Raw genomic sequence first — 121,896 nt, 5'->3', positions numbered from 1 at the left:
AGCTGGGGACCGAACCCAGGGCCTTGCGCTTCCTAGGTAAGCGCTCTACCACTGAGCTAAATCCTCAGCCCCATATTGTTCTTTTAAGGTCTGTAAAGAATTATGTTGCAATTTTTATGGAGATTTCATTAAATCTGTAGATTCTTTTAAGTAGGATGGCTATTTTTGCTATATTAATCTTACTGGTAGTATAAGCCTAGGGCATCTTTCCATCTTCTAATATTTTCTTCAGTTTCTTTCTTCAAAGATTTGAAGTTTTATTATTTTATATTATTTGTCTTAGTTAGGGTTCTATTGCTGTGAAGAAATACAGGGACCATAGCAACTCTTTTAATGGGAAACATTTATTTAGGGCTGGCTTACAGTTCAGAAGTTTAATCCATTATCATCGAGGCTAAAAACTTGGTAGTGAGCTGGCTGGAGAGATAGCTTAGAATTCTATATCCAGATTCCAAGGCAGCAAAACTTAAAAGTGACATTTGGCATGGCTTGCGCTTCTTAAAGTTCAAAGTTCCTCACCCCTCTCTGCCAGAATAAAACACTTCTTGCAAAAGAGAGAGCCACACTTGCTCTAGCAAAACCAGACTTCCTCATATTGACACTCCAGAGGACCATTTTCATTCACACTCACACATTTTATTCTGTGGCCCCCATAGTCCAGCTTCAAGGGTCTAACATAGTGTCTGCACTGTTCGAAAGTTCCAAGTCTCTTCTGAGGCTCATGCAATCTCCTTACTGTAATCCTCTGTAAAATCCACATGAAAATGCGGATCGCTTACTTTCAACACACAGTGACACAAAATATACATTACCATTCCAAATGGGAGAAAAGGGGACATATATGGAAATACTAGATGAAAGTAAGACTAAAACCCAGCTAGACAAACTCTAAATTCTGAATCTCCATGTTTAATTTCAAAGCATTCTTTGGATCTCCAACTCTTTTCAAATTTATTGACTACAAAACTCATCTTTCTTTTGAGCTGTGTTTATTCCCCATTAGCAGCATGCTTTGGCAAGCGTACAAGACTACTTTGACATTATCAACATCTTAGAGTCTCCAAGGCAATCTAGGCTTCATCCTCACAGCTTAATACAATGACCTCTATGGATCTTCGTTCAGGGTTATGTCTGCCATAACCTAGGGGTTATTTACTTGTTTAAGTCACAGAGGGAGATTCCATAACCCTATTCTTGCATATTTATCTCTAAAGTTATAAGCATATACCCAATGTTGTCAAGATTTGTTGGTTTCCAGTATTGGGACATGGATTATTGTTCAAGTACAGTTTTACCAGCCTTTTGCTTTTGATGGTTTCCTTCAATGTTTAATCTTGGCTGTACTTCAGTTGGCTCTGTAGACCAGGCTGGCCTTAAAATCACTCTGCTACCTCCTCAACTCAAGGGCTGGTATAAAATGCATGTAGCAATACAGCTATTTTAAAGTTTTTAAAAATTCTTTTTCAAAAGTTGGAAGATGAACTGGGTGGGGTCTTGCCCTGAGGTTACCACACCCTTTCCATGAAATTTTTCAATTTTCTCCTCCTTCTTCTCTTCCTCCTCTTCTTCCTCCTCCAATTCTTCCTCCTCCTCCTCCTCATTATTATTATTTACTATTATTGTTGTTGTTGATTTAGGCTTGTTTTATATACAGTCCAGTCATTATCCTCCTCCCGGTCCACTCTCCAATGGTTCCTCATCCAATTCCTCCTACTCTGTCTCCAAAAGAAGGCTTACATACCCCTGTCCACCAGAGCTTTTCTAAGGAACCTCCAGACTGATTTCCAGAGTGGGTGTACCATCTTAAAATCCCACAAACAATGGAAGAGTGTTCTACTATCTCTACATCCTCACCAGCATCTGCCTTTAACTGAAATTTTTATCTTAGCCATTCTAACTGGTATTAGGTGGAATCTCAGGATTGTTTTGATTTGCATTTCCCAGATAACTTGGGATGTTGACCACTTCTTTAGGTAATTCTTTGCTATTCCATATTCCTCAGCTGAGAATTCTTTGTTTAGCTCTGTATCCCATTTTTAATAGGGTTATTTGATTTTTCTGGAGTCTAACTTCTTGAGTTATTTGTATGTATTGGACATTAGTCTTCTATCAGATGTAGGATTGGTAAATATCTTCTCCCAATCTGTTGGTGGACATTTTGTCTTAAGGACAGTGTCCATTGTCTTACAGAAGCTTTGCAATTTTACGAGGTCCCATTTGTCGACTCTTGATCTTAGAACAGTCTTAAGAAATGATCTTGAAATTAGTCTGTCATTTCCTCAGAAAATTAGATACAGTTCTATCTGAGGACCCAGCTATACAACTCCTTGGCATATACCCAAAAGATGCTCCAACATATAACAAGGAAACATGCTCCACTATGCTCATATCAGCCTTATTCATAATATCCAGAAGCTGGGAAAAAACCTACATGTCACTCAACAAAGGAATGGATACAGAAACTGTGGTATATTTGGACAATGAATAATTACTCAGCTATTGAAAACAATGACTTCATGAAAGTTTTAGGAAAATGAATGGAAGTAAAAAATATCATCCTGAATGAGGTAACCCAATCAGAAAAGAACACACACGATATGTACTCACTGAGAAGTGGTATTAATTTTAAAACTTGGCATACCCAAGATACAATTTACAGACTACATGAAGCTCAAGAAGAAAGACAAAAGTGTGGATGTTTCAGTTCTTCTTAGAAGAGGGAACAAAATAATCACAGAAGAAAATACGGACACAAAGTGTGGAGCAGAGACTGAAGGGAAGGCCATCCAGAGACTGCCACACATGGTGATCCATCCTACATGCAGTCATCAAAACCTAATCACTATTGGGAATGCCAAGAGTTGCATGCTGACAGAAGCTGTCTCCAGATAGGCTCTGTCAGAGCCTGAGAAATTCAGAGGCAAGTCCTTGCAGCCAAACCCTGGACTGAGAATGGGGTCCCCATTGGAGGAGTTAGAGAAAGGACTGAGGTATGTGAGGGGATTTGGAACCTCATAAGAAGAATAGGATCAACCTACTAGATACCCCAAAGCTCCCAGGAACTAAACCACCAACCAAAGAATACACATGGAGTGACCCAAGTCTCCAGTCGCATATGTAACAGAGGACAGCCTTGTTGGGCGGTAATAGGAGAGGTCCTTGCTCCTATGAAGGCTTGATGCTTCATTATAGTAGAATGCCAGTTTGGGGAGGTAGGAGGGAGTGGGTAGGTAGGTTGCGGGAGCACCCTCATGGAGGCAGGGGTGTGGGGATGGAATAGGTTTTTTTTTGGGAGGAGAAACCAGGAAAGGGGATAATATTTGAAATGTAGATAAAGAGAATGTCCAAGGGGAAAAAAAAAGAAATGGTCATTCTACCAAAAGTATTCATTAGATTCAGTGTGAGCCCCATCAAAATTCCGGTACAGTTCACAGATCTTGAATGGACTAATCTCAACTTCAAATGAAAGTAGAAACACACACACACACACACACACACACACACACACACACACACACACACACACACAGAGACACACAGAGAGAGACAGACAGAGAGACAGACAGACAGACAGAGAGAGACAGAGGGAGACACACACACACAGAGAGAGAGAGAGAGAGAGAGAGAGAGAGAGAGAGAGAGAGTGAGAGAGAGAGAGAGAGAGGTAGATATCTAAAACACTGTGATATAATAAAAGTATGGTATTGGCACAAAACAGGCACAGTGATAAAAAGAATTGACCTGATAAGCCAGAAACAAATTTACATACCTATGGTAGTTTTCATCAAATGTCTGCATGCAGGAGAATTAAAATAGATTTATACTTATCACCCTGTACAAAACTCAACTACAAATGCAACAAAACTACAACAATAAGTCAGATATACTCAATATGATACGAGAGTATGTAATGAATAACCTTGAACTCACTGACAGAAGAGAATACTTTCTGAACAAGACTCTATTAGTGAAAGTGCTAACACCAAAATTTAATAAAAATGGGGCCACCTTAAACCAAGAAGCTATACATGCCAAAAGACACTGTCATTAGGCAAATCAAGAGCCTACAGAATGGGAAAAGATATTTAACCAACAATACATTCTATAGAGGACAAATGTACTAAGTACATAAAAATAAAAAAAATTGGTTTTCAATAAAAATATGCAAACTTTTTCATTCTCTATGAAAATCAGTATGGAGGTTCCTCAGAAAGTTGGAAATCAATTTATCTCAAGATCTAGCTATACCACACTTCAACATAAACCCAAAGCATATTTCATCATATCAGAGAGAGACTTTCCCTACTATATTTAATGCTGCTCTATTCCCAATTACCAGAAAGTGGAAATGAGCTAGATGCCTCTCTAAAGAAGAATGGATGAATAAAATTTGATACTTTACATATTCCAACATTACACAGTTGTTAAAGAAAATGGCATCATGTAATTTGCAGGCAAATGATGGAACTGGAAAATTAACATCCCAAGTGAGGTATCCTCGACCCAGAAAGACAAGTATGTCCTATATCACCTACACATGGATATTAGCTGTTAAGCAAATGATAACCAAGCTTCACTGAATGTATAGAATAGAAACAATTAGACTTTTAAAACATGGAGATAATTTCTATATGGGAAAATATGATTTATCTTTTGCAGGGCAGAGATTTTCCTACTTACTGAAAAATTAGGTTAAATCTGGACTTTAAATAATGTTGTTTTGAAAGGGATTGATCTCTAAGAGGTAATCCAAAGCTTGATAGAAAAGAAAATATAGAATTAAACATAGGTTCTTACATTTAACCAGAAGCACCATATCATGGAAGACATATTCCATTGAACTTCTCATACAAAATCAGATTAATAAAGCTGACTATATCATCACTTAACTGTTTTTTCTCTTGATATAATCATTATCAACACCATACTCCAGAATGTTCTTCTATATGCCTGATGTGCCAGTTATGGCAGGATTACTGAATTTATGAAACTTTATAGTATTTTATTAGGTGAAGCTTCAGTTAATTACAAAAGTACAAAATTATAATTAATTTAAATTACTTTTAAGATATGTTACCATATTCTATGACTAAGGGAGTGCTAATATTTTTATAAATTATTTTAATTTTTATATAAAGTGTGGCACACATGGAGCTCTCTATGAAGACCAAAAGAGGATGCAGGGTGAGTTGAAGATAGGGTTGTAAGATGTGTGAGCCACCAAAAGTCAACAATAGGAACCAAATCTAAGTCCTTTGGACAGGCAGAAAAATGCCTAGACAAGATAACCTATGGATATCTTTGGACACAAACTAGGAAAATCAAGTTTCCTGAGAATTTCAAAAGTGTATGTTGGTCTTGTATTTCTTCTGGTTTTTTTTTTTTACTGTGTTTTGTTTTAAAAAAAAACTTGACTAAGACCAAACAAATTGGGTATAAGTTCAAATACTTTGTTATTTAGTAATAATAATTTAACTAATTTAATAGGTAATAATTTTAATTTACAAATTAATTAGATTAATCTAGGCTTTACTCTATAAATATAGAGAAAATATAAATATATACTTACTATATATTGATAGCTGTGTGTCCTCCTCTGTATCCTTCAAAGATGTCTGGCTTCACAGAAGTGTGTGAAGGTTTCTGATTCTATGTCAGGAAATCACATTACAATTTAAAGTTCCTTGTGATTTTGTGTCTATTCAGTTCTAAGGTTCTCAGTGTTAAAGAAGTCTCCATGCTACCTTTTCCATAAGGAACCTTATGTTGAAAAAATAAAAATTGACAATTTTTGAAGATTCATATGCATTTCACAATATTTTAAACCAATATCTTCTTATACACATGTCTGTCTATCCATCTATCTGCCTGTCTATCTGTCATCCATCCATCCATCCCTCTCTATCTTTCTATCTATCTATCTATCTATCTATCTATCTATCTATCTATCTATCCATCCATCCATGTATCTGTCTTCTATCTCATCTATATCATAAAGGTATATCTACATCTATATGTGTATTTATAGTTGTGAAAATGTTATTCATTGCAAACACTTGTGGTTCCACCTGTGTACAAAAATTATGTTTTAAAGCCACAAGGAGAGTAAATGAAATGCACGTGTCACTTTGCCAGATGACATGTGCCTTAGAATATTCACATCACAATAGTCCTTCAGCCTGACAACTACAGAATCCTTAGACCTCAGTAGTTTTCTAGCCACTATAGTCACCAGTTTGGTGTCTAGAGGCAGGAAGGCAAACGAAAATTTCACATTGTTTGATAAGTTCTTCATCGCAGGCTCTACTAAAACGGAATATATTTATATAATGTGATTCTCATGATAGACTTATGGTATCATGAAGTGTTCTGTCTTGATTATTCAAGATCATATGAAATAACTCAACTCAGCAGTGGTTTCTTGATAGGGTAATCATTGTAGCAATATTCAGTACCAATCTTCTATAGAAACAAAGTTATCACATGGAGAGGGGTATATTTTGTGCTACACAGGAGAATAATTTTTGTAAAGTTTTAAAAACTGTACAAGTTAGAAGTGAGGATTATTTTATGCTCAATCCAATTACTTTACCCCCCATGGTTGTAGATTTTTATTTTAAGAAACTGGTAAATCTAACCCACAATCTAAGAATTCTCTGGTTTTTAAGAAATTGTTATTGTTTCCAACACACATTGTGCTCTTTGGAATCTAATGCTCAGAATTTAATACTGACTCAGATGAGACATGCACAACTTTCATGACATGGTCATTAACTTAAAATTTTGTTCATGAAGCTGAGGTACTACTATTTTTTAAACATATCTTTACAATATTGATTGATGTGTGTGATGGCAACTATTGTCTGTTCTCCTTTTGATTCATGTGAGTCTTAAGTCCTTTCTAAGTGAAAGCTATGACATTTCTGTACATATTCTTTGAAAGATGTAACATATATTGTGGGATGAATTATAGTCACTTGAGTAACTATATATTTTAAATATCCAAACTGAAAGAGCAGGGCACAATAAAGAAACCACCAAAACAGAAGCCACTCCCTTATTATAGGGAAAAATTTTATTATGAATAAGAGAGAAAAATGTTCAGAGGCACATGGAAAATTTCAGAATATAGAAAACAGAAACAGGCTTGACCAAGTCTTGGAAAAGACAAGGAAGACTATCAGAAGAGAGAAGGAGATAGCTTGATCACGGAAAAGGACTCACAAAGAGAGGAAGGGGATTCTAGCACATGTTAGGAGTTAGTATAATGAAGAAGGGGATGAGGATGTTGGAAAATGTCTGTAACCTAGATGTGGGATTTTAAATTTATACCAAGTATGATTACCCCCTTCAAGAATAAAGAAGGTCAGAATGGAAATTGATATCCTAATATGAACAAGTCAATGGAGAGCCATATGTCCCTTTTGCCACAGTCAGGGGAAATGTCTACCTTTGCTAGACAAGACCAATTTCACAAAATTTTTGATGAATGCTTGTATTTTTTCATTTTTCCTTTTATTGTTCTTGTTGTTTTTTTGTTTGTAACTATCAGGAATCTTTCTTTCTTGTATCTTGAACTGGACCAAGCCTGGCATTTGAGAGACTCTCCCAGAGACCTAATTGGTTTAAATCAAGATAACCTGATTATTTTTAGCACATCTACTGTTGGGAGCGGCTAAAGATGGCACTGACATCTAGTGGTCATTTGTGGTATACAACCATTATAACCTGGCCTTCCTCTGGCATTTACAAGGCCAGGGTGATATGCATGCTAATAAGGTATCTCATACTCCACCAATCCCCAGAGGACAAGTTTACAGCCACTGTCTGTCTTGTATTTAAGGCAAGTGCCTTTGTTCCTCGGGGTCCCCATATCAACAATTAGGTGTTCCTGCAATAAAGGCTGTTGAGAAAAATCTGACGGTGTTGCGTCTTCCTTGCTGGTCAGGGTGGGCACAACAATCTACGATGTTAGCTCACAAAGGTTTAGTTATAGCATTTTCTCAGAGTATCATATCTGATATGTGACATAATATATATCTACATTATGATTTATAAAAGTTTCAAAAAATCAGTTATAAAGTAGCAATGCAACAATTTTATTGGAGGGTATCACTACAAGTTTAGGAACTGCATTAAAGTGTTGTAGCATTTAGAGTTTGAGAACCATTGCTCTATATCCTACCAACTACACTTCTTCAAACTATTCCCATGACACTTCTGAAAAGGGTCCCACTTCTGAAAAGATTCTACTTCTTCAATACGTTCCCAATAGTTCCCTTCATCCATGACATAGTTTCTGTTACATTTTAAAGCTGTCTATAGCTCAACAGAATCATGCTTGGAAAACTGAGTCTGCATTTTAACTCTGTTCACCCTTTGAAATACAGTATTAACACTGGTTTTTAACTTATCCACTGAACACTTGTTCTCTAGGTGGAGCTCTGCATCAGGAGAATTTTTTTTTTTCCAATATGGACACAACTAAGGAGGAAGATGTAGGAGAAGAAAATCGAACCGTGGTTTGCCAAGGTGCTGTGGTTATCCGAAGAGGGTGGAAAAGAAAGAAACGATATCTGACCTTGTTCAATGACATTTTGGTGGTATCCAGTAAACTGTAAGTATACGCATCATGCTTTCCTTACTATAAGAGGCTACTCAGTGGAAAGGCCTTAAGGTACAAAACTGTTTATAACTTCCTTTATTTTTGAGATTATAATTACTTTACATTCTCCTTTTTCCTCTTCCATGTCCTTCCACATCCTTCCATATACCCCTCCTTGTTCTCTTTTGAAATCATGGCTTTCTGGTTTTTTTTTATTACTCATTCTTACTCATTATTTTATATGTAAGCTAACATAAGATACACATATATAATAGCTATTCATGGATACATATATATGTACAGTTTCTAAGTACTTAAATATAACCTACTCAGTCAGTATAATATTGCTTGTATTTGTGTTTTCAGGAATGTGTATTTGGTATTAGATAGGCAATCTAATTGACAATCCTAGGGGAGATTTCTCTTAAGATTTCTTTTAAATTATTTATTTAAAAGAAATAAACTGATCATTTGCCATATAAGTGTAGTTGATGGAAGGAAGTAAACTTAACTTTGTGCTGAGAATAAAGGAAACAGAAATGGTTCTACTTAGTGGCATATACTTCTTTGAGTAGGGTTGATGCTTACTGGACTATTCCTATATATTTCTCAATTTGTTTTGACACGTTCTTTGGGCACATTTAAAAAATTAATTAAGGTACTACTCTGCTGTTTGAATCTGGTGAAAGATTAGAGACAAGCTACCAAGGAGTCAGTTATGCAGGCATGTGCCCACATTTCTAGCATTTTTTTAAAACTAACTTAGGAGTATTACAACTGGTAATGAGAGCCCTGTGAACTATATAGTGACACATTTCTCTAAATAAAATATTAAACTCCTGATAAGCAGGAGCCTTCTTGCTTGGTGTTTACAAATAGATTACAGAAGCAAGATTGTTGGTCGTAAGGAGCTACACATGTAAGCCTCCTGACCTCGTAGCTTCCAGATTAGCATGAAGAGACAGGAAGCAGCTTCTGTCTCTCCATTATCAAGGGAAACTGCTGGCACTAAGTCTTGCTTGGTGATTCTGCAGACACTAAAGAAAACTGTTGTGATTGAATGAAACTGTGTACTTGGTTATATTAGAATTTATGACCATAGAGATGTTTTCTGGGACCACATCATATATAATCTCCACTACTTATGATCACAGCCTTCTAGAATATGTGATGCTGGTATTGATACTATCAAGTAAATATCTTAAGTGGTGTTCTCATAAGTACATAAATTTATCAGACAGACATCAATAAAATAGTCTATTCCATTTGGGGGGGGCAGGGTTTAAATTTTCTGATCATCAGTGAATCATTTTCCAGAAGATCCATTTCACAGATTGTGAGAAAAATAAAATATTCAGGTGAGAGTTCTTCTATACATTATAAATACACCAACTGGGTATGTTTTTCTTGCAACCCTGATCAGTCGTGTAAGCTCCTTCACAGAAAATGGCAGGCTGAAAATAAAAGAATGGACTGGATGTCTGTCAATCTGTCCATCTTTCTTGTTTTTTTTTTTTTTTTTTGGTACAGAGCTCCCTTTCTTTCCACAGTGGGAAATCTTCACACTTTATATTAAACGATAGTAATCAACTCATCAGAAATGTAAAAAGAAATAAACTGATCATTTGCCATATAAGTGTAGTTGATGGAAGGAAGTAAACTTAACTTTGTGCCGAGAATAAAGGAAACGGAAATGGTTGGTTTCTTAAAGGCAGTACATATGGTCCCTTCTGTCATGTTGCAATTGTAATTAAAACTATTTTTAGATTCTCATTCACATTATGGAAAGAAGTTTATCAAGTTTATAAGGAGTAATTATTGTTATTTCCATTTTCAAGGAAGATTATCTCTTATCAGACATTGGAATTAGAAGTTTCAGGTTCAAGCATTTCTTGGGAATTTTGATATATATAATATATATTATATATATGTTTAAATGGTGAATATAAAATGTAAATATAAACATCTCATTATTGAGACATGTGTGTATGTATATCTTGAAGTACATGTTGCATGATGGCTTATATTTTAACTATAGTATGTTACATTAGATTATATGAGGAATCTTTCTTTGTAGTGCAATTAGTCTTCCCATGTTTTAAATATTAAAGGTTTATATACAGGATTTTTGAAACATGATTTATTCTTGTGATATTCTGTCCCCTGAATTTGAGAGGGAGTCATTATCTTCAGTTATCTAGCCATATATTAGCTCACGAGTATCAGAAGGAAAGTTCAATACCTAGGTTTACACAGCAAATGCACCATCCATCATTAAAAAATTACAAAAAAAATCATGAGTGTGGGGAGGAGATCTGTCAGGAAATAGAATGGAAGGAGAAAGTGACAAAAACAATCATCGAATACATTGTATTTTAATGTAGAATTCTCGAAGAGCAAATTACTCAGAAAAAGAATGACAAAAGGAGAAAATTTATGCTTCAAAGATTATTGTTTCTTTTTTTTATTAACTTGAGTATTTTTTTTATATATATTTTTTTTATTAACTTGAGTATTTCTTATATACATTTCAAGTGTTATTCCCTTTCCCGGTATCCGGGCAAACATCCCCCTCCCCCCTCCCCTTCCTTATGGGTGTTCCCCTCCCAACCCTTCCCCCATTGCCGCCCTCCCCCCACCAGTCTAGTTCACTGGGGGTTCAGTCTTAGCAGGACCCAGGGCTTCCCCTTCCACTGGTGCTCTTACTAGGATATGCATTGCTACCTATGAGGTCAGAGTCCAGGGTCAGTCCATGTATAGTCTTTGGGTAGGGGCTTAGTTCCTGGAAGCTCTGGTTGCTTGGCATTGTTGTACATATGGAGTCTCGAGCCCCTTCAAGCTCTTCCAGTTCTTTCTCTGATTCCTTCAACGGGGGTCCTATTCTCAGTTCAGTGGTTTGCTGCTGGCATTCGCCTCTGTATTTGCTGTATTCTGGCTGTGTCTCTTAGGAGCGATCTACATCCGGCTCCTGTCGGTCTGCACTTCTTTGCTTTATCCATCTTGTCTAATTGGGTGGCTATATATGTATGGGCCACATGTGGGGCAGACTCTGAATGGGTGTTCCTTCAGTCTCTGTTTTAATCTTTGCCTCTCCCTTCCCTGCCAAGGGTATTCTTGTTCCCCTTTTAAAGAAGGAGTGAAGTATTCACATTTTGATCATCCGTCTTGAGTTTCATTTGCTCTAGGCATCTAGGGTAATTCAAGCATTTGGGCTAATAGCCACTTATCAATGAGTGCATACCATGTATGTCTTTCTGTGATTGGGTTAGCTCACTCAGGATGATATTTTCCAGTTCCAACCATTTGCCTACGAATTTCATAAACTCGTTGTTTTTGATAGCTGAGTAATATTCCATTGTGTAGATGTACCACATTTTCTGTATCCATTCCTCTGTTGAAGGGCATCTGGGTTCTTTCCAGCTTCTGGCTATTATAAATAAGGCTGCAATGAACATAGTGGAGCACGTGTCTTTTTTATATGTTGGGGCATCTTTTGGGTATATGCCCAAGAGAGGTATAGCTGGATCCTCAGGCAGTTCAATGTCCAATTTTCTGAGGATTCTCCAGACTGATTTCCAGAATAGTTGTACCAGTTTGCAATCCCACCAACAATGGAGGAGTGTTCCTCTTCCTCCACATCCTCGCCAGCATCTGTTGTCCCCTGAGTTTTTGATCTTAGCCATTCTCACTGGTGTGAGGTGAAATCTCAGGGTTGTTTTGATTTGCATTTCCCTTATGACGAAAGATGTTGAACATTTCTTTAGGTGTTTCTCAGCCATTCGGCATTCCTCAGCTGTGAATTCTTTGTTTAGCTCTGAACCCCATTTTTTAATAGGGTTATTTGTTTCCCTGCGGTCTAACTTCTTGAGTTCTTTGTATATTTTGGATATAAGGCCTCTATCTGTTGTAGGATTGGTAAAGATCTTTTCCCAATCTCTTGGTTGCCGTTTTGTCCTAACCACCGTGTCCTTTGCCTTACAGAAGCTTTGTAGTTTTATGAGATCCCATTTGTCGATTCTTGATCTTAGAGCGTAAGCCATTGGTGTTTTGTTTAGGAAATTTTTTCCAGTGCCCATGTGTTCCAGATGCTTCCCTAGTTTTTCTTCTATTAGTTTGAGTGTGTCTGGTTTGATGTGGAGGTCCTTGATCCACTTGGACTTAAGCTTTGTACAGAGTGATAAGCATGGATCGATCTGCATTCTTCTATATGTTGACCTCCAGTTGAACCAGCACCATTTGCTGAAAATGCTATCTTTTTTCCATTGGATGGTTTTGGCTCCTTTGTCAAAAATCAAGTGACCATAGGTGTGTGGGTTCATTTCTGGGTCTTCAATTCTATTCCATTGGTCTATCTGTCTGTCTCTGTACCAATACCATGCAGTTTTTATCACTATTGCTCTGTAATACTGCTTGAGTTCAGGGATAGTGATTCCCCCTGAAGTCCTTTTATTGTTGAGGATAGCTTTAGCTATCCTGGGTTTTTTGTTATTCCAGATGAATTTGCAAATTGTTCTGTCTAACTCTTTGAAGAATTGGATTGGTATTTTGATGGGGATTGCATTGAATCTGTAGATTGCTTTTGGTAAAATGGCCATTTTTACTATATTAATCCTGCCAATCCATGAGCATGGGAGATCTTTCCATCTTCTGAGGTTTTCGTCAATTTCCTTCTTCAGTGTCTTGTAGTTCTTATTGTACAGATCTTTTACTTGCTTGGTTAAAGTCACACCGAGGTACTTTATATTATTTGGGTCTATTATGAAGGGTGTCGTTTCCCTAATTTCTTTCTCGGCTTGTTTCTCTTTTGTGTAGAGGAAGGCTACTGATTTATTTGAGTTAATTTTATACCCAGCCACTTTGCTGAAGTTGTTTATCAGCTTTAGTAGTTCTCTGGTGGAACTTTTGGGATCACTTAAATACACTATCACATCATCTGCAAACTGATATTTTGACTTCTTCTTTTCCGATCTGTATCCCCTTGACCTCCTTTTGTTGTCTGATTGCTCTGGCTAGAACTTCAAGAACTATATTGAATAAGTAGGGAGAGAGTGGGCAGCCTTGTCTAGTCCCTGATTTTAGTGGGATTGCTTCGAGTTTCTCTCCATTTAGTTTAATGTTAGCAACTGGTTTGCTGTATATGGCTTTTACTATGTTCAGGTATGGGCCTTGAATTCCTATTCTCTCCAGGACTTTTATCATGAAGGGGTGTTGAATTTTGTCAAATGCTTTCTCAGCGTCTAATGAAATGATCATGTGGTTTTGTTCTTTCAGTTTGTTTATATAATGGATCACGTTGATGGTTTTCCGTATATTAAACCATCCCTGCATGCCTGGGATGAAGCCTACTTGGTCATGGTGGATGATTGTTTTGATGTGCTCTTGGATTCGGTTTGCCAGAATTTTGTTGAGTATTTTTGCATCGATATTCATAAGGGAAATTTGTCTGAAGTTCTCTTTCTTTGTTGTGTCTTTGTGTGGTTTAGGTATAAGAGTAATTGTGGCTTCGTAGAAGGTATTCGGTAGTGATCCATCTGTTTCAATTTTGTGGAATAGTTTGGATAATATTGGTATGAGGTCTTCTATGAAGGTTTGGTAGAATTCTGCACTAAACCCGTCTGGACCTGGGCTCTTTTTGGTTGGGAGACCTTTAATGACTGCTTCTATTTCCTTAGGAGTTATGGGGTTGTTTAACTGGTTTATCTGTTCCTCATTTAACTTTGATACCTGGTATCTGTCTAGGAAATTGTCCATTTTCTGGAGATTTTCAAATTTTGTTGCATATAGGTTTTTATAGTAAGATCTGATGATTTTTTGAATTTCCTCTGAATCTGTAGTTATGTCTCCCTTTTCATTTCTGATTTTGTTAATTTGGACGCACTCTCTGTGTCCTCTCGTTAGTCTGGCTAAGGGTTTATCTATCTTGTTGATTTTCTCAAAGAACCAACTTTTGGTTCTGTTGATTCTTTCTATGGTCCTTTTTGTTTCTACTTGGTTGATTTCAGCTCTGAGTTTGATTATTTCCTGCCTTCTACTCCTCCTGGGTGTATTTGCTTCTTTTTGTTCTAGAGCTTTTAGGTGTGCTGTCAAGCTGCTGACATATGCTCTTTCCTGTTTCTTTCTGCAGGCACTCAGCGCTATGAGTTTTCCTCTTAGCACAGCTTTCATTGTGTCCCATAAGTTTGGGTATGTTGTACCTTCATTTTCATTAAATTCTAAAAAGTTTTTAATTTCTTTCTTTATTTATTCCTTGACCAGGTTATCATTGAGTAGAGCATTGTTCAATTTCCAAGTATATGTGGGCATTCTTCCTTGATTGTTATTGAAGACCAGTTTTAGGCCCTGGTGGTCCGATAGCACGCATGGGATTATTTCTATCTTTCTGTACCTGTTGAGGCCCGTTTTTTGACCAATTATATGGTCAATTTTGGAGAAAGTACCATGAGGAGCTGAGAAGAAGGTATATCCTTTTGCTTTAGGATAGAATGTTCTATAAATATCCGTTAAGTCCATTTGGCTCATGACTTCTCTTAGTCTGTCTACATCTCTGTTCAATTTCTGTTTCCATGATCTGTCCATTGATGAGAGTGGGGTGTTGAAATCTCCCACTATTATTGTGTGAGGTGCAATGTGTGTTTTGAGCTTTAGTAAGGTTTCTTTTATGTATGTAGGTGCCCTTGTATTTGGGGCATAGATATTTAGGATTGAGAGTTCATCTTGGTTGATTTTTCCTTTGATGAATATGAAGTGTCCTTCCTTATCTTTTTTGATGACTTTTAATTGAAAATTGATTTTATTTGATATTAGAATGGCTACTCCAGCTTGCTTCTTCTGACCATTTGCTTGGAAAATTGTTTTCCAGCCTTTCACTCTGAGGTAATGTCTGTCTTTGTCTCTGAGGTGTGTTTCCTGTAGGCAGCAGAATGCAGGGTCCTCGTTGCGTATCCAGTTTGTTAATCTATGTCTTTTTATTGGGGAGTTGAGGCCATTGATGTTGAGAGATATTAAGGAATAGTGATTATTGCTTCCCGTTATATTCATATTTGGATGTGAGGTTATGTTTGTGTGCTTTCATTCTCTTTGTTTTGTTGCCAAGACGATTAGTTTCTTGCTTCTTCTAGGTTATAGCTTGCCTCCTTATGTTGGGCTTTACCATTTATTATCCTTTGTAGTGCTGGATTTGTAGAAAGATATTGTGTAAATTTGGTTTTGTCATGGAATATCTTGGTTTCTCCATCTATGGTAATTGAGAGTTTTGCAGGATACAGTAACCTGGGCTGGCATTTGTGTTCTCTTAGGGTCTGTATGACATCAGTCCAGGATCTTCTGGCCTTCATAGTTTCTGGCGAGAAGTCTGGTGTGATTCTGATAGGTCTGCCTTTATATGTTACTTGACCTTTTTCCCTTACTGCTTTTAATATTCTTTCTTTATTTTGTGCGTTTGGTGTTTTGACTATTATGTGACGGGAGGTGTTTCTTTTCTGGTCCAATCTATTTGGAGTTCTGTATGCTTCTTGTATGCCTATGGGTATCTCTTTTTTTAGATTAGGGAAGTTTTCTTCTATGATTTTGTTGAAGATATTTACTGGTCCTTTGAGCTGGGAGTCTTCACTCTCTTCTATACCTATTATCCTTAGGTTTGATCTTCTCATTGAGTCCTGGATTTCCTGTATGTTTTGGACCAGTAGCTTTTTCCGCTTTACATTATCTTTGACAGTTGAGTCAATGATTTCTATGGAATCTTCTGCTCCTGATATTCTCTCTTCCATCTCTTGTATTCTGTTGGTGAAGCTTGTATCTACAGCTCCTTGTCTCTTCTTTTTGTTTTCTATATCCAGGGTTGTTTCCATGTGTTCTTTCTTGATTGCTTCTATTTCCATTTTTAATTCCTTCAACTGTTTGATTGTGTTTTCCTGGAATTCTTTCAGGGATTTTTGCGATTCCTCTCTGTAGGCTTCTACTTGTTTATTAATGTTTTCCTGTGTTTCCCTAAGGGAGTTCTTCACATCTTTCTTGAAGTCCTCCAGCATCATGATCAAATACGATTTTGAAACTAGATCTTGCTTTTCTGGTGTGTTTGGATATTCCATGTTTGTTTTGGTCGGAGAATTGGGCTCCGATGATGCCAAGTAGTCTTGGTTTCTGTTGCTTGGGTTCCTGTGCTTGCCTCTCGCCATCAGATTATCTCTAGTGTTACTTTGTTCTGCTATTTCTGACAGTGGCTAGACTGTCCTATAAGCCTGTGTGTCAGGAGTGCTGTAGACCTGTTTTCCTGTTTTCTTTCAGCCAGTTATGGGAACAGAGTGTTCTGCTTTCGGGCGTGTAGTTTTTCCTCTCTACAGGTCTTCAGCTGTTCCTGTGGGCCGGTGTCTTGAGTTCACCAGGCAGCTTTCTTGCAGCAGAAAAGTTGGTCTTACATGTGGTCCCGAGGCTCACGTTCGCTCGTGGGGTGCTGCCCACAGGCTCTCTGCAGCGGCAGCAACCAGGAAGACCTGTGCCGCCCCTTCCGCGAGCTTCAGTGCACCAGGGTTCCAGATGGTCTTTGGCTTTTTCCTCTGGCATCCGAGATGTATGTGCAGAGAGCAGTCTCTTCTGGTTTCCCAGGCTTGTCTGCCTCTCTGAAGGTTTAGCTCTCCCTCCCACGGGATTTGGGTGCAGAGAACTGTTTATCCGGTCTGTTTCCTTCAGGGTCCGGCGGTGTCTCTGGCAGGGGTCCTGCCGCTCCTGGGCCCTCCCCCACGGGAGCCCAGAGGCCTTATACAGTTTCCTCTTGGGCCAGGGATGTGGGCAGGGGTGAGCAGTGTTGGTGGTCTCTTCCGCTCTGCAGCCTCAGGAGTGCCCACCTGACCAGGCGGTTGGGTCTCTCTCTCACAGGGTCTTGAGTATTTCTTTTTTTTTTTAATTTAGAGAATACTTTATTAGTTTTTGTAATCAAACCCACGTATATAAGACCTTACATATTTAATACAGTGTGTTACCCCTGTACAAATGGAAAAAACTTAAGTTCAACATTTCTAGACCAATATGGCTGTTAATTTCTGTACAGTGCCAACTCAACACAGTAAACGGGGATACTTTTTTCGAAAGTTGACAGCACAAGTAACGTTTCAAAAAATTCAAATTATATGTCTGTATATATATATTTATATTTATATAAAAAGACCAATAATAGCAGTGTGTTATGCATCAACAGCAGCAACAGCTTTTCCAGGTTCTGCAGTCATCTGAACAAAACTGTAGAGACATCCAGCACACTCCATTAAAAAAAAAAAAGTAAAAAACAAAACCCGAGAAAACAGCACAGTTCTGTTACTCTTGTGGTACCTGGCACCATTTTTTTTTAAATTAGCTTCTCAATCATCATCTGGAAAGAAAACATTCTGAGCAACATCATTAAAAACAGCTCTGATAAAGCACGGTCACTACTACGTATCATAAAGCAGGTACAAGCTATTTTACATCCACAGAGGTATGATACAGTACTGTCCTACATCTATAATACTAGAGGATACAATTTAAAAGGCATTATTTGAGACTTGATTCTACTTTTCCAGCAGAGGGCCCAAAGGATGGTGTGACACAGCTTTGTAAAGAAACATACTCTAGACAGGATTTCCTTTCACTAGTGGCACACTTCTAAGGATTCATTCTCTCCATGAATGTCAGCTAAAACCGTTATTAAAAAAATGAAATATCCCTAGAACAAAACCGTATAACCACCGGATTCACATGAAGATGACCTAGTGGAGACAAGCTGGACCTCACCTTACCAACAAGCTATCAAATCTGTTATGTTTAAACAGTGAGACCTCCAAGGAAGGAGATGCCAAGTAGTGCTTCAAAGCTTCGGACCACAATCAAACACAGCATCCTTTTCAACAGAAGCAGAAGCTCATCTGAATATGCTCATGGATGCTGACATCAACATTTAATCATCTCCTCACTCATCCAGGAAGAGGGGGAGATCAGTTACTACTGTACTTTATTGTGTTCAACCAAATCACCATGTTACAAAAATAGCAAGCTGCCATAATAAAAAATAAGGCTCCTCTATCCAGCACCAGATAGCATCATTTTACTTTCAAGCCTAGAAATTGCACACTTGTATATAAACCAATCGAAGATGAGGATTGAGAGTTCATCTTGGTGGATTTTTCCTTTGATGAATATGAAGTGTCCTTCCTTATCTTTTTTGATGACTTTTAATTGAAAATTGATTTTATTTGATATTAGAATGGCTACTCCAGCTTGCTTCTTCTGACCATTTGCTTGGAAAATTGTTTTCCAGCCTTTCACTCTGAGGTAGTGTCTGTCTTTGTCTCTGAGGTGTGTTTCCTGTAGGCAGCAGAATGCAGGGTCCTCGTTGCGTATCCAGTTTGTTAATCTATGTCTTTTTATTGGGGAGTTGAGGCCATTGATGTTGAGAGATATTAAGGAATAGTGATTATTGCTTCCCGTTATATTCATATTTGGATGTGAGGTTATGTTTGTGTGCTTTCATTCTCTTTGTTTTGTTGCCAAGACGATTAGTTTCTTGCTTCTTCTAGGGTATAGCTTGCCTCCTTATGTTGGGCTTTACCATTTATTATCCTTTGTAGTGCTGGATTTGTAGAAAGATATTGTGTAAATTTGGTTTTGTCATGGAATATCTTGGTTTCTCCATCAATGTTAATTGAGAGATTTGCTGGATACAGTAACCTGGGCTGGCATTTGTGTTCTCTTAGGGTCTGTATGACATCAGTCCAGGATCTTCTGGCCTTCATAGTTTCTGGCGAGAAGTCTGGTGTGATTCTGATAGGTCTGCCTTTATATGTTACTTGACCTTTTTCCCTTACTGCTTTTAATATTCTTTCTTTATTTTGTGGGTTTGGTGTTTTGACAATTATGTGACGGGAGGTGTTTCTTTTCTGGTCCAATCTATTTGGAGTTCTGTATGCTTCTTGTATGCCTATGGGTATCTCTTTTTTTAGATTAGGGAAGTTTTCTTCTATGATTTTGTTGAAGATATTTACTGGTCCTTTGAGCTGGGAGTCTTCACTCTCTTCTATACCTATTATCCTTAGGTTTGATCTTCTCATTGAGTCCTGGATTTCCTGTATGTTTTGGACCAGTAGCTTTTTCCGCTTTACATTATCTTTGACAGTTGAGTCAATGATTTCTATGGAATCTTCTGCTCCCGAGATTCTCTCTTCCATCTCTTGTATTCTGTTGGTGAAGCTTGTATCTACAGCTCCTTGTCTCTTCTTTTGGTTTTCTATATCCAGGGTTGTTTCCATGTGCTCTTTCTTGATTGCTTCTATTTCCATTTTTAATTCCTTCAACTGTTTGATTGTGTTTTCCTGGAATTCATTCAGGGATTTTTGTGTCTCCTCTCTATGGGCTTCTACTTGTTTATTTATGTTTTCCTGGAATTCTTTCAGGGATTTTTGTGTCTCCTCTCTATGGGCTTCTACTTGTTTATTTATGTTTTCCTGGAATTCTTTCAGGGATTTTTGCGATTCTTTCAGGCATTTTTGCGATTCCTCTCTGTAGGCTTCTACTTTTTCTCTAAGGGAGTTCTTCACGTCTTTCTTGAAGTCCTCCAGCATCATGATCAAAAATGATTTTGAAACTAGATCTTGCTTTTCTGGTGTGTTTGGATATTCCATGTTTGTTTTGATGGGAGAATTGGGCTCCGTTGGTGCCATGTAGTCTTGGTTTCTGTTGCTTGGGTTCCTGTGCTTGCCTCTCGCCATCAGATTATCTCTAGTGTTACTTTGTTCTGCCATTTCTGACAGTGGCTAGACTGTCCTATAAGCCTGTGTGTCAGGAGTGCTGTAGACCTGTTTTCCTCTCTTTCAGTCAGTTATGGGGACAGAGTGTTCTGCTTTCGGGCGTGTAGTTTTTCCTCTCTACAGGTCTTTAGCTGTTCCTGTGGGCCTGTTCTTGAGTTCACCAGGCAGCTTTCTTGCAGCAGAAAAGTTGGTCTTACCTGTGGTCCCAGGGCTCAAGTTCGCTCGTGGGGTGCTGCTCACGGGCTCTCTGCAGCAGCAGCAACCAGGAAGACCTGTGCCGCCCCTTCTGGGAGCTTCAGTGCACCAGGGTTCCAGATGGTCTTTGGCTTTTTCCTCTGGCGTCCGAGATGTGTGTGCAGAGAGCAGTCTCTTCTGGTTTCCCAGGCTTGTCTGCCTCTCTGAAGGTTCAGCTCTCCCTCCCACGGGATTTGGGTGCAGAGAACTGTATCCGGTCTGTTTCCTTCAGGTTCCGGTGGTGTCTCAGGCAGGGGTCCTGCCGCTCCTGGGCCCTCCCCCACGGGAGCCCAGAGGCCTTATACAGTTTCCTCTTGGGCCAGGGATGTGGGCAGGCGTGAGCAGTGTTGGTGGTCTCTTCCGCTCTGCAGCCTCAGGAGTGCCCACCTGACCAGGCGGTTGGGTCTCTCTCTCACAGGGTCTGATTATTGTTTCTTAAAAACACTTCTAATAATACCAGAATGCTTGATAGGAAGACATTATTCTAATTATTTGGCTAAATTATTGGAAAAAGGATCGCCTTTTTGGTTACTTGTGTGATATATAATTTGCAGGTTTTCTACAGGAGCTACTAGAATGAGGTTATTGAATATTTTAGTACAGGGAGATAGATAACAGAAAATTTTACTAAGTCAAACAATATTTTTGTTTATATTCTGGAAAAATTTTTCCATGTAATTAATTAAAATAAAAAATCTTGAAATAATTTCCTTTGTGTATTATGGGAAAAAAACAAAGCAAAATAGTTACTCCTTAACTAAATCCAGGTAAGAAATATTGATACAGGTGGCTTTCTGTAAGTGTTACTGTGCTTAGATTTAGCAATGGATGTGTCATTTTTTGCTCTGGGGCAGGAAGAACTTGGTTTTACCACAACACCAACTACAATGCAAATTAAACTAACAGATATTTGATTCTCTTTATAGAAATAAGAAATTTAAGATAAACATGTCATTCCATTGGCTTACCTGTGGATTGGTGATGAAGTGGATGCATTCAGGTCAGACAACACTGTTGCTTCCAAGTCCATTTACCTATACTGGCCGATGGGATATGTTGTTGCCACCTTTCGGTAAGACCTAGAGTTCGGACCTGTGATCACAAGATGATAACTTCAGAAATTGTGGGTCAAATTAATGGAGTGTAATTCACCAGTGAATGAGTATATTCATTCTAATATTCTCCAATTAGAAAACAAAAATCAGAGTATGGTTATTGGTGACCATTGAAGAGTGTGTATCTATCTAGTAACTCCTTTCACCAAATGCTTTCATCATCCCAAAATGTTTGCAAAAATAGAGTCAATTTTAGTCTAATTGTATACAGAATGCCAACTCAACTTTCCCCCTTCTATGATGATCCTAGATTTTTCTATACTCTTCATTATATCCATTTCCACATGTAGGTAGGTGCTTTATGGTTTTTTGTTTTGTTTTTGCTTTTTGTTTTGTTGTTTGTTTGGGTTTTTTTCTTCTCCTTATATTTTTATTTGTTCAGGTTAGAGATTGCAGTTTAATTTCTGCTTGTCATTTCCTTAAGATCTACAAATTCTGCTCCCATATTAGTCCAGAACCTATCATCGTCTCCCACCAGGAAAGAGAGCATTCTTCTTCAAAAGGAGGGAGGGCAAGGCCAGGCAGTTCCCCAGAAAGCAAGAGCGGGTAACTCCCCACAAGGGAGAGGGCATGAGGACTAGCTTGACGGTTCTACTCCAAGGAAAACCCAGATAAACACTGGCAAATGCAGGACGCTGGGGTATTCTCAAGTTGTCCCCACTTCCTGTTTAGCATTGTAGGGTTTGGAAGCCTGCAGGATATACAGAACCAGTACAACACTGAACAGAATCTGATGGCAGCATGAAGAAGCCAAGAAAGGCGCTGCATGGCAGTCCTCAGGCCTCCTTGACTCCCGCACAACAGGTTCTGTGTCCAGGTGTGCCTCCATGATCATACAGGTTATGCAGAAGGTTACTAAGCATCGAAAGGAGAGCCATTTGCGTCACAGGACTGCAGAACGAAGTTCCCAAGAACAATATGACTAAAATACGAGGACCTGTTGTGCTCAAGCAGGTCCTAAGAGGCAGACCCCAAGGTCTGCAAGCTGTCTTGGACATCAGTGCTATCTTTGCCATTACTGCCACTGTCATCTCCAGCCAGGTTCTCCTGCTGATAGGCCTCTTCAGAACCAGGAAGTGTGCTATCCTGATTCTCCTTGGAACCAAAAACGACATATCTGCCTTTCTTCAGCTCCAGTTGCCTTTTCAGCTCATCTGCCATCCGTGAGAGATCTCGCTTCAGAGCATACGCATCTTCGCCATCTGCATAGTACTTGGGCTCCACCTCACTAACCTGCAAGTTCAGGGTGTTGGAACAGAGGTGCAAGGCTGCTCGGTTGCTCTTCCTGGCATGCAGGGAGACATACTTTGCACTGAAGTTCTCTATCATGGCCTGGGAGGCCTGGTCCATTAGCTTCCTGGCCAGGCCAAAGCTTAGGTGGCAGCGCTTCACAGCCAGTGGGGTGATGTGTCCATGATGGACATTATCAGGATACTCTTCCATTTTGGCCAGAACATAACCCACAATCTTCCCAACAATCTTCTCAGCAATGTAGGAGAGCTGGGCCACGAGAGGCCATGATAGCAGTACTTCATCTGGTAGTTCTCGGGCAGGCAGAGCAGGTTGCAGTGTTGTATGTTCATCAGGTCATATGGCCAAGCCCAGCAGATGTTCATGTTGGCGGCAGAAAAGCCTATCAGACTCGGGAGAATCAGAGAGGATGCCACAGAGCACAAGCGACACCAGCACCGTTTGCTTTAAGACACCTGGGTTATCCAAACGGAACTCATACAAGTTGAGGAAGATCTCTCACTATCTTCCATTTCGTCTCGGCGATTCTGTACAGAACTTTGTATATCTTCATGCAAGTGGGGTCCTAGTCATGTCCGAAGTAAATGATGACCATGCAGTCCTCCTCTGAAAGGATTGGCCGGTCTACCTGCCAGCCATTGTGTAGATGCGGAAGCATGTACAACATTTTGGACGCGCTTGCACAGCATGACCTTGCGAGTTACCTCTAACCTCGTGTGAGCCCACAGAGCCGGACCAATGGGCCCTCCATCCAGCACCAGTGTGATTTATGTTTTGATCTGCGATGTTCAAGACTCCACAAGATCCATGGGGCAGGACAGAGGTGCATTGTCCTAGAAGAATGTGGACAAGACAAGATCTTATTTATCCTAGACATTCTTCTTCCCAAAATGATCTGATTTTATCTGTGTCTTAAAAGTACACAGATCTATCTCTTCCCAATAATATTGTGTAGTATAATTAAATTTGAAAAATACTTTATATACTCCCACATATTCTTAAAAATTAGTATTTAATTGAATGATGAAAAGTTACTCATGCAATACTCATGTATTTGAATGTCTCTGCAGAAGAATATCACTGGTTTTTATAGTCAATTAAAAAGGACTGGTGTCACAAGACCATCAGAGTCAGGTATAATTTTTAGAGTTCAGGAAAATTTCAAATTTGCATTCTAATCTTTCATGAGAAGATGTGCTCATGGCATATTGATATTATATTGAGTGTAGTTGATGGAATCACAGGGATTGTGTGGCATGTGCCTTCTACTCTAATCAAACATACACCAAATTCAATTTTTTTCCACATGAAAACTTCATGCATACTCCATATTTGAGCTCTTTTCATTCTTTTATCCAAATTCTTAGTGTCATCACACAGTTGACTCAAATAACACAAACACAAGTTTTATGAGCATTCTAGGCTCTATGACTTTGCTCTTTACATGGAAAAGCATTTGTCATAGACTCTGACAAAAGAGAAGATCACCTTTTGTTCTCTGAATGTTTTCTATTCCTCTGGTAAAATCTCAAAAATTTGTTATTTAATACTTAGGGTTTCTCTCTTATCAAATATGAGAAATATTATATTTAGGGATGTAAAGTGTCACATGACAGCACGGTAGTACAAAAATTAGGTCATTTAGAGGTGGAATCATGTAGAGACTGCCAAATATACCTATACCATAATTGATGACCACAGACGTAAGATATTCTTATGCATAATAACCTTAAAAATCTTACCATTTATCATGACTCTAATATTTTTCAATTTCACAGTTCCATGGAACAGACCATTTGGTGGTATATCTTTCTACAAAGGTATTTTACTTTTGTTAATATTTTAATTCCTTGGTGATATAGGAATGGTAGTATGTGCTTCGATATATATATATATATATATATATATATATATATATATATATATACACACACACATTTGATATTCTGTCTCGAAATCAGTTGTTAATTAGATGGTCAATGGAAAATGTTTTGCATTCTCCTGTCCATTCCTTATTTTATTTAATTTGGTGGAAGTTCTGCATTTATTATTTCCTCTTTGTATTAGAGTAAACAGTACTCTCAAGTCTTATTTTAAGTTCCACTAAGTAGATGTCACTCTATCATACACTCCAATCATCTGCTGCTTCCTCCTTTGAGGTCAAGCAAATTTCTATTCTTCTGTTTGTTTCAGGCACATCATTTTGAGGACTGGCTATACTACTTAGGTCACTGTGTTATTACCTGACTATATCTGTTTCTGAAACATTTTTGAGTATTCACCAGTCAAATATTGAATATTGCTGAACTTATTTTCTTATATTGAAAGCTAAGATGATTCTGAAAAAATATTAGCAGGGATTAGCTTGAAATATGCTCCTAATTAATCTTGCTGTATTGTATATTTTTGTTGCATTTCACAGATCCATTCGTGAAGCCAAGAAACACAACAAAATGGAACTTCCCGTGCGGATATTCACTGAGGACATTGCAGGCTGTGACACTGTATGTGAATACAAAACCAAAATAATATTCCATATTCATGACTAGGAGAGAGACAGTCTGTAAAGTAATGGAAGATGGAGACATAAGAAGAGCATGGATGGGGAGAGCGGGACAAAGGAGGGGAGGGACAGAGGGACAGAGAAACTGAGGGAGAGAATTTAGACAGTATTATGTGGAAATTATATCTGTAGTCAATGCAGACATAGGACTCTCATATGTGATGTGTAGAGAGCAACATGAGACAAGACTGATTCATGTACTAGAGATCCAAAAAGAGGAAATACTTTTTGTTATATCATTGAAAATTGAACCAAATATTTCCAACAGCATATATTTCCAAGTGGAGTATTATTAGTACAATTAAACTGCCCCCTCCCGAGTCCTTATTGCTTATATATAAACTTGTGTGTTGTTTCCTCTATTCCTTATTCATTTTAAAATATTTATGTCTAGTAAATAATTTTTATTATATAATATTATCATAAAGCATTATTGATATACCTAAGTGTTATAACCATAACACTCCATACCTAAGTGTACAATGATATATTAGCTCTTTATCTCCATTCCTAAGTGTTCAATGATATATTAGTTCTTTATCTCCATTCTGTGCTCTTTCTCTAAGTCTCTTACTATGCACCCTTATACCTTCCTCTGAATACCAGCTACAAAGTCATGGCTTTCATTCTCATGTTTATTTGAATAATCTAGTCATGAGGGTATCTTTGCATGTGACTTCTGTTCAGAAATTACCTTTATAAATTTAACAGTGTTATGTGTGTGTGTGTGTGTGTGTGTGTGTGTGTTCATCTTTGTGTATGGTGTTTAGGATAAAACTCACAACCTCACAATACTATACAGTAGTTCTATCATTGAGATAAACATAAATATCTATTGAATAATTGTCTATTTTTCTCAGGCTTATATTATTGTTCACTTTCCAGTATTGGGTTTAGTGCAGATCAAAAATTTAACTACTATGTAACATGTAGAGCATTGAAGACATTTCCTACTGTAAAGCAGAAGAGACTGTGACTCAGGGATCACCAACTCTCTGCCTTTCATAAATGCTAATGGGTACACCTAGAGTCAGTGTTCTAACATGCCACTGTGGACACTGCACTAGACTTACAAAGGGGACTATAATGAAGATATTTTAGATCACCAAGCAATTTCTTACTCATACCAGGTCCACATTACACAAAACAGTAACTAAAAATAGTATAAAATAGATTTTGAGTCAGTGACATAAATCAGGGAACACTCATTAGCTTGGCTGAACCATATGTGTCCTCAGGACAGAGAAGAGCAGAAGAGCAGAACCTCCCATAGGGAAATGTTCTCTTGCCTCTGCTGTTTGACTTTAGCTGTGGCAAATGCTCAGCATTGTACACTTTTGTGACTTAGATCCATTTGCTTTAACATGAACATTTATACTAATTCTCTCCCATGACTCTAGTGCTTTAATATTTTATCCTACCATAATTATTAAAAACCTTTCGTGTAGTTCAGAAGATTGGTAATAGATAATTATAACTTTTATTCATGTTATATGTTTATATCCTTTTTGTCTTTGAAGAGATATTATCAGATCATCAAAACATTCTTCTACCTTTCTTAGATATCTTCCCTTATTTTCTTTCTTCATATTCTCTAGTCAGTATTCAGAAATAATTCTTCATATATATATTTTATATATATCAATTTTTTAGTAGTTTTTATTGATTTTTTTGTTTATACTTAGCCTTTTCTTTTATCGTTTTAAAATTCTTTGAATCATCAATGTATTTCATTACACTTAAAATAAACCTGTAAAGTTTTTCTATGAATAAATTAGGAAAATGTTTTAATCCTATTTTTCTTTTTTTCTTTTTTTTTATTTTTTTTTCTTCTCCCTTTTCACTTTTGGTTGTGAACCTAGCCTTTAACGGCTGAGCCATCTCTCCAGCCCTCCCTTTTCACTTTTGATTTTTTTTTATTTTATTTTATTTTTTTTTTATTATCTTGAATATTTCTAATATACATTTCAAGTGTTATTCCCTTTCCCGGTTTCCGGACAGACATCACCCTCCCCCCTCCCCTTCCTTGTGGGTGTTCCCCTCCCAAACCTCCCCCCATTGCCACCCTCCCCGCATAGTCTAGTTCACTGGGGGTTCAGTCTTAGCAGGACCCAGGGCTTCCCCTTCCACTGGTGCTCTTACTAGGATATTCATTGCTACCTATGGGGACAGAGTCCAGGGTCAGTCCATGTATAGTCTTTAGGTAGTGGCTTAGTCCCTGGAAGCTCTGGTTGCTTAACATTGTTGTACTTTTGGGGTCTCGAGCACCTTCAAGCTCTTCCAGTTCTTTCTCTGATTCCTTCAACGGGGGACCTATTCTCAGTTCAGTGGTTTGCTGCTGGCATTCGCCTCTGTATTTGCTGTATTCTGGCTGTGTCTCTCAGGAGCGATCTACATCCGGCTCCTGTCGGTCTGCACTTCTTTGCTTCATCCATCTTGTCTAATTGGGTGGCTGTATATGTATGGGCCACTTGTGGGGCAGGCTCTGAATGGGTGTTCCTTCAGTCTCTGTTTTAATCTTTGCCTCTCCCTTCCCTGCCAAGGGTATTCTTTTTCCTCATTTAAAGAAGGAGTGAAACATTCACATTTTGATCATCCGTCTTGCGTTTCCTTTGTTCTAGGGATCTAGGGTAATTCAAGCATTTGGGCTAATAGCCACTTATCAATGAGTGCATACCATGTATGTCTTTCTGTGAGTGGGTTAGCTCACTCAGGATGATATTTTCCAGTTCCAACCATTTGCCTACGAATTTCATAAACTCGTTGTTTTTGATAGCTGAGTAATATTCCATTGTGTAGATGTACCACATTTTCTGTATCCATTCCTCTGTTGAAGGGCATCTGGGTTCTTTCCAGTTTCTGGCTATTATAAATAAGGCTGCGATGAACATAGTGGAGCACGTGTCTCTTTTATATGTTGAGGCATCTTTTGGGTATATGCCCAAGAGAGGTATAGCTGGATCCTCAGGCAGTTCAATGTCCAACTTTCTGAGGAACCTCCAGACTGATTTCCAGAATGGTTTTACCAGTCTGCAATCCCACCAACAATGGAGGAGTGTTCCTCTTTCTCCACATCCTCGCCAGCATCTGCTGTCACCTGAGTTTTTGATCTTAGCCATTCTCACTGGTGTGAGGTGAAATCTCAGGGTTGTTTTGATTTGCATTTCCCTTATGACTAAAGATGTTAAACATTTCTTTAGGTGTTTCTCAGCCATTCGGCATTCCTCAGCTGTGAATTCTTTGTTCAGCTCTGAACCCCATTTTTTAATAGGGTTATTTGTTTCCCTGCGGTCTAACTTCTTGAGTTCTTTGTATATTTTGGATATAAGGCCTCTATCTGTTATAGGATTGGTAAAGATCTTTTCCCAATCTGTTGGTTGTCGTTTTGTCCTAACCACAGTGTCCTTTGCCTTACAGAAGCTTTGCAGTTTTATGAGATCCCATTTGTCGATTCTTGATCTTAGAGCATAAGCCATTGGTGTTTTGTTCAGGAAATTTTTTCCAGTGCCCATGTGTTCCAGATGCTTCCCTAGTTTTTCTTCTATTAGTTTGAGTGTGTCTGGTTTGATGTGGAGGTCCTTGATCCACTTGGACTTAAGCTTTGTACAGGGTGATAAGCATGGATCGATCTGCATTCTTCTACATGTTGCCCTCCAGTTGAACCAGCACCATTTGCTGAAAATGCTATCTTTTTTCCATTGGATGGTTTTGGCTCCTTTGTCAAAAATCAAGTGACCATAGGTGTGTGGGTTCATTTCTGGGTCTTCAATTCTATTCCATTGGTCTATCTGTCTGTCTCTGTACCAATACCATGCAGTTTTTATCACTATTGCTCTGTAATACTGCTTGAGTTCAGGGATAGTGATTCCCCCTGAAGTCCTCTTATTGTTGAGGATAGCTTTAGCTATCCTGGGTTTTTTGTTATTCCAGATGAATTTGCAAATTGTTCTGTCTAACTCTTTGAAGAATTGGATTGGTATTTTGATGGGGATTGCGTTGAATCTGTAGATTGCTTTTGGTAAAATGGCCATTTTTACTATATTAATCCTGCCAATCCATGAGCATGGGAGATCTTTCCATCTTCTGAGGTCTTCTTCAATTTCTTTCCTAAGTGTCTTGAAGTTCTTATTGTACAGATCTTTTACTTGCTTGGTTAAAGTCACACCGAGGTACTTTATATTATTTGGGTCTATTATGAAGGGTGTCGTTTCCCTAATTTCTTTCTCGGCTTGTTTCTCTTTTGTATAGAGGAAGGCAACTGATTTATTTGAGTTAATTTTATACCCAGCCACTTTGCTGAAGTTGTTTATCAGCTTTAGTAGTTCTCTGGTGGAACTTTTGGGATCACTTAAATATACTATCATGTCGTCTGCAAATAGTGATATTTTGACCTCTTCTTTTCCGATCTGTATCCCCTTGATCTCCTTTTGTTGTCTGATTGCTCTGGCTAGAACTTCAAGAACTATATTGAATAAGTAGGGAGAGAGTGGGCAGCCTTGTCTAGTCCCTGATTTTAGTGGGATTGCTTCAAGTTTCTCTCCATTTAATTTAATGTTAGCAACTGGTTTGCTGTATATGGCTTTTACTATGTTTAGGTATGGGCCTTGAATACCTATTCTTTCCAGGACTTTTATCATGAAGGGGTGTTGAATTTTGTCAAATGCTTTCTCAGCATCTAATGAAATGATCATGTGGTTCTGTTCTTTCAGTTTGTTTATATGATGGATCACGTTGATGGTTTTCCTTATATTAAACCATCCCTGCATGCCTGGGATGAAGCCTACTTGATCATGGTGGATGATTGTTTTGATGTGCTCTTGAATTCGGTTTGCCAGAATTTTATTGAGTATTTTTGCGTCGATATTCATAAGGGAAATTGGTCTGAAGTTCTCTTTCTTTGTTGGGTCTTTGTGTGGTTTAGGTATAAGAGTAATTGTGGCTTCATAGAAGGAATTCGGTAGGGCTCCATCTGTTTCAATTTTGTGGAATAGTTTGGATAATATTGGTATAAGGTCTTCTATGAAGGTTTGATAGAATTCTGCACTAAACCCGTCTGGACCTGGGCTCTTTTTGGTTGGGAGACCTTTAATGACTGCTTCTATTTCCTTAGGAGTTATGGGGTTGTTTAACTGGTTTATCTGTTCCTGATTTAACTTCGATACCTGGTATCTGTCTAGGAAATTGTCCATTTCCTGAAGATTTTCAAGTTTTGTTGAATATAGGTTTTTATAATAAGATCTGATGATTTTTTGAATTTCCTCTGAATCTGTAGTTATGTCTCCCTTTTCATTTCTGATTTTGTTAATTTGGACGCACTCTCTGTGTCCTCTCGTTAGTCTGGCTAAGGGTTTATCTATCTTGTTGATTTTCTCAAAGAACCAACTTTTGGTTCTGTTGATTCTTTCTATGGTCCTTTTTGTTTCTACTTGGTTGATTTCAGCTCTGAGTTTGATTATTTCCTGCCTTCTACTCCTCCTGGGTGTATTTGCTTCTTTTTGTTCTAGAGCTTTTAGGTGTGCTGTCAAGCTGCTGACATATGCTCTTTCCTGTTTCTTTCTGCAGGCACTCAGCGCTATGAGTTTTCCTCTTAGCACAGCTTTCATTGTGTCCCATAAGTTTGGGTATGTTGTACCTTCATTTTCATTAAATTCTAAAAAGTTTTTAATTTCTTTCTTTATTTATTCCTTGACCAGGTTATCATTGAGTAGAGCATTGTTCAATTTCCACGTATATGTGGGCATTCTTCCCTTATTGTTATTGAAGACCAGTTTTAGGCCGTGGTGGTCCGATAGCACGCATGGGATTATTTCTATCTTTCTGTACCTGTTGAGGCCCATTTTTTGACCAATTATATGGTCAATTTTGGAGAAAGTACCATGAGGAGCTGAGAAGAAGGTATATCCTTTTGCTTTAGGATAGAATGTTGTATAAATATCCGTTAAGTCCATTTGGCTCATGACTTCTCTTAGTCTGTCTACATCTCTGTTTAATTTCTGTTTCCATGATCTGTCCACTGATGAGAGTGGGGTGTTGAAATCTCCCACTATTATTGTGTGAGGTGCAATGTGTGTTTTGAGCTTTAGTAAGGTTTCTTTTACATATGTAGGTGCCCTTGTATTTGGGGCATAGATATTTAGGATTGAGAGTTCATCTTGGTGGATTTTTCCTTTGATGAATATGAAGTGTCCTTCCTTATCTTTTTTGATGACTTTTAGTTGAAAATTGATTTTATTTGATATTAGAATGGCTACTCCAGCTTGCTTCTTCTGACCATTTGCTTGGAAAATTGTTTTCCAGCCTTTCACTCTGAGGTAATGTCTGTCTTTGTCTCTGAGGTGTGTTTCCTGTAGGCAGCAGAATGCAGGGTCCTCGTTGCGTATCCAGTTTGTTAATCTATGTCTTTTTATTGGGGAGTTGAGGCCATTGATATTGAGAGATATTAAGGAATAGTGATTATTGCTTCCCGTTATATTCATATTTGGAAGTGAGGTTATGTTTGTGTGCTTTCATTCTCTTTGTTTTGTTGCCAAGATGATTAGTTTCTTGCTTCTAGGGTATAGCTTGCCTCCTTATGTTGGGCTTTACCCTTTATTATCCTTTGTAGTGCTGGACTTGTAGAAAGATATTGTGTAAATTTGGTTTTGTCATGGAATATCTTGGTTTCTCCATCAATGTTAATTGAGAGTTTTGCAGGATACAGTAACCTGGGCTGGCATTTGTGTTCTCTTAGGGTCTGTATGACATCTGTCCAGGATCTTCTGGCCTTCATAGTTTCTGGCGAAAAGTCTGGTGTGATTCTGATAGGTCTGCCTTTATATGTTACTTGACCTTTTTCCCTTACTGCTTTTAATATTCTTTCTTTATTTTGTGCATTTGGTGTTTTGACAATTATGTGACGGGAGGTGTTTCTTTTCTGGTCCAATCTATTTGGAGTTCTGTAGGCTTCTTGTATGCCTATGGGTATCTCTTTTTTTAGGTTAGGGAAGTTTTCTTCTATGATTTTGTTGAAGATATTTATTGGTCCTTTGAGCTGGGAGTCTTCACTCTCTTCTATACCTATTATCCTTAGGTTTGATCTTCTCATTGAGTCCTGGATTTCCTGTATGTTTTGGACCAGTAGCTTTTTCTGCTTTACATTATCTTTGACAATTGAGTCAATGATTTCTATGGAATCTTCTGCTCCTGATATTCTCTCTTCCATCTCTTGAATTCTGTTGGTGAAGCTTGTATCTACAGCTCCTTTTTTTTTTCTTTTGATTTTCTATATCCAGGGTTGTTTCCATGTGTTCTTTCTTGATTGCTTCTATTTCCATTTTTAATTCCTTCAACTGTTTGATTGTGTTTTCCTGGAATTCTTTCAGGGATTTTTGCGATTCCTCTCTGTAGGCTTCTACTTGTTCTCTAAGGGAGTTCTTTATGTCTTTCTTGAAGTCCTCCAGCATCATGATCAAATATGATTTTGAAACTAGGTCTTGCTTTTCTGGTGTGTTTGGATATTCCGTGTTTGCTTTGGTGGGAGAATTGGGCTCCGATGATGCCATGTAGTCTTGGTTTCTGTTGCTTGGGTTCCTGCGCTTGCCTCTCGCCATCAGATTATCTCTAGTGTTACTTTGTTCTGTTATTTCTGACAGTGGCTAGACTGTCCTATAAGCCTGTGTGTCAGGAGTGCTGTAGACCTGTTTTCCTGTTTTCTTTCAGCCAGTTATGGGGACAGAGTGTTCTGCTTTCGGGCGTGTAGTTTTTCCTCTCTACAGGTCTTCAGCTGTTCCTGTGGGCCTGTGTCTTGAGTTCACCAGGCAGGTTTCTTGCAGGGGAAAAGTTGGTCCTACCTGTGGTTCCAAGGCTCAAGTTTGCTCGTGGGGTACTGCCTAAGTCCTCTGCGCTGTGGCAGCAACCGGGAAAATCTGTGCCGCTCCTTCCGGGAGCCTCCGTGCACCAGGGTTTCAGATGACGTTTGGTGTTTTCCTCTGGCGCCTGGATGTGCACAGAGTGCAGTCTCTTCTGGTTTCCCAGGCGTGTCCGCCTGTCTGAAGGTTCAGCTCTCCCTCCCACGGGATTTGGTTGCAGAGAACTGTTTATCCGGTCTGTTTCCTTCAGGTTCTGGCAGTGTCTCAGGCGCAGGGGTCCTGCCGCTCCCGGGCCCTCCCCTATGGGAACCCAGAGGCCTTATACAGTTTCCTCTTGGGCCAGGGATGTGGGCAGGGGTGAGCAGAGTTGGTGGTCTCTTCCACTCTGCAGCCTCAGGAGTGCCCACCTGATCAGGCGGTGAGGTCTCTCTCCCACGGGGTTTGGGAGCAGGGAGCTGCTGCAGTCCGGGATCCGCCGGTGTGGGACTTCCGGTAAACACAGGAAGTGTCCGGCCTTAGAGGAATTTTGCCTCTGTGTGTCCTGAGTTCACCAGGCAGGTTTCTTGCAGGGGAAAAGTTGGTCCTACCTGCAGTTCCAAGGCTCAAGTTTGCTCATGGGGTACTGCCTAAGTCCTCTCCGCTGTGGCAGCAACCGGGAAGATCTGCGCCGCTCTTTCCAGGAGCCTCCGTGCACCAGGGTTCCAGATGGCGTTTGGTGTTTTCCTCTGGCGCCTGGATGTGCACAGAGTGCAGTCTCTTCTGGTTTCCCAGGCGTGTCCGCCTCTCTGAAGGTTCAGCTCTCCCTCCCACGGGATTTGGGTGCAGAGAACTGTTTATCCGGTCTGTTTCCTTCAGGATCCGGCAGTGTCTCAGGCGCAGGGGTCCTGCCGCTCCCGGGCCCTCCCCTACGGGAACCCAGAGGCCTTATACAGTTGCCTCTTGGGCCAGGGATGTGGGCAGGGGTGGGCAGTGTTGGTGGTCTCCTCCGCTCTGCAGCCTCAGGAGTGCCCACTTGATCAGGCGGTGAGGTCTCTCTCCCACGGGGTTTGGGAGCAGAGAGCTCACTTTTGATTTTTTAATCCTATTTTTATATTAGGATTTTTCCGCCTAATTTTGTTTTTTCTTTACTCTTAAGATTGAATGTAGATCTCTCAGACACTGCTTATATTTTAAAATAGATAGATGCAGATGATTTTAGAATTATCTTTATTCGATAATTTCATGTAAGTATAGAAATGCCAAATCACCTGCACAATCACAAGATATCCCCAAACCTTTCCCTATATTCATGTTCTTTCCTTTTCTTGACTTTAATAATTACCAATGTATAAAATATTGACTTTTGGTCTTAGCATTGTATAGAAAACAACTGCACTGTCCTCATGAATCAATGCTTATGCCATGGCTGGGGGACAGCATTTTACTACATGCTTCCATGATTTTAGTAATCTGTTTTAAAATTCATAACTTGTTAGTGATAGTATCACCTCACTGTTGCACATTTAGTCTATTAATATGTAATTTCAATATTTACAGTTATTATTTCTATCTGAAGATATAGGCAAATATATTTACATTAAACATTTTTTTAATTTGTCTTTGAACAATTAAAACATTTTATTCCTCATAGAAGGAGCATGTGAACTATCCTAAGGTTGATCTTCTCTCTTAAGAATTGTTTACATTTCTGTGGTTCATCATGAGTCAAGAAATATTTTAGCATATATAATAAAACTACCAGTTCTATTTTAGTTTTCATGCTTTAAAAATGTTATTTGTAGAAATATTTTATTTAAAAAGTCTCTTTGTCTTGAAATCTGTTTTACAAACAAAATCACCATCAGAAAGAGATGTATACATCTTTGCAACCATTAATTAGACATTAATATGTTTCTAATGCTCTGAAAACAAAATATTTACAATAATGTGAATTAAAGTCCCATGTGAATTATTACTCTATCTCATGTGCAGAATTCTTTATAATAAAACTTTGTTGTCTTAAAATTATACCAATGTTTTCAGACATTCATCAAAATATCAGAAGCTTTACTTTTCTTTAAATGCTCTATGCTTACCATGTGTGTGTGTGTGTCTGTCTCTATGTGTGTGTGTGTGTGTGTATGTGTGTGTTCCTATGAGTATGTGGTTTATGAATATATGTACATATTTCAATGTGCCATATTGGTGTAAGAAGGAAACTTGCAGGTGATTATTTCCTTCTGGCATGTATGATTTCTGAGCCCTGATCTATATTTTCACCCATAGGTGATTAATTTTACATTCTGAACAAAACCTTAAATTTGTTCCTTTCTTGTTACATTCCAACCACAAGATCAGAGCTGGTTTTTTTCATATTCTAAGATGCTTTTGCATAATTGTTAGCCTCTGCATAAAAAGATACAAAGTCAGTTAGTGTAAGTTGTCCTTTTCATAAAATTCTACTAAGCTGACATGTAACATTGGGGTCTTGGATGAATCATCAGAAACACTCAAACATACACACACACACACACACACACATACACACACACAGGCATGCACACAAGCAAACACACCACAGACACAGACACACTCACTCATATTATTTTCAAAGTAATAGATTATGCATAGCAGTTGATTAATAAAAAGTAAAAATTAAAAAATAATGAATGAAACCTTTGTAAAAGAGATGGCTTCTAAAGTGGTTTTCTTAGGTTTGGGTTCATGGTTGTTATGGATAGGGAGAGAGCACATGTGCTGTGTTTCTCATTTAAGGTACTGTTTCTTAGATACTTACAATCCTCATCAAAGATAACTGATAATATAGACACTAACTTCATAAAAATATACTTATGTACTCACTGTCTGGTTATTTATTAGATTTCCAGTACATCAGTGGTTTCTTGTCTGATTACTATGCTTTGATTTCATTTGATTCTTGCTGCTGTCTTCCTTGGTCTCTGGAGCAGATTCTAAATGTTGGAGGCAGTAGAGAGCTAATAGTACAAGTACCTTGTTTTTTCCTGGGAGTGTTAAGAAATGGGGTCTTGTTTCTAATATATTCATTTTGGATCCCTAGATCTACCACCATAAAAGAATTCAACACTCTATATCTGTATGCCATCTAAGTATTTATAAACCCTGATATGATAAGAGTGCTCACTAATTTTAATTTTTATAAAAATAATTGTGCTGCTTCCCAACCTCATTTTCCTAGAACTGTGCATATGAAGCACATGGAAGTAAGGCTGTAATGATGGAAGTCCAGTTGGAGAGGAAGCAAATGTCTCTGCTCTCTTTTTAAGTGTCCTCCCTGACTACGTACTGCCATAATGAAAGAGAAATCAGGATGCTGAGCTCTAGCACCCATGGCTTCTTAGTCACCCTTTATCATACACAACCTGTTACAGTTATGTTTGATTTTTCAGTACCTAAGAACTAAATTCTAATATAAACATGTTAGACTGAGTGTCTTCTAGACTTAGCCTATGGGAAGAAAATGAGTTCTACATTAGAGGAGTTATTACAGATTATAAATTGTAAATAATGATTAGATCATATTAATGTTGTAGTCATGAGCTTTCAGGTTATTTTATAGCATTTTTCTCTCTGTGCATTCTATAGCCTCTGTATGTAACAGCAACAAACTTTGATATGGTGAATGACGTAATCAGCAAGTTACTACCAGTGATAAGAAAGCATGTAAGTTACTTTCAATCTATTTTGAAATAAAATTGAATTTTGCTTTTGAGATTCACATATGTGGAAATGTGAAATTTGATCATGATACATTTACAAATCATATTTTACAAATGGCTTCTTTTTTATTTTATTTGTTAGGTATAAATTTCTTTGTTTCTTTCTTTTTTTTTATTAACTTGAGTATTTCTTATTTACATATTGAGTGTTATTCCCTTTCCAGGTTTGCGGGCCAACATCCCCCAGGCCCCTCCCACTCCCCTTCTTTATGGGTGTTCGCTCCCCATCCTCCCCCCATTGCTGCCTTCCCCCCAACAATCACGTTCACTGGGGGTTCAGTCTTAGCAGGACCCAGAGCTTCCCCTTACACTGGGAACACTAGGCTATTCATTGCTACCTATGAGGTCAGAGTCCAGGGTCAGTCCATGTATAGTCTTTAGGTAGTGGCTTAGTCCCTGGAAGCTCTGGCATTGTTGTTCATATGGGGTCTCGAGCCCCTTCAAGCTTTCCAGTTCTTTCTCTGATTCCTTCAACGGGGGTCCTATTCTCAGTTCAGTGGTTTGCTGCTGGCATTCGCCTCTATTTGCTGTATTCTGGCTGTGTCTCTCAGGAGAGATCTACATCCGGTTCCTGTTGGCCTGCACTTCTGTGCTTCATCCACCTTGTCTAATTGTGTGGCTATGTATGGGCCACATGTGGGGCAGACTCTGAATGGGTGTTCCTTCTGTCTCTGTTTTAACCTTCGCCTCTCTATTCCCTGCCAAGGGTATTCTTGTTTCCTTTTTAAAGAAGGAGTGAAGCATTCACATTTTGATCATCTGTCTTGAGTTTCATGTGTTCTAGGCATCTAGGGTAGTTCAAGCATTTGGGCTAATAGCCACTTATCAATGAGTGCATACCATGTGTGTTTTTCTGTGATTGGGTTACCTCACTCAGAATGATATTTTCCAGTTCCAACCATTTGCCTACGAATTTCATAAAGTCATTGTTTTTGATAGCTGAGTAATATTTCATTGTGTAGATGTACCACATTTTCTGTATCCATTCCTCTGTTGAAGGGCATCTGGGTTCTTTCCAGCTTCTGGCTATTATAAATAAGGCTGCTATGAACATAGTAGAGCACGTGTCTTTTCTATATGTTGGGTCATCTTTTGGGTATATGCCCAAGAGAGGTATAGCTGGTTCTTTAGGTAGTTCAATGTCCAATACTCTGAGAAACCTCCAGACTGATTTCCAGAATGGTTGTACCAGTCTGCAATCCCACCAACAATGGAGGAGTGTTCCTCTTTCTTCACATCCTCGCCCACCATTTGCTGTCACCTGAGTTTTTGATCTTAGCCATTCTCACTGGTGTGAGGTCAAATCTCAGGGTTGTTTTGATTTGCATTTTCCTTATGACTAAAGATGGTGAACATTTCTTTTTTCTTTTTTTATTAACTTGAGTATTTCTTATATACATTTCGAGTGTTATTCCCTTTCCTGGTTTCCGGGCAAACATCCCCCTCCACCCTCCCCTTCCCTATGGCTGTTCCCCTCCCAACCCTCCCCCCACTGCCACCCTCCCCCCAACAGTCTAGTTCACTGGGGGTTCAGTCTTAGCAGGACCCAGGGCTTCCCCTTCCACTGGTGCTCTTACTAGGATATTCATTGCTATCTATGAGGTCAGAGTCCAGGGTCAGTCCATGTATAGTCTTTGGGTATTGGCTTAGTCCCTGGAAGCTCTGGTTGCTTGGCATTGTTGTACATATGGGGTCTCAAGCCCCTTCAGGCTCTTCCAGTTCTTTCTCTGATTCCTTCAACGGGGGTCATATTCTCAGTTCAGTGGTTTGCTGCTGGCATTCGCCTCTGTATTTGCTGTATTCTGGCTGTGTCTCTCAGGAGCGATCTACATCCGGCTCCTGTCGGTCTGCACTTCTTTGCTTCATGCATCTTGTCTCATTGGGTGGCTGTATATGTATGGGCCACATGTGGGGCAGGCTCTGAATGGGTGTTCCTTCAGTCTCTGTTTTAATCTTTGCCTCTCTCTTCCCTGCAAGGGTATTCTTGTTCCCCTTTTAAAGAAGGAGTGAAGCATTCACATTTTGATCATCCGTCTTGAGTTTCATTTGTTCTAGGCATCTAGGGTAATTCAAGCATTTGGGCTAATAGCTACTTATCAATGAGTGCATACCATGTATGTCTTTCTGTGATTGGGTTAGCTCACTCAGGATGATATTTTCCAGTTCCAACCATTTGCCTACGAATTTCATAAACTCGTTGTTTTTGATAGCTGAGTAATATTCCATTGTGTAGATGTACCACATTTTCTGTATCCATTCCTCTGTTGAAGGGCATCTGGGTTCTTTCCATTTTCTGGCTATTATAAATAAGGCTGCGATGAACATAGTGGAGCACGTGTCTTTTTTATATGTTGGGGCATCTTTTGGGTATATGCCCAAGAGAGGTATAGCTGGATCCTCAGACAGTTCAATGTCCAATTTTCTGAGGAACCTCCAGACTGATTTCCAGAATGGTTGTACCAGTCTGCAACCCCACCAACAATGGAAGAGTGTTCCTCTTTCTCCGCATCCTCGCCAGCATCTGCGGTCACCTGAGTTTTTGAACTTAGCCATTCTATCTGGTGTGAGGTGAAATCTCAGGGTTGTTTTGATTTGCATTTCCCTTATGACTAATGATGTTGAACATTTCTTTAGGTGTTTCTCAGCCATTCAGCATTCCTCAGCTGTGAATTGTTTGTTTAACTCTGAACCCCATTTTTTAATAGGGTTATTTGTCTCCCTGTGGTCTAACTTCTTGAGTTCTTTGTATATTTTGGATATAAGGCCTCTATCTGTTGTAGGATTGGTAAAGATCTTTTCCCAATCTGTTGGTTGCCGTTTTGTCCTAACCACAGTGTCCTTTGCCTTACAGAAGCTTTGCAGTTTTATGAGATCCCATTTGTTGATTTTTGATCTTAGAGCATAAGCCATTGGTGTTTTGTTCAGGAAATTTTTTCCAGTGCCCATGTGTTCCAGATGCTTCCCTAGTTTTTCTTCTATTAGTTTGAGTGTGTCTGGTTTGATGTGGAGGTCCTTGATCCACTTGTTCTTAAGCTTTGTACAGGGTGATAAGCATGGATCGATCTGCATTCTTCTACATGTTGACCTCCAGTTGAACCCGCACCATTTGCTGAAAATGCTATCTTTTTCCAATGGGATGGTTTTGGCTCCTTTGTCAAATATTAAGTGCCCATAGGTGTTTGGGTTCATTTCTGGGTCTTCAATTCTATTCCATTGGTCTATCTGTCTGTCTCAGTACCAATATCATGCAGTTTTTATCACCATTGCTCTGTAATACTGATTGAGTTCAGGGATAGTGATTCCCCCTGAAGTCCTTTTATTGTTGAGGATAGTTTTAGCTATACTGGGTTTTTTGTTCTTCCAGATGAATTTGCAAATTGTTCTGTCTAACTCTTTGAAGAAATGGATTGGTATTTTGATGGGGATTGCATCGAATCTGTAGATCGCTTTTGGTAAAATGGCCATTTTTACTATATTAATCCTGCCAATCCATGAGCATGGGAGATCTTTCCATCTTCTGAGGTCTTCTTCAATTTCTTTCTTCAGTGTCTTGAAGTTCTTATTGTACAGATCTTTTACTTGCTTGGTTAAAGTCACACCGAGGTACTTTATATTATTTGGGTCTATTATGAAGGGTGTTGTTTCCCTAATTTCTTTCTCGACCTGTTTCTCTTTTGTGTAGAGGAAGGCTACTGATTTCTTTGAGTTAATTTTATACCCAGCCACTTTGCTGTAGTTGTTTATCAGCTTTAGTAGTTCTCTGGTGGAACTTTTGGGATCACTTAAATAAACTATCATATCATCTGCAAATAGTGATATTTTGACTTCTTCTTTTCCGATCTGTATCCCCTTGACCTCCTTTTGTTGTCTGATTGCTCTGGCTAGAACTTCAAGAACTATATTGAATAAGTAGGGAGAGAGTGGGCAGCCTTGTCTAGTCCCTGATTTTAGTGTGATTGCTTCAAGTTTCTCTCCATTTAGTTTAATGTTAGCAATTGGTTTGCTGTATATGGCTTTTACTATGTTTAGGTATGGGCCTTGAATTCCTATTCTTTCCAGGACTTTTATCATGAAGGGGTGTTGAATTTTGTCAAATGCTTTCTCAGCATCTAATGAAATGATCATGTGGTTTTGTTCTTTCAGTTTGTTTATATAATGGATCATGTTGATGGTTTTCCATATATTAAACCATCCCTGCATGCCTGGGATGAAGCCTACTTGATCATGGTGGATGATTGTTTTGATGTGCTCTTGGATTCAGATTGCCAGAATTTTATTGAGTATTTTTGCATCGATATTCATAAGGGAAATTGGTCTGAAGTTCTCTTTCTTTGTTGGGTCTTTGTGTGGTTTAGGTATAAGAGTAATTGTGGCTTCATAGAAGGAATTCGGGAGTGATCCATCTGTTTCAGTTTTGTGGAATAGTTTGGATAATATTGGTATGAGGTCTTCTATGAAGGTTTGATAGAATTCTGCACTAAACACCTCTGGACCTGGGCTCTTTTTGGTTGGGAGACCTTTAATGACTGCTTCTATTTCCTTAGGAGTTGTGGGATTTTTTAACTGGTTTATCTGTTCCTGACTTAACTTCAGTACCTGGTGTCTGTCTAGGAAATTGTCCATTTCCTGAAGATTTTCAAGTTTTGTTGAATATAGGCTTTTATAGTAAGATCTGATGATTCTTTGAATTTCCTCTGAATCTGTAGTTATGTCTCTCTTTTCATTTCTGATTTTGTTAATTTGGACACACTCTCTGTGTCCTCTCGTTAGTCTGGCTAAGCGTTTATCTATCTTGTTCATTTTCTCAAAGAACCAACTTTTGGTTCTGTTGATTCTTTCTATGGTCCTTTTTGTTTCTACTTGGTTGATTTCAGCTCTGAGTTTGATTATTTCCTGCCTTCTACTCCTCCTGGGTGTATTTGCTTCTTTTTGTTCTAGAGCTTTTAGGTGTGCTGTCCAGCTGCTGACATATGCTCTTTCCTGTTTCTTTCTGCAGGCACTCAGCGCTATGAGTTTTCCTCTTAGCACAGCTTTCACTGTGTCCCATAAGTTTGGGTATGTTGTACCTTCATTTTCATCAAATTCTAAAAAGTTTTTAATTTCTTTCTTTATTTCTTCCTTGACCAGGTTATCATTGAGTAGAGCATTGTTCAATTTACACGTATATGTGGGCATTCTTCCCTTATTGTTATTGAAGACCAGTTTTAGGCCGTGGTGGTCAGATAGCACGCATGGGATTATTTCTATCTTTCTGTGCCTGTTGAGGCCCATTTTTGACCAATTATATGGTCAATTTTGGAGAAAGTACCATGAGGAGCTGAGAAGAAGGTATATCCTTTTGCTTTAGGATAGAATGTTCCATATATATCTGTTAAGTCCATTTGGTTCATGACTTCTCTTAGTCTGTCTACGTCTCTGTTTAATTTCTGCTTCCATGATCTGTCCATTGATGAGAGTGGGGTGTTCAAATCTCCCACTATTATTGTGTGAGGTGCAATGTGTGTTTTGAGCTTTAGTAAGGTTTCTTTTACATATGTAGGTGCCCTTGTATTTGGGGCATAGATATTTAGGATTGAGAGTTCATCTTGGTGGATTTTTCCTTTGATGAATATGAACTGTCCTTCTTTATCTTTTTTGATGACTTTTAGTTGAAAATTGATTTTATTTGATATTAGAATATCTACTCCAGCTTGCTTCTTCCGACCATTTGCTTGGAAAGTTGTTTTCCAGCCTTTCACTCTGAGGTAGTGTCTGTCTTTGTCTCTGAGGTGTGTTTCCTGTAGGCAGCAGAATGCAGGGTCCTCGTTGCATATCCAGTTTGTTAATCTATGTCTTTTTATTGGGGAGTTGAGGCCATTGATGTTGAGAGATATTATGGAATAGTGATTATTGCTTCCTGTTATATTCATATTTGGATGTGAGGTTATGTTTGTGTGCTTTTCTTCTCTTTGTTTTGTTGCCAAGACGATTAGTTTCTTGCTTCTTCTAGGGTATAGCTGTACCCCTTATGTTGGGCTTTACCATTTATTATCCTTTGTAGTGCTGGATTTGTAGAAAGATATTGTGTAAATTTGGTTTTGTCATGGAATATCTTGGTTTCTCCATCTATGTTAATTGAGAGTTTTGCAGGATACAGTAACCTGGGCTGGCATTTGTGTTCTCTTAGGGTCTGTATGACATCAGTCCAGGATCTTCTGGCCTTCATAGTTTCTGGCGAGAAGTCTGGTGTGATTCTGATAGGTCTGCCTTTATATGTTACTTGACCTTTTTCCCTTACTGCTTTTAATATTCTTTATTTTGTGCGTTTGGTGTTTTGACTATTATGTGATGGGAAGTGTTTCTTTTCTGGTCCAATCTATTTGGAGTTCTGTAGGCTTCTTGTATGCCTATGGGTATCTCTTTTTTTAGGTTAGGGAACTTTTCTTCTATGATTTTGTTGAAGATATTTACTGGTCCTTTGAGCTGGGAGTCTTCACTCTCTTCTATACCTATTATCCTTAGGTTTGATCTTCTCATTGAGTCCTGGATTTCCTGTATGTTTTGGACCAGTAGCTTTTTCTGCTTTACATTATCTTTGACAGTTGAGTCAATGATTTCTATGGAATCTTCTGCTCCTGAGATTCTCTCTTCCATCTCTTGTACTCTGTTGGTGAAGCTTGTATCTACAGCTCCTTGTCTCTTCTTTTGGTTTTCTATATCTAGGGTTGTTTCTATGTGTTCTTTCTTGATTGCTTCTATTTCCATTTTTAATTCCTTCAACTGTTTGATTGTGTTTTCCTGGAATTCTTTCAGGGATTTTTGTGATTCCTCTCTGTAGGCTTCTATTTATTTCTTTCTATTTCTTTTATTTATATTTTCCTGTGTTTCTCTAAGGGAGTTCTTCACGTCTTTCTTGAAGTCCTCCAGCATCATGATCAAATATGATTTTGAAACTAGATCTTGCTTTTCTGGTGTTTTTGGATATTCCGTGTTTGCTTTGGTGGGAGAATTGGGCTCTGATGGTGCCATGTAGTCTTGTTTTCTGTTGCTTAGATTCCTGTGTTTGCCCATCGCCATCAGATTGTCCCTAGTGTTACTTTGTTCTTCTATTTCTGACAGTGGCTAGACTGTCCTATAAGCCTGTGTGTCAGGGGTGCTGTAGACCTGTTTTCCTGTTTTCTTTCAGCCAGTTATGGGAACAGAGTGTTCTGCTTTCGGGCATGTAGTTTTTCCTATCTACAGGTCTTCAGCTGTCCCTGTGGGCCTGTGTCCTGGGTTCACTGGTCAGGTCACTTGGAGTAGGAAGGTTTGTGTTACCTATGGTCCCAAGGCTCAAGTTTGCTCGTGGGGTGTTGCTTATGAGCTCTCTGCGGTGGCAGCAACCAGGAAGATCTGCGCTGCCCTTTCTGGGAGCTTCCATGCTCCAGGGTTCCAGATGGCATTTGGTGTTTTCCTCTGGAATCAGTAATGTGGGCACAGTGTAGTCTCTCTTGGTTTCCCAGGTGTGTCTGCCTCTCTGAAGCTCTCCCTCCCACGGGATTTGGGTGCAGAGAACTGTTTATCTGGTCGGTCCCTTCATGTTCCGGCAGTGTCTCAGACGTAGGGGACCTGCTGCTGGTGTGCCCTTATCCAAGGGAACCCAGAGGCCATATACAGTTTCCTCTTGGGCCAGGGAGGTTGGTAGGGGTGAGCAGTGTTGGTGGTCTCTTCCGCTCTGCAGTCTCAGGAGTGCCCACCTGTCCAGGAGGTGAGGTCTCTCTCCCACGGGGTTTGGGAGCAGCAAGCTGTTGCAGGCAGAGATCCGCGGGTTTGGGAATCTCGCTAAAACCAAATGGCTCCTTTTTTAATCAGAAGTTATTGAAGACATAATAATAGTCCTTTGAGTGACATTTTTTCTTGAATTTGTGTCTAGTTTTATGTGAAATGAAAGTCATAGCCCAATGGTTTGAGCTGTATGTGTAGTTTCACTAGATAATACATATCCACTGTCATAAATTGTGATTAATTTGTCATATGCTCACACCTAATTTAAAGGATGCCAATGTTAGAGGGAATATTTTTCTTTCTTTCCTGTTTTTTTTTAATTAGACTATACTGCCTATTTGGTATGTAATTTTGTAGTCTTTCCCATTTCTTCTTGTTTTTATTTCTCTTGTGTGGATGTGTAAGTGTGCATGTTCTAGTGTATTTATTTTTAACGTTTAATAAATCTTTAATGAATAAGTCTACATTTCTATGTCTTTTCTGCATACATATCTGTGTATATATTGTCTTTCTATTTTTAAATATGCATGTGTATCTCTTTGTAACTGTGTGTGTGTGTGTGTGTTTGTGTTTCTCTGTGTTTATGCATCCCTGTCTATCGCTTTCTGTGCGTTTGTACAATGAGAATCCACAAGTCAGTCTGCCTCTCTAACTTTATGCCCCTCTACCTCTGTCTGCCTCTCTCTCTCACTCTCTTTCTCTTCCTATTTCATTATCACCTCTCCATGTATGTTTGGGTGTAAATGGGTATTTGGTGGTGTGTCTGCTTGAGTGCTTTTTGTCTGCTAGTTTAACACTTAAAAACTCTATGGGACAATGACATTGGTTTTAAATAGGAGTCTACAAGAAAATAAAATTAATAATAATTCCAGTTAGAGCCACTCCAGGAGGGTGCTCAATATTTCAACAGAATGTTCTATTTAGATGATCATTTCAAATGGATCCATAACACTGTGTGCAGTAATTATGTTCTAGAACTTTTTTTCAGCATCAGGCCTATTTTCCAGGATAGACACATGTCCTTCATCTCCACAGACTGGACATCTCTGAATGAAAGCCAAAGGCTGTTTTCACTTCTAGGCACCCTCAAAGACTCTCTGTTTTTGACTCTTGTATTCACCGTTGTCGAAGTTATCATATCTTTTGAATGTTAACTTTGCTAAACTCATCATAGCCACCATGAGTATATGCCTCTGTGGACACTAGGTTCTGTGCTCATGTTAAGTCGAAATTCAATATACCACACACAGTCTGCACAGATGTAAGAAATTTCATAATACTATTTGTCTTGGTTAGTGGTAATGGCTGAATACAACTTCTTATTTTATCAGTAGATCAAGGTTCCCTCCAAGAGGAAAGGCAAGTACCCATAGATTTTCTCCTGAAATCAGTCCTGTTTACTCAAACCTGTGGTCAGAAGAAATATCATTAATACTGGTTTAAATAATTTCCCTGCTAAAGAGCTAGAAATGGTAAGTAAAGGAAATTGCTAGACTCTTCAAGACTCTGATGTCAGTTTATTTGTGATGGTTGGTTCTTTTTGCCTCCCAGAACATTGAAGATTACCAACTGTGGTTCTGTACTGGCCCTGGGAAAGCTCCAAGAGTACTCCAAGGTAATAACAGGGAAATCTAAGGAGGGATGAGCTGAGTTTGGTGAATCCTCACTATTTTCATTATTTAGTCTTAAACTTGAATAAACACTAAAGCAAAATGACTTAAATATAATTTCATTCATTTAAATCATAATTAATTACTAATATAACATTCAGAAACAATTTATTACCTCATAAGCAATAGCCTTAGAATGATAGGAATTTTTCTGTGCTTTCTGTTTCAGAAACAGAATTTTCCTGATTAGGCAAACAAAACAAAACTCTAGATATATTGTTTCTGGAGAAAACAATTTAAAAAAGTCATTTGGTGATCATTACAGAAACTCTTCCTAGCTATATATCTCAAGGTATTCCATCACTCACATGGTAGCTCACAATCATCTATAACTCCAGTTTCGGGGGATCTAATTCCCACATCTGACCTGCACAGACACCAAGTCTAACATGGTGATCGGGTATATATGTGAGTGAATGACTTACACAGAGAAACAAGTTTAAATCTAAAATGTAAAATCTTCAGTTTTTTATTTATTCCAAATTATGTAGATTGTTTTGTAATGAATATTAGAAATATAGCCCTTTCTTCAAATCCATGTAAAATATTCAGTTTACATCTCCTATGACCAATAATTCTGCAACTGAATATGAAATCATATTCTGATTTCTGGAGACAATCTGACTTAATTACAGCTATACTGTTTGTTGCCTTCTTTTATTTCTCACCGGATTATTACCAAATAAATAATAGTAATAAAATTATCAGAAAAGTTTGAATAAGAAATAAAATTTGAGATCACCAAGTATTCTTGCAAAGCTGATCTTTTAAAAGCTACTGAAAATTTGAAGCTCTAACCCATAAAGTTGACCTTCATACCAGTGACATAAGTCTCTGCAGATTTAAGGGCACGCTCTCCCACTAATGCCAGATAAGAAAACATTCTCGTACATAGGTGCCTGTGGCCTCTGAACAGCCCATGTATGCTCTTTAGTTGGTGACTCAGTCTCTGATAGCTCCCAGGGGTCCAGGTTGATATTGCTGGTCTTTCTATGATGTTTCCAATCCTTCCAGTTCTTTCAATTCTCCCAACTTTTCCATAGGGCTTGTTGACCTCAGTCCAATGGTTAGATGTAAATATCTATATCTGTTTTAGTCAGCTGCTTGCAGGGCCTCTTAGAGGACAGCCACGCTAGGCTACTGGCTGCAAGTACAACATTGCATCAGTAATAATATTTGGGATTGGTGCCTAATAATGGGATGGATCCCAAGTTGAGCCTCTCACTGACTGGTCACTGCTTCAGACTTTATTCCATTTTTGTCCTGCATTTCTTTTAGACAGGAGCAATTTGAGGTTGAAAGTTTTGTAAGTGTGTTAGTGTCCCTATCCATCCACAGGTGTCCTGTCTGATTTAAAAAGGTGGTCTCTTCAAATTTTACATCTGTGTGATTTTGTGTTTGGGCAAAGCTTCCTACCTTGACTCTTTTTTTGGGGGGGTGTTTTTTTTAATTTTTTTTTATTAACTTGAGTATTTATTTACATTTCCAATGTTATTCCCTTCCCCGGTTTCCGGGCCAACATCCCCCTAATCCCTCCCCTCCCCTTCTTTATGGGTGTTCCCCTCCCCACCCTCCCCCCATTGCTGCCCTACCCCCAACAATCACGTTCACTCCTACCTTGACTCTTGGGAGCACCCATATCCCATGACTCTGGGATATTCTAGAGGTTCCCACGAACCCCGAGAGCTGTATATTTCCATTCATTCTCTTGGGTCCCTTGTCCTCTCTCATGTCTCTCCCATACCTGATCCTGACCTGTTCTCTTCCCATTCCACTCTCACACACATCTCTCCTTCCCTCTGCCTCCCATCGTTATTTATTTCCCTTTGCTAAGTGGGATTGAAGCATCCTTACTTAGGCTTTCCTTATGGTTTAACTTTTAGTGTCATGGATATTCTGTATATTTTGTGTAGTGTCACTGATTAATGAATATATACTATGTCCTTTGGAGTCTGGGTTAGCTCACTCAGAATATTTTCTAGATCCATGCAATTGCCTGCAAATTTCACGATGTCCTTTGTTTTTAGTAGCTGAATAGTATTCTGTTGTGTAAATAAACCATATTCTGTATCCATTCTTTGGTTGAAGAACATCAGGGTTGCTTATTACAAATAAGGCTGCTATTAACATAGTGGAGCTTGCGTCTTTGCGGTACTGTGGAGCATCTTTTGGCTGTATGCCCAGGACCAGTATATCAGCGTCTTCAGGTACAACTATTTTCTGTTTGCTGAGGAACAGCTAGATTGATTTCCAGAGTGGTGGTAGTTTGTCATCCCACCAGCAATGGAGGAGCATTCCCGTTTCTCTACAATCTCACCAGCAAGTTTTGTAGTTCTGTTTCTCTTTTGAGAATAGTTTAAGAAGTTTTGGTATTAGCTTTTATTTGAAAGTCTGGTAGAATTATGCACTGAATTATGCATCGTGCCCTAGTCTTTTTGTTACTGTTATTGTTGTTGGTTGTTTTTAATGAATTCTTCTAGTTCCTTAGGGTTTATGGGACTGATTAGTTTATCTGATCTTGATTTAACTTTGGTATGTGGTATCTGTCTAGAAAATCATTCATTTCATATAGATTTTCAAGCTTCATCAAGTTAGTCTTTTGTAGTAAAACCTGATGATTTTTTTAAATTTCTTCAATTTCCATTATGTCTCTCTTTTCATTTCTGATTTTGTTAATTTGCATACTATTTCTGAGACTTTTAGTTAGTTTAGGTTTATGTGTCTTGTTGATTTTCTCAAAGAACAGGATCTTGGTTTTATGGATTCTGTTTCTAATTGATTTCAGACTTAATATTATTTCCTGTTGTCTGCTTCTCTTTAGTGTATTTTCTTATTCTTGATCTGGGTTTTTCATTGTGCTTTTAAGTTGCTAGTATAGGATATCACAATTATCTTTGTGAAGACAATTAGTGCTCATATTTTATTTTATGTATGCAGTGTGAAATATTTAAATTGCTTAATATGAAGCTAGAGGAGTGAAGTAGGATTTTTTTTCTTTTTTTTTGGAGCTGGGGACCGAACCCAGGGCCTTGTGCTTGCTGAGCAAGCACTCTATCACTGAGCTAAATCCCCAACCCCGGTGAAGTAGGATTCTTATGATGTAAAAATATTATTGGTATTAATACTCCAACAGGCCTGTCTTAAAGGGGTTAGAGAAGAATACAGTAAAAGTCCCCCTACACAGTGCATTCTTAGGTCTATATTCTCTAAACAAAGTGATACACTGAAAATTTTCTCCTCATTATTTTTAGAGTTCTCAGCTTAATTTATTATAGTATCCCTGTAAGAGTTCTAATGTTCTAGTATGTACAGTCTACATTATCCTGAAAAAGGAGAAGGAGGAGGAGGAGGAGGGGAGGGGGAGGGGATGGGGAGGGGGAGGAGAAGGAGGTGGAGTGGGAGTGGGAGGACAAGGAGAAGAAATGCAGCAAAGCATTCTAAATTGTATCAGAGCGTTGCCTATATTCAGTTACAGTAGTTACAATTCATGTTTTTTTTTCTCATAAGGCATGAGTATCCGCATGACTTTAGAATGATAAATATTCAAAAGAACTTCAGTTCACGGGACTTAAGAAATTTTATAGCTTTTCCTTCCCTACCTGGGGTAATCATGAAATATCTAAATGCTGATGTACATGGGAAATTCATCTTGAAGCCCAGAAACTCAGCAAGAAGCCAGCAGCAAAAGAGTGAGTCTGCCATCTTCCTTCAGGTGGCTTTTCTTAGTTCCCATTTTAATTTATCATAAAATATCATAGCATACTATCATTTTCTTGCTTAGGAAAGGAGCACTGTAAAAAACAAACAAACAAACAAACAAAAAAACCCCACTAAAGCAGTATGTTTCAGGTCCATATTAAGAGAACTCTAAGAGGGGAACACCCATAAGGAAGGGGAGGGGGGAAGGGAATGTTTGCCTGGAAACCGGGAAAGGGAATAACACTCGAAATGTATATAAGAAATACTCAAGTTAATAAAAAAAAGTTTGAAGAGATGTAAGTAGTCATTATTAGTAACTGTAAAAAGTGATCATGAAGTTTATCTTTTTAACTTGTATTTTCTAATTGTCTGTAGTATTTTCTTCACAATACAAATAAAGGTTTTCAATATTAAAAAAAAAAGAAGAGAGAACTCTAAATTCCGATGTAAAGACTAATCTTGGTTATAGGGAGAACATTTCATTTTTCCCAGGCAGATATTTGCCATAAACTGGTATGTCAAAACACTGTGTACACACATTTTTGTCCCACTAGAATAAGCAGGTCTAAGACATGGATCATGATATGTTCCCATTAAGTGGTTTTGTGATTAGAGCACAAAATTACTCATGAACTATATTTTGACAATCTATTGCAATGAAATCTACATAGAAAAACAAGATTTATGGTACTGCAGATAATCTGTTGCAGGCTTGACTAGAAATCACCTTAGGCTTGTAGCTCAGTCTCTAATCTCATTTCAAATCATACAACAAATATCTTTTAGACCTATATCTAGATTCGAAATGGCCCTAACAGTGATAGACTGGTGCTTTTTAATTATTTTTTCAAATGATAGAATACTATTATTATTTCTCCTTATTCTCCTTTCTTGAAAACCTCCCACTTATATCCCTGATTTCTTTTAAACTTTGCTTTTTTATTTTTATTACTTTTATTTACATTTGAAATGTCCCATTCCTGGTCCCCCCACCAAGAATACCCCACCACATCCCTCTTCCCCTTTGCCTCTGAGAGGGTGCTCCCCCACCAACCTACCTACTCCCACCTTACCCTCTAGCATCCCACTTCTTTGGGGCATCAAGCTTCCACAGGAACAAGAACATCCGCTTGCACTGAGGCTAGACAAGACAGCCATCTCTTTACATATGTAGCAGGGACTGCAAACTGGCAATGTATGCTCTTGGGTTGTTGGCTAAGACCCTGGGAGCTCTGAGGGGTAAGTTAATTAATATTATTGTTCTTCCTATGGGGTTGCTATCCCTCTCTCCTCCTTCATTCCTTCCCCTAACTTTTTCATTGGGGTCCCAGGACTCAGTCATGTGGCTGGCTGAGAGTATCTGCATCTGTCTCAGTCAGAAGCTGGTAGACCCTCTCAGAGGGCAGTCCTGTCATGTTCCTGTCTGCAAGCATATCATTTCATCATCAACACTGTCATGATTTGGTGTCTATGGATGGGATAGATCAGATGTTGAGGCAATCTCTGGATGACCTTTCCTTCAGTCTCTGCTCCAGTTTTTGTCCCTGCATTTTCTTTAGACAGAAACAATTCCGAATCAAAAAATTTGATAGGTGTTTTGGTATATATATATATATATATATATATATATATATATATATATATATATATATATACATACACACACACACTCATGCACACACACACACGCACGCACACACACGCACGCACACACACGCACACACACACACACACACACACACTCAAACATCTTTGTCCATCTATCTAATATTACTTGTGATTTCATCCCTCATAATTTTGCATTAGATAGCCAGGCAGACAATATGTTTTTCAGTAAAGAAGACTATTTTATATTGTGTTATATGACTCATTTGTTTACTTTTAATTTATTTGTTTTAAGTAACATGTTTAAAATTGTATTATAGTCCAATATTCTAAAAGAAAACTCAGAAGCGAAAAAGAAACTTAATTTCAGCTCTGAACTGACATTATAGTATATAGTCATGAGGGGGACATGCTGCTGCTGAAATAAACTTAACAATGGTTCTTCAAAATGCTGAACAAGAAAAGTAAGGATGAAAAGAGCTTCACTATGACATTTGAAAAAATAGAAAATTTTTAAATGAGAATAAAAGTAAGGGTGGCTATGAAAATGGATGTAATTATTGAAGCAACAGCCTATACATAGTTCAGGGAGCTCGTTCAACCAATGTATCTAGTATTTCATGATACAGTATGGAGTTAGACATCATCATGTTGTGAGAATTCCCACTACAGAACACAAGACCATGTCTTAGAGACATCACTAAGATTAATAACAGTGTAAGGCATATGAGAAGAAGGTTACATAAGCACAACAGGATGATTAACCCATTATAATAGGGACATTTTACAATTGAAATTTGGTTTTGTAAAAGATCTTTATAAATTATACTATCCCATGTAATGATCTCAACTCCTGCTTAGATATGAAGGAAAAAACTTTTAAGAAACAAAGAACTTCTATAACATCGCAGTTGGACATGGGCTCTGTGCCCCACCAGGACCAAGTATGCACCACCCCACCATTTAAAAAGGGAAGAAAACTGTTTGGAAGAGAACTCAGTTCCATTTGTCAGGATGGCATCCTGCCTGGAGCAATTCTGGTATGTGTCATATGGTGTTTCTCTGGCTATCCTAAGACAAAATCCTGCTTCTTAAATACCTGGCCCCTTCACTTCTATCACCATGTGGAGCAAGAATTGTTTCTCAAATCATTGGCTTTCCAGTAGGAAGATGAGAGAGGGCTATTCAGAAACCATCTATTGGAAAAGTTGGATTTAATCCCTTAACTATTTTGGAAAATCTGATATAAAGAAATGTTGCTCCCTTAAGGGAATAACACTCGAAATGTATATAAGAAATACTCAAGTTAATAAAAAAAAGAAATGTTGCCTGATCCTTAATGGATAATATTAGGGTGGAAAGTGTACAACAAAAGATTGAGGTACAAAACCAGCGTGAGGTCATCTGTGTCCATGCCAGCACGTGCACTGCACCTGTGCACACCATTGGTCTGGTTCTCAAGGAACAAATAGTAGTCTGTGGTGTGTGAAGCCTGACAGGTATTTCTCTATCTTCTTCTCAGGACATGCTGTACCTACTAAAAAAGAAAGGGCTCGGGCTGGAGAGATGGCTCAGCGGTTAAGAGCACCCGACTGCTCTTCCAGAGGTCATGAGTTCAATTCCCAGCAACCACATGGTGGCTCACAACCATCTGTAAAGAGATCCGATGCCCTCTTCTGGTGTATCTGAAGACAGCTACAGTGTACTTATATATAATAAATAAATAAATCTTAAAAAAAAAAAAAAAGAAAGGGCTTACAACCACGGGTGTCTTTTTAGAACCTCCGAGTATAACTTTGTGCCAAACAGTAAAGGACAAATTGGATTCGGAAGAGGAGGTGGATATAAACAAGCAATCAGTTAATGTAATGGCGTGTATCTTTAAGGTAGGGAATGTCCTTCCATCATCCACTTTAGGATTCCTCTGAGTCTATGAGAGTAGTTGTCTTCTTTTTGCATTCCCTTGAGTGACAGTAGATATGTATGAGAGAAATCTTATATGCTCAAAGTCTCCTCTGTTAGTGTTAATAACATGGATGATGTTTTGTTCAGAAATTGTTTAAGCAATGTGATTGTTGAACTATCAAAAGTGAACCCTCCCTTCATTTCTAGGAGACCAAATCTCAAAGCAAATGTCCTTATCCTCTGGTGTACAATTTTTCTGACTGTCTCAACCTATGCTCAGAGCCAACAGTTCAGGAGTTATTATCTATATATATAAACTGGCACTCAGAGTCACAGGATAGTTTGTTCTTTGTACCTTGACTAGCTGTGGTTTTCAGTAATTGTCTCCATCCATTTCAAAGAGAACCTTTTTTGATGGGTAAGGGTATATTATCTATGAACATTAAGTTAAATATTTATAATAGAGTTTGGAGTTACACTTGTTTAGTGAAATAGGGGCAGGGCATTCTCTAAGAACCATGACCACGTGTGCCTCCATGCTTCCAGTACCAGACGTGGCTTTCTGCTCTTGAGAAATCCAGTAATAACTTCCTCTGGTTGTCTTTATTGTGGGTATCATAATTGTATGTTTCTATCATTTAAAAATAGTATTCGAACTGTAGTATTAATCGCTTATATGTGCTAGTTTGCTCAGCTGTCCACTAGAGGCATGCTGAGCTAAGGAAAGATTTTTCTATAGTCCAAGTAAATCTGAAAATTTACTCTTTGGTCTCTAGCTTAAATAGATGAAACTTACTGGGTCCACATATCATGGAACGTTCTAACTAGGGGAAATTTGGGGAACTGTGAAGAAAGTTGGAACTAAACTGAAATTTTCAGGTGAATGTACTTTGAATAATTTCCATGTTTAATTTTTTCCACAAAAATATTTTTCCTCTCTTTATAAGGACTTTCTCCAAAACATCAAGGGAAGTCTAATGACTTCAAAACTATATGATGAGTGGATTGCTGTACCTGAAAAGGTCAATGATGAAGAGAAATTAGCTGGAGTGCAGAGGTAGTTGTTGGAAACTGTGAACAACCTCAACAAAATAGAAGTAACATTTGCTTACACACATTAGAACTTATATATCACAGAAACATTTACTACGAACACTGACAGACAGCAAAAGCTTTCAATTGTTCACAAACATGGAAGACACTTTCAAAAGAGTATGAGTTACAGTGGGAATCACAGTAGCCCAGGCTTATAATCTTACTTTCATATTCCAATTAGATTTGTCTTTTTTCTGAATTGGGTAACTATTTCAAGCAATGATTTGAGTACAAACTCTTTCATTTTATTTACAGTGCATCCTGCATACAATACGATTACTCCGTTCCCTTCCTTCATATTTACAAATTGAGTATACTTGTTTTAAAATAACTGTCTCTGTGTTCAGTCTTTTAGATAAAATGCCACCTGAAAATGCAGCTCTTCTGAGGCAACTTTTTTGTATATTATATGAAATTAAAAGTAACTGTTCTTTTAATGAAATGTCTTCTTACCACCTATCTGTTGGGTTAGCCCCCCCTCTTATTTGTGCCCAGCTCCTGCAATAATGGAGTGACAAATGATATTGGCAAAAGGGTAATTAGATAAGAACTTTATGCCTAGCATTGATGAGCCTTTACAATGAGACAGGAAAACAGGATTACCCTGAGAATCTTGGTTATTTTGTTGTTGTTGTTGATGATGATTGTTTTGGTTTTTGTTTTGTTTCATTTTGTAAAGTAAGTACAGCTTTGAAAGGTGTTCTTCTGGAGGGAAGGAATCATTGGTGCATTTTAAGTAAAATATAAATGGTATTTGAACTCAGTGACTCAGTCTTTTGTCTTTGTCATTTAGAATATCCTTACACTAACCCATAGAGAACAAATGGTATGAAATGATACAAAAAAAATCCTAGGTACTGGGTTCAGCAATCAAGACTTAATTCTGACATATTCAGTGTAGAATGTGTGAAATTCTACTTGTTTTCAAGGTGGTTTCCCCAACAAAAAATGGCAATGCAATTTGGATTTTTTTTATCAGATATGATCCTTAAGAATTCCTGATTAATGTGAGTAAAATACCATTGGCCTCAGGATGCTGGTTATGATTGGTTTAGAGAAATTATTGTGTATACTTTTCTATGTTAGCCATCTTTCAAGTACTATAATAAACTACCAAACCTTATGCAGTACAGTGATCAAATGGTTATTTTGACTCTAGGTATTTGAGTTTCTGATCCATTATTAATTGACCAATTGTCCTTGAACCTGTAAGGAACATACTGTAAAACAACTCAACTGAGAAACAATAATATTCCTCATATTGTGTAGAAGAATCAAAGATCAGGAGAAGACAGGGTTCCAAAGTACCTGCCATTGAAGATACAAAATTATCCCATTTCCTCCTAGTAGATCTTATTTCAAATATCTCCCAATATAATGAATCATAAAATCAAGATGTTACCATTGCATCTGCACTGAGTCATCACTGTATTAAGATTAAGTAATTAACTAAATATGTGAAGAAATGGCACCTACAGTGATATATTGATGCAGCTGTTACCATTGCACTGCACTGAGACACATGAATTTCACTGCTCAGATGGGTTTGCCTGTCTCTTACTATTTAGACAGCCCATGTGAACTTTCAATAGGATGGTACCGACATTCAGAGGCCATCTTCCCTCCTTAGCTCTGCCTTTCTATAAGCATCCTTATAATCATGCTCACACATATATTATAAAATGTAACCAAAGCTATTTCAGTGTACAGTATGTATCAGATACTGGCCATCACAATGTAAAAACTGGAAATCATTCTCTTATGTAACATTGCACTGTGATGATCACACTTGAACATCTGATCTCACAATCTTTTAAATTTCTGAAAAAAGCCTGCCCCTATTTCTAACAGCTAAATTTTTCTCAGAATTTTGAACGGCATATTTTTAGCCTCCAAGACTAAGAAGTAAAATGTGATTTTGCAACCATGCAAAATGACAGAGACCCTCTGTGTTTGCCCTGTTTTTTTCATAGATTTCTCTAGTAGAATTTATGATCGAAAATTCTCCAAAATTTTTGGAGATGACTTGGCTGCAGTGCGGCATGGAACATCACTATATCATCCTCCTGGAGGAAAGTCCTCATGTTCCCAGAATAATGCAACAAATATTGGAAACATTAAGGAAACTGAGCAGGGACTCAGCAGCTGCCCAAATGGGAGAACATGCACTACTGGCTATAATACAAGGCCAAGAAGTCCAGCTGCTCCCCTTCCCTTATAGGTTGTTCTACTCCCAGAACTTAAAGTTAAATCATTGAGCACTGAAAATATGATTTATAACAAACAGTAATGAAGGATTTACCATGTGAGGGAAAATTTCACCTGTGCATTATAGATATTATCCTATTGTTAGAATTTGCTTCCAAATTTTAGTACCTCTTTCCACTGGTCCTGAGTTTATGCTAGAGGTTAAACACAGAAATGAGATTAAGAAATTAAGAATATGTAAAGAAATGATACTTACAATGATATATTGATTCTTAACATTCTGTCCATTTTATCAACTTGAGTATTTCTTATTTACATTTCTTTTTTATTTTATTAACTTGAGTGTTTCTTATTTACATTTCGGATGTTATTCCCTTTCCTGGTTTCCGGGCCAACATCCCCCTAACCCCTCCCACTCCCCTTCTATATGGGTGTTCCCCTCCCCATCCTCCCCCCCCATTGCCGCCCTCCCCCCAACAATCACGTTCACTGGGGGGTCAGTCTTAGCAGGAACAAGGGCTTCCCCTTCCACTGGTGATCTTACTAGGATACTCATTGCTACCTATGAGGTCAGAGTCCAGGGTCAGTCCATGTACAGTCTCTAGGTAGTGGCTTAGCCCCTGGAAGCTCTGGTTGCTTGGCATTGTCTTGAGCCCCTTCAAGCTCTTCCAGTTCTTTCTCTGATTCCTTCAACGGGGGTCCTATTCTCAGTTCAGTGGTTTGCTGCTGGCATTCGCCTCTGTATTTGCTGTATTCTGGCTGTGTCTCTCAGGAGTGATCTACATCCGGTTCCTGTCGGCCTGCACTTCTTTGCTTCATCCATCTTGTCTAATTGGGTGGCTGTATATGTATGGGCCACATGTGGGGCAGGCTCTGAATGGGTGTTCCTTCTGTGTCTGCTTCAATCTTTGCCTCTCTATTCCCTGCCAAGGGTATTCTTGTTCCCCTTTTAAAGAAGGAGTGGAGCATTCACATTTTGGTCATCCATCTTGAGTTTCATGGGTTCTGTGTATCTAGGGTAATTCAAGCATTTGGGCTAATAGCCACTTATCAATGAGTTCATACCATGTGTGTTTTTCTGTGATTGGGTTACCTCACTCAGGATGATATTTCCCAGTTACCTCCATTTGCCTATGAATTTCATAAAGTCATTGTTTTTGACAGCTGAGTAATATTCCATTGTGTAGATGTACCACATTTTCTGTATCCATTCCTCTGTTGAAGGGCATCTGGGTTCTTTCCAGCTTCTGGATACTATAAATAAGGCTGCTATGAACATAGTGGAGCACGTGTCTTTGTTGTATGTTGGAGCATCTTTTTGATATATGCCCAAGAGAGGTATAGCTGGATCCTCAGGCAGTTCAATGTCCAATACTCTGAGGAACCTCCAGACTGATTTCCAGAATGATTGTACCAGTCTGCAATCCCAGCAACAATGGAGGAGTGTTCCTCTTTCTCCGCATCCTCGCCAGCATTTGCTGTCACCTGAGTTTTTGTTCTTAGCCATTCTTACTAGTATGAGGTGGAATCTCATAGATGCATATAAGAAACAAAAAAGCAACTCAATAGCAAATTGGATTTTCTCTATTTAACAGCTCTGGTTGTCATGATCAGTGAACCAAACTGAAATCAAATTTACAGAGATCCTCTTGGCTCTGCTTCCTGAGATCTAGAAATAAAGGCATGTGCCACCATCCTAGTCTCTTACGAAAATCTATAAATATAGCATAATAAACCCATATGATTGACAGTGACACTACGATCTCAGATTTGAGCTCACAGATCAGTGGAGAAAGCCAAGGAATATAACAAAAGTGCAGTTAGGCAAATTGTGTTGTGAAGTCCAGATACTGCTGGTACTTTACTGTTGTCCACGGCAGTCAGAAAGTCAAACAATAGGATGAAAAGATTGGTACTATATGACTGTTTGATTCTAATACCTATAAGCATAGCTTTCAAGGCAAACACAATAACTTACTCTTTATACATGAAGAATGGGCCATATAGAACTATATATCGAGTGCCTTATGAAGCAAGATCATTATAAATGTTATATTAATTAGTTATTTTCTGTGTGTTTGTGATATTGCATAAGGCATGCAGGTGGTAAAAGGAAAAGGGTATGTATGCTAGGGCTAAGTGAGGACTAAATGAGTTCAGTTACAGCAATGATTTCCCTTCTTTCTTAGATTCACAAAAACACAAAGGCAATGTATATACTAACCCAAGAGTAACGTCTATTAATCCACAACAAGCATAACAGAAATGTTTGTTTGGCAAATCTCTTTCGGGTCTTTAAGAAGACAAAAAGTTGCCTACTCCAAAACTTGTATCACTTTGGGTTTGTTTCTACAGCACCTTCGTTCTAAGGAATTATGTAATCAAACAGGTTAATGTTTAGATAACCTATACATGAAGGTAAGATCATTGTAAAATAGAAATAATTTGCACTGAAGTTTGAGTCATGTAATTGAAAGAAATCAAAAATACAAAATAAAAAGAAATAGTATTCCCATGTTTTACCCTGATTGCATCAAAGATCCTAACCCACCAGCTTCTTGGAGGAAATGGGTCTAGGGAAGTACACCGCTGATAACCCGACTGTAAAGTCCTCCAGCTTCTTTATGACTCCATATTATTCTGGAGTCGATCCCTTAATAGCATTGACTCTGAGATTACTCAATCTTTTATAATTAACATCTATAGACTTTTACTTTACTTTATCAATGAATTAGATGTACACATTATTTTTTTGCTATATAGTAACATCTTTTATTATAGTGGACTAGATTTAAATGCTGCCTAATATGGCTTAATTTATTTTAAACTACTTACTAAACTTTTTGGAAATATATATTTACTGTAATATTACTAAAATATTACATCTATTTTAGTACTATAGTTGAGCTAGGAATTTATGCTTTGTGTGAACCAATTTATCTTGTCAGACACATGAGCGTTCCTGCCCATTTCTTAGGTATTTTAGAGCAGAGTTTTCTGGTAACCATGTTTTTAATCATGTAATCAATTGAAAATAGAGAAAATGTGGAATAAATTTGTGTATGGTAGTCATTTTTTACAGAATAAAATTATGGAAGAATAATTGACAAATACTTGGGCTCTTAAATGTGACAGCATCTTTAGACAGTTAAAAATAAGAAGTCACAGAAAGGGTTGGGGATTTAGCTCAGTGGTAGAGGGCTTGCCTAGCAAGTGCAAGGCCCTGGGTTCAGTTTCCAGCTCCGGAAAAAAGAAAAAAGAAAAAAAAATAAGTCAGAGAAAAGGAAATTAAAGTCTTAGAAGTAGGGAAATAATATTTATAAAAATAAAAATCTTAGGATACATAATAGAGGCCAGGAGAGACAGGAAGTAAAATACTGATTTGATCTCTAGAAGGGAAATATCCCAATATTTACTTAGAATGCCATACTTGAGAAAGATATTCATAGAAGGAAACAGAAAGTAATAAAGGACCATTCACCAAAATGCTTTGGGGAACAGGAGTCCAAACAAAACGGTGATGTTACAAATTGGGGAAAAAGCTCTCTGCTCCCAAACCCCGTGGGAGAGAGACCTCACCGCCTGGTCAGGTGGGCACTCCTGAGGCTGCAGAACGGAGGAGACCACCAACACTGCCCACCCCTGCCCACATCCCTGGCCCAAGAGGAAACTGTATAAGGCCTCTGGGTTACCGTAGGGGAGGGCCCAGGAGCAGCAGGACCCCTGCGCCTGAGACACCGCCAGAACCTGAAGGAAACAGACCGGATAAACAGTTCTCTGCACCCAAATCCCGTGGGAGGGAGAGCTAAACCTACAGAGAGGCAGACACGCCTGGGAAACCAGAAGAGACTGCACTCTGCACACATCCAGACGCCAGAACACCAAACGCCATCTGGAACCCTGGTGCACGGAGGCTCCCGGAAAGAGCGGCTCAGATCTTCTCGGTTGCTGCCGCCGCGGAGAGGACTTAGGCAGTACCCCACGAGCACACTTGAGCCTCGGAACCTCAGGTAGGACCAACTTTTCTCCTGCAAGTGACCTGCCTGGTGAACTCAAGACACAGGCCCACAGGAACAGCTGAAGACCTGTAGAGAGGAAAAACTACACGCCCGAAAGCAGAACACTCTGTCCCCATAACTGGCTGAAAGAAGACAGGAAAACAGGTCTACAGCACTCCTGACACACAGGCTTATAGGACAGTCTAGCCACTGTCAGAAATAGCAGAACAAAGTAACACTAGAGATAATCTGATGGCAAGAGGCAAGCGCAGGAACCCAAGCAACAGAAACCAAGACTACATGGCATCATCGGAGCCCAATTCTCCCACCAAAATAAACATGGAATATCCAAACACACCAGAAAAGCAAGATCTAGTTTCAAAATCATATTTGATCATGATGCTGGAGGACTTCAAGAAAGACGAGAAGAACTCCCTTAGAGAACAAGTAGAAGCCTACAGAGAGGAATCGCAAAAATGCCTGAAAGAATTCCAGGAAAACATAAATAAACAAGGAGAAACCCACAGAGAGGAGACACAAAAATCCCTGAAAGAATTCCAGAAAAACACAAACAAACAGTTGAAGGAATTAAAAATGGAAATAGAAGCAATCAAGAAAGAACACATGGAAACAACCCTGGATATAGAAAATCAAAAGAAGAGACAAGGAGCTGTAGATAAAAGCTTCACCAACAGAATACAAGAGATGGAAGAGAGAATCTCGGGAGCAGAAGATTCCCTAGAAATCATTGACTCAACTGTCAAAGATAATGTAAAGCAGAAAAAGCTACTGGTCCAAAACATACAGGAAATTCAGGACTCAATGAGAAGATCAAACCTAAGGATAATAGGTATAGAAGAGAGTGAAGACTCCCAGCTCAAAGGACCAGTAAATATCTTCAACAAAATCATAGAAGAAAAGTTCCCTAACCTAAAAAAAGAGATACCCATAGGCATACAAGAAGCCTACAGAACTCCAAATAGATTGGACCAGAAAAGAAACACCTCCCGTCACATAATAGTCAAAACACCAAACGCACAAAATAAAGAAAGAATATTAAAAGCAGTAAGGGAAAAAGGTCAAGTAACATATAAAGGCAGACCTATCAGAATCACACCAGACTTCTCGCCAGAAACTATGAAGGCCAGAAGATCCTGGACAGATGTCATACAGACCCTAAGAGAACACAAGTGCCAGCCCAGGTTACTGTATCCTGCAAAACTCTCAATTAACATAGATGGAGAAACCAAGATATTCCATGACAAAACCAAATTTACACAATATCTTTCTACAAGTTCAGCACTACAAAGGATAATAAAGGGTAAAGCCCAACATAAGGAGGCAAGCTATACCCTAGAAGAAGCAAGAAACTAATCGTCTTGGCAACAAAACAAAGAGAAGAAAAGCACACAAACATAACCTCACATCCAAATATGAATATAACAGGAAGCAATAATCACTATTCCATAATATCTCTCAACATCAATGGCCTCAACTCCCCAATAAAAAGACATAGATTAACAAACTGGATACACAACGAGGACCCTGCATTCTGCTGCCTACAGGAAACACACCTCAGAGACAAAGACAGACACTACCTCAGAGTGAAAGGCTGGAAAACAACTTTCCAAGCAAATGGTCAGAAGAAGCAAGCTGGAGTAGCCATTCTAATATCAAATAAAATCAATTTTCAACTAAAAGTCTTCAAAAAAGATAAGGAAGGACACTTCATATTCATCAAATGAAAAATCCACCAAGATGAACTCTCAATCCTAAATATCTATGCCCCAAATACAAGGGCACCTACATACATAAAAGAAACCTTACTAAAGCTCAAAACACACATTGCACCTCACACAATAATAGTGGGAGATTTCAACACCCCACTCTCATCAATGGACAGATCATGGAAACAGAAATTGAACAGAGATGTAGACAGACTAAGAGAAGTCATGAGCCAAATGGACTTAACAGATATTTATAGAACATTCTATCCTAAAGCAAAAGGATATACCTTCTTCTCAGCTCCTCATGGTACTTTCTCCAAAATTGACCATATAGTTGGTCAAAAAACGGGCCTCAACAGGTACAGAAAGATAGAAATAATCCCATGCGTGCTATCAGACCACCACGGCCTAAAACTGGTCTTCAATAACAATAAGTGAAGAATGCCCACATATACGTGGAAATTGAACAATGCTCTACTCAATGATAACCTAGTCAAGGAAGAAATAAAGAAAGAAATTAAAAACTTTTTAGAATTTAATGAAAATGAAGGTACAACATACCCAAACTTATGGGACACAATGAAAGCTGTGCTAAGAGGAAAACTCATAGCGCTGAGTGCCTGCAGAAAGAAACAGGAAAGAGCATATGTCAGCAGCTTGACAGCACACCTAAAAGCTCTAGAACAAAAAGAAGCAAATACACCCAGGAGGAGTAGAAGGCAGGAAATAATCAAACTCAGAGCTGAAATCAACCAAGTAGAAACAAAGAGGACCATAGAAAGAATCAACAGAACCAAAAGTTGGTTCTTTGAGAAAATCAACAAGATAGATAAACCCTTAGCCAGACTAACGAAAGGACCCAGAGAATGTGTCCAAATTAACAAAATCAGAAATGAAAAGGGAGACATAACTACAGATTCGGAGGAAATTCAAAAAATCATCAGATCTTACTATAAAAGCCTATATTCAACAAAACTTGAAAATCTTCAGGAAATGGACAATTTCCTAGATAGATACCAGGTACTGAAGTTAAATCAGGAACAGATAAAGCAGTTAAACAACCCCATAACTCCTAAGGAAATAGAAGCAGTCATTAAAGGTCTCCCAACCAAAAAGAGCCCAGGTCCAGACGGGTTTAGTGCAGAATTCTATCAAACCTTCATAGAAGACCTCATACCAATATTATCCAAACTATTCCACAAAATTGAAACAGATGGATCACTCCCGAATTCCTCCTATGAAGCCACAATTACTCTTATACCTAAACCACACAAAGACCTAACAAAGAAAGAGAACTTCAGACCAATTTCCCTTATGAATATTGACGCAAAAATACTCAATAAAATTCTGGCAAACCGAATCCAAGAGCACATCAAAACAATCATCCACCATCATCAAGTAGTCTTCATCCCAGGCATGCAGGGATGGTTTAATATACGGAAAACCATCAACGTGATCCATTATATAAACAAACTGAAAGAACAAAACCACATGATCATTTCATTAGACGCTGAGAAAGCATTTGACAAAATTCAACACCCCTTCATGATAAAAGTCCTGGAGAGAATAGGAATTCAAGGCCCATACCTGAACATAGTAAAAGCCATATACAGCAAACCAGTTGCTAACATTAAACTAAATGGAGAGAAACTCGAAGCAATCCCACTAAAATCAGGGACTAGACAAGGCTGCCCACTCTCTCCCTACTTATTCAATATAGTTCTTGAAGTTCTAGCCAGAGCAATCAGACAACAAAAGGAGGTCAAGGGGATACAGATCGGAAAAGAAGAAGTCAAAATATCACTATTTGCAGATGATATGATAGTATAGTTAAGTGATCCCAAAAGTTCCACCAGAGAACTACTAAAGCTGATAAACAACTTCAGCAAAGTGGCTGGGTATAAAATTAACTCAAATAAATCAGTAGCCTTCCTCTACACAAAAGAGAAACAAGCCAAGATAGAAATTAGGGAAACGACACCCTTCATAATAGACCCAAATAATATAAAGTACCTCGGTGTGACTTTAACCATGCAAGTAAAAGATCTGTACAATAAGAACTTCAAGACACTTAGGAAAGAAATTGAAGAAGACCTCAGAAGATGGAAAGATCTCCCATGCTCATGGATTGGCAGGATTAATATAGTAAAAATGGCCATTTTACCAAAAGCGATCTACAGATTCAATGCAATCCCCATCAAAATACCAATCCAATTCTTCAAAGAGTTAGAAAAATTTGCAAATTCATCTGGAATAACAAAAAACCCAGTATAGCTAAAACTATCCTCAACAATAAAAGGACTTCAGGGGGAATCACTATCCCTGAACTCAAGCAGTATTACAGAGCAATAGTGATAAAAACTGCATGGTATTGGCACAGAGACAGACAGATAGACCAATGGAATAGAATTGAAGACCCAGAAATGAACCCACACACCTATGGTCACTTGATTTTTGACAAAGGAGCCAAAACCATGAAATGGAAAAAAGATAGCATTTTCAGCAAATGGTGCTGGGTCAACTGGAGGTCAACATGTAGAAGAATGCAGATTGATCCATGCTTATCACCCTGTACAAAGCTTAAGTCCAAGTGGATCAAGGACCTCCACATCAAACCTGATACACTCAAACTAATAGAAGAAAAACTAGGGAAGCATCTGGAACACATGGGCACTGGAAAAAATTTCCTGAACAAAACACCAATGGCTTATGCTCTAAGATCAAGAATCGAGAAATGGGATCTCATAAAACTGCAAAGCTTCTGTAAGGCAAAGGACACTGTGGTTAGGACAAAACGGCAACCAACAGATTGGGAAAAGATCTTTACCAATCCTACAACAGATAGAGGCCTTATATCCAAAATATACAAAGAACTCAAGAAGTTAGACCGCAGGGAAACAAATAACCCTATTAAAAAATGGGGTTCAGAGCTAAACAAAGAATTCACAGCTGAGGAATGCCGAATGGCTGAGAAACACCTAAAGAAATGTTCAACATCTTTAGTCATAAGGGAAATGCAAATCAAAACAACCCTGAGATTTCACCTCACACCAGATAGAATGGCTAAGTTCAAAAACTCAGGTGACAGCAGATGCTGGCGAGGATGCGGAGAAAGAGGAACACTCCTCCATTGTTGGTGGGATTGCAGACTGGTACAACCATTCTGGAAATCAGTCTCGAGGTTCCTCAGAAAATTGGACATTGAACTGCCTGAGGATCCAGCTATACCTCTCTTGGGCATATACCCAAAAGATGCCCCAACATATAAAAAAGACACGTGCTCCACTATGTTCATCGCAGCCTTATTTATAATAGCCAGAAGCTGGAAAGAACCCAGATGCCCTTCAACAGAGGAATGGATACAGAAAATGTGGTACATCTACACAATGGAATATTACTCAGCTATCAAAAACAACGAGTTTATGAAATTCGTAGGCAAATGGTTGGAACTGGAAAATATCATCCTGAGTGAGCTAACCCAATCACAGAAAGACATACATGGTATGCACTCACTGATAAGTGGCTATTAGCCCAAATGCTTGAATTACCCTAGATGCCTAGAACAAACGAAACTCAAGACGGATGATCAAAATGTGAGTGCTTCACTCCTTTTCTAAAAGGGGAACAAGAATACCCTTGGCAGGGAAGAGAGAGGCAAAGATTAAAACAGAGACTGAAGGAACTCCCATTCAGAGCCTGCCCCACATGTGGCCCATACATATACAGCCACCCAATTGGACAAGATGGATGAAGCCAAGAGGTGCAGACCGACAGGAGCCGGATGTAGATCGCTCCTGAGAGACACAGCCAGAATACAGCAAATACAGAGGCGAATGCCAGCAGCAAACCACTGAACTGAGAATTGGACCCCCGTTGAAGGAATCAGAGAAAGAACTGGAAGAGCTTGAAGCGGCTCGAGACCGCATATGTACAACAATGCCAAGCAACCAGAGCTTCCAGGGACTAAGCCACTACCTAAAGACTATACATGGACTGACCCTGGACTCTGACCTCATAGGTAGCAATGAATATCCTAGTAAGAGCACCAGTGGAAGGGGAAGCCCTGGGTCCTGCTAAGACTGAATCCCCAGTGAACAAGACTGTTGGGGGGAGGGTGGCAATGGGGGGAGGGTTGGGAGGGGAACACCCATATGGAAGGGGAGGGGGGAGGGGGATGTTTGCCCGGAAACCAAAGAATTATTATTAAGTATTAAATAAATAAATAAAAAACTGAAAAAATAAAAAAAAAACAAATTGGTGAAAAATGGATTAGGGAAGAAAATGTATTTGGAAGCTAAAACAGAAAACGTTCAATGACTTCTTTATTCCTCTCAGTTATTGCTGTGCACCCAAAACTGTCCTTGCTCAGGATCACAATAAAAGATATATTTGTGCTTCATATGTGGATCTCTATTAATACAAGCTTATCCTTATCCCACACAGGATATGTTATCCATAATTGCAGAGAAAGGACCAGAATCAGATCACATATTCGAAATTCTACCTAAAGAATCACACTGGTCCCTGAGGTGTAGGCTTGACAGTGAACAACACAGTGAGTGGAGTGAAGAATACATGCTTATAACAGCATCTGTCTTAAAGGTAAGGAAGGTTTTTACATCACCAACATTAACCTCCCTCTAGAGATGCATATGTCCTTTCTGTCCTTGAGATTACATGATGATGTCTGTTTTCTGGAGCTATGGACACATGACATCTTGATAAGAGGCATAACATCTAAAAGTCTGACAACCTCAAAGACTCATCACAAAGACACAGGTGAAGTTAACATCCTCATATATCAGATGGGCTTTAGTTTAGCATTAAAAAAGTTTCTCCTGATTTCACCTCTGACCATACCATGTGAAGTAATAGTGGAACAAGTTACAATAGTGGTAAAAGTGTGTTTCACAAAACACATGTTTCAATAACACTTACCAAAAAATGTCCTTCAGAAATAACAGCTCAAAATGGCTAGTCCACCACTGATCAATAATTGGTGTAAACAGGCGAAGGCTGGGCGGGGTGGGAATGGGGTTCCTGCATCTGGCCAGGGGGACAGCACAGGAGGCAGAGGCTTCATCAGAGCAGATATCGCTCGGCTGCAGGCACTGGTGGAACGGATAGGTAACAGAAGACCACTTCCCTTCCTCCTCAGGGCTTCAGCTCCTTCCTGCCCCCCACCAGTGAACACTGCCAGGCCAAGCAAGGCGGCGGGCTGACCCGGACTCCCAGCTCTAAGGAGATCAGCCCTACAAAATTTCCTGGATTGTACCGGACAGGTGAGCCTTCACCTCCCCATGACATCTTCCACGAGCCTCCTGATATCGTGTCAGATGATGAGAAAGACCATGGAAAGAAAAAAGGAAAATTTAAGAAAAAGGAGAAAAGGACTGAAGGCTAAGCTACCTTCTAGGAAGACAGCTCTGGAGATGAAGCTGAAAGTCCTTCCAAGATGAAGAGGTTCAAGGGAATCCATGTGTTCAAAAAGCCCAGCTTCTCTAAAAAGAAGGAAAAGGATTTTAAAATCAAAGAAAAGCCCAAAGAAGAAAAGCATAAAGAGGAAAAGCACAAATAGGAAAAGCATAAAGAAAAGAAATGTAAAGACTTGACAGAAGCCAATGTTGTTAAAGAGTGGAAGGAGAAGAAGAAAAAGAAGAAGCCAACTCAGGAGCCAGAGGTGCCTCAGACGGTCGTCCCAAGTCTCAGACCCATTTTCGGCGTTGCCTTGGCTGACGCAGTAGAGAGGACCATGATGTACGATGGCATCCGGCTGCCAGCTGTCTTCCGAGAGTGCGTGGACTACATGGAGCAGCATGGCATGAAGTGTGAAGGCATCTACCAAGGGTCAGGAGTCAAATCAAAGGTAGATGAGCTGAAAGCAGCCTATGACCGAGAGGAGTCTCCAAACTTGGAAGAATATGAACCTAACACTGTAGCCAGCTTGCTGAAGCAGTATTTGTGAGACCTTCCAGAGAATTTGCTTTCCAGAGAGCTTATGCCCCGATTTGAAGAGGCTTGTCAGAGGACCACAGAGATGGAGAAAGTGCAGGAGTTCCAGCGCTTGCTCAGGGAACTGCCGGAGTATAACCATCTTCTGCTTTCCTGGCGCATTGTGCACATGGACCACATCATTGCGAAGGAGATAGAAACCAAGATGAACATCCAGAACATCTCTCTAGTGCTGAGCCCAACTGTCCAGATCAGCAACTGGGTCCTGTATGTGCTTTTCACACATGTGCAAGAGCTCTTTAGCACCGTGCTCCTGAAGCAAGTAACAAGACCTCTGCGTTGGTCCAACATGGCCACAATGCCTACACTGCCAGAGACCCAAACAGGCATCAAGGAAGAGATCAGGAGACAGGAGTTCCTTTTGAACTGTTTACATCGAGATCTGCAGCGCGGCATATAGGACTTACCTAAAGAAGAAAGATTATGGGAAGTACAGAGGATTCTGACTGCCCTCAAGAGAAAGCTGAGGGAAGCTAAAAGACAAGAGTGTGAGACCAAGATTTCCCAGGAGATAGCCAGCCTTTCGAACGAGGATGTTGCCAAAGAAGAAATGGACGAAAACGAGGAGGTCATAAATATCCTCCCTGCCCAGGAGAATGAGATCCTGACTGAGCAGGAGGAGCTCCTGGCCATGGAGCAGTTTCTGCATAGTCAGATCGCCTCAGAGAAAGAAAAGATCCACTGCCTCCGAGCTGAGATTGCGGAGATCCAGTCACCAGCATGGCTGCAGCGTGACAGAGAAGCCCTCTTCTGACAGCGAGTGCGAAAGCAAGGATGAGGAGGAGCTGCAGATCATTCTGGAAGACTTAGAGAGGCAGAATGAAGAGTTAGAAATAAAGAACAATCAATCACTTGAACCAAGCAGTCGGTGAAGAACAGGAGGCCATCGTTGAGCTCTGAGTGCAGCTCCAGTTGCTCCAGATGCAGCGAACCAAGTCTGAGCAACAGCTCCAGGAGGAGGAGGAGGAGCCTGAGAGGTGAGGGGACACAGGCCCACTGCCCTGTGAAGGTGTCCTTGAAGTGATAGCAGCCAAGGAGCAGGTGAAACCCTCGCCCAGCAAAGACCCGAAGGAGACGCATCTGAACTGCCCCGGGCCTGTGCATCATAGTGTAAGCGAGAGTCCACTGCCTGTCCTGCCCGGCAGCGTTCTGTAAAGGCTCTCAGAGACGCTCACTCTTGCACACGTCTGACTCCGTGTCAGGCTCAGGTCCTGGGAGGGTGAAGCGGTGGACACTCGGGGGTGGAGGGCTTGCAGGGAACACAGGCATTTCCAGATAGTGTCAGCTTATTTGAAAATTAATTATCTTTGATAAAAATAACTATTTTCACCCTTGAGTGGCTTCTTTTTAAACCAAAAAACTTTTTGCTTTGTTGTTGTTGTTGTTGAAATCACAGAAGAATCAGGATCTCTTTCTTATCAAAGGGTGGGAACCAAACCAGGTCACTTCTGCGCCTGCCTTGTGGACGCTCGTGGTGTCACCAGCTCTGCAGGGTCCCTGGCCACTCTTGCTTGTGCCTTCCACACCTTTTGGTGCAGATTGTTCAGTGGGGAGCTGCCTATATTCTCTGACTGGCCAAAAAGGCTCTCGCTGTTGTTCCCTGTACCTGCCCTGTGTGTACCACTTTGCTTTTCCAGCTCGGGGTCTGTCAGTGTGAGTCAGGATAACCCAGTTTGGTTGCAGACAGAGGTTATCATGCAGCCTGCCACCAGCCTGAGCAGTGCAGGCCACCCACTCACTGCCAGGGAGCAGCAAGGGCCTCTTCTCAGAGGTGGCCCTGAGGTTGCACAGGACGCTTCTCACACCAGAGTCCTTTTCCACATTGACCTTCCAGGAAAGTCACCTTCCACAGTGACTTCAGTTGCTAGCTTGGGCTGGGATACCCACACCTCTGCCAGGAAAAGCAATGTAGATGCTCTCATGCACAACTTTCACCTGTCCATGTCATCTCAAGGGGCTGCTTAAGGACTCTGACAGAACTGAGCGGAAAGAAGGAAAGCATAACTGTAATTGACCCCACTTGGTGTTTGCCTCTAACCCAGACAACTGCTCCCAGCAGTCTGGGAGGCCTGACTCTTAGGCAACCGGATTTCACTGTCAGATGAGTGGCCCCCAGGGAGGTCCCCTGTGGCTCTGAAGACAGATCCCACACTCTAAAGTGAGCAACAAACCCACAGGAGGGCTCCAGTCTACTCCTAGTTAGTATTTATTTCAGCACCTGTTTTGTGCGATTTTTCATTAGCCTCTACCTATTGCACTGTGGTGACTTGTTGGCCATTATTTGATTTTTGTATGAAAAAAAAAAGCTTTGTTATAGAAATCAGCATACTATTTTTTTTTAAATCTGGAGAGAAGATGTTATGGAGACTGGAAACGTGGTCAGGTGTCAAATGAAAATGTATAAATGCATTGCTGCACCTGTCAGATGTGCGACACTCATTCTATATTTGCTGGCAATATCGAAGAATTCTTTTTGTTTGTGTAAACTCTAATTTCTATCAAGGTATCATGGGTTTTTTAAATTTCATTACAAATGTCTCAGTGTTGGTTAACTAATTTTTGCCAGGACCATTATTGATTAAGGAAATAAATTCAGCAGCCATTTGAGAAAAAAAAAAGAATTGGTGTTTGATGTTGGATATTGCCCTCCCTACATGGAATTGTTTTCATTCCCAATCAAAAAACTAACCAGCAATTTAACTTTATCTGAATATTCACACTGGTCCCTGAGGGATAAGATAGACACTGAACGATATATTAATTGGAATGAAGAACGGGGTGCTTGTTATACCATCTCTCTTTCCTGGAACCATGGACTCATGATCTCTTGATAAGATGCATGGCAGGTAAAAGTCTGACAAAGATTAGAATGTCACAAGATTCATCTCAAAGACACAGGTGAACAGCTTCTGTTGGAAGGTAAAATAATCATATAACAGATCGGCTTTAGTTTGGCATTACATATATTCCCACTGATTCACCTCGGGCTGTATATTGTAAAGTAATAGCAGGACAAGTAGTAATAGTGATAAAAGTGTGTTTTACAAAATTCATGTCTTAAATAATACTTACCAAAAATTATCCCTCACAAATAACAGTTCAAAATGGCTAGTCCATCACTGACCCATAATAGGCTGTCAATGTTTGATATTGTCCTCTGCCCAGTAGATAAACAAAATTGTTTTCCTTGTCAATCAAAAAACAATCCAGCACTTTCACTTTTGCCGGATATTGACCTTCTAATTCCATGTCAAGTAGTCAAGAATTAACCTAAGCTACATTTAACCTGTCTACCACTCTTAATTTGTCAGGGAGCTGCAGTGACTCTACAGCAAATATCCTTGTTTTATTTCTGTTTGGGCCTTGATCTGAATTCACCTCTCAGAAGACTGTGGACCTATGGCCCAGACATCAAGAGAAAACATAATGTTCTGCGATTAACTATGTTTAGTAACATTGGGTAAAGGTACCCAATGATTCCTCCTTGGCTCTTGAGCTTGCCAAGTGTGTCTGGTTAAAATTGCCAGAAACTTAGGACCACATCATGGGGAGAAAGTTAAGATCAGTGACTGAAGGTAGCCATGTGCATTCAAAGAAATTTACAGGTACAAGAGCACCTGGGATTCTTCCAATTTTATGACTTGCTACCCTTAGTACAACATGAAAGTTATTTGTGGTATTTTATGAACAAAGACAGTTTCTGTTCTTTAAACAAACTGATCCTTACAACTTAATTTATATTGTTGAATATTTACCAATTTTAAGAAAAAGATATGAAACTGAGATGTTCTCACTTGGAAAACATATAAGAAATTTCATCACTATTCCAGGTGGTCTGTAAGTAGAGGTCTACATGTATATTACAGCTTTATTCTGTGTGTACTCTACACATTCACCAAATTATACAATTAGGATCAGGTAATTTCTGGTGCTGCCAATTTTTGAGAGTTGCCTATTTCCAAGAAGAGGACTATGGTCTTTGTTTCTTTGTTTTGTTCATTTATTTTATTAGTTACTATCATTGTCATTATTATAATCATTATTATTATTATTTTACATTTATTTATTTGTTAATTTTATGTCTCCTATGCTGACACCCCGCCCCATTCTCTCCTTACAAAGTCTTTTTCCTTCTCTGAGCCAGTTACGGGCCCCTGGTTTATCCTACTACCTTGGCACCTCAACTCTGTTCAGGGTTAGACTATCTTCTCACCTAAGGCCAGTTGAGGAGGAGTTTCAAGTCAAGAGTTTGCAGATAGCCCTGATCCACATGTTGAGGGACACACATGGAGACTAAGCTTTATGTTTGCTATAAATGTGCAATAGGTCATGGTACAGCTTCTGTAGGCTTTTTAGATGGTAATTCAGCCTTTGGTAGCCCCTAGTGGTCCTGAGTAGTTGATTCTGTAGCTCTTCCTATGGAGTTCCTATCTCCTTTAGGGTGTGGAACCCTTCCTCCATTTCTTCCTTACAAGTCCCTGATTGATCCATAAAATCCAATGATTGGCTATGGCTCTTCATATCCTATTCCAGTCAGCTGCCGGATGGAGCCTCTCAGAGGGCACTTATGATAGGCTCCTGTCTGGATATTCCATGTAGGAGCTGGTTTCCTTTAGGCAGAGAGAGCTTTGAGCTGGGAAGTGGAGTGGAGATCTATGATTGCAAGGAGTGGTGTAGTCTAGAAGCCAGGAGAGGCAATTTGAACAGACGGTAGGTTTACTCCATTGCTATAGCAACTAGGACTTTGCTTCATTGATTCTAGTCTTAGGGAAGAAAAAAAATAAGATCCTGAATTCCACTTCTGAGCCAAGATTCTGGAGCCATGGCAGTTGGGGAATCCTTTAGGGAAGTGCACTCTCAACCAATGATTCTCAGCCTCCCTAATCCTGTAACACTAATATTTTTCTCATGGCTTTGTGACTCTTAACCATTACTTCATTTTGCTTCTCTTCATAATTCAAATTTTGCTCCTGATGTGATTATAAAGAAAAATGAATGGAATATCTGATATGGAAAATATATGTGACCCCGTAATGATTATGACCCACAAGTTGAGACTCACTGGTCTAAACTGCTAATTTTAAACAAAAATGTTTTTCAAGTACTTTATACAATGTACACTGACCATTACTATTTTTGTTTTATTTTCAATAAAAAAGGATTTTATTATTACCATCGATGGAAGCTTACTAACCTTGGATTTTTATGAAAATTGGCTTAGCATCCCAGATGAAGGAACTCTGGCTGGAAAAATTAATGCCATTCAAAGGTAATGATACAGTAAACACTTGGGGAACTGCACCAATATAGAAGCAATGCTTTTGTAAGGTACATAGGCTTGTGTTTACAGGATTATCAGCTGGAATGATGTTCTATGCCAAGAGGTGTCCTTAGGTCAGACATGTATTGTCACTTTTTAAACATTCCCTTTTCTCAAGCTAGCGTGTTGAACCATGTCTGTAATCTTACCTTGGAGCCTTCTCCTTTATAAATGTCATGATTTAGAAGACAGTCTATGTAACACCTCGTGTTCAGGTCAGTTTAGAGTATTGGTTTAGTTCCTGTGTGAGACAAATTAAAAGAAGTAAGTGTGTATAATACCTGTGGGTTACTTGCATCCTAGAATTGTTACCATGGTATTGTGAATATTTCGCATGGTCAATATATGTCATTAGAACAGGAATCTCTTACTGAATTCTTCTTTCTCAACTATAACTACCTAGAGAAGTCTAGATCAGGTATAGCTTTGACTTTTTTGAATCATTTTTCTGTGTGATACATAGAATGATTTCATACTTAACCAGAGCTTTGAGCTCCCATTGCAACCCAGGAGCCCTGCATCTCTGTCTTGCTGTAGCGAAGCTTTTATAATTGCATTTTGTAGGGTCACTAGTGTGCTTTCTGCTCCTTATGTTCTAGAGTGTCACAAGAGTGTTACATGGATTCATACTACATTAGATATTAAATGTGTCTCCACTCCATGATGGATGGAAAGATAGTTTGCTGTTTAATAACACTGATGTTTTCATACACAGAACACACATGGTCTTCAAAAATCTTCATTCATTCTAATACCAGGGCATTGAGTAGAGTCATGAGTGTAATTTTGCTCCTTATGTTCTAGATTGTTATAAGGGTGTGTCGTCGATTCATAATACATTAGATATTAAATGTGTCCCCATGGTGGCAAGAAAGATGGTTTGCTGTTTGATAACACTGGATGTTTTCACACAGAGAACATACATGGTTTGCAACAATATTCACTCATTCCGTTACCAGGGATCCTGACATGTTCCTCTGGCTTCCGTAGGTAGCAGTCATACATCTAGTACACTGAAATTCCTAAATAAATTGAAAAATGTTTTTTCCATGATTCTGTACAGAAAAGTGATTTGCAGAAAATATTTTATGTAATACTCTAGCTATATATTCTTACTTCTTTTGAATTCTGATTATACTATGAGTTGGTCTACAAAACATTTACCCTATTTGTTCTTTGTATTTAGATTTCTAACTTACATTATTTTCAAGATGGTCTAACCTAAAATTCTCCTTTTTCTTTGTTTAGCCTTTTGCGACAGATCCCAGAACCAAACTTTATACTATTAAAACATCTCATATGTGTCTAGTAATAATAAAAGATTCTTCTATGAATAATTTAGACAGTTACAGGTTGTCTCTGAGCATAGCTCCACATGTACTGTGGGGTCAGACTTCGAGAGATTCAGTATGTGGGAGTGACGTCTTATGAAAGGTAAGGGGATCTGAAATTTGCGTTTGGGAACAAAATTCTAATTTTTATTATTCAGTAATTGGGAATACTTTACTAAGATGATTTCTCTAACAGGAAACCCTAGGATTGCATTCTTATGGAGTGGAGTAGAATATGTATTGATCTATTTCAGGAAGATTTGGGAAGGGAGATTTTTAATGTAGTTTAAGGTAAGTTAATCGTTTCTTTCTACTGTTCTTTCCTTCTTTCTTCTTAGATATTGATTTAGATATTGACTGTTAGCCAACAATAATCTGTACATATAATGGTAATCCAAGAAGACTAGAGTGAAATTTTAAAAGATCCGGATTACCTAGGTTTTGTTTGTTTTTTCCATTATAGCCCTACTTTTGGAGTATAGAATAGTTGTGTTTAACAGTGGTGAGACCATGATATTACTAAATATTCACATCATGTGAATTGCTGGTCATATTAAAGCATATTGCATATATATATACATATTTATATATAGGTATGTGTGTGTATACATATATGTGTGTGTGTGAGTGTGTGTATGAGTGTGAGTTTGTATGTGTACATATACGTGTAAAATGTACTTGTAAATGTGCATGTATTTGTATATGTATATGTATATACATATGTAATGATGAATAATTGGTGTGTATTATTTTGTATGCTTTCCATTATTTTAGCACTAACCTATTTCAGGTAGAGTTTTATGATCCTCAGGTATATTGTAGCTGTTAATTTTATTATAAACACACCTACATCAATATTCTTCACTAATTTATTTACTTTATATCCTGATTGCAGTCCCTTCCTCCAAGTCCCATCTTTGCAACCTGTTTTTCCCTCCATTCTTCTTTACCTCAGTAGTGTAGACCTTCCATTGACACCAACCCACTCTCATACATCAATTCACAACAGGAATAAGTGAATCACCTTCCCCTGAAGCCATACAAAGCAGCCCAGATAAAAGAAAGCAATCCAGTTGTAGACTACAGAGTCAGAGCCAGTCTGCGTATGAACTGGTAGGGGACCTACCTGAAGATCAAGCTGCATATCTGCTACATATATATAGGGGCCCTAGATCCTGCTGCTGGAGCATATGATGGGGGAGATCCTGCAGATTCAAAGCTGAAGGATCACAATGACTAAAGGCTACAGCAAGATACCAGGATATAGAAGGAGAGGCATCTCCAGGAGATTCCAGTATTGAGAGTATAGTAAAACACAGAGAGCTTAAACCAGACTTATTTCATTATACATTTGCAAGAAAATCTGTTTGGACAAGAGGGTATAATGTGTGACCACTTATGGCACAACACATCTCACACACTGTATTTTTTTTTTATTAACTTGAGTATTTCTTATATACATTTCGAGTGTTATTCCCTTTCCCGGTTTCCGGGCAAACATCCCCCTCCCCCCTCCCCTTCCTTATGGGTGTTCCCCTCCCAACCCTCCCCCCATTGCCGCCCTCCCCCCATAGACTAGTTCACTTGGGGTTCAGTCTTAGCAGGACCCAGGGCTTCCCCTTCCACTGGTGCTCTTACTAGGATATTCATTGCTACCTATGGGGTCAGAGTCCAGGGTCAGTCCATGTATAGTCTTTAGGTAGTGGCTTAGTCCCTGGAAGCTCTGGTTGCTTGGCATTGTTGTACTTTTGGGGTCTCGAGCCCCTTCAAGCTCTTCCAGTTCTTTCTCTGATTCCTTCAATAGGGGACCTATTCTCAGTTCAGTGGTTTGCTGCTGGCATTCGCCTCTGTATTTGCTGTATTCTGGCTGTGTCTCTCAGGAGCGATCTACATCCGGCTCCTGTCGGTCTGCACTTCTTTGCTTCATCCATCTTGTCTAATTGGGTGGCTGTATATGTATGGGCCACATGTGGGGCAGGCTCTAAATGGGTGTTCCTTAAGTCTCAATTTTAATCTTTGCCTCTCCCTTCCCTGCCAAGGGTATTCTTTTTCCTCATTTAAAGAAGGAGTGAAGCATTCACATTTTGATCATCCGTCTTGAGTTTCGTTTGTTCTAGGGATCTAGGGTAATTAAGCATTTGGGCTAATAGCCACTTATCAATGAGTGCATACCATGTATGTCTTTCTGTGATTGGGTTAGCTCACTCAGGATGATATTTTCTAGTTCCAACCATTTGCCTACGAATTTCATAAACTCGTTGTTTTTGATAGCTGAGTAATATTCCATTGTGTAGATGTACCACATTTTCTGTATCCATTCCTCTGTTGAAGGGCATCTGGGTTCTTTCCAGCTTCTGGCTATAAGGCTGCGATGAACATAGTGGAGCACGTGTCTCTTTTATATGTTGAGGCATCTTTTGGGTATATGCCCAAGAGAGGTATAGCTGGATCCTCAGGCAGTTCAATGTCCAATTTTCTGAGGAACCTCCAGACTGATTTCCAGAATGGTTTTACCAGTCTGCAATCCCACCAACAATGGAGGAGTGTTCCTCTTTCTCCACATCCTCGCCAGCATCTGCTGTCACCTGAGTTTTTGATCTTAGCCAATCGCACTGGTGTGAGGTGAAATCTCAGGGTTGTTTTGATTTGCATTTCCCTTATGACTAAAGATGTTGAACATTTCTTTAGGTGTTTCTCAGCCATTCGGCATTCCTCAGCTGTGAATTCTTTGTTTAGCTCTGAACCCCATTTTTTAATAGGGTTATTTGTTTCCCTGCGGTCTAACTTCTTGAGTTCTTTGTATATTTTGGATATAAGGCCTCTATCTGTTGTAGGATTGGTAAAGATCTTTTCCCAATCTGTTGGTTGCCGTTTTGTCCTAACCACAGTGTCCTTTGCCTTACAGAAGCTTTGCAGTTTTATGAGATCCCATTTGTCGATTCTTGATCTTAGAGCATAAGCCATTGGTGTTTTGTTCAGGAAATTTTTTCCAGTGCCCATGTGTTCCAGATGTTTCCCTAGTTTTTCTTCTATTAGTTTGAGTGTGTCTGGTTTGATGTGGAGGTCCTTGATCCACTTGGACTTAAGCTTTGTACAGGGTGATAAGCATGGATCGATCTGCATTCTTCTACATGTTGCCCTCCAGTTGAACCAGCACCATTTGCTGAAAATGCTATCTTTTTTTCCATTGGATGGTTTTGGCTCCTTTGTCAAAAATCAAGTGACCATAGGTGTGTGGGTTCATTTCTGGGTCTTCAATTCTATTCCATTGGTCTATCTGTCTGTCCCTGTACCAATACCATGCAGTTTTTATCACTATTGCTCTGTAATACTGCTTGAGTTCAGGGATAGTGATTCCCCCTGAAGTCCTTTCATTGTTGAGGATAGCTTTAGCTATCCTGGGTTTTTTGTTCTTCCAGATAAATTTGCAAATTGTTCTGTCTAACTCTTTGAAGAATTGGATTGGTATTTTGATGGGGATTGCATCGAATCTGTAGATTGCTTTTGGTAAAATGGCCATTTTTACTATATTAATCCTGCCAATCCATGAGCATGGGAGATCTTTCCATCTTCTGAGGTCTTCTTCAATTTCTTTCTTCAGTGTCTTGAAGTTCTTATTGTACAGATCTTTTACTTGCTTGGTTAAAGTCACACCGAGGTACTTTATATTATTTGGGTCTATTATGAAGGGTGTCGTTTCCCTAATTTCTTTCTCGGCTTGTTTCTCTTTTGTATAGAGGAAGGCAACTGATTTATTTGAGTTAATTTTATACCCAGCCACTTTGCTGAAGTTGTTTATCAGCTTTAGTAGTTCTCTGGTGGAACTTTTGGGATCACTTAAATATACTATCATGTCATCTGCAAATAGTGATATTTTGACCTCTTCTTTTCCGATCTGTATCCCTTTGATCTCCTTTTGTTGTCTGATTGCTCTGGCTAGAACTTCAAGAACTATATTGAATAAGTAGGGAGAGAGTGGGCAGCCTTGTCTAGTCCCTGATTTTAGTGGGATTGCTTCAAGTTTCTCTCCATTTAGTTTAATGTTAGCAACTGGTTTGCTGTATATGGCTTTTACTATGTTTAGGTATGGGCCTTGAATTCCTATTCTTTCCAGGACTTTTATCATGAAGGGGTGTTGAATTTTGTCAAATGCTTTCTCAGCATCTAATGAAATGATCATGTGGTTCTGTTCTTTCAGTTTGTTTATATAATGGATCACGTTGATGGTTTTCCGTATATTAAACCATCCCTGCATGCCTGGGATGAAGCCTACTTGATCATGGTGGATGATTGTTTTGATGTGCTCTTGAATTCGGTTTGCCAGAATTTTATTGAGTATTTTTGCGTCGATATTCATAAGGGAAATTGGTCTGAAGTTCTCTTTCTTTGTTGTGTCTTTGTGTGGTTTAGGTATAAGAGTAATTGTGGCTTCGTAGAAGGAATTCGGTAGGGCTCCATCTGTTTCAATTTTGTGGAATAGTTTGGATAATATTGGTATGAGGTCTTCTATGAAGGTTTGATAGAATTCTGCACTAAACCCGTCTGGAACTGGGCTCTTTTTGGTTGGGAGACCTTTAATGACTGCTTCTATTTCCTTAGGAGTTATGGGGTTGTTTAACTGGTTTATCTGTCCCTGATTTAACTTCGATACCTGGTATCTGTCTAGGAAATTGTCCATTTCCTGAAGATTTTCAAATTTTGTTGAATATAGGTTTTTATAGTAAGATCTGATGATTTTTTGAATTTCCTCCGAATCTGTAGTTATGTCTCCCTTTTCATTTCTGATTTTGTTAATTTGGATGCACTCTCTGTGTCCTCTCGTTAGTCTGGCTAAGGGTTTATCTATCTTGTTGATTTTCTCAAAGAACCAACTTTTGGTTCTGTTGATTCTTTCTATGGTCCTTTTTGTTTCTACTTGGTTGATTTCAGCTCTGAGTTTGATTATTTCCTGCCTTCTACTCCTCCTGGGTGTATTTGCTTCTTTTTGTTCTAGAGCTTTTAGGTGTGCTGTCAAGCTGCTGACATATGCTCTTTCCTGTTTCTTTCTGCAGGCACTCAGCGCTATGAGTTTTCCTCTTAGCACAGCTTTCATTGTGTCCCATAAGTTTGGGTATGTTGTATCTTCATTTTCATTAAATTCTAAAAAGTTTTTAATTTCTTTCTTTATTTCTTCCTTGACCAGGTTATCATTGAGTAGAGCATTGTTCAATTTCCACGTATATGTGGGCATTCTTCCCTTATTGTTATTGAAGACCAGTTTTAGGCCGTGGTGGTCCGATAGCACGCATGGGATTATTTCCATCTTTCTGTACCGGTTGAGGCCCGTTTTTTGACCAATTATATGGTCAATTTTGGAGAAAGTGCCATGAGGAGCTGAGAAGAAGGTATATCCTTTTGCTTTAGGATAGAATGTTCTATAAATATCTGTTAAGTCCATTTGGCTCATGACTTCTCTTAGTCTGTCGACATCACTGTTTAATTTCTGTTTCCATGATCTGTCCATTGATGAGAGTGGGGTGTTGAAATCTCCCACTATTATTGTGTGAGGTGCAATGTGTGTTTTGAGCTTTAGTAAGGTTTCTTTTACGTATGTAGGTGCCCTTGTATTTGGGGCATATATATTTAGGATTGAGAGTTCATCTTGGTGGATTTTTCCTTTGATGAATATGAAGTGTCCTTCCTTATCTTTTTTGATGACTTTTAGTTGGAAATTGATTTTATTTGATATTAGAATGGCTACTCCAGCTTGCTTCTTCTGACCATTTGCTTGGAAAGTTGTTTTCCAGCCTTTCACTCTGAGGTAGTGTCTGTCTTTGTCTCTGAGGTGTGTTTCCTGTAGGCAGCAGAATGCAGGGTCCTCGTTGCGTATCCAGTTTGTGAATCTATGTCTTTTTATTGGGGAGTTGAGGTCATTGATATTGAGAGATATTAAGGAATAGTGATTATTGTTTCCCTTTATATTCATATTTGGATGTGAGGTTATGTTTGTGTGCTTTCATTCTCTTTGTTTTGTTGCCAAGACGATTAGTTTCTTGCTTCTTCTAGGGTATAGCTTGCCTCCTTATGTTGGGCTTTACCATTTATTATCCTTTGTAGTGCTGGATTTGTAGAAAGATATTGTGTAAATTTGGTTTTGTCATGGAATATCTTGGTTTCTCCATCAATGTTAATTGAGAGTTTTGCTGGATACAATAACCTGGGCTGGCATTTGTGTTCTCTTAGGGTCTGTATGACATCAGTCCAGGATCTTCTGGCCTTCATAGTTTCTGGCGAGAAGTCTGGTGTGATTCTGATAGGTGTCCCTTTATATGTTACTTGACCTTTTTCCTTTACTGCTTTTAATATTCTTTCTTTATTTTGTGCGTTTGGTGTTTTGACAATTATGTGACAGGAGGTGTTTCTTTTCTGGTCCAATCTATTTGGAGTTCTGTAGGCTTCTTGTATGTCTATGGGTATCTCTTTTTTTAGGTTAGGGAAGTTTTCTTCTATGATTTTGTTGAAGATATTTACTGGTCCTTTGAGCTGGGAGTCTTCACTCTCTTCCATACCTATTATCCTTAGGTTTGATCTTCTCATTGAGTCCTGGATTTCCTGTATGTTTTGGACCAGTAGCTTTTTCTGCTTTACATTATCTTTGACAGTTGAGTCAATGATTTCTATGGAATCTTCTGCTCCTGATATTCTCTCTTCCATCTCTTGTATTCTGTTGGTGAAGCTTGTATCTACAGCTCCTTGTCTCTTCTTTTGGGTTTCTATATCCAGGGTTGTTTCCATGTGTTCTTTCTTGATTGCTTCTATTTCCATTTTTAATTCCTTCAACTGTTTGATTGTGTTTTCCTGGAATTCTTTCAGGGATTTTTGCGATTCCTCTCTGTAGGCTTCTACTTGTTTATTAATGTTTTCCTGTGTTTCCCTATTTGTGTTCATGTCTTTCTTGAAGTCCTCCAGCATCATGATCAAATATGATTTTGAAACTAGATCTTGCTTTTCTGGTGTGTTTGAATATTCCATGTTTGTTTTGGTGGGAGAATTGGGCTCCGATGATGGCATATAGTCTTGGTTTCTGTTGCTTGGGTTCCTGCGCTTGCCTCTCGCCATCAGATTATCTCTAGTGTTACTTTGTTCTGCTATTTCTGACAGTGGCTAGACTGTCCTATAAGCCTGTGTGTCAGGAGTGCTGTAGACCTGTTTTCCTCTCTTTCAGTCAGTTATGGGGACATAGTGTTCTGCTTTCGGGCGTGTAGTTTTTCCTCTCTACAGGTCTTCAGCTGTTCCTGTGGGCCTGTGTCTTGAGTTCACCAGGCAGCTTTCTTGCAGCAGAAAATTTGGTCTTACCTGTGGTCCCGAGGCTCAGGTTCGCTCGTGGGGTGCTGCCCAGGGGCTCTCTGCAGCGGCAGCAACCAGGAAGACCTGTGCCGCCCCTTCCGGGAGCTTCAGTGCACCAGGGTTCCAGATGGTCTTTTGCTTTTTCCTCTGGCATCCGAGATGTGTGTGCAGGGAGCAGTCTCTTCTGGTTTCCCAGACTTGTCTGCCTCTCTGAAGGTTTAGCTCTCCCTCCCATGGGATTTGGGTCACACACTGTATTTTTAATTTTTTAAATTTTAGTTTGATATTTTTGGACAATTCTTGAAGCTAGAAAGTCAGGATTAAAGTATTGTTAAGCTTAATGTCTTCTGTGGTTTTTTTTTTTTTGTTTGTTTTGGTTTTTTTTTTTGGTTCTTTTTTTTCGGTGCTGGGGACCGAACCCAGGGCCTTGCGCTTCCTAGGCAAGCGCTCTACCACTGCGCTAAATCCCCAACCCCCTAGTTTGATATTTTTAAATTAAATTTAAATTTTTATTTAAATTTAATTTCTGAAATTTAGTGAGGGGGGATTGTTTCCAAGGGATATATGGAAGGTTTGAAAAATGAAATGAGAGTTACTTGGTAGCATGATTAGAAATTTCAGAGAATTAATAAAGGACACATATTTTGAAATGGAAAAAAAAAAGAAAATATAAATAAGACAGAAAGCAAGGTACATGTTAACTAGTAGCTCCCAGGAATTAGGTCCACAGGAAAGAAGATATCATGATGTTACTCACAATGGAGGATAATAGCCCAAGGGATAGCTTGAATAAGATTCTTGCTCAGGACTGTACTTGGCTTGAACTAGAAATGTAGCTTTTTTAGTTAATTTCTAATTACCAAGGTACTGGAAACCTAAAATCCAAGACTATATCAAACTGCATGTTTAGTCCAAATGAAACAATAAAATGTATTTTTACTCTTAATAACTATTAAAGATTCTTCCTTTATGGACAATTCTTTTCAAATATATTCTTTTGTATGGTCAGGTATGAAAACAAAGAAGCAAAACTATCCTGTACAATCTGCATATAAAATAAGACTATCCTGTGCAGGACTGCTCAAAAATAAACTTAGGTGCATGCTGAGAAGAAACATATGTGATGAATAGAGTTTGCTTAACCTAAGTCATCATCTTAGGAGAATAGTAACTTACCAGTGTTGTTCAATTTAGGAAGTGTCATAATTTTCTACAATTACTGTGACAAAACACTGATGAAAAGCAACTAATGGAAGACAGGTTACAATATACTTGCAGTTACCAGTTAAATACTGAGAAATGTCAGAGCCAAAAATAAAACAGGGAGGCAAGAAGTGAGGCAGAAGTCTAGTAGGAGTACTTCATCCTGCCTTGTATCTCATATCTTTCTTTTTCTGACCAAGAACTCAAGGGTGGCACCATCCTGGAGATCTGGGCCCTACAAATTCCAAGGTTAATCAGGACAATATCCCTTAGACTTCACAATACAATAGGTCCATCTGATGGAGGCATTTTCTCAATTAAGACTTCCTCTTCTCACCGACTTCTCTCAGTCACATTTCTATTGCCTTAATAAAACATCAGGATTTAAAAGACCAACCAAAGAGTGCACATGGGGGAACCATGGCTCCAGCTGGATATGTAGCAGAGGATTGTCTTATTTGGCATCACTAGGAGGGGAGCTGCTTAGTCCTGAGGGGCTTGATGGCCTAGGGTAGGGGAATGCTAGGTTGTTGAGGCAGGAGTGTGTGGTCAAGTGAGAGAAAACTGCAATGGAGTCAAGGGACGAGATATAGGATTTGTGGAAGGGATCTGTGAAGGGGGATAACATTTGAAATGTAAATGAATGAAATAAACAATAAAAATAAAATAACATGACCAGGGAAACTTATTGAAGTAGGTGGTTATTTGGGACCTACAAATGTTGAGCGAGTATAGCACTTCGGTGTCATGACAGAGGAGCACGACTGCAGAAAAGAAGAAAAAACAAACCGGAAGCTGAGACCTGATGGTTCTTATCTTGGGAAGCAAAAAATGTAGCAGAGAAAGTACATTGAAAATGGGCACCTACCTTTTGTAACTACAAATTCTAAGCAGTGGCACTCTTTACCAGGCAGACCAAGGCACCAGAAAATTGTCAACGAGAGGGTATTGCAATGCCTGGAACTAGAGAGGCATCCCATTCAAAACATCACAATAAACAGCTACCCCCACCCACACACAAAAAATTAACACACAACAGTCATTAATTTGGTACACTCACAGTTTTTTGCAGCATATCAGTTCTGAAATGTTGCTTTGGTTAAGTAGTTCTGTTCTTTGCAATATGCATGAAATTTTAACAAGTTGTGTAAAGATGCAAAAGACTTAGAGTCTCCATTTCAGAGACTTCATTTCATGGGTTCTTATCTGTAATTTTCCTCCTGGTATTTCTTTTCATTTTTAAATTTATTTTGTAAACTATGTGAAATGACAATCTTGTTTTTACCTTGTGGTGTTACAGAAGTCTCTTATACAAATCATGATTGACAACTATGATCAAATATTTGGAAATGATGATATATTTAGTAAACACATTGCAAAAGGTCTGAAGACTTAAAGACATACAAAGAATCAATAAATTATTCTGGAAAATCTCCTATTATGACAAAAGCCATAGCTGGACACAACTGGAAAACCAATGATATTGATGAAAAATTTAATATTTCATATGCTGCACTGCAGGAAGAAGGTCCTACAGGTAAGACAAGGTTTATTAAATGAATGGAATCATTTGATCAAATCATTTCATGATGTCATAAATTTGTGTATATCAGAGAAGCTTTGGGACACAAAATGATTATTAGAGTATGGGAAAAGTTTTTAAACATCGTATACATATATATGTATATATAGTTATACACACACACACACACACACACACACACACACACATATATATATATATATATACTCATATACTGAAATACATCTGGATACATTCAGGTATGTATGACACATTCTTTATTTAGAGAATCCACCAATATTGTCTGCTATATTTTCCCCCCTTTCTTCCCATGGTCCTTAAGTTAGAGAATTCCTTGCATATGAATTATTATTTTTGATAAGATCATTTAGAAACAATGATTTGATTTAAAAATAGATTAAACATTCTGCAAGATTAAGCCCTGCACCACTGTCAACATGCTTTGGTTTCCTAGCACGAAAGTACTAATGTTGGTTTAATTTCCTATGAGAAACAATATTTGTCAAAAATCTTATCATTGGTAAAAATATTTGCACAGGATCCACTACAAAACCTATGAGAGGAATGATAAAGAGGTTAAACTCACCAGATTATCAGGTGGTAGCACACAAATTCAAATACATTTTAAACTGAACTAATTCTTTCTATAGAGTTAAGAAAATATACCCAAATATTACCCTTATTTTAAGTGATGTGAATCTATCATCTGAGAATATTTGTCTGATGATGACATTTTATGTTTCATTTAGCAGGACAAAACAGAGCAGCTACCACATATAAGTGGTAGTGGATGAATTAAGAAGGTCTAAGGTCATTGTATTTTAATGTTCCCTTCTACCTCCCATTTAGTCATATTAGAAGAATTATTCCAAGATCCTATGGTAGTTTTATATTTCACCGTATTAGTTACAAATAATTTTCACTCATTGTACTTATTTTATGCTGCATATTTCATATTGTTTGCTATTATAACAAATGTTATTAAATTGGGTTATTGCTTACACTCCAATGTGCCTTGTTCATGGTCCTACACAGTCTTTGGAAAAATTTTCAGTCTCTGCCTCTACAGCCCAGTTATAGTACTAGTTTTCCCACCTCAGTTACCAATGTGTGGCCAGAAGCTAATGACACTGAATAATCCCTCAGAATTCTGCATAGAATCACGTGCCATAGAAAGTTATAAATAAAATTCCATTAACAATCAAAATTAATCATCACACATGATGAACTTAGAGGTGGATCATGGTTTTAAAATATAAAAAATGACCTGAAAAGATAATCCAGTGTCTAAAGCAATTGAGATTTAGACTTTGTAACATGAATTTGGGTCATCAAAACATACATTAAAGAGCAAACAAAACTAGGCATTGTAGCACAATCATCTCTAAACGAGAAGTTTGTACCTGAATAATGATGGCAGTCAGAGACAGTAACAGAAGCTTATTGGACAGATAATTCTGACATATTGTTCAGTAATGATCAAAAGAGACCCCCCCCTGAAAAAAAAGAGACAGAGAGAAAGACCAATACTGGAGGCTCCTCATATGTTAATAAGCTCAAGGCTCTAATTAAGCTCTAAATATATATCACCAGTGATGTGATCTGCACGTGCTTTACACACACACACACACACACACATGCATTACGTACACTGAGAAATGCACAGAAGCATACAGCATATTTGTTATATCTCTCTTCATCACCTGAGGTCTCAACATGAAATATTCTTTATTCATGGTTTGTCTATCTCAAAAGTGTCTGTAATACAAATTTGAGAAATGGAAATCTTAGAGAAAACCTCCAGTAAAGAAATTGATAATTTCCATATTTACTGTTCTTGGTCTTTCCTGAACTCCCATTACTATAAGTTTTCAATGTTTTCATTTATTACTAGTATTTTAAACTTTTATCAAAAATTGAATTATAGCACTGTAGCCTGACTTTCTCCTTTGTGTAAATCACAGTCACTCACTTTCATACTCATTTAAATATTGTTTTGTACATGTTTATATATATATGTTCATATCTTTACAAATATGAATATTACTTGAGATCATTTTGTTCTGTTTATGAATATGGCTTCCATGATATACAGTGTGTATTAGACAATACATATGTGGGTCATTTCTGGAAAAATTAATATTCTGTCAGTCATAATTAGCTGCCTATAACTTTTGACAAGTGAAATTTTGACCATTGCCTTAACACTGCATTGACGTTGCTTTTATTGTGATTTTGCACCTATTTTTATGAGAGGCAATTTCAAAACAGACTTTCAAGTATGCTGGGTCTTACAGTATTTTTAAGCCCTTTTCTACAATGGTCCCTGAGCTACAGAGCATTTAGCTCTAATGTACATGTATTCACTGGTGGTGGATTTTTCATAATGCAATTATCTCTTAATTGTGTTCAAATTTTTGTTTTCTGTGATGGTTTCCATTTTCTATACAAAGAGGCTTCTTTGATGTAGGATGATGGCCCCACTTGTTGGTACATATAAGACTAATATTTAAATGCTGTAAGGAACATCGCTAATTTATTAAATTAATGTCATCAATTTTAAAGTTTATGACCAAACTAGCTACATAAATCGGACTAGATTTCTAGCTCCAGCCATGATTTCAATCCTGGTGAGAGAAATTCTACCAATTGTTAAAGTATTTCCTGTGGCTTTCCGCCAAAATATGGATTTGTCAGGTAGCACTTGGATTTCTCTCAAGGTTGGTGGCTTGTGTGCCAGTTGCCAAATAAATCTTACAAGGAATCTCAGTAATCTACCTGGATATGTCTTAGAAGCCTCTAGGTTTAAGTCAAAGCTCTAAGGTAGATAAAACAGTAGGCAAGTTGACACGTTAGGGAAGCAATTGATGGTTGTACCCACCTGTAATACCTATAAAGTACGATGATAACCAGTATGGCAAGATAGCAGAATAGGTTCAATAAGTGACACCAACAGCTCAATTCAAAACAACTGTTCTTTGATTAGACTTAAATGTATTTTCTTTACCATAGAATTGAACATGGTTCTGGGTCTTTCATTTGGTTTCTCAGAAAAAAAGTTATTCCTAAGTATGCTTTTAAAGTTCAACATTTGGTATCTTGTTATTTCTCTTTACGATCATCCGTGCAGGTCCTTTGACTCGTCCAAGTCACACATTTTCACTCCTCTCTGACAAGATAAATTCATTTTCCTAAAGTAATATGATATAAATGTTATATAAATATACAATTCCTTCTTTTTGATTACTTTAGTTTTCTTCTTTCCACATCTACAATTAGCCTTAATTGACAATAGTCTAAAACATCAAAAGTTGAAATTTCTAGCAATAAGAGTGCTTACCATATTGAGTTAATTGAAGAATATTTAACAGTGAGTGCCTTATGTCTGCAAGGATGATAATGATTCTATCACCTAGAATTTCCTTATAGTGTGTGCTGCCCCTCATCAAGTTATTTATGAAATATTATGGTACCAATGGCTTCCTTTGCTGATCTTTGGTCATACTCAATTTACTCTTGTTTCATACAGCATATGTAAACAATTAAGATAATATTAAAACTGCATGTGACCAAGGGGACATATATTAGAAATGAAGAATTCAAAGTATGTCTTTCTGAAAATCATATGATAGTAAACATAAGTGAGCCTAAATATAACATAAGAATAATCAGATATCTTGTAAATTCTTTCAAAGGTAGCAACATACAAAATTAACACACAAAGTGAGTACTCCTTCTTTGTAAAAGAAAAGTAAATCAATGAAAACATGTCATTAACAGTAACTTTTAAAAGTTAATACTTTTAGTTTCTTGGGAAAATTCTAACCGAGAAATAAAAGGCTTTTATGATTAAAAAAAACAAAACCAAAAACAAAAGAAAAAAATGAAAAAAAATTCAACCCAAAACAAAACAAAATGTCTTATAAATTGAACAGATATCAGATAATGGAAAGATTCCCACATGTTCATGAATCAGTGAGATTTAAACAGTAAAAATTCTAGACCATCCTGTAGTAACATTTTGATTCTATCCTTTGAAAGCTTGATAAAATTTATAACACTCTTGATGTTATTAGGAGAAACAATATTGTAGAAGTGATTTTTTTAAACTTCTTTCCTCCCAGTCTTCTGCCATGTTCCCTTGACCTCAGCATAAAGCCTCACCAACATCACTTCCTAAACATAAACTGAACAAGGCAACACAAATGAACATGGAAAACTAAATGGGCCCTGAAACCTAGACAAAGAAATATAGGCATTTGCATCGTAAACACGAGTATGCGATTTTATCTAAAACAATTGTATTTTTTGGATGCAGGAGATAGATGAAACCTGCTTTCTGACCCAAACTGATAGTCTGTATATTATTGGTGTGAGACAATTAATGGTTAGAGTTATTAATGAGCAGTATTTATTGGTCTTTGTTATTTTTTTGTTGACACATACTTTTCCCCCTCTTTTTTGAATGATTACAGGGTTATTTATCATCTCTGTCCTCTTGTGTATATGTACGTTATCTTCAGCCTGCTGTTTGCCTTTTGTAGACCAAGATTGATGATGAGAAATGGCTTAGTGGTGCTTAAACTATGTAATGCTTCTCCTCTTTTGTTTATATGAATGATGCTTTTGCTCAGTAATAAAGTCTAGGCTAGTATCTGTATTCTTTGAAAGCATGGAGAACGTTGATGCAGGCCCACTATATTTTAGAATATCCATTGAAAATTTAGGTATTAGTCTAATGTAGTTAACGTTGTGTGACTTTGTCTTTTTCATTCATAGCTTTTTGTATTTTTATTTCTATGTTCAGTTAGCCTTTGACTATTATGTGTCTACTTGATGTTTCCTATGCTTCTAGTACTTTCACACATATCTCTTTTTGATTTGGTGTGATAAATGCAAAGGATATACAAGGTTAAAGAGAGTTCAGTTTCAAAAACGATTTCCCTTCTTTCTTATATGCAGAGAAAAAGAAAGGATATATATATATATATATATATATATATATATATATATATATATATATATATATGCCAAGCCACCAGTATATTCTGATCCAACACCACCAAGAAAGAAATGCTTATTTGGCAAAAATCTTACAAGCATTTATGTCGACAGAAAGCTGCCTGCTCCAATATGTGTGAGTATCATTTTGGCTTTCTGTAGCACCTTTGTTCTCAGTAAGCTATTTAATCAAACTGAGGAATGTTTAGATAACCGATCTATGAGAGTAAGATCATTTTAAAACAGAAATACGTTCTACCGTATTTTGAATAATGTAATTGAAAGAAAAAGAGAAGAAATACCATTCCCATGTTTTGCACTGACTGCATCAAAGATTCAAACCCACCAGCATGTTGGAGGAAATAATTCTATGGAAGTGCCCCACTAATTACCCAACTGTAAAGTCTTGCAGCTTCTTTATGACTCCAAATTTCTTTGGAATCTCCCTTAATATCATTGCCCCTGAAATTACTCAATACTTAAAAATATCTGTAGGCTTTCCTTTTAAATTATCAATGAATTAGATGAGCACACTGTTTTTTATATATATTAACATCATTTATCCTAGTGGACTATATTTAAATGCCATCTAATATGGCTTAATCTATTTTAAATGAGTTATTAAACTTCTTTGTAAACATATCTTTAGTATCCAATATCTCTTTTAGCACTATAGCTGTGATAGGAATTTATGCTGTTTGTGAACAAATTTATCCTGTCAGACACATGAGCATTACTGCCAATTTCTTAGGTATTTTAGAGCAGAATTTTCTGGTAACCTTGTTTGTATTCGTGTAATCAATTTAAAGTGGTGCAAACCTATGCATGGTAGTCATGTTTACAGAGTAAATTATGGAAGAATGATAGAAATATGCTTGGGTTTTTAAATGTGAAAGCATCTGTAGACATAGTTGAAAATAAGAAGTCACAGAATAAGGATATAAAAGTCTCAGAAATATGGTGAAAAAATATTTCTTCAAAACACGAAAGTTAGGATTCATAATACAGGCCAGGACAAACAGTAAGTAAAATAGTGAGTTTATCTCTGGAAGGGAAATGTCCCAATATTTACTTAAGATGCCAGGCTTGAGAAAGATATTGATAGAAGGAAACACAAAGTAGTAGAGGACAATTCACCAAAATGCTTTGAGGAACAGAAGTCTAACAAAACCATGATACTACAAATTGGGGAAAAATGGATTAGGGAAGAAAATGTATTTGGAAGCTAAAACAGAAAAAAGTTCAATGACTACTTTATTCCTCTAAGTTATAGCTGTGCAGCCAAAACTATCCTTGCTCAGGTTCACAATAAAAGACATATTTGTGCTTCAGGTGTGGATCTCTAATACTACATCCTTATCCCACACAGGACATGTTATCCATAATTGCAGGGAAAGGACGACAATCAGATCACATATTCGAAATTCTACCTGAAAATTCACACTGGTGCCTCAGAGAGAGGATTGACAGTGAACAACTCATTGAATGGATTTAAGAATGCGTGCTTGTAATAGCATCTGTCTTGAAGGTAAGGAAGGTTTTCATGTCACCAACATTAATCATCCCTCTAGAGATGCATATGTGCTTTCTGTCTTTAAGATTACATGATGATGACTGTTTCCTAGAACTATGGACACGTGACCTCTTGATAAGAGGCATGGCAGGTAAAAGTGGCCCATACATATACAGCCACCCAATTAGACAAGATGGATGAAGCAAAGAAGTGCAGACCGACAGGAGCCGGATGTAGATCGCTCCTGAGAGACACAGCCAGAATACAGCAAATACAGAGGCGAATGCCAGCAGCAAACCACTGAACTGAGAATAGGACCCCCGTTGAAGGAATCAGAGAAAGAACTGGAAGAGCTTGAAGGGGCTTGAGACCCCATATGTACAACAATGCCAAGCAACCAGAGCTTCCAGGGACTAAGCCACTACCTAAAGACTATACATGGACTGACCCTGGACTCTGACCTCATAGGTAGCAATGAATATCCTAGTAAGAGCACCAGTGGAAGGGGAAGCCCTGGGTCCTGCTAAGACTGAAGCCCCAGTGAACTAGACTGGTGGGGGGAGGGCGGCAATGGGGGGAGGGTTGGGAGGGGAACACCCATAAGGAAGGGGAGGGGGGAGGGGGATGTTTGCCCGGATACCGGGAAAGGGAATAACACTCGAAATGTATATAAGAAATACTCAAGTTAATAAAAAAAAAAAGAAAGCAGAAGAAAAAAAAAAGTCTGACAAACCCAAAGATTCATCATAAAGACACAGGTGAAGAGCTTCTGTTGGAAGTTAACATACTCATATATGAGATGGACTCTAGTTGGGCATTACAAATATTCCCACTGATTTCACCTCTGAACATACCCTGTGAATTAATAGCTGAACAAGTTATAATGGTGGTAAAATGTGCTTTATCAAATGAATGAATTAAATAATACTTACCAAAAAATATCCTTCACAAATAACAGTTCAAATTGACAAGTCCAACACTCACCTACAATAGGCTATCTATGTTGAATATTACTCTCTGTCTTGTATATACAAGAAATCGTTTTCCTTCTCAATCAAAAAATAATCCAGCACTCTCACTTTCACCAGATATTGCCATTCTAATTCCATGTCAAATATTCAAGTATTAGCCTAACCTACTTTTAACTTGTCTAACACACTAACACTCCTAACTTGCCAGGGAGCTGCAGTGACTCTAGAGCAAATATCATTGTTTTATTTTTACTTGGGCCATGATCTGATTTCACCTTTCAGAAGTCTGTGGAGCTATGGCCCAGACATAAATAGTAAAAATAATGCTCTGGGATTAACTATGCTTACTAACATTAGGCAAAGGTACTGAATGATCCTTCCTTGGCCTTTGAGCTTGCCAAGTGTGTCTGATTCTCATTGCCAGAAACTTAAGACCTTACTGAAGTTAGCCGTGTGTATTCAAAGCAATTTACATGTACAAGGGCACCTATGATTCTTCCATTTTTATGGCTTGCTATCCTTAGTACAACATGAAAGTTCATTGTTGTATTTCATGCAAAAGACAGTTTCTGTTCTTCAAACAATCTGATGCTTACAACTAAATTTAAATAGTTGAATATTTACAAATTTTAAGAAAAAGACATGAAACTGTGAGATCTTCTCACATGGAAAATAAGTAAGCTTCACCACTATTCCTGCTGGGTCTGTAAGCAAGGTGTATGTGTATACAACAGGTTTATGCTGTGTGAGCCTAAAGTACAGATTCAACAATTATACAGTCAGGATGAGTTAATTTTGGGTGCTGTCATTTTTTGATAGTTGCCTATTCCAAGAAGAGGACTTTGGTTTTGGTTTGATTGTTTTGGTGGATTTTTAAACCATCATCATCATCATCATCGTCATCATTTTACACTTTTTTTTGTTTGTTCATTTTATGTCTTGTATGCTGCCCCCTACCTATTCTGCCCTCACAGAGTCTCTCTCCTTCCCTGAGCTGAATTGGGACCCTTGGGTTGTCCTCCTACCCAGGCACATCAACTCTCTTCAGGTTTAGCACATCTTCTCCCCCTAAGGCCAGGTGGGACAGGTTTTCACAGTCAACAGCTTACAGATAGCCCCTGATCCACATGTTGGGGGACCGACAAGGAGACTAAGCTTTACATTTGCTAGAAATTGTGCTGTAGGTCATGCTGCAGCTTCTGCAGGATTTTTAGATGATAATTCAGCCTTTGATAGCACCCATTGGTGCTGCTTAGTTGATTCTGTAGCTCTTCCTGTGGAGTTCCTATCTCCTCCAGGTCATGGAATCTCTCCCCCATTTCTTCCATACAAGTCCTTGATTGATCCATAAGATCCAATAATTGGCTGTGGCTCTACATAGCCTATTTCAGTCAGCTGCTGGATGGAGCCTCTCAGAGTGTTCCTATCTGGATATTCTACATAGCATCTAGCGTTTTTCAAGGCAGAGAGAGCTTTGGGCTGGGAAGTGGAGTGCAGATCTATGATTGCAAGTCATATTGTGGACTAGAAGTCAGGAGAGGCAATTTGAACAGACCATAGGTTTATTTCATTGCTATAGCAACTAGGACACTGCTTCATTGATTCTAGTCTTAGGGAAGAAAACACAAGATCCTGCATATAGGTTCCACATTTGATCCAAGATTCTGGGGAGATAGAAGTTTGGGAGTCTTTTATGTAATATGCTTTCAATCAATGATTCTCAGCCATCCTAATACTGTAACACTAATATATTTCCTTATGGTTTGGTGATTACTAACCATTACATCATTTTGCTGCTTTCTCACAATTAAAATTTTGCTATTGGTAAGAATTATAAAGAAAAATGGAGAGAATATCTGACATGGAAGATATATGATATGTAAACCCCTAATGGATTATGACTCCCAAGTTGAGAATCACTGGTCTAAACTGCTAATTTTAAACAAAAATGATTTTCATGTTCTTACTAAAATGCACATTGACCATTACTTTTTTATTTTTATTTAATAAAAGGACTTCATTGCAAACATTGAAGGAAGTTTACTTACTTCTGACTTATAAGAGAATTGGCTTAGCGTCCCAGATGAAGGAATTCTGGTTGGAAAAATTAATGCCATCCAAAGGTAATGATACAGAAAGCACTTGCGGAACTGTACCAATATAGAAGCAGTGTTTTTGTAAGGTACATAGGCTTGTGTTTACAGTATTATAAGCTGGAGTGATGTCCCATGCCAAGAGGTTTCCTTAGCACAGACACGTATTGTCACTTTTTAAACATGTTCATTTCTCACACTATAGTGTTGAACCATGTCTGTAATCACACCTGGGTGTCTTCTTCTTTATAACTGTCACAGTTTAGAAGACAGCCTATGCAACACCTTGTGTGCAGGTCAGCCTAGAGTATTGGTTTAGTTCCTGTGTGAAACAAATTAAAAGAAAGAGGTGTGTATAATACCTGTAGATTATTTGCATCCTAGTATTATTACCATGTTACTGTGAATATACCACATGCTAAATATATGTCATTGATTAGAACATGAAGCTATTATGAATACTTCTTTCTCAAATATAACTACCTCGAACAGTCTAGGTCAGGTATAGCTTTGACTTCTTTGAATCTTTTTTCTGCGCAATACTCCAGAGAATGATTTTGTGTGTAACAGGAGCATTGAGCTCCACTTGCTACCCAGATGCCATGCATCTCTGTCTTGCTGTAGTGAAGCATTTATAATCGCATTGTGTAGGGTCACTAGAGTGCTTTCTGCTCCTTATGTTCTAGAGTGTCACAAGAATGTTACATGGATTTATACTACATTAGATATTAAATGTGTCTCCACTCCATGGTGCTTGGGAAGATGGATTGATGTTTAATAACACTAGATGTTTTCATACACAGAACACACATAGTCTGTAACAATCTCATTCATTCTAATACCAATATCCCAACAGCTTCCTCTGGCTTCTGTAGGTAGCAGTCAAATATCTATTACATAGAAAATCATTCATACATTTAAAATGTTCCCATGATTTTATACAGTAAAATGATTTGCAGAAAATATTTTTTGTAGTACTCTAGCTGTATGTTATACTTCTTTTGAGTTCTGGTTATACTATGAGTTGGTCTACAAAACATTTGCCCTGTTTTCTTCATAGTTAGTTTTGTAACTAACATTAGTTTTCAGATGGTCTAAAATAAAATTATCCCCTTTCTTTGTTTAGACTTCTACTGAAGATTCTTCTGGCAAACTTTATCCTTCTAAAGCATCTCATTTGGTAATAGTAATAATAAGAGATTCATCCACAAATAATTTAGACACTAACAGGTTATCTATCCGGATAGCTCCTTATGTTTTGTGGGATCAGACTACAAAGGACGCATGGTTTGGGAGTGAAAGGTAAGGTAAGAAGGTTTGGGAAAGAAAGGTAAGGGGATCTGACTTTTGCCTTTGGGAACAAAATTCTCATTGTAATGCAGGAAGTAGGAAAACTTTGGAAAGATCATTTCTGTAAAAGGAAACCCTAGGATTCCATTCTTCTGGAGTGGAGTGGAATATATATCGATCTGTTTCAGGAATATTTGGGAAGAAAGATGGTTAATGTAGTTTAAAATAAGTGAATCATTTCAGTCTTTCTTTTGTTCTTTCTTCATAGATATTGATTTTGGCCAACAGTATGCTTCACATATAATGGTAGTCAAAGAAGACAAGAGTGAAGTTTAAAAATTCCTGATTATCCAGGTTTTGCTTTTTTTTTTATTCCAGCCCTATTTTTGGAGTATATAATACTTGTGTTTTACAGTAATTAGACTTTATATTATTAAATATTCATATCAAGTGAATTAATGGTCATATAAAAGTACATTTCATATATATATTTCATATGTGTGTGTGTGCGTATTTGTGTGTGTGTGTGTATGTACGTGACAAAGTGGTGTATATTATTTTGTATACTTTCAATTACTTTACCACTAATGTATTCAGGTGCAGTTTTAAGTTCCTCAGTTCTCAAGGACCTCCACATCAAACCAGATACACTCAAACTAATAGAAGAAAAAGTGAGGAAGCATCTCGAACACATGGGCACTGGGGAAAATTTCCTGAACAAAACACCAATGGCTTATGTTCTAAGACCCAGAATCGACAAATGGGATCTCATAAAACTGCAAAGCATCTATAAGGCAAAGGACACTGTGGTTAAGACAAAACGGCAACCAACAGATTGGAAAAAGATCTTTACCAATCCTACAACAGATAGAGGCCTTATATCCAAAATATACAAAGAACTCAAGAAGTTAGACTGCAGGGAGAGAAATAACCCTATTAAAAAATGGGGTTGAGAGCTAAACAAATGATTCACAGATGAGGAATGCCGAATGGCTGAGAAACACCTAAAGAAATGTTCAACATCTTTAGTCATAAGGGAAATGCAAATCAAAACAACCCTGAGATTTCACCTCACACCAGTGAGAATGGCTAAGATCAAAACTCAGGTGACAGCAAATGGTGGGCGAGAATGTGAAGAAAGAGGAACACTCCTCCATTGTTGGTGGGATTGCAGACTGGTACAACCATTCTGGAAATCAGTCTGGAGGTTCCTCAGAGTATTGGACATTGAACTACCTAAAGACCCAGCTATACCTCTCTTGGGCATATACCCAAAAGATGACCCAACATATAAAAAAGACATGTGCTCCACTATGTTCATAGCAGCCTTATTAATAATAACCAGAAGCTGGAAAGAACCCAGATGCCCTCCAACAGAGGAATGGATACAGAAAATGTGGTACATATACACTATGGAATATTACTCAGCTATAGAAAGCAATGACTTTATCAAATTCATAGGCAAATGGAGGGAACTGGAAAATATCATCCTGTGTGAGGTAACCCAATCACACAAAAACACACATGGTATGCACTGATTGATAAGTGGCTATTAGCCCAAATGCTTGAATTACCCTAGATGCACAGAACACGTGAAACTCAAGACGGATGATCAAAATGTGAAATCTTCACTCCTTCTTTAAAAGGGGAACAAGAATACCCTTGGGAGGGAATACAGAGGCAAAGTTTAGAAGAGAGGCAGAAAGAACACCCATTCAGAGCCTGCCCCACATGTGGCCCATACATATACAGCCACCCAATTAGACAAGATGGATGGAGCAAAGAAGTGCAGGCCGACAGGAACCGGATGTAGATCTCTCCTGAGAGACACAGCCAGAATACAGCAAATACATAGGCAAATGTCAGCAGCAAACCACTGAACTGAGAAGGGGACTCCCAATGAAGCAATCAGAGAAAGAACTGGAAGAGCTTGAAGGGACTCGAGACCCCATATGAACAACAATGCCAACCAACCAGAGCTTCCAGGGATTAAGCCGGTACCCAAAGACTATACATGGATTGACCCTGGACTCCAACCTCATAGGTAGCAATGAATATCCTAGTAAGAGCACCAGTGGAAGGGGAAGCCCTTGGTCCTGATAAGACTGAACCCCCAGTGAACGTGACTGTTGGGGGGAGGACCGTAATGGAGGGAGGATGGGGGAGGGGAACATCTATACAGAAGGGGAGGGGGAGGGGACAGGGGAATTTTGACCTGGAAACCGGGAAAGGGAATAACTATCGATTAAGTTGCATATCTGCTACATATATGTAGGGGGCCTAGATCCTGCTGCTGGAGCATATGAAGGGGGAGGTCCTGCAGATTCAAAGGTGAAGGATCACAATGATTTAAAGGCTACAGCAAGATACCAGGATATAGAAGGATATGGGAGGCTCCGGTATTGATGGTGTAGCAAAATCCAGAGGGCTTGAAGCAGGCCAGTGACTTATTTCAATGTACATTTGCAAGTAAACCTGTTTGGACAAAAGAGTATAATTTGTGACATAGTATAGTGACATAGTGAGCACACCACATCTCACAGACTGCATTTTTTAAAAGGATTTTAATTTTTTGTTTGATTTTTAATTTAACTTTAAAACTTTATTTAATTTTAATTTTTGAAGTTTTCCGAGGGGGGATTGTTATCAAGAGATAATTGGAAGGATTGAAAAATAAAATGAGAGTTACTTGTGAGCATGATGATAAATTTAAAGAGATTAAAAAACAGACATATATTTTGAAAAGGATAAAAAGCAACAAAAAAGTAAAAAGTGAAAGAAAGCAGGGTACATTTTAACTAGTAGTTTCCAGGGATTAGTCCACAGGAAGGACGAATTAGTGATGTCACACACACATGAATAGTATTCTCACCCAGGACTCAACTTGGCTTGGACTAGAAACCTACCTTTTATAGGTAATTTCTTATTACCAAGCTCCTGGAAACCTAAAATCCATCCTCTATCGAAGCATATGTCCAAATGAAGCAACAAAATTCATTTTTCACTCTTAATAACTATTAATGATTCTTCTGTTATGGGCAGTTCTTTTCAAATATATTCTTTTGTATGGTCAAGCATGAAAACAAACAAGCAAAACTATTCTGTGCAATCTGCATATAAAATATGACTATCTTGTGCAGGACTGCTCAAACATAAACTTAGCTGTATGCTGGTAAGAAATATGTGATGAGTAGAGTTGACTTAACCTAAGCCATCATCTCAGAAGAAAAGTAACTTATCAGTGTTTCTCAATTTAGGAAGTGTTATAATTTCCTATGGTTGCTCTGACAAAACACTGATAAAAAGCAACTTATGGAAGACAGGTTACACTCCATGATATACTTGGAGTTACCAGTTAACTCCTGAGAAATATCAGGGCCTAAACTGAAGCAGAGCAGGAACCTGGATTCAAGAACTGAAGTACAAGCTGAGTAGGAGTTCTGCCTCTTGCCTTGTACCTCATACCTTTCATTTTCTGACTAATAGCTCAAGGGTGGCAACATCCTAGAGATCTGGGCCCTACAAATTCCAAAATTAATCAGGACAATATCCCTTAGACTTCTCTATACATTTGGTCTATCTGATGGAGGCATTTTCTCCATTAAACTCCCTTTTCTCACCAACTTCTTTTCTCAGACACATTTGTTTTGCCTCAATAAAACACCAGGATCTAAAACACTAAACAAAGAATGCACATGGGAGAACCCGTGGCTCCAGCTGAATATGTAGCAGAGGACGGCCTTATTTGGAATCACTAGGAGGGAAGCTGCTTAGTCCTAAGGAAGCTTGATGACCCAGGGTTAGGGAATGCTAGGGTGTTGAGGCCAGAGTGTATAGGTGAGGGAGGGAGCACTGTAATAGAGGCAGGGGGAGGAGATACAGGGTTTGTGGAGGTGAACTGTGAAGGGGGATAACGTTTGAAATATAAATAAATAAAATAGTCAATAAAAAATAAAACAATATTACCAGGGAAATTTGTTCAAGTAAGTGATTCTTTGGGACTTAGAAATGCTGAGCACTTCTAATGTCATGACAGAGGAACATGTCTGCAGAAAGGAAAAAAAAAAACATTTACAGCAAGCTGAAACCTGATGTCTCTTGTCTTGGGAAGCAAAAATGTAGCAGAGAAAATACATTGAAAATGGGCACCTGTATTTTGTAATTCCAAATTATAGGCAATGGCATACTTCTATCAGGAGAGCCAAGGGACTTAAGCCACCAGAAAGTTGTCACAAAGAGGGTATTGCCATGCCTGGAACTAGAATGGCATCCCATTCAAAACATCCCAACAGAAACCCCCAATCCTTCTACCCCCTAAAAATGTCAACAAACGACAGTCATTAATTAGATTAACTCAGTGTTTGGCAGCACATCAGGTTTGAAATGTTGCTTTGGTTTAGTAGTTCTTCTATTCTTTGCAGTATGCCTTAAATTTTGACAAGTTTTGGTAAAATGCAGAGGACTTAGAGTCTCCATTTCAGAAACTTCATATCATGCATTCCTATCTATGGCAACTGTTATTTTCCTCATAGTTTTGGATATCATTTTTAAATTTCAATTTTGTAAACCATGTGAAATGACAATCTTGTTTTGCCTTGTGTTGTTACAGATGTCCATTATACAAATCATGATTGACAACTATCATCAAATATTTGGAAATGACAATATATTTTATAAATGTATTGACAGAAGATCTGAGGATTTAAAGACTTGTGCAGATTCAATAAACTCTTCTGGCAAATCACCTATTATGAAAGAATTCCTAGCTGGCCACAAGAAAACATGCAATAATGGTGAAAAATTAAAAATTTCATTCATTCCTCTGCAGGAGGAAGGTCCTATAGGTGAGCCAAGATTTATTTAGTCATCAAATGAATGGAAGGATGACATCATTCACTTATTTCATAAATTTGTAAATTTGAGAGTAGTTTTGGACACAAAATGATATTAGAGTATGGAAAAACTTTTTAACCAGCACTTTAATTAAATTATACTTAAATTTATGCATATGTATATACAAACCTATATATATGTATATATAATTTTTATGTATACACACAAACAGACACACACACACACACAAATACTTAGATACTATATATACCACATGTAAGTATGACAGACTCTTTATTCAGCCTCTGTAAGAATCCCACAATATTGCCATTCTTCCTATAGTCTTTAAGTCATAGAGGATTCATGCATATGAAATTATTATTTTTGATAAGATCATTTAGAAACAATGTTTTAATTTATACATCCATTAGAGATTCTGCATGTTTAAGTCCTGTACCACTGTCAACATGCTTTTTGATTTTAATGCAAAAATAATAATGTTTGTTTAATTTCCTATGAGAGACAATCTTGCCAAATGCTTAGCATTGGCATAAATATTAAATTGCACAGGATCCACTACAAAACCTACGTGAAGAAAGATAAAGAGGCTAAAACGCACCTGATTAATATGGTAGTACCACTCAAATTCCTATACATTGATAACGCAAGTAATTATTTGTATAGAGTTAAGAAAATATACCGAAATATTACTCTTATCTGAAGTGAAGTGAATCTATCATCTGAGAATGTTTGTCTAACAATGACATTTTATGGTTCATTTAACAGGACAGAATAGAACAACTACCACATATAAGTGATAGAAGATGACTGAAGACATTATAAGGTCATTCTATTTTAATGTTCCCTTCTACCTTCCACTTAATCATAGCAGAACAATTATTACAACATCCTGCTTCAGCATTCATATGCTATCATAATAAATGTTATAATAAATAAAAGTGTTATCTCTTACACTCCAATGTGCCTTGTTCATGATTCTCCATAGTCTTTGGAAAGTGACATTTTTCTGTCTCTGCCTCTACAGCCCAGTTATACTACTTGCTTTCTCACCTCAGTTTCTAAAGTGCAGCCAAAACTAATGACATTAAATAATCCCTCAGAATTGTGCCCAGAATTCTGTGCCATACAAAGTTCTAAATAAAATTCCATTACCAATCAAACTTAATCATCACACATGATGAAGTTAGAGATGGATCACGGTTGTTAGATTATACAAAATGACCTGAAAAGATCAGTGCTTAAGCAACTGAGATATAGGCTTTGTGACATGAATTTGGGTCATCGAAACATACTTCAGAACACAAAACTGAGTATTGTTGCACAAGCATCTCTAGACCAGAAGCTTCTACTTGGATGGAGGTGGGAGTTGGAGACAGTAGTTAACAGAAGCTTATTGGCCAGATATTCCTGACATGTTGTTCAGCAATGATCAAAAGAGACCTTATGCCAAAAAAAAAAAAAAAACTGAGAAAGACCAATACTGGATGCTCTTTTCAAATGTAAATAAACATGCTTTACACACACACATGCACTCATACACACATATATTCATCCTTATACATTACATACACTCAGAAATATACAGAAGCATACAGTATATTTGTTTTATCTCTCTGCATAACCTGAGACCTCAGCATGAAATATTCTTTATTCATTGTCTATGTGGAAATGGTCTGTAATACAATTTTGAGATATGGAAATCTTAGAGAAAACCTCCAGTAATATAATTGATAATTTCCATATTTACTCTTTCTTGGTCCCTCCTGAACTCCCAATTATAATAAGTTCAAAATGTTTTCATTTATTACTATTATTATTTTAAATTTTTAAATTTTTTTGTTAGATATATTTCTTTACTTACATTTCAAAGGTTATTCCCCCTCCTGGTTTCCTGTCCATAAGCCCCCATTTCCTCCCCTTCCCCCCACACAGGTATTCCACCTATGCATTATTAAAAATTGAATTACAACACTATAGGCTGACTTTTCTCCCTTCAGTCACTGCAATCTCAAACTCATCAATATTGTTTCATATGTGTGTTTATTTATGTATATTTGTATCCTAAAAATATGGATACAACTTGAGTCCATTTTCTTGTGTTTGTGATTTAGTTTCCATGGTGTACAGTGTGTATTAGACAATCCATATGCAGGTCATTTCTGTAAAAATTAACCTTCTGACGGTCATCTTTAGATTCCTATAACTTTTGACACATGAATTTTTTCCAGTTTTACTAGTGCATTGATATTGCTAACATTGTGTTTTTGTACTCATTTTTATCACAGGAAATTTGAAAACAGACTTTCAAGTATGGTAGCTCTTAAAGTCTTTGTAAACCTTCTTCTACAATGTTCCCTGAGCTATAGAGATTTTCGCTATAATGTACATGTACTCACAGGTGCTGGGTTTTACACAAAGCACTTTGTGTCCAGTTTTTCTTTTCTATAATGGTCTCCATTTTCTGAACAAAGAGGCTTCTTTCATGAGGGATGATGGCCCCACGTATTGGTAGATATAATACTAATATTTAGAATCCTGTAAGAAGCGTGGCAGATTTAGTAAATTAATGTGATAAATTTTAAGGTTTATGACATCACTAGTTCCATAAATCTGACTAGATTTCTTGCACCAGCCATGATTTCATTCATTTTGAGAGAAATTCTTCCAACTGTTAAAGTATTTCATGTGACTTTTTCAAATATATAGATGCTTTAGGTAGCACTTGGATTTCTGTCAAAGTTGGTGGCTTAAGTGCCTGTTCCTAAATAAATCTTACAGGGATGTCTCAGCAATCAACTGATTGTAGATGGATATGTCTTAGAAGGCTCTATCTATGCGTCAATGTTCTAAGGTAGATAAAATAGTAGGCAGGTTGACATGTTGGGGAAGCAAATGATAGTTTTACTCACCTGCAACACCTATGAAATATGACAATAACCAGTATGGCCAAGATATCAGAATAGGTGCAATAAGTGACACTAACAGCTCAGTTGTAAACAACTGCCCTTTGATTAGACTTAAGTAAATTTTTTTTTTACCATAGAATTGAACATAGTTCTGGGTCTTCATTTGGTTTCTCAGAAACCTAAGGACCATTTTAAAATTCAACATATTATGTCTTATTATTTCTCTTTAGGATTATCAGTGCAAGTCCTTTGACTTTTCCAAGTCATACATTTTCACTCCTCTCTGACAAGGTAAATTCATTTTCATAGTATAATGTAAATTAAATATAAATATTTAATTCCTTCATTTTTGACTACTTAATTTTTCTTCTTTCCACATCTGCAATTAGCCTTAATTGACTATAGTCTGAAACATTAAAAAAGTTGAAATTTGTAGTAATAAGAGAATGCTTACCATACTGAGTTAAGTGAAGAATATTTAGCAATCAGTGCCATATATCTATAAGAATGACAATCATTATATAACCTAGAATTTCCTTGCAGTGTGTGCTGCCCACTTATCAACTATTATTGAACCAATGATTTGCTGTGCTCTTCCTTGGTCATACTCAGTGGACTCTTGTTTTGTACCACATTTCTAAACAAGTAGGAAATATTACCATGGAATGAAGCCAAGGAGACAAGCCAGAAGATCCTGGAAAGATGTCATACAGACCCTAAGAGAGCACAAATGCCAGCCCAGGTTACTGTATCCTAAAACACTCTCAATAAACATAGATGGAGAAGCCAAGATATTTCATGACAAAACCAAATTTACACAATATCTTTCTACAATTCCAGCCCTACAAAGGAAAATAAATGGTAAAGCCCAACATAAGGAAACAAGCTACACCCTAGAAAAATATAGGCAGGGCAAGTTATCACGAATGGAGCTGCAGTTTCTAAGTGAATTCTCTTCATTCCAAGCGGGACTCACTTGTAGCAGGCATAGTTTTCAAGATATAAGCAAAGCAAGCATTTGGCGAATGGAATCACAGTTTCGTGGCAAATTTTATTCGTTCCAAGTGGGAATCACTTGTAGCAGGCGTAGTTTTAAAGAAATAGGCAGGGCAAGATTTGGCAAATGGACCTGCAGTTTCTAAGCGAATTTTCATCTCTCCAAGCGGGCCACACTTGTAGCAAGCGTAGTTTTTAAGATATAGGCAAGGAACGTTTTTGTGAATGGAGCTGCAGTTTCTAAGCAAATAAGCTTAGTTTTAAGTGGTTCTAGACGGTAAAAAGCATACTTTTCTATATAGACAAAATGTGCGTTTCCCAGTCTGAATCTCACATTCTTTGGCGAATTCTGTTCGTTCCAAGTGGGAAAAGCTTGTAGGAGGTTGACTTTGAAGATAAACACACAGCTAGTGATTCGCAAAGTCAATTGCTGTTACTGGAGGGATAAGCTTAGTTGTAAGTGGTTCTAGACAGTAAAAACCATAGTTTTCTATATAGACAAAACGTACGTTTCCCAGTCTGAATCGCACATTCTTTGGCGAATTCTGTTCGTTCCAAGCGGGAAAAGATTGTAGGAAATTGACTTTGAAGATAAGTGTATTATTCAAGATACAGAAAAATTTAACAAACAGAAACACAGTTTCTTTGTGCATTCAGATAGTTCCCATTAAAAGGCTCTAGTAATAAGTGTACTTTTAAAGATTTATGAAAATTTCGCGAGCTGAATCTAAGTTACTTGGTGAATTCAGTTAGTTCCCAATAGGCTGCAATACTAATAAGTGGACTTTTCAGGATATAGAAAAATTTTCTCAAATGGAATCAAAATTTCTAGGCGAAGTCATTGAGTTCCCAATAGGAAATGCTTGTTTAAGTGTACTTTTCAAGATATAGAAACATTTTCACGAACCGAATGTAAGTTTCATGGTGAATTCAGTAGATTCCCAATAGGATGCGCTTGTAATCAGGGTACTATTTAGATACAGCAAAATTTTAACGAACTGAAACAGTTTCTTGTTGAATTCAGGCAGTTCCCATTAGCAGGCTCTAGTAAGAAGTGTACTTTTAAAGATTTATCAAATTTTCACTAGCCGAATCTCATTTGCTTGGTGAATTCAGTTAGGTCCCAATAGGCCACAATAGTAAAAAGTGGTTTTTTCGGAATATAGAAAAATTTTCACAAATGGAATTAGAATTTCTAGGCGAATTCAGTGAGTTTCCAATGACATGCTTATATAAGTGTACTTTTCAAGATATAGCAACTTTTTCACGAACCGAATCTATGTATCACAGTGAACTCAGTACATTCCCAATAGGATGTGCATGTAATAATGGTACCATTCAAGATACAGCAACATTTTAACGAACCGAAACACACTTTCTTTGTGTATTCAGGTAGTTCCCATTAGCAGGCTCAAGTAAGAAGTGTACTTTTAAAGAATTATCAAATTTTCACTAGCCGAATCTCATTTGCTTGGTGAATTCAGTTAGGTCCCAATAGGGCGCGATAGTAAAAAGTGGTCTTTTCGGAATATAGAAAAATTTTCACAATTGGAATAAAAATTTCTAGGCGTATTCAGTGAGTTCCCAATGGGACATGCTTGTATAAGTGTACTTTTCAAGATATAGCATCATTTTCACGAACCGAATCTAAGTATCATGGTGAATTCAGTAGGTTCCAAATAGGATGTGCATGTAATAATGGTACCATTCAAGATACAGCAACATTTTAACGAACTGAAACACACTTTCTTTGTGCATTCAGGTAGTTCCCATTAGCAGGCTCTAGTAAGAAGTGTGCTTTTAAAGATTGATCAAATTTTCACTAGCCGAATCTCATTTGCTTGGTGAATTCAGTTAGTTCACAATAGGCCATGATAGTAAAAAGTGGTTTTTTCGGGATATAGAAAAATTTTCACAATTGGAATCAAAATTTGTAGGCGAATTCAGTGAGGTCCAAGTGGGACATGCTTGTATAAGTGTACTTTTCCAGATATAGCATCATTTCCACGAACCGAATCTAAGAATCATGGTGAATTCAGTAGGTTCCCAATAGGGTGCGCTTGAAATAAGGGTACTATTCAAGGTACAGCAAAATTTTAAAGAACAGAAACACAGTTTTTTGGTGAATGCAGGTAGTACCCATTAGCAGGCTGTAGTAATAAGTGTACTTTTAAAGATTTATCAAATTTTCGCGATTCGAATCTCAGTTATTTTTCGAAATCAATTAGTTCCCAGTAGGCCACGATAGTAAGAAGTGGACTTCTTGGGATATAGAAAAATTTTCACAAAAGGAATCAAAATTTCTAGATGAATTTAGTCAGTTCACAATAGGACATGCTTGTATAAGTGTACTTTTCAAGATATAGCATCATTTTCACGAACCGAATCTCAGTATCATGGAGAATTCTGTAGGTTCCCAATAGGATGCGCTTGTAAGAAGGGTACTATTCGAGACCGGATAAAGAGTTCTATGCACCCAAATCCCATGGGAGGGAGAGCTAAACCTTCAGAGAGGCAGACACGCCTGGGAAACCAGAAGAGACTGCACTCTGCACACATTACTGATTCTAGAGGAAAACACCAAACGCCATCTGGAACCCTGGTTCACTGAAGTTCCCGGAAACGGCGGCGCAGATCTTCCTGGTTGCTGCCGCCACAGAGAGCTCGTGGGCAGCACCCCGCGAGCAAACTTGAGCCTTGGGACCACAGAGGAAAACACCAAACGCCATCTGGAACCCTGGTGCACTGAAGCTCCCTGAAAGGCGGCGCAGATCTTCCTGGTTGCTGCCGCCACGGAGAGCTCGTGGGCAGCACCCTGTGAGCAAACTTGAGCCTTGGGACCACAGGTAAGACCAACTTTTCTGCTACAAGTGACCTGCCTGGTGAACTCAAGACACAGGCCCACAGGAACAGCTGAAGACCTGTAGAGAGGAAAAACTACACGCCCGAAAGCAGAACACTCTGTCCCCATAACAGGCTGAAAGAAAACAGGAAAACAGGTCTACAGCACTCCTGACACACAGGCTTATAGGACAGTCTAGCCACTGTCAGAAATAGCAGAACAAAGTAACACTAGAGATAATCTGATGGCGAGAAGCAAGCACAGGAACCCAAGCAACAGAAACCAAGACTACATGGCACCATCGGAGCCCAATTCTCCCATCAAAACAAACATGGAATATCCAAACACACCAGAAGAGCAAGATCTAGTTTCAAAATCATATTCGATCGTGCTGCTGGAGGACTTCAAGAAAGACGTGAAGAACTCCCTTAGAGAAACACAGGAAAACATTAATAAACAAGTAGAAGTTTACAGAGCGGAATCGCAAAAATCCCTGAAAGAATTCCAGGAAAACATAAATAAACAAGTAGAAGCCCATAGAGAGGAGACAGAAAAATCCCTGAAAGAATTCCAGGAAAACACAATCAAACAATTGAAGGAATTAAAAATGGAAATAGAAGCAATCAAGAAAGAACACATGGAAACAACCCTGGATATAGAAAACCAAAAGAAGAGACAAGGAGCCATAGATACAAGCTTCACCAACAGAATACAAGAGATGGAAGAGAGAATCTCAGGAGCAGAAGATTCCATAGAAATCATGGACTCAACTGTCAAAGATAATGTAAAGCGGAAAAAGCTACTGGTCCAAAACATACAGGAAATCCAGGACTCAATGAGAAGATCAAACCTAAGGATAATAGGTATAGAAGAGAGTGAAGACTCCCAGCTCAAAGGACCAGTAAATATCTTCAACAAAATCATAGAAGAAAACTTCCCTAACCTAGAGAAAGAGATAACCATAGGCATACAAGAAGCCTACAGAACTCCAAATAGATTGGACCAGAAAAGAAACACCTCCCGTCACATAATAGTCAAAACACCAAACGCACAAAATAAAGAAAGAATATTAAAAGCAGTAAGGGAAAAAGGTCAAGTAACATATAAAGGCAGACCTATCAGAATCACACCAGACTTCTCGCCAGAAACTATGAAGGCCAGAAGATCCTGGACTGATGTCATACAGACCCTAAGAAAACACAAATGCCAGCCCAGGTTACTGTATCCTGCAAAACTCTCAATTAACATAGATGGAGAAACCAAGATATTCCATGACAAAACCAAATTTACACAATATCTTTCCACAAATCCAGCACTACAAAGGATAATAAATGGTAAAGCCCAACATAAGGAGGCAAGCTATACCCTAGAAGAAGCAAGAAACTAATAATCTTGGCAACAAAACAAAGAGAAGAAAAGCACGCAAACATAACCTCTCAGTCAAATATGAATATAACAGGAAGCAATAATCACTATTCCTTAATATCTCTCAACATCAATGGCCTCAACTCCCCAATAAAAAGACATAGATTAACAAACTGGATATGCAACGAGGACCCTGCATTCTTCTGCCTACAGGAAACACACCTCAGAGACAAAGACAGACACTACCTCAGAGTGAAAGGCTGGTAAACAACTTTCCAAGCAAATGGTCGGAAGAAGCAAGCTGGAGTAGCCATTCTAATATCAAATAAAATCAATTTTCAACTAAAATTCATCAAAAAAGATAAGGAAGGACACGTCATATTCATCAAAGGAAAAATCCACCAAGATGAACTCTCAATCCTAAATATCTATGCCCCAAATACAAGGGCACCTACATACGTAAAAGAAACCTTACTAAAGCTCAAAACACACATTGAACCTCACACAATAATAGTAGGAGATTTCAACACCCCACTCTCATCAATGGACAGATCATGGAAGCAGAAATTAAACAGAGACGTAGACAGACTAAGAGAAGTCATGAGCCAAATGGACTTAACAGATATTTATAGAACATTCTATCCTAAAGCAAAAGGATATACCTTCTTCTCAGCTCCTCATGGTACTTTCTCCAAAATTGACCATACAATTGGTCAAAAAACGGGCTTCAACAGGTACAGAAAGATAGAAATAATCACATGCGTGCTATCGGATCCCCACAGCCTAAAACTGGTCTTCAATAACAATAAGGGAAGAATGCCCACATATACATGGAAATTGAACAATGCGCTACCCAATGATAACCTGGTCAAGGAAGAAATAAAGAAAGAAATTAAAAACTTTTTATAATTTAATGAAAATGAAGGTACAACATACCCAAACTTATGGGACACAATGAAAGCTGTGCTAAGAGGAAAACTCATAGCGCTGAGTGCCTGCAGAAAGAAACAGGAAAGAGCATATGTCAGCAGCTTGACAGCACACCTAAAAGCTCTAAAACAAAAAGAATCAAATACACCCAGGAGGAGTAGAAGGCAGGAAATAATCAAACTCAGAGCTGAAATCAACCAAGTAGAAACAAAAAGGACCATAGAAAGAATCAACAGAACCAAAAGTTGGTTCTTTGAGAAAATCAACAAGATAGATAAACGCTTAGCCAGACTAACGAGTGGACACAGAGAGTGTGTCCAAATTAACAAAATCAGAAATGAAAAGGGAGACATAACTACAGATTCAGAGGAAATTCCAAAAATCATCAGATCTTACTATAAAAGCCTATATTCAACAAAACTTGAAAATCTTCAGGAAATGGACAATTTCCTAGATAGATACCAGGTACTGAAGTTAAATCAGGAACAGATAAAGCAGTAAAACAACCCCATAACTCCTAAGGAAATAGAAGCAGTCATTAAAGGTCTCCCAACCAAAAAGAGCCCAGGTCCAGACGGGTTTAGTGCAGAATTCTATCAGACCTTCATAGAAGACCTCATACCAATATTATCCAAACTATTCCACAAAACTGAAACAGATGGAGCACTACCGAATTCCTTCTATGAAGCCATAAGTACTCTTATACCTAAACCACACAAAGACCCAACAAAGAAAGAGAACTTCAGACCAATTTCCCTTATGAATATCGATGCAAAAATACTCAATAAAATTCTGGCAAACCGATTCCAAGAGCACATCAAAGCAATCATCCAACATGATCAAGTAGTCTTCATCCCAGGCATGCAGGGATGGTTTAATATACGGAAAACCATCAACGTGATCCATTATATAAACAAACTGAAAGAACAAAACCACATGATCATTTCATTAGATGCTCAGAAAGCATTTGACAAAATTCAACACCCCTTCATGATAAAAGTCCTGGAAAGAATAGGAATTCAAGGCCCATACCTAAACATAGTAAAAGCCATATACAGCAAACCAATTGCTAACATTAAACTAAATGGAGAGAAACTTGAAGCAATCCCACTAAAATCAGGGACTAGACAAGGCTGCCCACTCTCTCCCTACTTATTCAATATAGTTCTTGAAGTTCTAGCCAGAGCAATCAGACAACAAAAGGAGGTCAAGGGGATACAGATCGGAAAAGAAGAAGTCAAAATATCACTATTTGCAGATGATATGATAGTATAGTTAAGTGATCCCAAAAGTTCCACCAGAGAACTACTAAAGCTGATAAACAACTTCAGCAAAGTGTCTGGGTATAAAATTAACTCAAATAAACCAGTAGCCTTCCTCTGCACAAAAGCGAAACAAGCCAAGAAAGAAATTAGGGAAATGACACCCTTCATTATAGACCCAAATAATATAAAGTACCTCGGTGTGACTTTAACCAAGCAAGTAAAAGATGTGTACAATAAGAACTTCAAGACACTGAAGAAAGAAATTGAAGAAGACCTCAGAAGATGGAAAGATCTCCCATGCTCATGGATTGGCAGGATTAATGTAGTAAAAATGGCCATTTTACCAAAAGCGAACTACAGATGCAATCCCCATCAAAATACCAATCCAATTCTTCAAAGAGTTAGACAGAACAATTTGCAAATCAATCTGGAATAACAAAAAACCCAGGATAGCTAAAACTATCCTCAACAATAAAAGAACTTCAGGGGGAATCACTATCCCTGAACTCAAGCAGTATTACAGAGCAATAGTGATAAAAACTGCATGGTATTGATACAGAGACAGACAGATAGACCAATGGAATAGAATTGAAGACCCAGAAATGAACCCACACACCTATGGTCACTTGATTTTTGACAAAGGAGCCAAAACCATCCAATGGAAAAAAGATAGCATTTCCAGCAAATGGTGCTGGTTCAACTGGAGGTCAACATGTAGAAGAATGCAGATCGATCCATGCTTATCACCCTGTACAAAGCTTAAGTCCAAGTGGATCAAGGACCTCCACATCAACCAGACACACTCACACTAATAGAAGAAAAACTAGGGAAGCATCTGGAACACATGGGCACTGGAAAAAATTTCCTGAACAAAGCACCAATGGCTTATGCTCTAAGATCAAGAATCGGCAAATGGGATCTCATAAAACTGCAAAGCTTCTGTAAGGCAAAGGACACTGTGGTTAGGACAAAACGGCAACCAACAGATTGGGAAAAGATCTTTACCAATCCTACAACAGATAGAGGCCTTATATCCAAAATATACAAAGAACTCAAGAAGTTAGACCGCAGGGAAACAAATAACCCTATTAAAAAATGGGGTTCAGAGCTAAACAAAGAATTCACAGCTGAGGAATGCCGAATGGCTGAGAAACACCTAAAGAAATGTTCAACATCTTTAGTCATAAGGGAAATGCAAATCAAAACAATCCTGAGATTTCACCTCATACCAGTGAGAATGGCTAAGTTCAAAAACTCAGGTGACAGCAAATGCTGGCGAGGATGTGGAGAAAGAGGAATACTCCTCCATTGTTTGTGGGGTTGCAGACTGGTACAACCATTCTGGGAATCAGTCTGGAGGTTCCTTAGAAAATTGGACATTGAACTGCCTGAGGATCCAGCTATACCTCTCTTGGGCATATACCCAAAAGATGCTCCAACATATAAAAAAGACACGTGCTCCACTATGTTCATCGCAGCCTTATTTATAATAGCTAGAAGCTGGAAAAAACCCAGATGCCCTCAACAGAGGAATGGATACAGAAAATATGGTACATCTACACAATGGAATATTACTCAGCTATCAAAAACAATGAGTTTATGAAATTCATAGGCAAATGGTTGGAACTGGAAAATATCATCCTGAGTGAGCTCACCCAATCACAGAAAGACATACATGGTATGCACTCATTGATAAGTGGCTATTAGCCCAAATGCTTGAATTACCCTAGATGCCTAGAACAAATAAAACTCAAGACGGATGAACAAAATGTGAATGCTTCACTCCTTCTTTAAAAGGGGAACAAGAATACTCTTGGCAGGGAAGAGAGAGGCAAAGATTAAAACAGAGACTGAAGGAACACCCATTCAGAGCCTGCCCCACATGTGGCCCATACATATACAGCCACCCAATTAGACAAGATGGATGAAGCAAAGATGTGAAGGCCGACAGGAGCCAGATGTAGATCGCTCCTGAGAGACACAGCCAGAGTACAGCAAATACAGAGGCGAATGCCAGCAGCAAACCACTGAACTGAGAATAGAACCCCCGTTGAAGGAATCAGAGAAAGAGCTGGAAGAGCTTGAAGGGGCTTGAGACCCCATATGTACAACAATGCCAAGCAACCAGAGCTTCCATGGACTATGCCACTACCTAAAGACTATACATGGACTGACCCTGGACTCTGACCTCATAGGTAGCAATGAATATCCTAGTAATTGCACCAGTGGAAGGGGAAGCCCTGGGTCCTGCTAAGACTGAACCCCCAGTGAACTAGACTGTTGGGGGGAGGGCGGCAATAGGGGGAGGGTTGGGAGGGGAATACCCATAAGGAAGGGGAGGGGGGAGGGGAATGTTTGCCCGGAAACCAGGAAAGGGAATAACACTTGAAATGTATATAAGAAATACTCAAGTTAATAAAAAAAAAAAGAAGGGTATTATTCAGGATACAGCAAAATTTTAACGAACTGAAACATGCTTTCTTTGTGAATTCGAGTAGTCCCATTAGCAGACTCCAGTAATAAGTGTACTTTTAAAGATTTATCAATATTTTCACGAGCCGATTCTCAGTTACTTGGCGAATTCAGTTAATTCCCAACAGGCTGCGATAGTAATAAGTGGAATTTTGGAGACAGAGAAAAATTTCACAAAAGGAATCAAAATTTCTAGGTGAATTCAGTGAGTTCCCAATAGGACATGCTTGTATAATTGTACTTTTCAAGATATAGCAACTTTTTCACGAACCGAATCTAAGTATCATGGTGAATTCAGTAGGTTCCCAATAGGATGCGCTGGAAATAAGTGTACTATTCAAGACACAGCAAAATTTCAAAGAACGGAAACACTGTTTCTTTATGAATTCAGGCAGTTCCCATTAGCAGGCTCTAGTAATAAGTGTACTTTTAAAGATTTATCAAAAATTTCACCTACCGAATTTCAGTTATTTGACGAACTCAGTTAGTTCCCAATAGACCACAATAGTAATAAGTGGACTTTTTGGGATATAAAAAAATTTTCACAAATGGAATCAAAATTTCTAGGCGAATTCAGTGAGTTCCCAATGGGATGTGCTTGTATAAGTGTACATTGCAAGATATAGTATCATTTTCACGAACCGAATCTCAGTATCATGGTGAATTCAGTAGGTTCCCAATAGGATGCGTTTGTAATAATGGTACAATTTAGATACAGCAAAATTTTAACGAACTGAAGTACAGTTTCTCTATGAATTCAGGTAGTTCCCATTAGCAGGCTCTAGTAATAAGTGTACTTTTAAAGATTTATCAAAAATTCAGAGCCGAATCTAAGTTACTTTGTGAAATCAGTTAGTTCCCAATAGGTCGTAATAGCAATAAGTGGACATTTCGGGATATAGAAAAATTTTCACAAGTGGAATCAAAATTTCTAGGCGAAGTCAATGAGTTCCCAATAGGACATGCTTGTATCAGTGTACCTTTCAAGATATAGCAACATTTTCACAGACCGAATCTAAGTATCATGGTGAATTCAGAAGGTCCCAATACGATGCGCTTGAAATAAGGGTACTATTCAAGATACAGCAAAATTAGAAAAAAAGGAAACACAGTTTCTTTGTGAATTCAGGTAGTCCCCACTAGCAGGCTCTAGAAATTACTGTACTTTTAAGGATTTATCAAAATTTTCATGAACCGAATCTCAGTTATTTGTCGAACTCAGTTAGTTCCCAACAGGCCACGATAGTAATAAGTGGACTTTTCGGGATATAGAAAAATTTTCACAAATGGAATCAAAATTTCCATGAGAATTTAGTCAGTTCCCAATAGGACATGCTTGTATAAGTGTACTTTGCAAGATATAGCATCATTTTCACGAACCGAATCTCAGTATCATGGTGAATTCAAAGGGTTCCCAATAGGATGCGCTTGTAATAAGGGTACTATTCAAGATACAGCAAAATTTCAAAGAATGGAAACACAGTTTTCTTTGTGAATTAAGGTAGTTCCCATTAGCAGGCTGTAGTAATAAGTGTACTTTTAAAGACTGATCAAATTTTCACTAGCCAAATCTCATTTGCTTGGTGAATTCAGTTAATTCCCAATAGGCCGTGATAGTAAAAAGTGGTCTTTTCGGAATATAGAAAAATTTTCACAAATGGAATAAAAATTTCTACGCGAATTCAGTGAGTTTCCAATGGGACATACTTGTATAAGTGTATGATTTCAGTATGTTCCCAGTAGGATGTGCTTGGAATAAGGGTACTATTAAGATACGGCAAAATTTTAACGAACGGAAACCCAGTTTCTTTGTGAATTCAGGTAGTTCCCATTAGCATGCTCTCATAATTAGTGTACTTTTAAAGATTTATCAAATTTTCACTAGCCGAATCTCATTGGCTTGGTGAATTCAGTTAGTTCCCAGTAGGCCGCGATAGTAAAAAGTGGTCTTTTTTGTATATAGAAGAATTTTCACAAATGGAATCAAAATTTCTAGGCGAATTCAGTGAGTTCCCAATGGGACATGGTTGTATAAGTGTACTTTTCAAGATATAGCATCATTTATACAAACCGAATCTAAGTATTATGGTGAATTCAGAAGGTCCCAATAGGATGCGCTGGTAATAAGGGAACTATTCAAGATACAGCAAACTTTTAATTAACTGCAACACAGTTTCTTGGTGAATTCATGTAGTTCCCATTAGCAAGCTCTAGTAATAAGTGTTTACAGGATGCTGGGATTCGGACTGCAGGCCTCATGATCGCACAGCAAGTTCTTTTAACCTGGGAAGTATCTGTCTAATCACCAGAGCTATAGTTTATAAGGAGGCGAATATAGATTTAAACATGGACACTAAGGGAGGAGAAACGTACATGAAAGCATGACATGAGAGAAGGGGAGTCAGATGTGGGGAATTGTGCTGTGTAAAGCAAAGACAGAGTGAGCTGGGGCCAAGAACAGATAATTAGAAAAACTTTTAATTAATTAATTAACTCATTAACGTATTCTGTCTCCATATGCCTATACATGTTAGTGTGTGTATATGGAGACCAGAGGACAAATGAGTGGGGAGGTCGTCCTCCTACCCCATGGATTGTAGTGATAGAACTTGGATCCTCATGGGTGATGACAAGTTCCTTTACCCCCTTTTAAAAGTGACAATTTTTATTTGTGTGTGTGTGTGTGTATGGCAGGAGTTGTATGTGTGAATGTTGTAGAAATTGTTTAATCCTCACACAGGTTTTCTCCCCTTCCTCTGACCACTTAGTTCCTAGATAAAAGACACCCACAAGCTTTATATTTACATTAATCAGCAAAGGAGCTGGGCAGATATGGATCCTCTTGCTGTTATGTCTGTTTCACAGCCAATAATCCCACTATGAAATTAAATTTCCTATGTCTGGGCTTCTCTTAACTCCAATTAGCCAACCTACCTGACCCATGGAGGCTTCCTCCTCCCTTCACATTCTTTTCCCCTCATGGTTCTTCCAGAGGTTCATGCCAGAAGTCCTGGAATGCTAAACCCTGTCTCTGTGTCTTCTGCCCAGCTGTTGACTGTTGGCATCTTTATTCACTTATCAGAAATAATTTGGGGAAAAGATCACATCTCATCACTTGGGTCTACTTGTGGACTCTTGTCTCTGGGACAATCAGGCATTGGGGGTCTGCAGTTAGCATTACAATACAGAGCAACAGACCAAACCACAAAACAAGAGGTCAGGGGCATCTGGTAGGAGTCAGGTTTCAGTGTAGGTCCAAGGTTACATCAGGCTTCACCACACAAGAACCTTTACCCATTGAGCTATCTTATTGGCTCATGAAAAACCTTTTACAGACTCGTTTGGCCTGGTGGCTCTGCTTATGTGAGCTTGCAAGTGTGGAGGCCAGAGGACAACTTTGGGTGTTACTCTTCAGGTGCCATCAATAGGACAGGTCGACTTGGCCATCTGGCTAGGGAGGATATGGAGTCTCTGTCTCCCCAGCACAAGTTTGTGCCACCAAACCAGGTTTCGTTTTTTTTTTTTCTTTTCTTTTTTTTTTTTTTAATTAACTTGAGTATTTCTTATTTACATTTCGAATGTTATTCCCTTTTCTGGTTTCCGGGCAAACATCCCCCTAATCCCTCCCCCTCCCCTTTTTTATGGGTGTTCCCCTCCCCACCCTCCCCCCAAGCCGCCCTCCCCCCAACAATCATGTTCACTGGGGGTTCAGTTTTAGCAGGACCAAGGGCTTCCCCTTCCACTGGTGCAATTACTAGGATATTCATTGCTACCTATGAGGTCAGAGTCCAGGGTCAGTCCATGTATATAGTCTTTAGGTAGTGGCTTAGTCACTGGAAGCTCTAGTTGCTTGGCATTGTTGTTCATAAGGGGTCTCGAGCCACTTCAAGCTCTTCCAGCTCTTTCTCTGATTCCTTCAATGGGGGCCCTATTCTCAGTTCAGTGGTTTGCTGCTGGCATTCGCCTCTGTATTTGCTGTATTCTGGCTGTGTCTCTCAGGAGAGATCCACATCCGGCTCCTGTCGCTTCTTTGCTTCATCCATCTTGTCTAATTGGGTGGCTTTATATGTATGGGCCACATGTGGGGTAGGCTCTGAATGGGTGTTCGTTTGGTCTCTGTTTTAATTTTGCCTCTCTATTCCCTGCCAAGGGTATTCTTGTTCCCGTTTTAACAAAGGAGTGAAGCATTCACATTTTGAATAGTTTGTTATTTCTTTTTTTTTAAATTAATTTATTTATCTTATGTATGTGAGTATACTGTCACTCTCTTCAGACACACCAGAAGAGGGCATCAGATCTCATTACAGAGCTGATCTGAGCTACCATGTGGTTGCTGGGAATTGAACTCAGGACCTCTGGAAGAGCAGTCAGGGCTCTTACCCACCGAGGCATCTCTCCAGCCTCAGTTCTTATTGGTAATATATAGATCAGTACATTTGGAAGATTCTTCAACTCCAGTTCTCATTCCTTTTGTCTGGTGTTTGTTAAAATTATGGCTGCTCTTCAGCCACTCCTCTGGAGTTGACAGATTATTCTCAGAGAGGAAAGAATCCCATTGGGGAGAAGTAGCAGGTATTTGTAAATTTTGTTCTCTTCAGATATTTATTTCACTAATTTCCACTACTTGGGAAGTGACTTTGCATTGGGACAACTTTTTATAGTAAACATAGTTTAATTTCTTGTGGGGCTTGCTTGGTTTTGCATTTTTCCTTAATTATTGACACCAAACCCACAGCCTCTTCAATGACAGGCGAGTGCTGCACCCCTGATGCATATCCATATATTTCTCAGTGTCAGACTTGATACCCTCCTTGTTACACCATCAATAAGGATTTTCTCACTGGCTTTTCACAGCAGAAACTTTGGTGAGCATACCGTGCTCTTAAATGAATAATCAAATGAATTGTTATTATTTTTTATTTCTCACTTATTTTTCTTTTATTTGTTCATTTTTTAAAGAACTGAGACTAGGGTTTTGTAGTTGAGGCTGGTCCTGAGTTCATTATATACATGGGGCTGGCCTTGAACTTCTGATTCTCCTCATTGTACCTCCCAGACACTGAAATTAAAGGTGTAATACACCATACCTGACTTTATGTTTGAAGATATATTCTATTATTTGTAGAGAAATGGCAGGAGGAGACTGTTCCCAGCTTGCCAGCTTGCAGGAAACCTAGGGTCTTTTTCATTCTAAGCAAACTGAGTCCAAGGAAGCAGACTTTCTCAAGCAGAGAATCCTGGTGCTCTGCCAAGTAAGCTGCAAACCTGAGGAAGAGACCTTCCTTTTGCTTTTCCCATGAGAAAGTAACTTTGATTATAGTTTAATAGACATCTTGATGGGAAGCATGGTGGTGAGCAGAAGCAGAGTGAGCAGAATGGATAAACAACATTCTTTACCTCTCAAAGCTTCCCTCCTGGGAAATGCTTCTTCCAGCAAGGCCATACCACTTAATCCCTTCCAAACAGCACCACCAGCTAAGTGTCTAAATATCTGAGTCTGTGGGGACATTCTCATGCATATGACTACATGTTGTTACATTTAATGACTGCCACATACACATTAGCAGAATGTTCAAATCATTTGCTGTTAAAGGTATGTGTATAGATTCAGAGTTTCTTTGAACTAGTCATTATGCAATAGGAATTTCTTTGGCTCTTAAGGGATGAAGACTAGCAAATAAACCTCTTAAGGAGAATTTATGAGATACATCTGGCAATTCTGGGCTTGATAAGGAACACACCATGGAACACCCTGTTACCCGCCTAGAGCAAATTTAAGAGCAAAGTCCACAGAATTAGTAATTTATTCTCAGGGCTTTTTACATAGGCCCTAAAACATTTAGATTGTCTTTCTCACTCCTAGGACTTAGCTGACAACGTCCATGTGTCTTTAGCCATTTTTCATGTATATAATATGTCGTTAATACAAATGTCAGAAAGAGAAACTAAATCAAAAGGCATTTCAAAAACTAGAAGTCATGTGTGTGGATAAAATATGTTTTAAGATTAAAGATTCTTATAAATCTTACCAAAGCTTGTTTGACTTTGATAGTGAAGGCTTCATATAATAGTCTTTGATATAATCTTAGAGAATTACAGAATGCAATGTAAATGTTGCATTAATTTATGAAAGTTAATGCAGTGGTGGCCTAACTTGTACCTAGAAAAATTTAACTTTGTGCCTCTTTTGATCCAACAATGGCTTAACTAGCAGACTAGTTAGTCCCTAAGCTGGAAGCTTGAGACATGCCAGGATCTGGTAATCTTGGTGTTGTAGAGTACAGTTAAGTGTTGCATTAAGAATGCCAGTGTTTTCTGTCCTCTGACCTTGTCTTCCCTTCTCTGCCCTCATGGCTCTGCTCTTGTCTGCCTGCTTCTACCCAGTCTCCAGGCCCTCACCCCTCCCCAATCCTTCTTACCCCTGATCTCTTGCATGTAATCATTTCTCAAGAGCACATCTTGGCATGGGTCTGCAGTAAGTAATACTCCCTTAATGTATTTTGTTTCAACCTCATGTATTAAATTTGTTATCACACTAACAAGTCCCTTATGTAGATCTTTTTATGAACTTCTTAGGGGTGCATTTTGTTTAGCAGATACGTTATACTATGTGTGTTTTCTTGAGTGGCTTGTACGACACAGTTTAAGAGTCATTTTAGGTCAGATGACAAAGGGAATATTTTAGTAGATTGTTTAACTAATTAATGGTAACAAGTAAATGACAGTTGGATTTGTTGATGTTTTATGCAAAGTGGATGTTAAGTGTTATTCAGGAGGTCCTAGATTCCCCATTGACCGCAATTACACGTAGAAGGTTGGAAAGTGTTTAAATATGAGACTAAAAGTGTAGGGAGGATGTTCTCTGGACAGACTGCACTGATAAAGCAACCTGAAAATAACACATTTTGATAAGGCTTACTTGGGATTATACATTTATCTTTCATTAATTGGACATTTGAGTTTTCAAATTTCCCATTTCCCTTGATAAAATATCAATGAAGAGTACGTTATGGTATAAAACTGACATTTTTTTCTCTCCATACAGAATCTCTGCCTACCATGAGGCAGTGTTGTTGGAGGACAAAATCTGAAAATCATGGCTTGGAAAAATGCTGTGTTTTAATGAATAAAGATGTTTACATATCCAGATAATTTGTGTTCATTTTAGTTTCCAGTATGGCTTCAGGTAGAATATATTTTCACTGCTCAAAAATTCTAACCTTCAAAGTTAATTTTACTCTCAAAAATTTTGTTCAGAGGAAGTAGATATTCTTGCACAGAACAATTCAATATATTTTTGTTTAGCTCAGCATTGCTAGTAATACTGAGAATTAGGAAAAACATATAAGTATCTAGTACATAGTGTTATTATTAATCATCTGTATATAGCAAAACATTTTCTATTCATGTTTCTAATTTTTGAAAATACAAAGAACAGATAAAATTTACTAATCAGTAAAAGTAAGTTGTTTGCAGTTTGGACAAAGTATACCACTAGTTGTCACCTATAGCTTGACTTTAAAGGCAAACTAATCTTTACTATATTAATCCTGCCAATCCATGAGTTTGGGAGATCTTTCCATCTTCTGAGATCTCCTTCAATTTCTTTCTTCAGAGGCTTGAAGTTCTTATCACACAGGTCTTTCTCTTGCTTGGTTAGAGTCACACCGAGGTATTTTATATTATTTGGGACTATTATGAAGGGTGTCATTTCCCTAATTTCTATCTCTGCTTGTTTCTCTTTTGTGTAGAGGTAGGCTACTGATTTGTTTGAGTTCATTTTATACCCAGCCACTTTGCTGAAGGTGTTTATCAGGTTTAGGAGTTCTCTGGTGCAACTTTTGGGATCACTGAAGTATACAATCATATTGTCTGCAAACATGATATTTT

At 38.4% G+C, this 121,896-nt stretch overlaps 4 pseudogenes; 2 read left to right on the top strand and 2 right to left on the bottom strand.

Moving 5' to 3' along the window:
- Positions 1-22,682: 22,682 nt before the first annotated feature.
- LOC148002728 (N-alpha-acetyltransferase 11-like) lies at positions 22,683-23,344 on the bottom strand (annotated as a pseudogene).
- Positions 23,345-23,451: 107 nt separating this feature from the next.
- Txnl4a-ps14 (thioredoxin-like 4A, pseudogene 14) lies at positions 23,452-23,669 on the bottom strand (annotated as a pseudogene).
- Positions 23,670-24,754: 1,085 nt separating this feature from the next.
- On the top strand, positions 24,755-70,053 carry Ralbp1-ps5 (ralA binding protein 1, pseudogene 5; annotated as a pseudogene).
- Positions 70,054-71,439: 1,386 nt separating this feature from the next.
- LOC120095006 (uncharacterized) lies at positions 71,440-104,389 on the top strand (annotated as a pseudogene).
- The last annotated feature ends 17,507 nt before the right edge of the window (positions 104,390-121,896 follow it).

This window comes from Rattus norvegicus, chromosome 10 (assembly GCF_021556685.1).
Source record: "Rattus norvegicus strain SHRSP/BbbUtx chromosome 10, alternate assembly SHRSP_T2T, whole genome shotgun sequence".
NCBI classification, from domain to species: domain Eukaryota; kingdom Metazoa; phylum Chordata; class Mammalia; order Rodentia; family Muridae; genus Rattus; species Rattus norvegicus.
Note: the sequence above shows the minus strand (reverse complement) of the source record. Positions and strands in the feature narration are given on the sequence as shown.